Source organism: Podarcis bocagei, assembly GCF_964188305.1.
Source record: "Podarcis bocagei genome assembly, chromosome: 7".
NCBI classification, from domain to species: Eukaryota; Metazoa; Chordata; class Lepidosauria; order Squamata; family Lacertidae; genus Podarcis; species Podarcis bocagei.
Genome location: NC_138132.1, coordinates 29,950,321 through 30,090,992, shown reverse-complemented (window position 1 = coordinate 30,090,992; position 140,672 = coordinate 29,950,321). Strand labels below are relative to the sequence as shown.

At 46.0% G+C, this 140,672-nt stretch overlaps 5 protein-coding genes and 1 long non-coding RNA gene across 21 annotated transcripts; 3 read left to right on the top strand and 3 right to left on the bottom strand.

Moving 5' to 3' along the window:
- Positions 1–1,839: 1,839 nt before the first annotated feature.
- LOC308591370 lies at positions 1,840–13,259 on the bottom strand. 2 transcript variants are annotated; one of them, XR_014010146.1, is made up of 5 exons: positions 13,153–13,259; positions 12,844–12,936; positions 11,878–12,066; positions 10,416–10,584; positions 1,840–2,398 (listed from the first exon to the last, which is right to left on the bottom strand). It is a non-coding gene; the product is annotated as an uncharacterized lncRNA (long non-coding RNA). The 2 variants fall into 2 exon arrangements; XR_014010147.1 differs by having other exon boundaries at positions 12,844–13,252.
- A 3,010-nt stretch (positions 13,260–16,269) lies between these two features.
- On the top strand, positions 16,270–51,719 carry MFSD2A (MFSD2 lysolipid transporter A, lysophospholipid). Its single transcript, XM_081199941.1, has 14 exons — positions 16,270–16,651; positions 21,710–21,835; positions 22,630–22,754; positions 30,386–30,509; positions 32,149–32,227; positions 33,810–33,985; positions 35,106–35,196; positions 37,746–37,867; positions 40,732–40,815; positions 45,947–46,030; positions 47,236–47,348; positions 47,930–48,073; positions 48,827–49,003; positions 50,941–51,719. Exons 1-14 carry the CDS (start codon positions 16,562–16,564, stop codon positions 50,999–51,001), a joined length of 1,596 nt encoding a protein of 531 aa, XP_081056067.1. The 5' UTR covers positions 16,270–16,561; the 3' UTR covers positions 51,002–51,719.
- Positions 51,720–71,307: 19,588 nt separating this feature from the next.
- Positions 71,308–97,161, top strand: CAP1 (cyclase associated actin cytoskeleton regulatory protein 1). Of its 2 annotated transcripts, none has more exons than XM_081201804.1 (13): positions 71,308–71,460; positions 83,955–84,076; positions 84,531–84,631; positions 85,695–85,772; positions 87,518–87,661; positions 88,490–88,575; positions 89,149–89,254; positions 89,359–89,545; positions 92,062–92,252; positions 92,745–92,868; positions 93,346–93,428; positions 94,340–94,483; positions 95,719–97,161. In XM_081201804.1, the coding sequence occupies exons 2-13, from the start codon at positions 83,965–83,967 to the stop codon at positions 95,800–95,802; spliced, it is 1,440 nt and encodes a 479-aa protein (XP_081057930.1). In that variant the 5' UTR covers positions 71,308–71,460; positions 83,955–83,964; the 3' UTR covers positions 95,803–97,161. The 2 variants fall into 2 exon arrangements, with proteins under 2 accessions (XP_081057930.1, XP_081057931.1); XM_081201805.1 differs by having other exon boundaries at positions 71,383–71,509.
- Positions 97,162–98,086: 925 nt separating this feature from the next.
- On the bottom strand, positions 98,087–112,476 carry PPT1 (palmitoyl-protein thioesterase 1). The gene is made up of 9 exons (XM_081201806.1): positions 112,322–112,476; positions 106,787–106,896; positions 104,508–104,635; positions 103,546–103,616; positions 102,327–102,429; positions 102,119–102,209; positions 101,316–101,414; positions 100,909–100,980; positions 98,087–99,012 (listed from the first exon to the last, which is right to left on the bottom strand). Exons 1-9 carry the CDS (start codon positions 112,434–112,436, stop codon positions 98,890–98,892), a joined length of 912 nt encoding a protein of 303 aa, XP_081057932.1. The 5' UTR covers positions 112,437–112,476; the 3' UTR covers positions 98,087–98,889.
- A 2,824-nt stretch (positions 112,477–115,300) lies between these two features.
- On the bottom strand, positions 115,301–131,651 carry LOC308592110 (elongation factor 1-alpha 1-like). Of its 8 annotated transcripts, none has more exons than XM_081203355.1 (8): positions 131,556–131,651; positions 128,058–128,221; positions 125,330–125,509; positions 122,994–123,290; positions 119,768–119,918; positions 119,030–119,286; positions 117,377–117,611; positions 115,301–115,625 (listed from the first exon to the last, which is right to left on the bottom strand). In XM_081203355.1, the coding sequence occupies exons 2-8, from the start codon at positions 128,199–128,201 to the stop codon at positions 115,504–115,506; spliced, it is 1,386 nt and encodes a 461-aa protein (XP_081059481.1). In that variant the 5' UTR covers positions 128,202–128,221; positions 131,556–131,651; the 3' UTR covers positions 115,301–115,503. The 8 variants fall into 8 exon arrangements, with proteins under 8 accessions (XP_081059481.1, XP_081059479.1, XP_081059485.1 ...); XM_081203353.1 differs by lacking the exon at positions 131,556–131,651 and adding an exon at positions 129,462–129,558 and having other exon boundaries at positions 128,058–128,261; XM_081203359.1 differs by lacking the exon at positions 131,556–131,651 and adding an exon at positions 129,462–129,552.
- Positions 125,303–139,920, top strand: LOC308592109 (cyclic GMP-AMP synthase-like). Of its 7 annotated transcripts, none has more exons than XM_081203350.1 (7): positions 125,303–125,390; positions 132,636–132,892; positions 133,328–133,605; positions 135,937–136,168; positions 137,007–137,252; positions 138,039–138,129; positions 139,268–139,920. In XM_081203350.1, exons 2-7 carry the CDS (start codon positions 132,637–132,639, stop codon positions 139,719–139,721), a joined length of 1,557 nt encoding a protein of 518 aa, XP_081059476.1. In that variant the 5' UTR covers positions 125,303–125,390; position 132,636; the 3' UTR covers positions 139,722–139,920. The 7 variants fall into 7 exon arrangements, with proteins under 7 accessions (XP_081059476.1, XP_081059477.1, XP_081059471.1 ...); XM_081203345.1 differs by lacking the exon at positions 125,303–125,390 and adding an exon at positions 131,071–131,102 and having other exon boundaries at positions 132,633–132,892; XM_081203349.1 differs by lacking the exon at positions 125,303–125,390 and adding an exon at positions 131,635–131,726.
- The last annotated feature ends 752 nt before the right edge of the window (positions 139,921–140,672 follow it).

The window sequence follows — 140,672 nt, the reverse complement described above, 5'->3', positions numbered from 1 at the left end:
GGGTTGTTGTGGGGATTAAATGGGGAGGAGGGAAACCATGTAAGCCACCTCAAGCTCCCTGGAGAAGAGGTGGGATAGAAATGCAATAAATAGAACTAGATACATAAATAACCATTCTGGGGCACTGGCTATTAATTTCTTCCTCTGTAGTGTCTCAGTATTGCCTCTGTTGAACTCAGAGAAAGATGGGGGCAAAACTGGAAATAGTTGGCTGCCCCTGTCCTTGGCTCTGCCTCCGTCAGCTCTTGGTCGCCCTGCCTTCTCCCTACCAGTCCCAATGGCCATCAGTCACTCAGTGTGCCCTGGAAGTGAATCCATTGGACTGCAGATTTTGAAATGGACCATTGAGCCAATCTGGGTCATGATGGATTAGATCAGTTGTGCCTGGTTTGGAATCTGAGTAAGGAGAATTCCTCCTCCATCCCTAGCTGCATTGAATAATAACTTCATCTAGAGCCAGTGAATAAATTGGAAATGACTCCAGATAAGAAAGCAACAAATCCTCCCTATTCCAGATATTGTTCATTTCACATCTGGTTTTGCCTGGGAGACATGAGGCAGCCGCTCACCTTCTCCCTGGGTTTTTCAGGCTGCACAACACAGAAATGCTAAGAATATCAACAATTTCCACCAAGCAAGATCCCAAGAGGCTTCTTGCCTCATCATCAGGAAAATGCTCTGCAACCAACACTTTAAATAGGCCACTGGGAATCCTCCCAGGCCATGACACTCCACATATCCTGTTGTTTTCCCCACCCCAGGCCTTCTTTTCACTGTTTCCAAAATCCTTCTGCCTGCCCCCATTCACACACAGTCTTCCATGAAGGGCTGTGGCTGTAGATCTCCTGCCTGCTTTCACTCACAGTCTCTCCCACACAGCTGTCTTTTTTTCTGCTTTCAGGCTAGGCCAGCACCCTCAGCTTTCATGAGGAGGCCAAGGAAAGACCAAGTTTGCCAGATTGAAACTCCAAAGGCTCAAGAGGTCTCCTTGAGCTGCAAGACAGGAGTTCTATGGAGCTGGAGAGTCAAGGCTGTTGCCCCACACTTCTGGGTTTTGCAAGCCCCCTGTCTGTCACCATTGTGGCAGGAGGGATTCAAGTGCATAACAGAAATGTAGTCTATTTATTTATTTAGAAATAAATAAACTGGTTGTCCAGCAGATGCTTATGTCAGGGGTAGGGATCCTGCAGGCCAGAAGCCTCATTAGGCCTCTCAGGTCTCCTCATTTGGCCAAACCATGCCCACCTGTCAATCACCTGACATCATATATGGCATCAGGTGTGGACAGGTTAAAGGCAGCTAGGCTTGGCTAAAGGGGCTTCTGAAATGCTGCCAATCAGCTGATCAGCAGCACTTCAGAAGTACTGCATGCTGGGCTTCTGCAGCACCAACAATCAGCTGATTGTCAGGGCTGTGATGAAGGAGGGACACCCAAAATAAGCCTCTCGCACCCTCTTCACTGCCCAACTGCAACACAACAGCCCTGCAGTGTTGCTAGTGGGTCTTACTCTCCGGTATTTGTTGCCCCCACCCTCACACTCCTGAAGCCCAGATGGCAGGGGACCTGGGATGCACTAAATAAATTATTATTCAAGCTTCCATTATGCGTTACACAGAGTGTAAAGGCAGCCCAACCACTTTCTGGGTCTCTCCCAGACTTCAGAAGAGCGTGCTGGTCATTTACAATTCCAGTCCTAAATCTCCAGTAGCAGACATTTCAATCATCTAGGCACATGTGGATTTCGAAAACCCTGAGGCTGGCACAAATTAAGCAACTTTATTGGGATTAAAAAGCAGGAGGAAGGTTGAAACAGAATACAAAATAAACCACCGTATGGTCGCTCTAAACCTGGACTAATCCTAGCCTACTCTCTACAGTAGTTGTTCTTTACTGAAAGTTTGATGTTGAGGATCCCTTTTGCAGGAAAGGGAACCTGGATCCCTGGTGGTAGAAAAGGGAACCCTAGATCCCAGGGGGAAACAGATGCAAGGGCAGCTCAACTTTTAAAAGTTTTTCTCCCCACTCATGGGAGGAGTGACCCCTGGTTCTCCTGACCAATAAGCAGTCAAAGTTAATTGCTCAGGTCCTTCATGGCCTCTTAATTACCCTTTTTGCATTGAAAGGGAGTTGCAGGAGGTACATGACAAACTGGCTTAGAGGTAAGGCAGATCAGGGCCTTTCTTCACAGGGGCTTTACGTACCCTGACATCACTGTGATGTCAACTGATGGACAGTTGTGCGGTCCTACCCACCACATCATATTTGGCATACAGGGGTAGGGGGGTATAAGGTAGGGCTGGTTCACAAGCACGCATACATCACAAGTTATGTGAGGGTTCCCAGGAGCACACACTTGATTTCACAAACGATGATTACGGCACTCTTGATGATTTGTACCTGAATGAAAAGAAACATGATTGAAATGTATCCCGGCTGCCCTGAAGGTGTTGCAAAATTTCTGCATAAAGTATCTGACTAGTCTGTGAAGACTGATTCACATTTGCAAATTGCTGCTTGATGCTATAGTCATCAAATAATAATAATTATAATAATATTTATAATAAGCATGCATGAACAATCCCAACATCTGAAGATAGCTGCCGTTCCCTGAAAATCCAGAACAGACAGATTGAGGCGTTTTCACTATGATTCTGGTCAGCAACTACTCTGGCCACTTGGCTACACTATGCATAATAATAGCCCTGTAGTGATAAACCCAAACTGAAACCACAGTTTCCTCCCAATGTAGTTCACTGGCTAATCCCATTTCCTTCGTCCAGCATTCTGCTTTAAGTCCGGCTTGCTACCCTGGTAGGGCCAGGCAGCTTTTCTCACTGGGCAAAAATAGTCTCAGAGGCTAAAAGTTGCTGATCTCTATCAGTTGTTTGTTTGTTTGCAGATTAATAGACCATCTCATATCAAAACATCACCAAAGTGGTATACAATAAAATAATGCAAGATAAAACTTAAAATAGTAAAGGTTACACACACCACAAACTAAAGGCAATAAAACTATTTCTGCAACTATACAGTTGTTATTCCAAAAAAATGGATGGTTCACACTTCAAGGAAAACCTTGCCCAACTATGAAAATGCTAGGCACTTGTCATTTAGCATTTGTGGAGTTTTAGGGTTGGAACTTTGTCTTTCTTTATTCATGCTTCTCTAACAAGAATGCAACATCAATTCTGGCTAGAATGTGCATTCCATTTATAAAATTTCTCTCTCCTAACTTCTGTTCAGATTTTCAACAACTGAAAACCCCACTGCACAAAGACAAGTAATATGCTAGGAAAGATCAAGCTAGATCTCACCACGCCAAGCAAGTCTTCTATATGCAGGGATCTTTTTTCCACGTGGGAGAATTCAGACCTGCTATTTACCCATGTGTAGTTTGGAGTAGTCCTGTCAGAGTGTGTGTGTGCTTGTGGGGGGGCAGGAGCGGGGAGACTACTGATTGTGTAACTTGGTCCCTGTGGATGCTATCTTTGAAGGCTTAAGCATAAACTGAAGGTCCCCCATTGTCTTTGTTTTCTTCTGCTGCGCTGTATTTGCAACACTTCGTTTGGCCTTAACATAATGCACTTTGACTCATTAACTGAATTGCAGGAGAGAAAAGCTCTTTCAAACAGGACTTATCTTGAGTGTCATTAATGCTGCTTAAGAAATATCAGTAAAGTAAAAGCAAACCACAAGAGCTTGATAAGATCCAGAAGTGTGTGTTGTGTGTGTGTAAAATTAGTGAACCTCACCAGTGGAGCATGCAAAATCATGGAATTGTAGAGTTGGAAGGGACCAATGACAGACAGAATGTTATGTGGTTCATAATGTTCATGTTCAGACATTCAGACGTTGGCGTGTGGCACAGGCAGGAAGTATCAGATACACACAGAGAGACCCTTTCCTCCCACGAATATTTCGGTTAAAGAGAGATGTATTTTTCTCTCTCCAGCAGGAGGATACTGCACCCTGAAGAACTTGCCAACATTTCAGAAGCAAAAACAGGGACATGATTGTAACATCTTAATTTCCACACTGAGGGTTATTGCGCAAGGGCTCTCCTGCTTTCTCTCCCTCCCTCTCTCCCACACTCACAAATGCACCATTACACATGTAGCTTGTAAGGGTGCTGGGAGTTGTAGCTCTGTGAGGGGTAAACTAGAGTTCCCAGCCTTATTTGGGGGAAGCTGTGCGTTGCAAATGTATGTTGTGCATGCAGCCCTTGTCTACTTTGTCTACTGTTATGTAATGTTGCATCGCTTGCTCTGCCTCCCATTGTTTTATATGCCACGAGGGTGCTTGCTCCCACTTTTGGTTAAATACATAACTGTAAAACATGGTCGTCCTACAAGCGTTAAGGAAAAGTTCAGAAATTTACTTCAGCAGCTGTAGTGTGTGAAATGTGAATGTTTGTGTATCGGACAGCACATTTTAAGATCATTCACGGGAGATGTTGCAGCTGTTATCTGCTCCTAGACCCTGCGGAAGGGGCAGAACCCTGAAAAACTCTAGGTGTTCTCCCTAAAACAATTTAACAAGGCATCCTCATCAGGCAAAAACAGACATCGATTTTACCAGCTACTTAGCAGAAAATAGGATAAATAAGGACAGTTGGCGTATATGGTAGAAAGACACCTCTAGTGTGACAATTTGCTGAAGGGTCACTGTATTGCTCTGTTGAAGGAAAACCAGGAAAGAGTTTTGTGACATCATAAAGACTGACAAATTCATTATGGCATAGGCTTTCATAGACCACAGCCCATTTGAAGTGCAATCTTCAAATGAAAAGCATATATACACATGAAATGCAAAAAAAAGTGGAAATTACCCGAAAACAAAAAAGTTACGTGAAAGTTGTGGTGGTGAGGGAAATCCCTCAAGAGTGCTGGCCAGAGAGATGGAGGGGCAGGGGGGGGGGTTGTCAGTGGGTGCAATCTTGAATAGGGAACCAAAAATGTGACAAGGAAGTGAGGAGGGTGAGGAAGACCTGCAGCCTGCTCTGGAGGGGTGCGTAGTGGGGTGGGGCTGTAGCCCTTTCTGGTGCCATTTTACTAACATGTAAAGCGCCCACTGAATCACGGACTTCGCATACCCTCCAACATTCCTCAGGTGAAAATGTCCCTATTTTCCTCTGAGGAATGTTGGAGGGTATGTGCTCAAGAGTGTGTGCCTCCTACACTCATACCATATTTCCCCAATCCCCAGAGAATCATGAGAACGGTAATTCATTAAATGTGCTGGGAATTGTTGTCAGTGACGGTAGGGATGTGCTTTAAATGTATGGTGTGTACATAGTGTGGCTGTGTTGATATACTTCCGCTTTGCTCTGTTATGAGTGACATCTGCCTTCTTCTATCTTTCCTTAACCATTGTGCAGTAAACCTGTGTCCGGGTTCACACAATAGAATGTTTTCCCACATTAAAATGAGGAGGGCATCCCTGCACTCAGAAAACTAGCATGTCAGGAGAACAGCCCTGCTTTCCTGTACTGTACACTAGATTTTCTATGTGCAGGGATTCCCCTCCCCTCCATATGGAGAAGTTTTCTCATGTGTGAGCCTCCAGCTGTGTCTATGATATGACATGGTAAAGCCCAAACACAAGTTTTCCCACCTCAGTGAGTACTGTGCTGTAGAGTTGAAGCAGTTATTTTTAGGCACACAATGGTGGAGGGTGTGTGAGGTTTCGTGGGTGCTGCTGACAGTAACAAATGGGGCAATTCAAAGCTTTCAGATGGAGCAAGAGGCAGCTGATCTTGTTCCACTGGTTTACATCCAGATTTTGAATGCAGAGCTGTCTTCACTTTGGCCTCCATCATTCCCCGGAGGAAGTTTCTCTGACGCCGGGAGAGGAGCGTCGTGCTGTGCTGGGGGCACCAGTGTGGGGGCACCTACTTTGTGCCACCTCGAAAACCCACACCTGGGTCCACGGCCCTCTGGCACCCCCCCCCCCCATGCTACGCCCCTGGAGGAACCCTCAAACTATGGGATAAACACAGCCCTCCAAGTCCTTTTGTCTAGCCCTTGAGACTCTCCCAAGGTCCCAAAACTGTCATTCACATTTTCAGATTCTTTTGATCCTCCTCAGTTTGTTTGTTTTTTGCAAACCTGAACCATCACCCCAGGGGAAAAACTTCAGTTAAGACAGGAAATGGTGCGTTGTGATTGCAACACGTTTTGGAGTCCCCAAATGTGCTGTTCACCGTGATTTCATCACAAATCTGCTTACTTAAATGTGGATATTTGATTCATCTATAGGGTGCATTGAGTCATAGTTTCCCCCCTTCAGCTCCGCAGAATTATTACGTCCAAATACTATGCAGTTTCCTCCAAGTTAACACAACTGATTTCCGTTTGATCCGTATGCTGTTCAAATTGCTCCCAATATATTTCCATTCGTTGGATGTATTGGATAATTCTCCCAGACATGGCTGAGCTAAGCTGACACCTGGCAGTTACCTTTCTAACATTTACACTGATGCCTAGGTGGCACTGTGGGTTAAACCACAGAGCCTAAGACTTGCCGATCAGAAGGTCAGCGGTTCGAATCCCCACAGCGAGGTGAGCTCCCGTTGCTCGGTCCCTGCTCCTGCCAACCTAGCAGTTTGAAAGCATGTCAAAGTGCAAGATAAATAGGTACTGCTCTGGTGGGAAGGTAAACGGCGTTTCCATGCACTGCTCTGGTTCACCAGAAGCGGCTTAGTCATGCTGGCCACATGACCCGGAAGCTGTACGCCGGCTCCCTCGGCCAATAAAGTGAGATGAGCGCCGCAACCCCAGAGTCGGTCACGACTGTACCTAATGGTCAGGGGTCCCTTTACCTTTACCTTTTAAGCTGCAAGGTGTCAAGGGCCAACCAACATGAGCTGGAGTAGACTGACCATAGAGCACACCTCAGTGCCCCCCAAGGAACATGAATTCTCCTAACTGACATCCACGAAAGGCAAAAACAGAGATAGCAATTTGACAAAGAGCAGGAGATAGGGACCATCCCTAATGAAAAGGGGATGCAATTGCTCCACTGTTGGGAGAGGTCACTGGTATGTTCCTTTTCTTTCTTACTTGGCGGTACATTGGCTGCTTTCATTGGAGCTGTGACAGGGCTGTTGGTGGAGAAGGGCGCTGTCATTATGATGCAGGGGCCAAGCTGAGCTTGGGCGCTTCTCCCAGGGTCCACCTTTTGTCGGCACTTGTGGAGTGCAAGGCATTTGGAGGAGCTCTCAAAGGCACTGGGCAGCACTTTTAAAAAAGAAAACATTTCTTGGAGATCACAGTCGGGAGTAAGGCGGATGGGGAGAGCAGCAGTGCAGACTTTGGCCTCCTACAGCAAAATTTATAGACCCAGCGCTGGTGCCGTTTGATACCTGAGTCCTACTAATCATATTTACTATTTTCAAATGCTGCTGCAATCTTTCTCAATGCTTTATGATGGACAGCCACGCTGGGTGTTTGGTTTCCACCTCTGCCCAGAAGCTTCACGTGCCAGAACCTTTGGACCTTCTGCAGGTGGTCTGAGCAGAGCAGAGGTTGCATCGCCGTGGCTATTAACGTTTCCCCTTCCCGCAGAAGGAAAGACACAGCAGTGCTCTCTGATAAAAACACACACAGGCCTTTGATCTCAGGTGCTTCTAGAAAACGAGCCCTAGTCCAGTATTTCCTAAGATAAAAATCGGACCACTCACTTGTACACATCTTCACCTTTATCAAGCATTAGGACAAAGGGCAGACAACTGTTTTGATGACAGAAAAGACAGACAGGATAAGAGACGGGACTGATTGCCCCTTTGATGGGCATCAAACTATACACTACATCACCCTTGGTTCTCCAAACTATGTCCACCTGGGGTTGCAAATACTTATCACAGCAAGCGCATGAGGAAACCCCGACAGTAACTTCTTTCATTTTGTTTTTATCCGACCCTGCTTCCAATATATTCAGGGCCTCTTGCTTTATCCTCACTATATGTCTGCATGGTAGATGCGGGAGGGAGGTGTCTGTTTCTGGGTTACCCAGTTAGTATCATTTGAACCTGGGTCTCTGGAGTCAAGATATGGTAACCTAATCTGAGGGTGGGGAACATTGGGTCTCTGGGCCAAATCCAGCCCCCCAGGGCAGCCTGTCTGGTCCTTGGGGCTGTCCCTAGGCCACATCCTCTCACCTGCCCACAGCCCTCCCAGGCTGAGGACAGCAGTCTAGGCATCATGACACACACAACTCTGCTCCAGCACTTCACTGCCGTTGCCTGACACCACCATCACAAGCAATCTGCCGCCCAAAATACCTGCCTCACCCTGCCTAATGGCAGAGCAGGCTCTGTGTGAGCTGAGAAGTCACCAAATTTTGCCTTAGCCTTTAACTTACTAGGTAGCCTCAGACCCAATAAAACAGTTTGCTACTTCTTATAGAGAGAGCTCCCCAATTACAAACAACCCACAGAGTTTATGAACGGGAGCAACCCTAATTCGAGATAATTGCATAGTGAGTTTGGACATCTGATTACTGTGAGTGAGGCTGTTAAGTATATCAGAATCCCACAGAGATTATGAACAGGAGCAAGCCTAACCTGAGAGAATTGCATTGTGTGTTTGGACATCTGATTACTGCGAATGAGATTATTATGTGATTGTGTACACCAGGGGTAGTTTACCTGCTTGGGTCCAAGGGCCACATTCACCGTTGAACCTTCCAGGGGCCACATGCCAGTAGTGGGTGTGGTCGCTATCCTTTCTCTCTCATGCGCACAAATACACAGCTCCCCCCCCCCCTCAAATAATCCATGCAGATGATCGGTCTGATAAGCAGGGAGAGAGGGGGAGAATTGCATCGTCATCAAGAGCTGGGCAATGTAGTCCATTCATCCCAGTGCCATCTCAACTTTTAAGAGAAGGGCACCAAAAATGGAGATTGGCTGGAGACAGATCACACCACACACATGGAGTCTGCCATCCCAAGTACTGGTTATTTCACATTGCTTCATGCTGGCCCTGAAGTTTGTTGGGTGAGGCAGACCTGAGTGGCTTTGTGCAATCTGCCAGCGATCAGGAGGTGTTGTAGGTGTGTTGCAGAACTGTGTAATGATGTGTGATCACAAGTGATAGTAAAGGTTGTGGAGCAGGTTAAGTTTGTGTTACCTATGTAGTGTGCCGGAGGGCAGGCATGTACATTTTAGGGGAAATGACAGGATGCTGAGAGCCATTAACAGTGTTACAGGTCAGGCAAAGTGACAGGACGGTTTTTCACCACTGACACCACCTTCATGCCTTTTGATATCTCAGTAGCTAAAGGATGCATCTTCACTATCAGGGGCTAGAAGATGATGATTTCAGTGAGCACTTCTCCAAATTTAGCAATAGGGTCCTCTAGCCACGTAATGTGTGCAAATATGTATATATACTGGCATAAAGTGTGCATAAAATTACATATCTTAGTGAAACAAAATTGCATTGTTTTAGGGAACATTTGCAAGAGTGTTTATATTAGAAGAAATTTGCACTAAAATGCTGACGAATTTCCATGTGAGCTTTTTCTATTAAAACATTTGCAAACAGTGATCTCTGGGCCAGAAAAGTATTGTTCTGCTGTCAAATGTCTGCATAAACAAGAATGTTTTCAAATTTATCCTGAAAGTTAATAATGATGGAGACAGGCACTAGGGAGGGCATTTCACAACTGGGGAACTACCACTGAAAAGGCCCTGTCATGGGTCAGCACAAGCCAGGCAGCTGATGGGAGAGGTCTGTGACTTACGGGTGATCAGGGTGCATGCTCTGTCTGCTGTCGAGGTGCAAACTAACTGTGGATGCGCAACTTCAAAGCCCTTCCTTCTCTCCCTTCTTGGGGTTCTTTATCTCTAAACTGGGCTTAGAGCAGACAGAGGGCTGTCCTCTGCAAAGTAGGACATCTGGCCTCCCTGAACACCTCCCAGCAATCTTGGGACATGAAACAAGGTTGCGCAGACCTTACAGAAACAAAGGCTTACTGTCTGCCAGAGGAATTTCCTCTCTACATTGTTCCTGTCAGCTGATCTTGGGAATCCAGTCATCCTTCCTTGGAAGAGTTATGGATGTTATGATTGGCCTACAAATCCTCAGCTGTTCCTCCTCTCCTTAGCACCAGGAGAGAGGATTGCCTGACGCCAGCTTCCTCTAAAATTACTGGCAAGAGTCAACACACTTTGAGGGAGATATATCTTAGGTTAACAAACCCTGTGATTAAAGCAGTGGTTCTGAAATGGAGAAACCGATCACTAGGGAGCTTTGCCTGACTCCAGTATTATACAGTATATAAAAAGTATGCAAATATTAAAAAGATGATTAGCTGTTCCCCCAATTTCCCCCCTCTGTGGGTAGATAAATTGGTTGGGTTGAGGGATTTTTGAGCAGATAGCTGGGAGGGAAAGAGTTAAGCAACTTACCGGTTTTCTGTCTTCTTACTACCCTAAAAGGGACCCGGGTGGCGCTGTGGGTAAAACCTCAGCGCCTAGGGCTTGCCGATCGCATGGTCGGCAGTTCGAATCCCCGCGGCGGGGTGAGCTCCCGTCTTTCGGTCCCAGCTCCTGCCCACCTAGCAGTTCAAAAGCACCCCTAAGTGCAAGTAGATAAATAGGTACCGCTTTATAGCGGGAAGGTAAACGGCGTTTCTATGTGCTGCGCTGGTCCTGGCTCGCCAGAGCAGCTTCGTCGCGCTGGCCACGTGACCCAGAAGTGTCTCCGGACAGCGCTGGCCCCCGGCCTCTTAAGTGAGATGGGCGCACAACCCCAGTGGCGTAGCGTGGGGGGTGCAGGGGGGGCCGGCCGCACCGGGCGCAACATCTGGGGGTTAGGGTTAGGGGGCGCAAATCCACGGGTTAGGGGGCGCAAATTACTTGCCTGGCCCCGGGTGCTGACAACCCACGCTACGCCACTGCACAACCCTAGAGTTGGACACGACTGGCCCGTACGGGCAGGGGTACCTTTACCTTTACCTTACTACCCTATATCTGCTCCTGATTTCATTCTTCCCTACTGTCAGTTGCTTTTAGTTTTAAAGTGTTTAGTTAGAGTGTATCAGATTAGGACTTGAGTTCCAATCCCTACCAGGCCATGAAGCTCACTTGGGTGACCTCGAGTCTGTCACAGACTCAGCTGGACCTACCTCAAAGGGTTGTTGTGAGGATAATATGAAGGGGAAAGAACTTAGAGCTTCTTGAATGCAAGGTGCATCCTGTTTTGCTGCCTGAGGTGTAACAGGAAAGTATTGGTCCACACACGCAATCAAAGACGTCCTTGTGTGGGTTGTGTGGTGGCACCCACAAAGCAGCAACGTTGATGGGTTCCAACGAGATCTCACAAAATCTTGTGGAGTATGCAAGATCTTGTGAGATTTCTGCAAGATGTTATGAGATCTCACTGGAAGCCGCTGCCACTGCTGCCCCACTTCTCCACCAGCAGCAGCAGAGGTGGTGGGGCAGGCAGGCTGCTTGCAGGTGCTGCCTCTTGCAGTTCTGCTGCCTAAGGCAATGCCTCAGCCTGCCTCATGCACAGGCCGGCCCTGTATAAATGTAGTAATAAATGCAATGAATAAAAGCTCACAGAAATATGTAAGACTTAAGTATAAAAATGGGGTGGTTATGTTAACTGGACATTAAGTAGCAATCGACATGGAAACCTTTGCGTGTGTCTGCGCACATGTACGCGTTTTCCTTTAAAATAAATATTTGCCACAAATGCACTGTTATTTCCTGCATTGCCAAAACTGACCACAGCTTATGTAATCCTAAAGCATTTTCTTATCAACCCTCACCACGCATGATGTCTGAAGTCATCATCTGGTGACCAGGAAATGACAGGAAGATTCCACATCGCAAAGGAAGAGAATAGTGATTTAAATCTACGCACATTCCTTCCCCGTCCTTCCATTGACTGGTCTAGCAATGAATCCAGGTTTCTGTACTGAAAGTCTTCTCTCAAAGAGACCAGCCTTTATAACTTTGCTTTGCGGAGACTGTGAGTGACTTTTGTGTGGAGGAACGTTTAGATCAGTCTTATGGCAGATGGAATCAATCTGGTCAGCTGATGGAACATCTGCTAAATGAGGAAAAGAGGTTTGGTGCTAGATGACAGCAATGCCCAATGGCAACTCACCCCCTCCCCCCGTAAAGGACTTGATATGACCAAATGCTAGAAATAATTTCCCCTCTAAGCCCAGACAGGTGCAAGGAGCAGATAAATGTGATCAACAGGTTCCCAAGGGCTCATGCGCAAAGATAACCCAGAGTCATTTTCTTCCCAAGACGTCCTCTGCCGAATTCCTGCACTCTGATCCAGCTGTCAGAGATATTCGAGAACAAGAAGTTCTGATGCTCAGCTAGCTTTTGTTCAGAGTGTTACATTTTTGTAGATTAAGAAAATGCTTGGATAAGTGCACTGGTCCCAGTACAAAGAAGATGCATATGTCATAGGAGTGGCAGCAGTAAATCTGATGTGCACCTGTAAGTCATCAACATCAGATGGATGCACATTCAGGTAGGTATCTTAATGCACATTCCTATCAGCATTTGGATTGAGATGTGGCTGAATTAATTAATTAGTTAATATTTAAATTTATTAGTCTTTTCTTTACCACTGAAACGCGAAGTATACAATATTTTAAGCAACAAACAAAGACATATAGTTACAGAAAGCAGCAAAAAACCCCACAAATCTACGGTATATTAAAACATCCCACCCTTTTCTTGAAGAAGGAATGTTTTTGCCAGGTGCCTAAAGATATGTAATGAAGGTACCAGGCGAGCCTCCCTGGGGTGAGCATTCCGCAAGCAGGGAGCCACCACTGAAAAGACCTGTTCTTGTGTTGCCACCCACCAGACTTCCCATGGAGGGGGCCTCAGATGACAATCACTGGTTTATATGGAGAGAGGTGGTTCTTGAGTTATCGGGGTCCTGAGCCTCATAAGTCTTTAAAACAGGAGTTTGAATTGGACCTGGATTTATTTATTCATTTTACATTTCAGTCCCATTGTTCTGCTGTCATGGAATTCAAGGAAGTGGACATGTGGTTCCCAGGGGGTCACCCATCCAGACCAGATTTGGGCCTACTTAAAACTAATGAGATGCTCGTAGGTAATGTGTGCATTCCATTGCGCCTATGGACGCACTGTACATGTGACCTACACACCCAATGGTGTAGCGTGGGTTGCCAGCACCCGGGGCCACGCAGAGGGGGTAGGTGGGATGGAGGGAAATGGACAGAGTATGCATGTGCATTCAGCTGCCTAATGGCATCCTCGTCACCTAGGAGATCGCAGCCACAGAGATACGAAGTGTAGAGTTGTTTTGTTGCCTGGAGAGGTCACTTCCTGGTTTGCATGGAGAAGCCGTTTTCAACAGAGCCCAGTAATAGACACACACAACTGTATTGAGGCAGCACAGGATGTTGAAATTTTCATGCTTAATGATTTTGCCCCTGGGGCAGCCACCCCTGTGCCACCACCTCCAACTTTACACCACTGTACACACCTGAAGTGCGTCTGGAGGAACTTGCCTTGAACAGGGTGTCCACATTTAGTGGGGAAGTTTCATTTAGCAGTCATGGCAGGCTGCTGGTGTTTTGGACTTGTGTTCTGAGCATGACAGAATCAGCCAATTAAAGAAATGTTTTTAATTCAGTGTAGGCATTTTAATTTATTAAATTAATCAGGGGGGCAATGTGGTTAGCAACAGATGGGATGGCTCCGCGTAGCCTTGATATCACCAGTGCCCTGGCCTGACCCCACTCTGCCCTGGCTGGTGGTGGTGGGTGTGTCAAGAGCATGGCTCCGCAGAAGAGCTGCCACTCCTGTAATTAATCATTTAATTAATCATTTAATAACAACCAAACTTGTGCTTTCCCAGAGGGAGGGTAGCTCATTGGGCCAGGCCAACCTCAGCCGTGGAGAACTATGAAGTTAGAGTTTTCTCCATCGAGGGTGAAATGCACTCTGTGCTTGCTTAGAATCATTTTGCCTTAAGGACTTTAAAAAAGCCTGCTCAGAGCAATGGCACATGCTGCTTAAGACAACCAGTATAAAAAAGCACATCAATGTGGCAACTCTAGGAAGAAACAACAGAATGAGGCCCGCTCAACTCCTTCTCATGGTGCTTCTGTTCAGAGGCACGCACCTTCAGACTAGTAAGAGTATTAGCACTCTGTGGCTAATTGCAGTCTTCTGGCATGTGAACACACAGAGGGGGAAATGGTGCATAAAGTGCAGCCATTACATGATGAAATCTACCCAGCATTTAATGTTTTCTTGTGGCTCAGTGATGGAGCATAGGCTTGGCATGCAGAAGGTCCTAAACTCAATCCATCTCCAGATGAATTCAAATTCATCTGGAAAGAAGACCGAGAGAGGCTCCCTGTCTGAAACCCCGGAGAGCTGCTGCCAGTCAGTGTACACATTAGTGGGCTAAATGAGCCAACGTTTTGTCTTGGAATTGTTAGGAAATTCATTTAAACAATGCAGATGGATTCCAGAAAGAAATCTTGACAACGCTTTAATGAGGAAACTCCACAAAGCAGTGTAATCTGGGAAGAAATTAACAGACAGGCTTTGACTTTATTAGTTCAGGCCTTTTTCAGGGCAGAGGGACAGTTAACCAAACATATTTGGTGGGGAGAGAAACCCTCAAAACTGCACAGCCAATCAGAGCAAATGCCAGTCTGCCTAGTTGCTAAGCAACAGCTCCACTCACCTCCCTCTTGGCTTTAACACTAACAAAAGGAACCCCTTCCATCAGGAATTAGTTAGTTCCCTGTGTTGTTAGGCTATTGTGTAGTGAATGCATCATGTTTGAAGCAGACTTGGTGCTGTCAACAGTAGGGAAGAAGATGTTTAGCGTAAACACACACATTGTATACACATAACACAGTAGTAAGATGGTCAGGCCTAACCACATGTGCCATGCTGAGTGGGCGGATGGGGGAAGGGAAGCAAACTTCTCTCAAGTTTTCAGCAGAACACCTTCCGTTGAAGGTGCTCCTTTGGAGCTGCTACATGTTTTTGTGGTCCATAAGATCTGGAAGGGAGCAGGCTAAGAATGGCTGCCTTGAAAGCATCTAAAGGCCACATCCCTGACTCCTTCCAATTTTAACCAAATCATGCCCTGCTGCCCTAATGGAGCCAGCACAAACAGTGGCTCCACACCAACACACCTCACTTCACTTATAATCCAGGGGTGCCAACTCGCCCTCAGGATTGTGGGTGACTGCCGCCGCAACACGGACATGTGATGTCACAAGCACACGCCTGCACATAGTGATGTCACACGCACTACGTACAGGAGTGTGCGTGTGATGTCACACGTCTGCGTTGCTGCGGCTAGCAGCAGCTCCTCTTCCTCCTCCTCCACTCTACAGCCAGCAAGGCACCCTTTTCCACGGGCTCGGAGGGAGAGAGACTCGGCCTCCACATCTGAGTCCCTCACCCCCCCCAGAAAGGGTGCCTCGCTGGCTGACTGAGGAGGGTGGAGCTGAGCTGCCATCTGCCAGCTTTTCTCATTGACTTTATGGGTGCCCCGCCCCCAGAATTATATTATTGTGGGTGCCCAAGCACCCACTGCCCCCTGGAGTTGGCTCCTATGTCATAATCAGTGCGCTAGAAACAAGGTCTATTTTCAGAGTGCCTAAAGAAGATGCGGTTTCGCTCCAACTCTCACCAACCTCCTCAGTTGATGAGTCCAGTTGATGGGGAGTTGTGGTCCAGCAATGTCTGCAGCCCCATTCCTGGCCTATATAAATGAATATTTGGGGATGGGGAGGATACGAATAGGACGTGCCTCTTTTCTTTATTTCAGGAAGCAGTTTGCACCTCCCAAATTTGGGAAGTGCTGGTGTAAGCGATCTGGCAAAGCCTGACGCTTTTAGCAGCAGGGGATACGGACGGGATTAGATCAGTTTAAGAATAATGTCTCAGGGACTTCGGAAAGCCGTGATCACAATGTAAAAACGGCAGGCAGGTGGAGGGGCTAAAATTAGGAGCCGGGATTGTCTGCTTCGGCGAGGAGGAGGCAGGCAGAAGGCGATGGGTAAATTGGGGGTGTTTGCGCCGGCGCAGCCGCTGATTGGCTCTCGCGTTATATTGGGTGGCGCCTCCAATTATGGGCACAGGAGCAAAAGAGGATCAGGGCTGGTGGGTGTGCGCTGGGCAGCTGCCAGCCCCCACCCACCAGCCCTGGGGCGAGGGGAGGGGGCGTGTCTCACGAGTAAGAGGGCGGGGCTCCGCCTGCAAGCGTGCGAATGAAATTCAATCCGCCTCGAGCCGTTCATTCATTCACTTACTTTTGGGCGGTTTCGAGCGGGACCTTCGCCTTGGGAAAAGCGAAAGGAAGCGCCACGCCGCTCTGTTCTGGCGAGTGCGTTTATCTGGCCATCAAATACGTGGTGCTGCTTTGTCGACGGGGTACTTTCACCTGCGAAAAGGCAACCAATCGAGCAACAAGAAGAAGAAGAAAGCGAAGGAAGCAAGCAAAGAAGGAAAGGAAAGACCAGTGAAGGGGATCGGGTCAGGGTTTGGGGTTGTTTTTTTCTTTTTCTTTTTACCAAATGGCCAAAGGAGAAGGAGCGGAGAGCGTTGCAACTGCGGGTCTTTTGCAGCAAAGTATCTTGAAGCAAGAGGAACTGATACGTCCCAAGGTACGTAAGGAAAAATGTGAGGGGGGTCCCCTTTGCGAGGTCGGGCCGGGGCTGGGGGTGGGAGTTTAGAAATCCCCAAGGGATTTGAAGCCGCGATCCTCGCGCGCTGGGCTCGGGAGGAGGGGAGTTCCATCGGGCGTTACTCTCGAGGAGCTATGGCTAGGAAGACCGGGGCTGCCACGTGAGTGGATCCGCATGGCTCGATCCGGATGGCCTTTGGGAGTTTCTTCTTCTTCAAAGGGCCGTGCATTGTGTGTGCAAGAGAGAGGCTTTGGAGCAGAAACCGCACTATAGATCCTGCGATTCGCTCCAACGCCGGGATGCGGATCGTGGCGTCAAAGCGATGTGGCAGATCCGAATCCCGTCGGGATTGGGGCGTGGGGGTGGTGACGGGAGGACTCCTTATAAGGTTTATCCGTCCAGATGAGAGGAGGGGAACGGCCCACATCTCGGATGATTACTGTGGCGGGTTGGAGGCGCTTTGTCCGGGCTGGCTTTTCTCGGGAGGCGCCGGGGCCATTAGTCTGGGCTGAGCTCTCTGCGCGGGACGCTGCGAAGTCTCGCACCGCCTGCTGCGCCCCCTGCCTTTCTTCCCCCACAACCTTCGAGTGGTAGTAAATCGGCTCCAAAGGCCTCCGAGCCGTTCAAGTTCATTCATTAGAGACAAGGGCAAACTTTCCTTAAAGGCGCCGCGTTCGCTTTGCTCTCGATGGGTGGGGGTCGCTCGCGCTGTTTTAACTTCCTGGCAACTAGAAAATCAGACTTGTTCCCGCTTTCTCATATGCATTTAAAATATATACATAGCGGAGTGGGAGGTCCACGTGGAAGTAAAGAGGATAGGGAGCATAAAGTAATAACTGATTTATAGGGTGTTCGTACTAATGTACAAACTTATTACGTTTGTTTTTGTAAACTATATGGAAGGGGGATGTCTATGTCTAGTTTTTAACTCTAAAGTTTAGAGTCTAAACTTTGGAGGAAAAGGCTATGTTCCTTCTCCCCCACTGTCAGAGGCAATATTCCTCTGAACACTGAGAATCACAAGTGGGGAGAGTTTTGCTGCTGGACTCTGGTCTTGGCTTTCCATCTGGTTGGTCCCTGACAACAGGATTCTGGACTAAATGGGCCACTGACCTGATCCAGAAGGGCTCTTCTTGAGTTCTAACCATGACTTCCAAGGTGGGATTTTGACCTGTTGGCTTCCTCATGACTCTTGAAGACTCTAGAGAATCTGGGGCAGAGATGAGAGAAAGCTGGTCAAAAGATAATAGCCCTGGGCACTAAATGAAAACTGGCAGTACTGATAGTAGATGCTATTGATCCTTATTCCAGGACTCGAAAGGGTATCGTTGAACAGTTTGCAGTATGTTGAATGGGTGCAAAATGTGTTTGGGAATTTCACCTACCCAAGTAGGTTCTTGTGTGAATGAATGGCGTAAGGAGGAGTGTAATTTAAGGGGTTTGGAACAGCACATGAACTGCATTACTAGGATTAGAGACAATGACTTTCAGCGAACCCTGGGTTAAAAGCAGAGAAACACAACACTTCTTGAATGGGACCAGCCTCTTGTATAAAGCAGGGGTGCTATTTTGCAGTGTGTGTGTCTTCCCCCCTATAAGATTTGAAGGTCCATTCATTCAAGCTTGAATTGCAAAAAGTCAATATGCTACAAGAGCATGTGTAGTTGCTTCAGAGTTAGCAATGTTATCACTCAACATAGGTCAGAGTTATTAAAAGGGGTGGTGGGATTCTTGCCTTTGGCATGCACGCTCCATACCCATTTTAAAGTGCTCCTGAGGAGCAATTCTGTGGAGCCTGCCACACGGCTGATGGCAGGGGCAAGAGCATCCCCCACCCCATGAAATGCTTTGCAGGCTTCTTCCAGTGTTAGTTGCAATACCCCTACTGAAGATGTTGACTCCTTGCAACAGAAAGGAAAGGCGAGAAGCACAGAGGTGCCTTGCTCAAGGTTGCCTGTTGTTGAATTAGTATCAGGATTGGCTTCTGATAGTGGAAAGCCTTACTCCTTGCAAAGGCTTTGGAGACTCATTGTTACAGCAGCCCCTTGTACTGTGCTTCATGGGGTGAGAGTAGCTCATAACTTCCCACAGGGCACTATTGATGGAGCCCGCCTCCTGAGGAAAGTGTACACCAGTGCCGTTGAAGTACGTGTCTCTTTCAGGGCCTCTCCCTTTCCAATTGCCAATTCCCGGGCTTGGGGGGTGGGGAGCTGCCCCAGCTGTTCTCCCTGCGAATGCAGCTGTGCCGCTAAACTTGGCAGCTGGATTGCTTTGCAGAATTAGGCTTGTGTTAGTCCACTGGCTCCATTCAAAGCAGTTGGTTTTGCTGCTTTCTAGAGAAGTTTGCTTGTTATCTGTAAACCAATCCCTCGTTGTTAATCTTCTAGATTAAATATGGTCCAGTGGATCCAGGGAGCTGTGCGCATTGTTCTTTTTTCCTGCTTCCGAGTTTACTGTATAGCTAGATGGAGCAGTTGCATTGCCAGGCAGCCACGTGGAGCTTATGCTGAATAATCTTACTGAAAGAGTAAGGCAGGAAATGTGTGTTTGTGTCTTCCCTGCCCACCAATTAAAATCTCACTTCCGCCATAGATTCAGTAGGTAGGCTTTTGTGGGTTGCCATCTGTATTTCAGCTGTGTCTCCATCTGAAAAATGGTGATAGTAATACTGGCCTGCTTTATGGGGCTGCTCTGAAGCTTTTCTGAGGGAGCCCATGGCTTTTCAGTGCTCTGAAGCAAGCAGAGGGAACTTGTGTTGTTGGACTCCAGTTCACATCATCCCCAGCCAGAGATGAGGAATGGTGGGAGTTCAGCAACATCTAGAGGGCCACAGTTTCCCCATCCCAGCTGTACAGTGCAATGTAGTGATTAAAAACAATTGTGGTGCAAACCTACTCAGAAGTATATGGAGATCAGTGGGGCTTACTTTCATGGAAGGAAGTGCATTTTACGAGTGCAGCCTTAAAGAGAGCACCACCGCCAGGAAATGAGGACTTGGATCGCAGGTGGTACTTATGATGGAAACAAAGTGGTGCTTCTCTCCAGAAAAGGTTCATATGGCTAAATACTATATATTTGTGGTGGGAATCTTGGTTTAGACAGCCAGCACCTGCAGAGTGTGTGTCATCAGATGCTTCATGGAGAAGAGAACCCATTTTATGTGGGTTTTTAAAAAATATCTTTAAGCACTTCATGTAACTGTTTAGAGTACTATTGCATTATCTGACCACAGACTGAACTGCAGCAGGTACATATCTGATCCCTTCCATGATATTCAGAGGGTTTAAGGCTGCACAGCTATCCCAAACTCCATAGGAGTAAACCCCACTGAACTCAATGCATCTTCCTTCTGAGTAGATTGTGTGTGTGTGTGTGTGTGTGTGTGTGTGTGATTAACTGTAAGACCCTGATTCTTGAGAAAGGGAGGGAGCAAACATGATGGATCTCTCTGGATTCTACCTTTAAAGCTGCGTACACACACTACATTCAAAGCTCATTCTTTTTCTCAAGGAATTCTGGGTACTGCATTTCACTAAGGGTTGCTGGGAATGGGAACACTGTGAGGGGTAAAACATTGTGCCCAGGATTCTTTGAAGGAAAGAATGTGATTTGAGTGTGCTTTAAAGGTAATAGTGTGTACAGTGGTACCTCGAGTTACAAACACCTCAGGTTACAAACTCCGCTAACTTGGAAGAGTTACCTCGAGTCAAGAACTTTGCCCCGGGATGAGAACGGAAATCGTGTGCTGGCGGCGCAGCAGCAGTAAGAGGCCCCATTAGCGAAAGCACGCCTCTAGTTAAGAACAGTGTCAGGTTAAGAATGGACCTCTGAACGAATTAAGTTTGTAACTAGAGGTACCAATGTACACAGCCTTACATGGGACTGCTGCTGCTGATTGGGTGTGGGGTAGGGTTTTTCAGTCTTCCAAAAGGCTCTGGGTAGCATAACTGGTCTGGTCTGCATAAAAACTCTGTGAGGTAGGCTTAGTCTGAAAGACTGTGACTGGCCAAAGTTCAGCAGGTAGTCTTCCAAGTCCACTGCTCTACCTTTGGGGAGGGCTGCTGCATAGAGAGAGAGCACCTGCTTTCCGTCCAAAGGGTTCCGGGTAATCCCAAGTATCGCCTGGTAGGGCTGGCAAAGACTCCCCTCTGAAACCCTGGAGAGCCACTGGCAGTTGGGAAGGCTAAACTGTGGCTTCCCATATGTTGCCGGGCTTCAGTCACCCCAACATTAAGAGAACCAGATATAGGCTAGCGGTGGGGAAGCAGTGGTCATAGAGTCATAGAACTTGGAAGGGACCCTGAGAGTCATCTAGTCCAAGTCCCTGCAATGCAGGAATTTCAACATGCATTCCCCCATCCAATTTGAAATCATACCAGACCCTGCTTAGCTTTGCAAATGTGCTAGCATTTTAATGAATGAATGATGATGACATTGCTGCACCACTAGGAAATTGGTCGGTTCTGAAATTATTACCTGTTTAAGAAGTAGGCTTGTCATGGCCATAGTTTTGTATGCCATGGTGAGCTTATTAAAAGTAAATGGCCTGTAAATGCCATATAAAATAAACATTTCACCCCACCCCCTGAATAGACAGGGAACAAAAAGACAGGGAGAGTTTTACTTGGTTAGCAGGAAATTAGTGTTGTGGTGTGGAATGCATTGCCACACACGCACAAGCAACACACCCACTCTGGGCAACTTCTGTTGTCTGTCCTTGATGCAACTCCATTGTCCGCTTGAGGCAGAGCTGTTTGCAAACGTTGAGTGAGCAATGTAAATCTTTGCTAGTAAGAGTGGGGAGTAGTAAAGCTGTCTCCTCAAATATGCCTTGAGCTAATACAACCAGATATGACACATTGCTTGGAAGTCATTCAAGGCTCTGGACTGATAAATGCAAGAAAGTGATTTAAAAAAACCACACACAACCTCAACAAGTTGCAAAGTTGTTAGGTTGTCAGGCTGTTCCCACAAGAAGCTGAATATGCCCAGGAATGATGGTGGCTAATTTAGTACGTCCTGTCCTCTATTTTCCAGAGAGAAAGCAAAGGAAAGCTATCGATATGCAACAAAGTGTGTTATGCCATTGGCGGAGCGCCCTACCAGATCACTGGCTGCGCCTTGGGCTTCTTTCTGCAGATTTACTTGTTGGATGTGGCTCAGGTAAGTCTGACCAGCTTGTATGTTTGCTTTTTGAGGGGTGGCCCAAAGGTGATGGAATGCAGCACTCCACTGAGTAACCTGCAAATTGAAACAGAACGTTGGCAGAGAAGGGTTTTGGCTATGCCTGACAGGCACTTGCATGAAGGCTGCCTTTGGATATGCTGTAGCTAACAATATAGCAGAAGAGAGCGGTAGAGTTCTGTTGGTGGAGGAAGGTCCATAGCTTAGTGATGGAGCAGCTGCATTGTATGCAGAAAGTCGCAGGTTCAATCCCTGGCAGGTAGGGGTGAGAAAGACTTCCTATCTAAACACCCTGGGAGCCACCTTCCATCAGAATAGACAACATTGAGCTAGATGGATCTATGTCCTGACTTGGTATAAGGCAGCTTTCTATATTCCGGTGTAAATTATGTTGTTTGCAGGAGTAGCATTTCATGATGCAAGTTCCTCTTCCAAGGAAAATGTGCCCTACTAGCCACCTGGGGCTTGAAAACCCTCCAGTTTTTTGATGCCTGCCTGAGGGGTTTTTCCAAGCACCTGACAGGCTGCACTTTGGAGCTGCTGGTTTTTGTGTTATGGTGTCATCTCTCCCTGCCTGCTGAGCTTCTGTAATGTGTGGTAGGTCACAAGTTGTTCAAGCTTAGTGGGGGCAGACAAAGACCACCTGAGATGACAAAGAAAAATGGTGCATTTGGAAAGCATAACTGATGGAACCTCACCTTGTACTCACGTGCTTCCACACCTTCAGTCATAAACTGCTCGAGCTGAATTGGATCTCTTCCTCTCCCGCATAGCTGGACCCTTTCTATGCATCCATCATCCTTTTTGTGGGCCGCGCATGGGATGCCATTACTGATCCACTGGTGGGTTTCTTCATCAGTAAAACGTCATGGAGTCGCCTTGGACGCCTGATGCCCTGGTAAGCTGGTTTTTGCCAAAATTTGGGATTCGTAGAGCTAGTCAGTGCATAGTGCTTGTCCCTATGTTGAGAAGCACATGCATTTGTGAATGGAGTGGTGGCCTGTCTCGGGGCAGATCTTTCATAATACGGCTCCCCATGTGAAGCCAAAATTTGGTGATCTTCTCATATATCCTTTCAAGCTTCAAACTAAGCCCCCTCAGCTTAGTCTCCTGTGTAGGGGAAACTCCTGAGGCAAGCAAGAGGCGTTGTTCGAGATAAGGACAAATGACCCTAAATCAGCGGCAGGGAGAAAAGGAGCCCATCAGCTGCAGGAATAGAAGTTTTTGGATTAACTATCTGCAATCTGGATTCAGACTGTTCTTCCTAGATTGGAAAAATGGCTTTTTTCTTTCTTGGCCTCCCCTGCAAAATGAATGAGCTGTGTGTAGTTGTAGCTATGTTATTCTGTCTGATAACAAGGAAAAGAGAGGGCAGGCATTTGGTTTATGCCCAACAAAGGATTTAGCAGTGTTTTATTATTCACTCCCCACTTGGCTGAGGTTGAATGGGCTTTATTTAAATTATCTTTGGACTGAACCAGGAGTGTAAGGGAGCAATTCAGAGTAAGAAGATGAACGGTTGCTTATTCAATCTAGCAAGAGATTGCATTTGTGAACAGGCTTTGATTTTTATAAAACTGCATGCTGAGGAAGAACCCCAGAGTGGAATTTTAATGGCGGAGATGGGTCATTCTAGTCTCATGTGTAAGGGAAACTCCTGAGGCAAGCAAGAGGCAGTTTCCCAGTGCAAGGACACATTGCAGCCAAATGGTGCGATGCAGGGGCAGTGAGGGGTGTGGTGAACGTCCTGAGGGCCAGATAGCTAAGTCTGGAGGGCTACATCCGGCTCCCAGGCCAGAGGCTCCCTACCCCTGGTATAGGTGAAAACTGGATAACAGATCCTTTTAATAATACTGTCATCACTGATAGTCAGAGGCTCCCTGTCAGGCAGGGTTGAAGCTCTTTCTGGAGATAGAACCTTCAAACTACAGCTTTCCCCATCTAGTACTGGAGAGTGTAAATGACTGGAAAGCTTTTGGTGCCTGGGCAAACAGCAGCCTTTCCCCCCTTGAGGACTAGGAGAGTGTTGCCACCTCTTTCCTAACAGGCCTACGCCTCCACAATACTCTTCACACATTGGGCGCAGAAGAATCTGAAAGGCAGTATATTACCCAAATATTTCCTGTTTTCAGTACTTGGAGAAATTAGGGAAGAGAGAGGTTGTCTGAAGGGTGGAAATGTGCTTAAATTAGAACTTGCAGTGGGACCAGAAACCATTGTGGCTATTTGGATTCCTATGGATAAAGTGGAACTTCTTGATAAATCAAAGTTGCAGCAAAATAAATAAAAAAGGGCTAACTAGCACCCTGGGATTTATAAGGAAAAGCTTCCTAGGAGACAGCTGCTTGTGTCTCAACTCTCCCAATCCTCTTTTGGCTGACAGTCAGCAATAGCTAGTTATGGCTGAGGTATAGTGGCAGCCTCTGAATCTGGGAAGCATTTGCATGTGTTACTAGGACTGCATTGCTAACTGGCTGAAGGGCCTAACGGTGGATAACATACGAAAAAGGGTTGGGCGGGGAGGAGCTGCCCAGGGAGAAATTAGATAATGCCTTTCCTTGGTAGGGCATGATTATACTCTCCACCCCACCCTTTGGGGTTCTTAAATTTGCTGGTGCAACTTGCTGCTTTTTGTTTTGCTTCTGTTGGCCTTAAACCCAGGCCCAAAATATCCCTCCCCCACTGCTCTTGCCTTTGCTGAGGTTCCAGGACTGGAATAAAGGGCGGGTGTCTGCCCAGCCAGCATGCAATGATGCTATTTGGGTTCAGTCCAGGAAGGCCAGTCAGAAGCCAGAAAAAACTCCTGTTGGCATCTCACATAGATTGGAGGGGCCTACAACAAAATGTTGCTGTGTGGAATGTTGCTGTTCAGGGTACCTGTCAGTGAATTGGGCCCCCTTTCTTGTAATTCCATTTCATTCCCCTCTCCTATCCCCTTCCCCGCTTTGCCTCCTCATTTTCTGGGTCAGCTTTCTGCTCAGTGCTTATTGTGTTGTTCTCTGGGTTGTCCTTGTGGTGGTGGTTTTGGTACTTCTGCAGGCCTTAGGGTCCATATGTCTATTCCCACCCCCCAGTCTCCGAAGTATGCCATCTGTGGGGAGGGTGTACTTCTGTTTTTGCTGTATGGGGATTGGCTATTGGAGAAGCAGTTAGCCACTGATATACTGTTTTGCAGCGATGGAATTTGCAGTTGTACCTCGGAAGTCAAACAGAATCCGTTCCTGAAGTCCGTTCGACTTCCAAATCAAGGCTTCTGATTGGCTGCAGGAAGCTCCTGCAGCCAATTGGAAGCCCCATCGGATGTTCGGGTTCCAAAAGAACATTAAAAAACTGGAACACTCACTTCTGGTTTTCGATCGTTCGGAAGCTGGAACGTTTAACTCCCAAGGCGTTTGGGAGCCAAGGTATGACTGTAATGGGATTTATACCCCAACATACTCTGGAGTGCCCAGGCTCCCCATGTTTGCTGTATATAATATAGATTCTCATTGGCTTTTTATGATATGCTAATAAAATGCTGGCCAGGATGTCAGCAGGAAGTGGGTGGGGGCTAATTAAATTTGTTGGGAGTAGTGGGCTAGTTTATTTTTGGGAAGCAAAAAAAATTCTGCAGTTAGGAGAGTGGCTCAGCCAGATACCTTGTTGGCGTTAGTAAATATGACTCACAAAGACAAAAGGGTGCCAGTAGTGTCTGGAATGTGTTACGAATATGTAGAAACAAATGTGACTTCATCTTCACCTGTACATGATCTCATGGAAATCTTTTGTAAGCGGGCCCGTTGCAGAACAGAAAGCCTCCCCTAGCTGTGACATTGTCTAGGCCATTGTTAAGCTAGAGCTGATTCTTTTAAACCTATTTTAGTAATAACTTGCCTGGCAATTTATTGAAGCTGAGATATTTCTGGGCAAGGCTTCCTGCAGTTGAGCTGAAGTTTGTGTGAGTGGGCTTAACAGCTTCCATAGCACCAGTGCTTCTCCCTCACTTTTGCCTCTCGAATGGTGAGTTGCAAATACAGTATTGAAAGTCCAGAATAGCAACATGTCAGAGAGCAGTTAAGTTTAGTGATTTCTGATGCGGTAAGTGGGCTGAGGCAGATGGCTTATGAGGTCGTGTCCTTATCAATCTGAGTCGGCTTGCTTCTCTCTAAAATTGGCTCCCTCTCCATCGCACGTCTCTCCAGTCAGGCTTGCAGGGAACAGGGCTCGCTCCTGCGATGCAATCTTGTGCACATCTCCTTAGAAGTAAGTTCCACTGTCTTTGATGGGGCTTAGCATGCAAAGGCTTGTAGCCTTATTCTAATATTGCCCACAACATCTTTAGCATGTTCTCTGCAATGGCTTTTGGGCGTCTTCCCTCTCCAAGAAGTAGCCACAAGGAGAAACATGGGTGTGGGTGGGTGTTTCTGGAACACACGCTCAATTTGCAGACAATGACTGTGAGGACCATGAGTCCATGCACCCTAGAAGGTGCCCCAGTAAGATTTGCAGGGGTTCTGTGGTAGGTGATTGAGGACTTCTCTGTACAAGTGGTAAACCAAGAACAAACCTTGGTTACAGCTCATGGTTTGTCTGGCCCTAGTTTGGTTCTGGTAGCAGCAGAAGAAGCACTGTGGCTGCGATCTTTGCTTGGGAAACTTGCTCATTTGTGCTAAGCTGTGGTTTAGCACAGCATTTCATGAAAACTGAGCCAGGGTTTTACTAAATAATAATATTGGGCGGTATTATTATTGCTTGTTACCATGTTATGTATCTTTGTGTTTTTTACATTGTAAACTGCCCTGTGCTCCTAGGGTGAAGGTTGCTATAGAAATTTAATAAATCTTAATAATAATAAATAAAACACTAATAATAATACAGTGAAAATTTTGCTTTTAAAAACTTCAACATGGAAGCTAGGCTTACTTTTGAAAAATCTGCTTTTAATTTTTTAAAAATTAGTATCTCCTCTGCGCCCACCTCACACTTTCCATTCTGATTTGAAGCTGAAAATCAAACTCTTTCCCTTTCCCCAAGAGCAACGTGTGTGGAAGGAAGCTATTTCACACATGGCAGAGGAAACGGTTAAAGCCGGTGGGCGGGGAAGGAGAAGAGATTGCAGTGGAACACACCATCGGAGCTCAGCCAATGGAGAGCCAGGGTGTGTGCCTGTCTAGCCTGTTTCATATATCTCTGCGGATCAGCGGGTGGGGGTTACTAGAAGTCAAACTGCTGGGAGACTCTGTCACTCTTAGAATGGGTTGGAGAGGAGGAAACGGATGAAGCTGGCCGTCCGGTCTTGAACTCTGTAGCAGTCATTCTTGCTAAAAAGGTGTTTTACAAGGGGATCTCCACAAGGGCATCCCCACTGTAGGGTGTGGACGCTCCTCCACTTTCCGCACCACTATCAAGCTATGTAGAGTTTATGGGGATTATTATTTTTTAAGCCCAGGGGCAAGAGGAAGGCTATGCAAATACTGAGTATTCTAGTTCAGAATATCAGGACGCTTGTGATTGTCTTAGTGTCCTACACACGTCACCTTTCCTTTCCGCGTCATGGGAATTGGCGTGCTGTGGGGCAAAATGCCAATGAGTCACATTAAAATAATTTCTCTCTTCCGTCTGCTTCCCTTGCCAGATGGAGAAAAGTAGTCTTGCACACACCCTGAGGGATGAATTTAATTTTCGGCCACATGGCTGCAGCCCCCAAAAGAGAAATGAGATTCCTAAGAATTCTACCAGGATTGCCCATGCCTGTTTTTTATTATTATTATGCCCACATAATATGCGCACAGAAACCCTTTTTTTTAAAGAAAGAAAAGAAAAACTAATTCAGACTTGCTCTCCACAATAGCTCTTGTTACCCTTTTAAAACTCTGACCAGAAACTCTGACTTACAATACTCACTTAACAGTGGGGCAGTTCCTGCCCCACATAGTCCTTACAATCCATGTGAAGCAAGACTGGTGGGCACAGCCCCCTAGCTATCGGTCACAGGGCATCACAATGACATCAAGTGCAAAGAGCTTTGAAGTGCTAAAGTTGGGACTTCAAAGCCCCTTTCAAGGCGCTGCTAAAACTTGTTTTCCCAGGGGTTTCCATTCAAATCCATCCTTGAATCAGGAAGGGGTTTGTCTGGAATCTTGCTCATTTCAGCTATACTGCTATGTTCCTGCATGAGAAACATTCATGCCCAGCCAGCACAGGATTTCTCCTCCCCCTCCTGCCCATCAGATAACTGAAGTCAGTTGAAGAATGGGTGGGCATTTTCTGGGGAAAGTTGCCTCTCAGACCAATTCAGACCCCCTGGAGAGCCAAGGTTGGCCTACAAGCTGGAGGTTTTGAGAATGCAGAAAGTCCAAATGACAGTACACACATTTCTAGCGTGTACAGTCCACAGAGAAGTCCTACACAAAGGCTTATTGAACCGAATGAGAACTGCACCGAGAGAACAGTAAATGTGTTCTTGCAAGGCTCCTCTTCATTTTAATGAGGCCTATGCAAGAGCACAGTCCCATTATAGGTTGTGTCCTCCAGATCTCTCTTGGCAACCTTGAGTTTAGTTATCAAAGGGTGTGTACACGTGTGTAACCCGGTGCCACTTTTGATTTTTGTCTCTGTGCATTAGCTAGCAGATGAAGGCAAGAATGAGCCAGCCAGTCCTCCCCCAACCCAATCCCACCTGGATTGAGCATCCACTCTTCACATGTTAGCCTCTGCTTATGTGCTGGGGGGGGGAGCTTTGCTTGGTTGGATCCCTATTCTTCATGCTTATTAGATTGGAAAAGCTGGGGAAAAGTTGACGAGCATTGGGCCAACTTCACTTGGGAGGAATATGGTTCTTCCTCCCCTGTCGGAGACACTGTGCCTCTGAATACCAGTTGCTGAAAACCATGACAGAGGAGAGGGGTTGTTGTGCTCAGGTCTGGCTGGCTTGCTTGCTTCCTGCAGACAACTGTGAAACTGGGATGCTCGATTACTGGCTTGATCTAGCCGGCTTCTCTTACGTTCACCAGGTCCTTTCCTGTAAAAGGATTTAGCAGTTTCTCTCCTAGGGAATAAATGGATATCTTCCCCTTTGTCTCTTCACCCCAATCCCCGTCCTCCGTCTCTATGTACTTCTCTGTCCTGTTGATAACGTATCCTTGCTACAGAGAATGTGCATACAGCAACGCATTCTGGTTTCCTGGAGGACCAGTGACACAAGAGGCATTGAATGATAAAGAACTAGGTTTCCAGTTAAGGGCGAAAGCTATAGCCCAAGTTGCCTATGTTGCAGGATACCCCACTGCTTTCCAGCATGCTGCCTGCTTCCCTCCCCTGGGTTTTTATTTGTTCTGGGGTGTATGTAGATCTTTAGCTTGTTTGGGGGAGGAATTCTGAGCATTGCCAGTTTTCCTTCTGTGAAATGCGTATCTTGTGGAAATAAACCCACCTGAGTTGACTAGCTTGCAGAAATATTTGGCCTGTCAAGCCACACTTATTTATGCTAGTTTTCTGTGGCTTACAATAGGCTGGTGACCTACACCTAATTCTTTGTCACTGGATGGCCAAGTGGCTGTTTAAAACTCTGTCTTATCATGTGGTCCTGCGTGGGAAGTAGATACACAAAGAAAGCCAGTTCGCTTCTCTTTTCTGAGCGAGGGAGGTAGTGAATTCCTCTCTTTGGGTGGAGAAGGTGGCACTTTAGTTCCTTGGTTTAGCTTTCCTCGCCTCACACGCACAGCATGTAGACTTCTCCTGCCTCCCTTCCAGTCCTGTAAAATGCTTAGCTCCTCCTGAAGCAGACGGACCTTCTTGCCAAATCTCTGCTTTGTTGCTCACAACAGGTTCTAAAGCTCAGCAGGCCTGCTCCTGCTGCCTCATTGAGGGGGACTGTGTGATCAAAGCCCCACTGCACAAAACCTTACTCAGCTCTTTATGCTCTCTGGAACTTTGCCTCTTCTCTCTCTCTTGTTTCTCTCTCTCTTCTCCTACCCACCCAATCCCGCCCAAGCACTGACAAGCCTGGAATTATAAGCTTGTAGGACTGCAAGCTGAATCTGAAGGTCATCTAATCCCTTGGAGCTGAACCAAGGGTTCTGACCATGAGGCGGGGCTCACAGGGATACATACCGCAGCCATAGAGTGAAGAGAATGACAATTATACTTGGCTTTGTTTCCAGTTGTCTTAGCGTTTCCCAAGGATTGTGTCAGTATTTGCTTCCTAAAAGTAGGCCGGTATAATTATCCTTTATGATTCAGGTCAGGGACTTGGATTTGGTGGCTTTTCCAAGGCAGCCTAGTAAGTTCACGACTGACATCAGCTTTAACTCCTCCGTGGTAATAAGAACTGCTGTGGCCCCCAGCAGCCATTGAAAGGAACAGGAAGGTGAAAACCCTGTTAGGTCAAGACCAATAGAACTTCTACAGAGGTGGTTAATGGACTACGTTCCTTGCATTTGAAACCAGACGAATTCGTATCAAATTATACTTTTTCTCTTCCTTTTCCTCTCTCCGAACCCCAAACTACCACATATCAGGTTTTTCTCATCTTGCTTCAATTTTCAACAGGATTATATTCTCCACTCCTTTTGCTGTGATCTCCTACTTCCTGATATGGTTTGTGCCCGACATCTCTCAAGGCCAAGTGATGTGGTATCTCTTCTTCTACTGCATCTTCCAGACCCTCGTGACAGTGAGTCCCTCATCTTCTTGTGCACAGCCTGCATTTTGCTTTTGAGCAAGGGTGGGAAACTTCCAGTCCACAGGCCAGATTTGGCCCACAAGGCCATTCCCCCCAAAACTGCACCTCATTTAGCTCACACCTGACATCATATGGGATGTGGCCAGACCAGCTGCAGAACTGAATTCCCTGTGGGGCAACTTGATCATATATCACCAATGCCTGCAGAAAGTGGCTTTGCCAGTTCTCTGCTTAGTGTGCTTTGCGGAACGTAGGCCTGGCAGAGCCCTTGCAATGTACTTCCCGAGTGCAAGAGTTCCTTCCTTCAGTTGGCACTGCTAGCAGAGGGACTCGGGAGCAGTTTCACCAGCAATATGTCATTGAGTGAAACCGCCATCCCACTCTGCCCTCATACGATGGAGAGGGAGGAACAAGCTGTATTGCTGAGGCGCCAATACAGCTTGTTCCTCCCTCTGCACCTTTAAACTGCACAGCTGCCCTTGCCTCAGTTGAGCAGTTAAAGGAGCCCCCAGTCCGGTGCTGGCTCCCGCAAGCCAGTGGTGGCTCTGTGAAACTGCTCACCTGAAGGGAGCGCGGTTGCCACTCCCCACAACGAGCAGTTAAAGGAGCCCTGATGGTATGGCCATTTGTGCACACGCCCCAGGGTTGTCTCAGCGGGGGGGGGGGGGACCTTCTTTCCCCCCAGCTGAGCAGTTCAAACAAGCTGCATTGTCCCAGCCTGTGAGCCTGGGTGAAGCCGCCTTGGCTCCCGAGGAGAGAGCTGGGGCAGTTTCACCTAGTGTCTCTTGGGCAAAGGCCAATGCATCTTCTTTTTCCAACATCATGGTATATCGCCAAACCACAATGTTCGGCTGGTGATACAGCGCGATGTTGAAAAGCTGATATCGCCCAGCCCTAATCTTAAATAATAAAACTGAACAAGTGTGCACCGTATGAAGGTGTGTGTATGTTGGTCTTGTTTGCCTCTAAGCACCAGGCCCTTAGCAGGTCCGTGAGCCATTGGCTGCCTGTCTGCAGTGACTGCACCACAGAGCAGGTTGGGGGGGATGCTTCAGAGACCGAATATGCTACTGGCCCCTGGCACACTGGGGGGGGGGGGGAATGCCAGCCCACCACATCAGATAGTTTGAGAAATGCTGATGTAAAACTTTCTGTAAATGGGAAAAGTCTAGTCTAGTACCATTGAGAAGGATTTAAGGCCCTTTCTAGCTAGGCATGTGCTTGCCACATGTTGTTGTGTCTCTTGGTCTGGTTTTCATATTTAAATGCCTGAGGAGGAGGGGTTCCTGCTTGCCACAAGATGGGATCCTGGTAGATCTAGACAATGGAAGTTGGGCAGATTTTGAGTTATGCTCTATTTTTGCAGGTTGAGCAGTCTCTAAAGTTACCCTATCTTATTTTGAGGGCTTGTCTTGTCCAGTAGGGGGTTTATCCTCTTCAGGTTGAGAAGCTTGGCACGCGTCAGGCCCCGAAGCCTTGCTTAACTCTTCTTCTACATCACCCCATCTCCACCACACCCTCCTAAAATAGCATCCACTTCGCATTCGCTTCTCCTTTTGTATATTGTAATTGCAGGTTGGACAAGGGTATGTGTAGTCTGACTTCCTTATTTGCTTGTTCTCCTCTGCAGTGTTTCCATGTTCCGTACTCGGCCCTCACCATGTTCATTAGCAGGGAGCAGAGTGAGCGAGATTCTGCCACTGCCTACCGTAAGAACAGCCACTTCCTTGAATGTTGAAATGCTTGTGCTCCTTTCATTTGAGAGTCTGTCTACTTCTTCCCCCCACCCTCTGCTCTCTTGCCCCAGCTAATTGTGTTTTAACTGTGAATTGCTGGGACTTCAGCATGAAATTTGCTCATATGCCCCGCTCAGTTGCATGTGGAGGCTTGAAATTTTGGGTGTGTGCCTCTGGTTGCTATGGCTGGAGGTCTATACGTTTGCTGATGATGGAGCGTCATCGTTGTTACGTCCAGTAAGGTGTGCATTTGAGTGGAAGCAACTTGCTGAAAAGGGGAGAGACTTTTCAGGCTGTTCCTGTCTACTTTGGAGTGTTTACTTAAGACAGGAAGAACACACCTTTGCAAAGCTTGTGTTCAGTGCCTAGTGATCGTGGATGAATTGTGCAGGACAGTTTGGAAAACGCAGGACAGGAGCATTCAAAATACTTTTTCTCCAACAGAAATTGGACATTAAGATTCCCGGGTTGTGAATAATTAGCTTTTCAGAAATCTCTCCTCTCAGCATATCTGTACAGGTGATCTATTTGTCCCACACTTCTGCTCTCTCCCAAATTTCAGGAAGTTCACCACTGTTAAGTTCCTTGGAATGGATGCAAATCAGCCTCTCATTACAAAAATAAATATTTGCATTGATCTGGGGCTGTTCTGCACATTAGTCAGAACAGCCCCAGATCAACAGAACTCTGGGGCAATAGAACTCTGGTTGTGCCACTTAGAAAGGTAGGGGGCATGTTATGGGGAGGGAATTCACATACCTCACTTGCAATCTTCCAATATGCAATAAAGTAGGCCACTCAATTTTTCACATGGGGGAGCATTAAAAATTAAATTCTTTGCTCCCACTACAGTGGTAATGTCCAGATTTTACCTCTTAATATGTAGAAGAGTTATTTTCAACAATTTTAATATTTAGACCAGAGACCAAAATGTAACCTCACTCAAGAGGAGCTTTTGAGCAACTGCAAGAAAAGGCTGAGGCTCAGAGGCAGTTCACATTCCTCATGGATCCAATTTTCCTTCTACATTATGAAGGAATTCTATCTCTTGACTAGGAAATGAGGGGCTGAATTCTGTTCATGTTTATTTACTATATTTATTTATTGACCATATTTGTTTCCTGCATTTCTTCCAAACTCAAGACAGCATACTTAATTCTTCTCTATTTTATCATCCCAACAACCCTGTGAGATAGGTTAGGTTAGACTGAGCAATGGTCACTGGCCCAAGGTCATCTGGTTATCTTCGTGTCAAAGTGGGGTTTTGAACCTGAGTCGTCTTGGTCCAAACATCTACCCCCCACCGGGTATTTGGGAATATCCATTTTAAGTAGATGCTGACTTGGAAAATAGCTTCCCAGGAGACTGTTGGGAGATGACTGAATACCTTTTGCAAAATAGGCTCCGTTGCTAAGTGGGTTAAACCAGAAATGGGCTTGTTTAGCCAACTTGTGACAGTTAAACTTGCTGGGCGAGCTAGGTTTTCATACACCATTTCTGGCTCAACAGTACACTTATTAGCCCTAATCACCGCTTGTGCATCCCTTTCCTGCAGGCATGACAGTGGAAGTGCTTGGGACCGTCCTGGGAACAGCCATCCAAGGGCAAATTGTGGGCAAAGTGGGCACGCCTTGCATTCCAGACCCGCTCTTGTTGAACATTGGCAATACTTCTTCAGTGGCCATGGAAGAAGTCAACATCACCCATGACACTGGCTCACTCACGGACACGGTACAGATCCCTTTTGAGCATTCCCTAATCCCACTTGGTTGGGGTAATATAGTAAGGGGTTTAGCGGAAGCCCGTGGCTGCAGAGCTGGGCTGGAGAGAGAACTCTTCCTCTTCCTGCTTCTTCGTCAAGAAGACCGTCTAGCAGCCAGGCTGAATACGCACTGATGCTCTAGGTTCAGAGGGGGCAGCATGCCTCCAAATGCCAACTGCTAGGCAGCAGCAAAAGGAGAGAGATCTCTTGACTACATGTCTTGTTTGTGGGCTTCCCAGAGACATTTGGCCACTGTGTGGAACAGGATGATGGACTACAAAAGGGATGGGAAATTTGCACCTCTCCAGCTTGTTGGACTTCATTTCCCATCAGCCCCAACCAAAACAGTAGTCCAGTAGTCCAGTAACATCTGAAGGGCCACAGGTTCCCCATCCTTGGACCAGATGAACCTTTGGGTTCTTACATTCTTATGCTATCATCCCAGGTTTCTTTTGCCTTGATTAAATTGAACTTTGCCATAGGACCATTCTTAACTGGAGGTGCAGCAATCAAACCCGATGCTGTTTCTTGATGCTTTAATGCCCTCCTCCCATTGAATTCCAGGTCAGTTTATAAGAAAGGAAAGCTACACTTTCATCTCAGCCTGTTCATAGTGCTAATTTAATGCTTTGGGCAAAGAGCAAAATACAGATGTAATAATAATTAAAAGCTGTTGGGTTTTTCTGGAATGGTGACTTTTGTTTTACTCCATTGTCAGGCAAGCATATGATGGCCTGTTTTGCGCGTCACACCATGCCAAACTATGGCTTAGCAAGAGCATAGAGGCTTCAGGCGAACCACAAGCTGTAACCAAGGTTTGCCCTATGGTTTACAGCTTAAGTTTTGTTTGGAAGCACTGACTAAACCATAAGTCCAGACTTGCAGAAACGCGCCAAGCCATGGCTTAGCTCAGCACTTCGCAACTCCCAGAGCAGCCAGGGAGAAGCAAAGCCGCCACAATCTCCTCTCCTGACGCCCACATGCTCATGCATTTGTGCCAAGCCATTCTGGAAAACATCACCTCTCATCTGGATGTTCCACCTTTGTCTCCCACCCCCCACCCCAACCTTGTTTCCTATCCTTGTACAGAGAAATGCCTACATGATCGCAGCTGGTGTCATCGGTGGGATATATATTCTTTGTGCTATCGTCTTATCTGTGGGTGTTCGAGAAAGACGAGGTGAGCAAGGACAGCTTAAGTGACCTCTGCAAAGTGGGTGGAGGGGATGGACTCCAAAAGGAAAAGTCCAGGCATAATCTGCCAAGAAATCGACTTGCTTGTGACAAAGATGGATGCAAGTTGAGTAGTGCAGAATTCATACTATCTCCCAAAGGAGTCCATCGAAACCTGCCTTTTACTTCATCTAGCTGAGTATTATTATTGTTGTTGTTTTTATTATTATTATTATTTATTATTATTATTATTAAACTGCTTAACACCGTAGTGTCTACTTTGACTGCCAGCAGCGCTCCATTGTTTTTGACGGGGTGTTTTTCCCCAGCCCAATCTGGAGATGCTAGGGATTGAACCTGCAACCTGTTTAATGCAAACTGTGTGCTCTGGCACTGAGCTAGGTCCCCCTCCCATTACTTACACAGACCTATTTTAAATATGTAACAACCAAACCATGGTTTGGCTTTCATAAGCGTATTTCCACTCACATGCATTCCTCTTCTGTTCCACCCACCTCATACTTCCAATTCATAGAGTTTTTTCTGGTTTGAGAGAACTAGGATTATCCATGAAGCATTCTGTGCACTCCTATTGTGCTGTATAAGCATCTGATCTCCCCCCCCCCCCGCTAGAAAAAAGAAACATGCTTTGTCTTTTCTTCCCATTGGGCATGTAATCGGGCTGGTTTGATAGTTGCAAAAGAATCTACTCCTTGCCTCTTGGAGATGGATGTCCTTATTATGCCTCTTTGTACATGGGCCAATCCCTTTTAATACATGGGCTGACTTCAAGGGAGCAAATGACACACAGGGCAAGAATTTCCATTGCAAGAATTTCCCGTTGCATAAACCAAGCGTCACCTATGCAACTCCAGCTCCTTGTGGAAAAGCCCCTGACTTTTGCTGGTTGAAACCAGCCATTGGGGAGGGAAGCTGGCTCTTGCGATCTTTGTTCTGCATTCTCAAAGGCCTCCTTGTCACTCAAGTTCCTCTTGAGGTTTTTAATCCACTCAGCCTCAAGGTGTGCTAGAGGCCACATTTGCAGGGGGCTTATCAAAGGAATCACCCACATCTATGAAATATTGTCCCTCTTCTTAGGTAACTAAGCCTGTCATCACCCAAACACTCCACATTCGTGAAATGATAGTTAGCTAGCTTTCAAGGGGAAGTCTTGCAATCCATCTGTCAACAGTCCTAAACTTATGATGGAGAGGAGGTTTTACTGACAAGGAGATTTCCCTGATAGGTTTGTTTGCATGCTTGCTTGCTTTTTCCCCTCACCGCCCCAACGTGATGTAATAGAGTCCTGGACAAATTGTAAAATAGACTTGTTAGCCTAAATACAGTTGTACCTTGGTTTTCGAACAGCTTAGTTTTGGCTCTTGAATGCCGCAAACCCGAAAGTGACTGTTCCAGTTTGCGAACTATTTTTGGAAGCCGAACGTCCAAATGCCTGCAGCCAATCAGAAGCCGTGCTTTGGTTTCTGAACATTTTGGAAGTCAAACAGACTTCCGGAACAGATTCTGCTGAACTTCCAAGGTACGACTGTAGTGAGTAGGGCTGAGGGGGAATATATATCCAAAATATGCAAGTAATGGAAGTATCAAAGAGCAAGCGCTTTGGCCATCAGAATATATTGCAAAGGCATGGAAATTCCCTTTGCCGTATTCCACCCGAAAGGTTTCAAGCTCTGGTTTTAAGCTGCTAAACTGGAACATAATGGAAGGGTCATGAATCAGTTCCCAGGTTCAATCCCTGGCATCTCCATGTAGGGTTGGGAGGGAATCCTGAACCCCAGGAGAGCCCCTACCAGTCAGTGTGGACAATACTGATCTAGAAGGACCCCTGGTCTGACTCAGCAGTTTCCTGTGTTCCTAATTCATTTGCAGACTTGAGCTTATGGGAACTGGGAACAATTTGCACACCGCAGAAAAGAAGTTGTCTTTCTCTGTGCCTTTGCAAATTCATTACCGTTCTCTGTAGTACTGTGAGATACCTTATTTTCTAATCCACGTACATGGCATTCTGAGGGCTGCCACTTCTTGCTTTCTCTCTTTCGCTAAAATGCAGCAACGCATAAGCTACAATTCCACAGTAGGGTGGATATACGGTAGGATCTGATAGTGGGGGGTCAGTGTTTAGCTCTTAGGAGATGACAGCCACTAGCCCTTATACAGCATGATACTGTGGGAAGCATGTTAGGGAGGCGGCTGAGCAATCTTTTCCTTGGCTTGGCCTTGGGCTCCTTGCTCCTCATAGCCAGATCCTAAAACCAGGAGCAAAATGATGAAATGACACAAAACAAGTTAAATAATGAAGGCATTGTAAGGCATTCGTTCATAGCATTTTATTTTGCATTCAAATTTATTTATGGTATTTACGTATCTCCCAACTAACCAGTGTGTTCTAGACAGTTCACTAAATCAAATAGGAATATAAGAATCAAAACAAAATTTGCACCAGCACAAGATTAGCATGAAGGTGGTGTAAGGCCTGTCTGAAGATGCTTTGATGGGAAATAACTTGACCTAGTGCTTCTGTTTTGCTCCCCGCAGAGTCTTCCGATCTCCAGCCAGAAGAGCCAGTTTCCTTCTTCCAAAGCTTAAAACTAGTGATGAACTATGGCCCCTACGTCAAGCTGATCGCTGGCTTACTCTTTACCTCTCTGGCCTTTATGGTAAGGAAACCATCTTTTACACACACACACCCCTCCCAGTGATAAATGCACCGTTACTACCCAGCTTCAGAGGCGGGGTCCTTTCTCTCCTCAAACTGAGGTGAGGTCTGCCTGTTTGAGGCCTCCCTACCCCACCTTGGTGACTTTCTCTTCCTGAGAAGAACAGAAGTTCCCAGGTGAGCACAGAATTTCCATTTCCCCGAGTGCTTAGAACGTTGTTGTTTCCTTGATGGGGAAATCCTAATCCCGAAATCCACCACAACACCTAGCCAGCTGGCACTTGGGATTTGCATCGGTGAGCCCTGTGTGGAAGTTGCTTGTTCCTATGTCATGGGCTGCCTTGACCACCTCTATTTAAGATGATGATTTTATATGATATCTCCAGGCAGCCGGCTGGCTGGCTGAATTAATTAATAAATATACTGCCCTTCATCCAAAGATCACAGGCTGGTTTATTTCATTGCAGCCTTCAGACTTACTGTTTTTTCTCCCTTGCCATGTGGATTATTTCCAGTTTGGGAAAATAAAATGCAAGCCTTGTAGTATTTGTCAACTTTGCTGGGACCCTATGTTGGGATTGGTAGCTAAGAAGTCAGACATATAGCTGGATTGCCTAGTATAGGTCATAACACGGAGAGTAGTGTGCTGTTTTAGACAGAATAGATTGGTTCAGGAGTATTCTTGTTAAAAAGGGAATAAGTTATAATAACCATAATCTGCCAGAAGGGTTTTTACGACAACTGTTGCGGGAACTCTTTCCAGAAATGGAGACAAAACACGCACAAAATCTGAGTTAAGAGTGCAACCTGGTGCATTTGGTTCAGTAATACCCTGGTTGCCTTTTGGAAACCTGAGTTGGTAATAGGAATGCCACAAATTGTTAAACTTGATCAGAGACCCACAGAGAAGCGTGTTGTGTGTCCTAGTGTGTCTCCTGTTTCCTTGAAAACAAGCGCGGTGTTAGAAGCCAGATTGCAAAAGAAGAATAACATTTTAGTTCCCATTGAGTTGATGGCACTTTTCTGACTAGCTTTGGGGAAGGACCACTCAGCTCTGTTTCTATCAGTAATACAAGATAGCATCCTAAACTGAGCAAATGACAAGGTAAATTAGTTTGAAACAGGCAACTATCTGGCAGAACCCAGGGCAAGATGTCTGCTAGCTAGAATGTTAATACATACTAAGGCCTCCTATTAAGGACTAAGGTTTAACAAAGAGTGCTGTGAAATGGGCTGCTCTCAAAAGGAGGAGCAGAGGAAAACAGCTGCGCTTAATGAATGAACTCAGACCTAGATCTATTTCTGGATTATAGACACATTGGTATAGAAGCAATCACCGGACAAAGCTGAAGAACTTTACCAGAGGCTGTCTATGGGCCCTTAATACCAGATTCTTGCTAAAGAGGCAAACTTCTTAACCTTTTCTGGAATCTGCCCTAGTAGCAACAAGCTGCAACAGCAGCAATGCTGAACTTGCTCCTTGGCTGAATACTTCTCATTTAGCTTTTTTTTTTTACTTCCAGCTCAATTGTGAATAGTGACTTTTCTTCTCTGGCCTTGGGGAATCTGCTGAATTCTTCCACTTTTGTTAGCCTTCCTTCCCCTTCACTGTGGCAGTCATCCAGTAGCCTTCTCGTCTTTTTCTCTCCCTCCTCCACACACACACACACACACACACACTGCTCCAGGTTTTAATACAGAAGTTTATTTTTATACGCCTCTGTTTCTGGAGTTACCGTATGGGTCTGAATATAGGCTGCGCTTCCCTTCTCCCCCCGCCCGCCCCCACCCCAAAATCTGGTTTGTATAAACCTCAGTGTATATGCACACTCTTAGAGGAGCTGTGATTTAAGAGATCTTTAGGGGCAGTGTTAGAAACTCAGGTATATAATCCTAATTGCCAAATGCCACCCTTAAACCTAGGTTACAGTCACCACAATAGAATGTCTAGTAGACACACACACACACACACACACGATGAAGGTTGTTCTTGTTCTTTCATTTCTATACAGCTTTATATTTTAAAGAACAAATCTCAATGTGGTTTACAACACATTTAAAAAATAAAATAAAACAATCCAGGATAAAACTAATTCATACTTCAAGGAAAATATTTCAGATCCTTCTCTAAGTGACATTTTGCTTTCCCTAGTTGCAGACCTGGCATCCAGAGATCTCTGTGTGGCCCCAATTGAGCCCATGCCAGTTGCAAAATGCACCTGGCGCCTGGCTAATTTATAACACTGTTTAGGGACAGCCTATAATTGGGGATAAGTGCATTTAACATTGCAGCTGAACCTCCACCCCTTATGGGATGTTGGGAAGTCAGTGAAATACAATGGTACCTTGGGTTACAGACGCTTCAGGTTACAGGCTCCGCTAACCCAGAAATAGTACCTTGGGTTAAGAACTTTGCTTCAGGATGAGAACAGATATTGTGCAGCAGCAGCAGGAGGCCTCATTAGCTAAAGTGGTGCTTCAGGTTAAGAACAGTTTCAGGTTAAGAACGGACCTCCAGAACGAATTAAGTTCTTAACCCGAGGTACCACTGTATAGTGGTTAGAGGGTTAGACTAAGACTGGGGAGACCCAGGTTCACATCCCTGCTTGGCCTTGAAGCTCACTGGACAGCCTTTGACAGTCTCTCTCTCTCTCTCTCTCTCTAGCCTACCTCACTGGGTAGTTGTGAGAATAGATTGTATAAGGGGGAAATAACTAGGTATGCTGCTATGAGTTCCATAGAGGAAAGACAGGATAAAGAAGTTACTTCAGGCAGAAATCAAGAACCTCCCTTCCTTTCTAATGAGATTTAATGAGAGTTCCCAGGATCTCTTCCCTTAATGTCAACTGTTCCGCTTCTTTTCAGCTGCTGGAAGGCAACTTTGCTTTGTTCTGTACGTACACCTTGGGCTTACGCAATGAGTTCCAGAACATTCTCCTGGCCATCATGGTATGTATATGGCTACTCACATTTCTCTTGCTCTTTATCTGTTTCAAAAGGGAGCTCTTTTGGGGGGGGAGACCTCTGTCATGAACCTGCTTAAGTGGTTTTGGGAAATCCATTTCATCTTGACCTCTGCCCTCATTTTGTTCAGGTTAATGCGGAACAGATGCTTTTACAAACTTTTAATGTCGTTCTCCTGCCCCCACCTGCAACTTCCTTAGTAGTCATGTAAATGGCTGTACCAGCATAGTTTCATGGTAGGGGGAAGGCCCAAATTTCCAGCTGGAATCCAAGTGGCAGCAGTAGACCTCCAAGTAATCAGTTTTTCCATACAATAGGACACAGCAGCACAGAAGTGAAGGTCTGTAGCTGCTGGCCAGTGTGATGAGGGAAAAGGCTCTCATGAATGGAATTCTTCTTTTTATTTTTATTTCTTTATTTTATCTAACAATATTTATAAACTGATCGATTGTAACAGAGCCTCTAAAGTGGTTTAGCAAAAAAATCAAAATGATCAATAAATAGATGAAAACAAGTAATTAAAGCACTTAGAAAACAATTAAAATCAGTAGTAAACTAAAAGGAGATTAAAACAGTGGTGTGTCTGGATGGACTTGCGTAAACAGAAATGTTTTAAGCAGGCGCCAAAAAGAGTACAGCAGAGGCAGTGAATTCCACACTAAAAAAATTATTTTATACATGTGCAGAATGAACATTGTGTGACATCCTATGTGTGGGTGTCCCAGGTTATTTTGTAAATACTCACGCATGCCAGTCTGTGTTGGGGAAAGCTGTAGCTTTCCAAGCTGACGAGAACTAATGGTAGAAGGAGTCTAAAATGTTATTGGGGGCTGTAGGTTCCCCATTATTCTACTTAGCTAATACTCACTCTGAATATTGGAAGGTAAAGGATGCTGCCTTTTGAAAAGGCTGCCTCTCCTCCTGAGCAGAAATAACTGGACAGTTGTACCCTATGACTATCCAGCTCTGTATCTGTTTGAGGCATTTTGGGGAAATGTTGAAGAACTTTGATTTGGTTTGCCCAGCAACTGAACACCAAACTACCACTGAACTGCAAACCAATAGTAATTGAGGCACATCCGGCAATAAACCGGTCTTGAGCTGCCAGGGTGCAAAGAGTCCAAGGAGCACGTGGAAGTTGGAGAACTTAGCCACACACTCCTTGGAGAGCCACCATAGAAGCATTTAAGCTGCCTGACAATTGTGCAGGAGTTGGAGGAAGCTAAAGGATGGGCAACCATAGGGAAGGGAAGGGCAGTCACTTTACATGGTTCCTGGAACAGTGTGTTCTTTGTTAGGCATTTGAAGGAGGCCATGAAAAGGGATGGAGAATAAAAGCCATGTGAGCCTTTTGTCCCAACCCGGCCATTTTTTCTACCCTTAATCATGAGAAAAAAGGAGCCTTGAGTGTTTATCGGAGAGAGGCACTGAATGAAAGGAATGGAGCCGATTTGTCTGGGAAAGCCTTTCCAGGCTGATGGATGTGAGGAGGAGGGGTGGGGGTGGGGAGCAGGCAGTGGGGGGCATTGTGTTGTGCCAGGCTAGAAAGTAAGTGAAGTGAAGGGAGAGGGAAGAACCCCCTTCCTCTCTACGCCTTTAGGAAACACAGGGACTTGAAAGTAATTCAGGCAGTAATAGCATGGTGGGCAAAGAGGCTCTGTTCTGCTTCTCCAAGCTCACAAAGGAGTCAAACTGTGGCCTGATGCAGACACCGTAGCATAGTAAAGCCCCACCAATAACTTGCTGTCTTCCTCTTCCTTCTCCTGTGCGTCACATTTACAAAAAGGTTTGATTGCACGGGTTGCAGACAACTGTTTTGCCACATGCTTTCATCTGATGGTGTGGTAAAAAGAAAATTCCTTTGCAACCTGGCAGCGTAGTACTGACTACCATGCAATGGTGTTGCATTTAGCTCGGGGGGGGGGGGGGGCTCTGTCAGCTTTCTCTGTGAAGCAGCTTCAGGGTAGGCCAAATCCTGAGCGCAGTCTGGCTTTCTGTTTACCTCCTCCCCCCCCGCCGCCCCCCCCCCGCCAATGGTCTCTGTTTTCTCATGGCTACAGAAAAACTCAAAACTTTGGGCAGGTAAAATGCCAACTTTTTTGATCTGTTACCAGATCCAGTGATTCACTCTTAAGCCATCCTAGAAATGCAAAACACACAAAAGGAAATGGTGTATTTTGAAGGTGCCATTGTTTTCCATATAAAGTACTTCTGCACATTAATGGTGTAAGTGTTTGTAGAGGAGGTGCCATGGCTTGGACTATACCACTTCAAACAGGAGGACAGGAGATGATAGATCTAGATAGATAGATGATATATAGATATTCACCACATTGCTAAAAAAAACACAAGAAAGTTTCTTTTCTTTTAAAATGACACATTCAGGAACGTGCATTACTGAGGCCTCATCCATATTATACATTTAAGACAGTATTGCACCACTTTAAACAGTCATGGATTTCCCCAAAGAATCTTACAGGTGCAGAGAGTTGTTAAGCTCTGGGAGGGGAATGACTCTCTTATTCCTCCCACAGAGTTCCCAGAGCGGTTTAACAAGCAATCCCTCTTCCCAGGGAACTTTTGGAATTGCACCTCTGTGAGGGAAATAAGAGTCTCTTAACAATTCTCAGCACCTATGAGAAACTAGTCCTCAGGATTCTGGGGGTGGGGTGGGGGGTGTAACCATGACTATTTAAAGTGGTGTGATACACACATTCTGCAGAACAGTTCCTAAAGGAAATTGCTGGTTTTGAAGTTAAGCAGGGGCAGCATATGTAGCACACCCACCTGGAGCAGAACAGGATGAATTGGATGTTTTGGAGAGGTTGGAGATGAATGTTAGAGAAGTGAGTGGGGAAAACCTGATCCATTTGCATTCAAGGAGACATTACAAACCCTGCATGGAATGCTGAGTGTGTGTCCGGGCCGTTGTGGGGGAATAAAATGAACAGGGCTCTGGACTATTTGGAGAAGAGCTCTGAATATTTTGGAGTGGAGGGAGGCGCTGTTTAAGAAAGGGCCTTGATGTATCTGAATACCAGGTGGTGACTCTCAGCGCAGTGTGTGTGTGTGTGTGTGTGTGTGTGTGTGAGAGAGAGAGAGAGAGAGAGAGAGAGAGAGAGAGAGAGAGAGAGAGAGAGACGGACATGTGGCCTCTGTAAGGCAGTCCTGGAAAGTATGGTGTTTGTTTTTGTGTTTTCAAAAAGCTTCTGCTTAATCGGTGTGTGGTCTCCTGCAGTTTTACTGTGTTAATTTGACTTGGCTAGCATATTCATTCCTATTCTTTCCTCCCCACCCAAAACATGTGGCCTGGGCATATGCAGCAAATTCATAGTCTGCTTATCTAGTGAGAGTTTAGGCCACCCACCCTCCCCCCCCACCCTTTTTAGGACCTCGTGGCCAAGTCAAAATTGAGGAAGAAAGTAAAAATTAGCTCCATATCTTATTTTAGAGCCATGCAAGTTTGGGAAATAGTGTGTGTTCCTAAACCTGGGAGGGGGTGTTCGTGGGCTCCAGCCCAATGACCTGCAGCACTTCCCCATGCTCCCCCCCCATATGCCCCTTGCCCAGTGAGATCGCACACAGCTGTCTTACAGAACAGCCTTTGCCGGCGTAGTGCCTTCCAGATGTTTTGGAGCACAAATCCCATAGAATGAGAGGTGTTGTAATCCAAAGCATCTGAAGGGTGCCAGGCTGGCAAAGGCTGTTCCGTAATCACTCCACAAAACCCGCCTTTTTCCATTAAGCCTTTGGCTTAAACCCTTTAATCCTTTTGACTGTAACCAAACCCAAGTACTGTCCTGGGAAAGGGAGGAGGACATGGTCCTGTGTCACTTTTTTTGCTTATGGAACTCTGTATAAAGTTCAGCGTCCACAGATGGAGCTGTATTATATAATAATAATTTGCAACACCATCTCCCTGTGGTGTTTTGGGACAGTGCTGCTGAGAGAGGATGAGAGAAGATGGATGAGGGGCTGTGCTTGTCCTCAGTAGCATATTCAAGCTTCCCTTAGTTCTAGCCACATGCTTAGCTTTGCTGGATGCCACCACCGGCTGTGACCTCAGCCCCTCATTGCGTGTCCCTTAGAGAGGGGTGTGGAGCATGTTCTGTCATCCTCGTGACCAACTCTCTTGGCCAGACTCCATCCAGTTCACGCCCCCTTTGCAGAATCAAAACTTACGCCAATCCCTGATACGTAACAGACCCTGCCACCCTTCATTTCTCCTCTCCTCTTCCCTTTCTGACTCCATAGGAACGTAGGGGCGTGTTCTTGACATGCCACCAACAATTCCTGTCCTGTCCTAAGAAGAGGCAAGGGCAGAGACGCTGCCCTGAGAGGAACTTTCATGAGGAAAAGGAACTTGACACTGGCTGAGTTCTTGTGGGGAAACTCAGTGCTTTATAAGCCTTGCAGAATTCTGGCATTATTGCTATAGAACGCAGAAATAAAGAAAATCACCAATCAAATCTAGTACACAGGGGGCCACTTTATCTAAATTCTGTAACTCGGTATTTCAACAAATTGTATTATAAATTGGTATTGTTATAATGAGGCTATTATTGGACTTTAATTGAAAACTAATAAACAGTTATTATAAAAAAGGAAGGGAGTTTCAGGCGTAAGGGGGCAGTGAAGGAGACTGGACATGATTGTTTGAGAACAGGAGACTATGGTGGGACAGCTGAGGATAGAATTGGCATTTGTGCTGGCTATGAAAGAAGCCAAGGAACTAGTGCAGCCATTTGTAAATGGGTATCATGTAACCTGAGCATGTTTTTTGCCCTGCCATTATGTGACTGCAGGCATTCCTAAAAAAAATATCTCCCATGATAATAACTTGCCCTGGGGTCCTTAGCTATGGTTGCTGTCAGAACATTTCCCCTTCTTTCTGTGCATGCTTATGAATGAACTGTGGATTCCATACGCATGATTGTGTTTGGAATCGGGGTTTTAAGTCCAGGTTAATCAATGCCACATCCAAGCGTGTGATCTTGCATACATAGTGCCCGAGGCTCCCGCAGAGCTCCCTTGGAGAGGCTGTTGCGAAGACTGACTCTGGCTGACTCGAGTAACAATTCTTCCTCCCTTCCCCCTTCTTGTTGCTCTCTTGCAGCTCTCTGCCACGCTTACCATCCCCTTTTGGCAGTGGTTCCTCACTCGCTTTGGGAAGAAAACGGCCGTCTACATTGGAATCTCGGTGAGTGAAAAATCTCCAAGGGGAAGCACAAAGCCGACTTGAGGTTTTGTGCCTGTTGCCAAGCCATGCAGGGAAACGGAGCGCTCAGAGCAAGTCTTTCCACTTGGCGCTGCTAAGGCTACAACAGCGAGGAAACCACGCGGCCCAAGTGGTCTGCCAAGCAGCTTCTCAATGAGCTGGTCTAGATCTTGATAAAACTATTAAGTCCAAGAACTGGACATGCCATGGAATTATGGGTAAACACTACGGGCCTCTTCAAAGGTTTTCTCTAGAGGGGCTGTTAGTGGTGCAGCGTTAGCTCTGTGTGTTTCCCTCTCTGAGATGGCTGTTCTGCAGCAGATCTAAGGCCTATTGACAGTACAGGACTTGGGACCTCATGGGGCTCCTTTACTTTTCCCCAAAACAAGGCTGTTCCATTGTGGAAAGGCCTTGTCAGGGGGGAACAGACCTCATGTGCTTGAGGCCTACTGACGTCAGTGTTGGGCTGTACCTGCTACTTTCTTCCTGTAAGTTACTAAGTCTATTCACAGGGCTGGGCAACATTGCAATTGGCCTACAAATCAAGAAATGCAGTCTTCTCACATCTTTTGTGGTGTTTATGTTCTGGGGATGGCGTGGATACCCACAAATGCATATAGACATAAAACCTCCTTGGAACCCCCGTCTTGCTTTCCTGAACCAGCACACCACATGAGTCTTAAAAACGAGCAGAGAGCTTTTCAGTGTTCTGCTTTGCTTACCAGACGCTAGGAGGCTTTCTGAGATCTTGGGAGACCGTCCCAGAGCCCGAGAAAGAGCCTCCCAGAGGCTGGTAAGCAAGGCAGAGAGCTTAAAAGCTCTTTCTGCACCAGCAGAACTCTGTGCAAAAAGAACTTTTAAGCTCACCAGTTTTTGCGCATTTAATTTGTTCAGTTTTAACCAGTTGGCCATCAACCTTGTAAAGCTGAAATCGCATAAATTAAACACGTGCAAGTTGTGAGGTGACTGTGTTAATATTAGCCCACCTTGTCCCTTAAAAATAAAAATATATATTGCAGGTATATAAATGAATACTGTATACTGTATACTGTTTTCAAGGTGCAAACAATTAAAGCCTAAACTATCATGTTTTTTTAAAAATAATAAATCTTTATCCACTATGTCTTGAGCCAATGGAAACCTTCAAATGATTATCTTTTTGACCATTTCCTCTCTTGATTCCACAGTCTGCAACTCCTTTCCTCCTCTTGATCATAATAATGGAAAGTAACCTTATTATCACCTATATAGTGGCTGTTGCAGCAGGAATCAGTGTCGCTGCTGCTTTTCTTTTACCCTGGTAAGTGTGTGTGTGTGTGTGTGTGTGTGTGTGTGTGTTTAGTAAACATAGTACTATGTTTTCAGTGCTGAAAGCAGATTATGCTTCCACGCCCCCCCAATAACTCCTATGTTATGTTGAAACTCCCAACTCTATGTTGAAATGTGGGTGGCAAATAATGGGGCAGCCCCAAAACATGTTTTTCTGGTTATCATTGAGTGAAAAAGTGTGCTTTGTAATTTAGGGATGCCATATTTCAGAGAGTGAAAATCCAGTGACAAATGTTGTTGAGCTTTTTGCAAAATCTCAAAACAAATTAATTTTCTTGACCTATTTTTTAGGAAATTTGCTCAAAACAAGTCCACTTCGAACATGGGTTGCCATATGTCCAGGTTTCCCCAGACATTTTAGCAGTTTTCAGAAATTCCCCCCAGATGCTATTTTTGGCGACCGAATCCAGGATATGTCCAGGAGAACTCGGACGTATCACAGCCCTATGTAATTGGACATCTTACTTCTTTGTTGTAACCTCCAGTTTGGAAGCTGAGGACAATTGGGGAGAATGAAATGGTACTGACTGGTTTGCTTCTCTCTCCATTTAGGTCCATGTTGCCAGATGTCATTGATGACTTCAACCTGCAGCACCCAGATTCCACTGGCCATGAAGCAATTTTCTTCTCCTTCTACGTCTTCTTCATCAAGTTTGCATCTGGGGTGTCTCTGGGAATCTCCACACTCAGTTTAGAGTAAGTCTTTGCCTGCCTGCCTCTTTCTCCCCTGCCCTTTTTTAGATTTGGTGGTATATATAGCAGAACGCCATCATTTGAAGCATTATTATTTTTACCCTGCTCTTCAGCCAAAAAGGCTTCCAGACTGGCTTTGTTTGAATAAAAGCAAAGCCAATCCCTGCCCTTACAATATAAAAAGATATGATGCAAGAGGAAATGGGGAGGAAGAGGAAGACTATCAGATGCCAACACCATTTCTTTAAAATTGCATGGTAGTTTTCGTCATGATGGCTGGAATGGAGACATTTTAGGGAGAGGAGGATCCTGATGGATCTACTGGCGAGCTAGTGAGATCCAGTGACTGGAATGCATCACCTGGGAGCCCTGGAATACCTGGGCTTGAAGCTCTGTGTCACCATTAATTTCACATGCCTGTGTGCTGCATTAGGCAATTTGTTCTGTCTTAGTTGCAGTTCGCCTTCTCTAAAATAGAGACTTAACTCACTAGATTGTTCAAAGATGTTCCGGGGGCTGTAGCAGAAGTGTATGTTAAAAAGAATGTTAAAATTCTGTGCCCAGGCAGCCCAAGAGAAGAGAAAGGAAACCTGTTGTGTGTGTTGGCTTGTTTATTGCAATTTGAGCCAGTTTGTATAATTTATTATTTTGTTTAATTTATTCTGGTTTTGTTAACCTGCCGGTGTGGTAAGGAGCGACGCAGGGCTACTGGACACTTTACTTGGCCATCATAACAGTTCTTTCCTTGGTGTGTAGCTTTGCTGGTTATAAGACCCGGGGGTGCTCCCAGCCAGAGGAGGTGAACTTGACCTTGAAGATACTGGTGTCAGCTGCTCCTGTGGCTTTGATCATCCTTGGCCTGCTCCTTTTCAAGCTGTACCCCATTGATGAGGAGAGGCGACGGAAAAACAAGAAAGCCCTGCAGGATTTAAGGTGAGACCCCAGATGGCCACTTGGGGTGGGGCGGGGGGGGGTGCATCTATAACTTGGCAGAGATGAGCAACTATCAGACTGGGACTTTTCTCATGGGATGGGCTATCATGCCCTAGCCAGTAGTTGCAGGAGAACATTCACTTGCAGGGATGCTGTTGGCTCAGGAGCGATTGCCACAGGTGCTATGCCTCCTTGATCCCTTCTGAACAAAATCCTTACGGTAGTCTCATAGGTTGAGCATGGGAGGGGCTCCGGAGAAGGATGGTTTGCAAAGGATCCGGAATCCTGTGTCTGGGTGAAGCTGCAGTGAAGGGAGTGTGATCTCATGTTCCATTCAGAATCAGGAAGAATCCCCCCACCCACGGAAAACACCACTCTTTCAAAATTCCCCGTGTGTGGCCATGGGTTCAAATTCTGCAAGGACAGGTGGCTCTTCCTCCAGATGACCCTTTCCGTTTATTGCCAAAACTTAAAATAGAGCAGGCGTTTGATGGCCCTGGGACAAATGGGTGTCTAGTTTCTCTGATGCAGCACTCCATGGCAGGGTGTAGAGAGCTAAATATAAAATGCTGAGTGATCCTGAATGTTGGCCCTTTATGCACAAATCACTGCTTGGCTTCCTGATAGTTCTGTCTTCACTTGCTGGGATTCCTGACTGTTTAGAGTTGCCTCGGGTACCTCTTTTACTCCAAGATTAGTGTTGTGGCACATAACTGCCTGATAGTTCAGAAGTGGGGGTAGCTCTAGTTCAGGGATAGGCAACTGGTGACCTGTGAATCGCAGTGGCCCACCAACCAGACTGTTTTCCTCTTTTTCTGAGTCCTTTCCAATACTGCGAACCTCTTTCATTCCCCAGAGGGAGGGACATTTGTCACATAAGCAGCAGGCTGTGCCTTGCACTCCCTGTCGAGTCTGGAAGAGGGCACCAGGGGAGTCATGAGCTGCGTCTTAACAAGCAACCTGCATCTTCATAATGGGACAGATTAAAGGTCACCTTTTAGGCAATAGTGGAGGGTCTGCTGAAGCAGTAGCGGTCCCTGATGCTTCCTAGGAGGTAAGAGAGGAGGAATGAGGCAGGAGCAAGGTCAGCATAGTGCAAACACACAGGAGCTCTGGATTGGGTACTGACCTCGCCTTGCCTGGTACACACCAAACCTTCAAAGCACCTCCAAAAAGAATCCTGGGAACTGTGGTTTACTCCTCACAAAAGCATAATTTCCAGCAACATTAATAAACTACATTTCCCAGGATTCCTGGGATAGGCTGTGTGCTTTAAATGTATGGTGTGTACACAGCTGAAGGACACTTTTGCCTCTGGCAGCAACACCTAATCCCTGTTTGGAAACTTAGGAATTCATCGTAGTTCTATGGCAATTATTCCATCAGTGGAAGCATGTTGGCTTACCAGAGGGAACAATCTTCCCTCTCCACCCCTCCTGCACTGTTCTGGGTTTCCCCCCAACACAACTCAAGCTGGGAGAGAGAGAGAGAGAGTTTGGATTCGATATCCCGCTTTATCACTACCCAAAGGTGTCTCAAAGCGGCTAACATTCTCCTTTCCCTTCCTCCCCCACAACAAACACTCTGTGAGGTGAGTGGGGCTGAGAGACTTCAAAGAAGTGTGACTGGCCCAAGGTCACCCAGCAGCTGCATGTGGAGGAGCAGAGACACAAACCCAGTTCCCCAGATTGCGAGTGTATCGCTCTTAACCACTACACCACACTGGCTCTCATGGGAGGATGGGGTGGAGCCCTATTGCACAAGCAGAAGTCCTGGCATGGGCTTCCACTAGCAGGACTCATTAGTTGAATGCAGCCCTTACAGCTGCAGTCTGTGTGCCTACTGCAAACCTGTGTGTGTGTGTGTGTGTGTGTGTGAGAGAGAGAGAGAGAGAGAGAGAGAGATTAACATATATTTTCCTTCTTTTACTTCCCCAGAGATGAAGAAAACAACAGTAGCACCGAGTCAGACTCCACAGAGCTGGCCAGCATTGTTTGACCTCAGCTTGCCTTGGTTTGCTGTTTACACACTGGAATCCTTTGAAGGTGGGGAGGGGCTGCCACGGGACCATCCGCTGTGCAGGAGGAATGCTGACTTACTTCCTTGAGGGAGTGCTCTATGACGTCCTTCCAGACTTCTCTGGAGAGCAAACACTGGTACATGCTACGTGGAATTGAAGGAGCACCAACTGCATCTGCATGCAGGGCAATGTGCAGTACTGCAGGAACATATCTCTTGATGGAATAAGTGCGCCACAATTGTTATTTATTTTTACATTTATTTTTTGAAAAACACCTTTTGAGCAGTCATTTTCTTTGGGTGTGGTTCGTGCTGCCTCTAATCCGCCTGACACCAATGGCATCAAGTGTGGTAAAGAAAATTGCAGTACTGTTAAGGGTCTCTCCCCCCCTTTTTTTTTTAATTTTATTTTGCCACGGACCCGGATGGTGCTTGTTGGTGTACATTACACCATTGGCATGACCTTGCCAAACACAACCTTGTACTGTTCTCAACTGTAAATAAGACACAACTAATGTTGAAGCATCCTGTGCTGGTGCTATTTATGTACATGTGTATTTATATATAAAGAGAGCCTAATTAATAAAAATAACTTAATTATTTTGTAAATATAAAACTGCTATGTTTACCTATTTGTATATATCTGTACAGAAAGAAGACAATTAATATTAATTTACATTAAAATGCAAATGTGTCACCTGTACTTGTTATGTCTTTCTCTAAAGAACAACTGAAACTGGACAAATTGTTATTTAACTAGTATAGCTTTGGGTACTTTGATTGAATTGCATCTTTTGTTCTGGTTGCCCCAAGTGCCAGTGTTGCAGAAAACAGGACATCATTGACCAAGGGTGCCTTTAGGCAAATCCAAGATTATAGGGGAGGGAAATATAGTTGTTTGCCAGATGTCAACATCTGCTCTGAAGCTTCAGGTTCAAACTTTCCCTCAGCACGCCCAGAGTTTCTCAAGAGAATAACTAAAATATTGCAGCAAGGAGCTGGGTCAAGGGGCCATGGAGAGGTTTTGTATTTCCTCAGCCCCCACCCCACCCCAGTCAGACTCCATCCCTGAGGGACCAGTCACTAGTGACTCGCCACCCCCCAAGTGTCACTATGCTTTCTGGTTTAAAGATGATGAACCAGAAGAAAAAGCAGGGGCTTTGGAGTTGTGCATCAGCAGCAGTGGGTACCTGAACAGAAGACTGAGCTGGCAAATGGGATCATCTGTTTGCCACTTTATTCCTATTTAAAAGACAGTAAATATTTATACAGGAATGCTGGTGGAACTGTGGTCTAAACCATTGAGCCTCTTGGGCTTGCCGATCAGAAGGTTGGCAGTTCGAATCCCCACGATGGGGTGAGCTCCCATTGCTCAGTCCCTGCTCCTACCAACCTAGCAGTTTGAAAGCACGCTAAAAAGTGCAAGTAGATAAATAGGTACCGCTCCGGCGGGAAGGTAAAGGGTGCTTCCGTGCGCTGCTCTGGTTCGCCAGAAGCAGCTTAGTCATGCTGGCCACATGACCCAGAACCTGTCTGCGGACAAACGCCAGCTCCCTCGGCCTGTAAAGCGAGATGAGCACCGCAACCCCAGAGTCGTCTGTGACTGGACTTAACAGTCAGGGGTCCTTTACCTTTACAAATATACACTGGCATTTATGCATATAAAGTTTGCATGTGCAAATTTGTGTCCTTTTGGGGGGGACAGGGTATAAGTCACTCTTACAGCAAAGCTACCTTTTCTATTGAACCATGCCTGGCATTGGGCTATCAAGTCCAGTTCTGGTATAGGGACTGGCTGAATCTCTAAGTGGGACAGGGAATGTCTCGTGTCTGAAAGCTGCTTCCTTATGAACTGCAATTTGCACATGAGCCTACAATTCTTGCATGTGACCCTGACATCCATTTTAGGGTCTTTTGACACTGAGAGCTGGGTGTGTCCTAAAACTGGCACATTAAAGATTTATGGAGTAAAAATAATACATAAAAAATTACCAGTTAATCAAACAAGTAGAAGGGAATGGGCATCTTTATTTAAAATATATGAAACAGAAATGAAGTGGCATGGGCTTTCATAGTTTTAAAGGAATTAACATTCAAGATACCAACATAGAAACATGTAAACTTAGTAAGGGACTGAGAAGGGCAGAGCAAGAAAGAAACTAGGAATTGGGGCCAGGGGAATTGGCTGGGGGTAGTATCGAAAGGAAAGTAGATGCTGACTTGGGCCACTTTAGATAAAGAAGAGGAGGTTTTTAGAGGAAGCAGGGAGTTTTGGTTGTGATTTTATAGGGTGTTGGGGAAGTTTTTAACGCAAGAATCAAACAAAAGCAATCAGAAGACTTGGGTAAAGGAGGCCCTTTAAGTGGAAGTACCTGAGATTGCATTTGGGACCGTCTGTATGCAGAGCAAGTCCTCTGCCAATGAACAATGGTCCCTTATCCAGTGTAGAAGTAAACTGACTATAAGACTGAGCAGGCCAGCTCCTTCTGCCGGCCTCCAGTCTCTTACTTTGGAGTACTGGAATGTCTTAATCCAACCCCCCATTAATGTGCTGGTGTGTTCACTTAACCCTTTGACACTCTCTCAGCGCAGGCCTTCAAGTTTCCAACAAAGCTCCTATTCTTCGAGATGCTCGTAAAATACACACACACACCAATGCCATTAAAGCTCCGGTTGCTGAGATTCCAGGCTGTGCCCTAGCTAGAAATGGGGGAGAGGCTGGGAAGAAATCCCATGAACCTGACCTTGCGCTGACACAAGACACTTCTATAACCCTTATCCAAACGAAACAAACGACTGATTGGATCCTGTGGGACAGCCTCTGGAGGCAGATTAGATTTATCGCCCCTGTTTTTATGGTTACTGAAGGGGTGAAGGTCAGGTCCTCTTCTTTTGATTGCAAAGCAGGAAGTTTGGGCTGTGGTTTTGAAATGGAGGCAAGTCATTTGTTAAAGGCCTGTTAAGAACTGGGAGGGGGGGGAGGGTCGCTGAGAAGGATGAGATGGGACAGTTGACGTCATTAAGAAACACACCGAGAGAGAGAGAGTCTTGCTTTTTCTCACAGCCTGAATGAGAGCTAGCCTGTGCATATTCTAATCTTTTTATTTAAAAAAAAAATCCTAATGATTCAACACCTTGCACCAACTCATTCAGCTGGCATCTCTGGGCAGTTGCCAAGGCTCCAGTGCCCATTGTGCGGGTTCATGGCCAGTCCCTGACCCACAAAGATGGAGAAGGAGGAACAGCAGCTGCTGCAGGGTCATCTCTGGGGTCAGTAGTGAGGACCGGATCTCCTCCAGTGGGTCCTTGGCACCTCACCCCCTTCTCCCCATCCATCACATGCAACTTTACACGCCATGCATTTAAAGCACACACGCAAAAATCCTGGGAACTGTAGTTTGTTAAGGGTGTTGGGAATTGCAGCTCTGTGCAGAGTAAACTATAGTTCCCAGGATTTGGGGGGATTGGGAAAATGTGTTTAAATGCATGCACCTGTAGAGCAGGAATGAAGAAGCTGCAGCCCTCCATTTGTTGTTGTTTAGTTGTGTCCGACTCTTCGTGACCCCATGGACCAGAGCACGCCAGGCACTCCAGTTTTCCACTGCCTCCCGCAGTTTGGTCAGACTCATGTTTGTAGCTTCGAGAACACTGTCCAACCATCTCGTCCTCTGTCATCCCCTTCTCCTTGTGCCCTCCATCTTTCCCAACATCAGGGTCTTTTCCAGGGAGTCTTCTCTTCTCATGAGGTGGCCGAGGTATTGGAGCCTCAGCTTCACGATCTGTCCTTCCAGTGAGCACTCAGGGCTGATTTCCTTCAGAATGTATAGGTTTGATCTTCTTGCCATCCATGGGACTCTCAAAAGTCTCCTCCAGCACCATAATTCAAAAGCATCAATTCTTCGGCGATCAGCCTTCTTTATGGTCCAGCTCTCACTTCCATACATCACTACTGGGAAAACCATAGCTTTAACTGTACAGTGGTACCTTGGGTTACAGATGCTTCAGGTTACATACGCTTCAGGTTACAGACTCTGCTAACCCAGAAATAGTACCTCAGGTTAAGAACTTTACTTCAGGATGAGAACAGAAATCGTGTGGCAGCAGCGGGAGGCTCCATTAGCTAAAGTGGTACCTAAGAACAGTTTCAGGTTAAGAACGGACCTCCAGAAAAAATTAAATTCTTAACCTGAGGTACCACTGTACGGACCTTTGTTGGCAAGGTGATGTCTCTGCTTTTTAAGATGCTGTCCAGGTTTGTCATCACTTTTCTCCCAAGAAGCAGGCGTCTTTTAATTTTGTGACTGCTGTCACCATCTGCAGTGTGCTAACTGTTCATGGGAAACTTCCAAGGGCCATCCCTACTCTCCCTTTCTTAGGATCTTTCTTTTTAAACCTGGCAGCCCTTCAAACAGAGGAATCCTTCAAATATAGGCCTAATTTATTTTTCCACTAGTGATGGAGATGGGCAAAACCCCTAAGCAAGACATAGACAGTGCAATATTTCACATCTCTGCCCAGAAGACCCAGTTCAGCAGGACTTACTCCCAGGTAAGTGTGTATAGGATTGTGGCTTGAAGCACTGCCTGCTTTCTGCCGAAGTCCTACTCAGCCAGCCTCTGAAGGTTCACCTGGCATCACCCATATCCTTTCAAATAGCCAATAGCGGCTAGAAAAAGAGAGAGATGATCAGGGTGCTAAATTCCATTCACTTTACTTAAATGTGATATATGTTTTCAGGGCAATAGTGGAATACATCAGAATCTCTTGACACTGAACCCAGGCAGATTAATTAATGATTGGTCAGCTGGTCCTGTGCTTAGGCACTCATGCTGCACTTGGGTGAGTTGGTTCATCTGGTCCAGGGTTGCTAGTGATGGCTGCCTGGAGTCATGAATGAACAGTCGTTCCCAGCCCTGTATTTTGGGTGAGCATCAGAGTGGATGGTGTCCCCCCAATGAGAGGCTGTTGAGGAGGCGGCAGAACCAGCCTCCAAGGAATGTGCCACAGCTGTTGCTGACACTGTGGATCATGCCACCTAAGGTGGTCACCTCACCTTCTCTCATGGGTGGGCTGGCCCTGCCTATGCCATACAGTTGTACCTCAGCTCCCAAATGTCTTGGGAGTCAAATGTTCCAGCTCCCAAATGATTGAAAACCGGAAGTGAGTATTCCGGTTTTCGAACTTTTTTTGGAAGTCGAATGTCGGGTACAGCTTCTGCTATTGTTTCCGGCATGTCTGTACAATCAGGAACCAATTGGAAGCCACGCCTTGGTTTCCGAACTTTTCGGAAGTCGAACGGGCTTCCAGAATGGATTCCGTTCAACTTCCAAGGTTATTCTTTAAAAGTTATCCAGCTGAACTTGATTTCTAGATATTTGGATAAGTTCTCCAATTGAACTTGGATTCTAGATATATTTTTCCCCAGTTGAACTTGAATCCTGGTCCTCTGTCCTCACAAGACAGTGGGGAAAGCTCTAAAGGCTGCATCCTTAGCCCCATTTTCTGGCAACCCTTGAGGCAACATTTCCCATGGCCCAAAAGTTCAGAAGGGTAACATGAGCCTCAGCAGAGCACAATTCTTGGAGGTAGATGGGAAGGGCGCACAGATGATGACTCATGCGCTGTTTGAATGTTGAACAAAGCGAAGGGGCTGGAATGAGGAGTGGGTTAAAAGCGACAAAAGGGATTATCCCTCAGATGGAAATGCTGGACTGGCCTCCAGATAAAGAGTGAAAAGTAGCCCCGGCTGGGCCAAAAGGAACAGGGCAAAGCCATTGGCCTATGCTAATCAAGGAGCTGAGGCAAATCCTTCAAGACTGGGGTACATCGAGCAAGACGAGTTGACAGGCCAGGGGGCCATTGTGTGGGGTTGTGGGTAGCTCTTTTGCAACTGAAAGTGGCCTTGTTTTGCAGCCAAGGATGATAAGCGTCTCAGGACTTTTCTCTCTCTCTCTTTTTTTTAAGTAGGAAAACTGGGGGTCTCTTCACCCATTAGGAGTGAGCTGATTGATGGCAGCAGATGCCGATGCGCTGGCAAGCCAGAGAAGGGCTAATTTCTCAAAACAAAGGCAAGTGGAAGTCAGGGAGCTGCTTTGAGAAGGGCTCCTGGCATGGGAAAAGAATCAAAAGGGAACTCCCTCCACACCAGTTGAGCGGCTGGGCGGAACGAGGGGACAAAGGCAGCGATGGAAATGCCTTGTTGAATAGGCCAAGGCAAGCCGGGGGTCTCGGAAAATAAATGCAAAGGCCTGAAATGAGCCACGACCTCTTCCCCCCTCCCCAAGGAAGGAAGGGAAGCAGCAAATGGCCCCAGTCAAGCAGAGCTGAACAGGTTGGGGGAAGCAGGCTAGGAAGCAAATGCATGAAAACATATGATAATTGGAGGCATGCATGAAAGTGATTGCTCAGGCACACAAATCATCTCGTTTCACCAATTATTTACAAGCTGGGAGTGGATCATGCTCTCTCACACACTTTGGATATTTTACCAATTTCACTTGAGTGCTCTGTATGTTTTGGCGGGAGGGGATTTCTATGAGAGCTTATGCTACAACCCATTAATTTCTTAGGCTTCAAGGCGTTACAAGACTTTTGCTGCCAGAAACTAACATGGCTATATAAAGTGGGCTCAGTTTTTTAAAAACCAAAACAGAAAGGAGGTGCTGAGACTATCTGCATATTTGGCAAACTTAGGGATGCCATGTATCCAGAATTTCCTGGACATAGCCGGTATTCAGCCCTCATAAACAGCATCTGGGTGGAAATCGCGGAAATGTCCAACAGCCCATGTAGATTTTGACGAATTTCACTAAAAATAGCTCAAAATTTCTTTTCTTTTTTTGAGATTTCTCTAAAAAATAGAGATCACAGTTTTTACAATTTTCTGGATTTTCACTTTTAGAAATATTACAACTCTAGACAAACTGAGATCTGAATGTACAGTGTTAATTCTGTCTTGCAACAGCAAGCTATCACTCTGCTTTGAAACTCATTTTTAAAAGAAAAGCGTGGCTAGCTTATCAGAAACCTTTTAATTGAATAAAAGAAATGCCTGAAGTAACTGATATTATTGTTTGAAGTTTTGTTTCTTCTGTTATATTTTATTCCAAGGCCCATTTATCCTAAATAGAACCCAATAAGGAAGACATGTATGGTAAAAAAAAATAAAAAATTAATGTGATCCCATTAAGATCCTGAGGTGAATATTTGCAGGTAGCTCTTAGAAATATGAACTAATCTATACATTTTGGGGGTATTTTTTAATTTTTAAATATTTTTTTAAAAAATTAAATTTTGTAACTTAACTTTCAAATTTAAAATAAGCCCGTCATGTACTATATCATATTAAAGCCCATGAGGTTCTGAAGAGATTTGTATTTTTAGTTTTCAAATATCTCAATTCTGGGCTGAACTTTTAAGGTTTTTATATTTGGCAAGGCCAAAACTGTAATTTTTTTGAAATTTCAAACCCTTATAACTCAAAAGCGGGATGAGATAAAAAAAAATAAATTTTTAGATTTAAACTTAGTTTTTATCATTCAGTAAGTGTACAATTTTTTTAGAAAATTGGATGACATGAAGTAAAACATTAATTAAAGATTGGATCACTTGGTATGAGATAACCCTTGAATTTTGCCCAGAAATACAACAATGATCAGTGATGTTTTGACACAGGTGAAATAGGTTAAAACTCATATGTCCAAGTTAGTATTCTGACTGCTGTGTTTTTAAGGGGTTTTTAAGGGGAGCTGCACGTTGCTATAGTCTAACCTAGATATTATGAGAGCATGAATGAACTTTGTATAATATGAATACAGAATATATTGACAGCCCAAATACACCACATTTACTCATTAGTCCCACTGATTTCTGCATAGATCACAAGGGCTCTTGTCATAACTCTGGGCTCTGGCCTTTCTTCAGTCATATTACCCACACCCAGCATGAATAGGAAGATAAGATGGGCATCAAAGTGGAGAATTGGAATGGAGACAAGATTAAGCTGTCCAACCCAGAAAAACTCATAATTTTTAAAATTCTGAACTGAGCCAGCTGCAAGTTTTGAACAGCAATACAAGGGTAAATGTCTTTTCAGCTTATGCTGCAAAGCATTTTCTTTCTGCAAAATCCCAATTTGAAATTAAGACAGCAATTACACTCAAAGTGTTTTATTTAAATATGACATTCACAATGCACGAGAAGTGCAAAATTCAGAAGCTACAGGCAGCTTTAATTCATACAAGCTTTTGTACAGTTCCAAAAGAGATCCAGAAGAGATCCTTTGTGTGTGTATTTTAAAAAACAGCTAGCAATTAAGCTAATATAAGTAGAAGATTAACTTAAATCAAAGAAATTACTTATTTATACAGTGCATAACTAAAATATTGAATGAAGAACTAACACAAATTATAAAGGATAATGGCTGAAACCTATGATTCTTAGTACAGAATTCTGGTTAGAATTATGAAAACCTAATTTTCTCTTAATTAAAGCTATGACGTTCTGCAATAACTGAGGACTGTAGGTAGGGTAATTGCTGCTTAAATTGCTCTTAAATTTTAGCTCAATGTTTTATTTCCCTTATAAGGGGAATTCAAATTAGAATAGGTGTAGATATTGACAGACATGTACTATCATTATTATTAAATTTGCTTAGCTATGGAATTCCTCACTTCCCAAAGTGAAGTGCAGGCAGCTTTGCAGTTGACAGGGAACTTGCACAGCATAAGCCCCACCAAAATGAATGAGCTGTTCTCTTAATTCTTGATGCAGTAGAGCTAGCACAACGGAAATTTCCAATAGATTGGGCTCCTTGTAAGTAGACAGGCAACCAGGTTTCACGTGGCAGTGCTTATTTCCCCGGAACTCAAACGAAAACCATTTCATAAATATATATTCATCCAGTATAGTTGTACCTTGGAAGCCAAACGGAAGCCGTTCCAGAAGTCCGTTCGACTTCCAAAACGTTTGTAAAACCAAGGCACAATGGACGTTCAAGTTCCAAAGAACGTATGCAAACTGAAACACTCACCTCTGGGCTTGCGGCATTTGGGAGCCAAACGTACGAGTGCCAAGGCGTTTGGCTTCCAAGGTATGACTGTATCTCTAACGTAAATAGCATATGACTGCTTATATTGCACAAAACCTCCCCCCTCCCCGCTCCCAAATTGCAAAAGGACACTTTTTGGTTATAATGACCACCGCTCCTCTCTCACGTTCGTATTGCCAACTGCAAATATTTGGGATTTTAACCATCCACCCTTAAAAAATTTATATCTGACTCTTTTTTTTCTCTTTTTTGCTGTATTTTCTGTAGAGAAATTATGTCAGCTGGGTTTTTTTAATGAACTAGTTCTATTCTGGCTCTTTTAGCTGGATTTCCCAATCCTATATTTAAAGCCAGTTAAAGGTTAAAAAAGAAAAAAGAAAAGAAAAGGTAAAGGACCCCTGGATGGTTACATCCCACCAAAGGCGCTCATCTTGCTTCAGGCCAAGGGAACTGGCATTTGTCCACAGACAGCTTTCTGGGTCATGTGGCCAGCAGGACTAAACTGCTTCGGGTGCAATGGAAACACCGTTTCCCACCCGTCACGGGGATTTGAACCGCCAACCTTCTGATCAGCAAGCCCCAGAGGCTCAGTGGTTTAGACCAGAGTGCCACCCGCATCCCACTTTAAGCCAGCCACTAGATGGAGCACTAGCTTGTGAAATGCTGATAGCATCAGTTGCTATGATGCTTTACTTCTAAATTTTGTGGAAAGATGGGATTTCTGGTTGATGTGACTTGGGTTGCTAATCCCTATGAAACTGAACAACAATAACCGCAACAGCGATTTGAACACAACAATAAACAGTTCCCTTTGAATAGGAATCTCTCCCACCATCAGGGGGGTTTGGAGCACTTCCCAAAGTTGCAGAGGAGAACTTAGGGGCCAGCGGAGATCCTGCTGTATTTACAAGATCTTCTACCTCCCCAGGGTTTACAATGAACATGAGAATAAGTCTGGTTGCAGAAGCATCTGATAGGAAAATTCTGTTGAAATATTAGGTTAGACGGCCTTAAGGATCACTCACTTTTTCACTTTCATTCTGTTTCACTTGGTTTGCAGGCTGGATGGATTTTTACTTTTTCTTTTTGCAGTTCACTACATTCCAAGAATTATCCACTGCTGCTGGATGGGCATCTGAGTCCGATTCTGCTGATTTCAGTGGAGGAGGTACTCCTAGGCTTTGGGAGCATTTGTTCTGATTGAGTTACATTTGATGTGGACAGTGATTTTCCATTATGCTGAACAATTAGTGCAATTGTTGCAGACTCTTCTCCTTTATCCCTCTGCTTCTCCTTCCTCTGAGTTACCTCTGTATTATATGTTAGCCTGAAAGAATAATAATGATAGTATAATAATAATAATAATAATAATAATAATAATAATAATAATACCCCACCCATCTGGCTGGGTTTCTCATCAGGTCAGGGATCTGTCTTTTGTACTCATAGAACTGTAGAGTTGGAAGGGGCCATGAAGGTCATCTAGTTCATTTTGTCCAGCATGGGGCTTGAACCCACCACCCTGAGATTAAGAGTCTCATGCTCTACCAGCTATCATGGGCATACTCTGCAATGCAGTGGTGGGAAGCCTCAGGCCCAGGAGCTAAATGCTTCTCTGTCCCTCTGGACTCTACCCTGGCTGCCTGAGATGCAGCAGCAAATGATGTGTCCCAACCCCAAAGTGTTGGAAAGGACCTCAGTTTAGTCCAACCCCACTATTGATGCAGGAAATCCACTGCTGCAGCATCCCTGCTAGGTGGCCTTCCAGCCTCTGCTTAAAAACCTCTAAGGAAGATAGGAGAGTCCACTACCTTCCAAGGCAGCCTGCTCCACTCTCAAACAGGTCATGCCACCAGGAAGTTATTCTTCCTAACGCTTAGTCAAAATCCCCTAGATTGTAATCGGAACCCATTGCTTCCTGGTCCTCCTGTCCTAGAGCAACAGAAAAGAATTCCACTTCATCATCTACATGTGACAGCCCTTCAGATAGTTGAAGATGGCTATCATATTGCCTCTTAATCATCTCCCCACCTAAACATACTGAACTCATTTAACCTACAGAATGCCCTGCTTTTGCGAGTCAATGCAATACTAATTTGTTTTCATGGTTTGGTATTTAACGAAACTTAACATGATGTCAAACCTAGATGGAATTTGGAGAAATTATATACATGTGGGAAGGGAGTTTCAAGTGGTGGAAAGGAATTAACACATTATGGGATTAAAGTGGAGCAAACCCATGAGGAACTTGAAAGGTTAGGAAATGGAGGTTAGAAAGTCAGTGTTGGGATTTGTGGGCTAATGTTATAAGGCTTGATCAACAGGAGAGGCGAATGATAATCGGTGCCTCCAGACTGCCAATATTTTGCAGAAATGTTGGTTTGCGCAATGAAGGTGGATTAAAGTACTCTGTTAAAAAAAACACATGCCTTTTTGCAAGTAGGAAATTGACAGGGATATGCATTGAAAAGTGTGGGATGAACAATTAATGGAAAGATGTGCAAACATTCCACAAGCAAATCAGGATGAATATGCATTTCTTATTTTGTTCATTTATTAAACTTGTATCCTGCCCTTCATCCCAAAGGAGCCTGTTGCCCTATAGCTAGCTTTCAAAATTGATGTGCAAATAAATCAGAATGTAATGTTATAAGTTCTAGAGGTCAGAGTCTGTGGGTGCAAGTCCCCTATAAATCCTGGAATTAGTAAAAATTAGAATTAATCAAGGTTTGATTAAACTGTGCCAAACACAGAACCCCCCTGGATTTAGTTATGCTAACAAGCCAAGCCACCAGCAGAGCTAGCTGAATGTGGGTCCCCCACATTTGGCCAATTCCTGTGGTATTACTGCTCATATATTGAATGTTAACAATGCATTCCACAGAAGAGGAGCTCTCTGTTCTAGCACAGCAATCCAAGCACCAGACCTTCAGTTCTCTGCTCATGGCTGTTATTACAGATCAGGTTCTGCTTTCAATCCATGTACCACTTCGGTTCTTTCTCAATGCAGCAGTAAATTGCAGCCTGTCAGGCAGAAATCCAGAGCTGCAAACTAGAAAGTTCACTTCAAATGCTGGATGAAGGGTGCCCTCTCCTGGACTGCAGGAGGGATAGCATCTCTGTATACTCAGGCACACAACCAATTAAAAGGCACTTTTAAGATTTGCCTTCACGCTGTAATTTCTGTATATACTGTATATACAGATGCAATAAATAAAAGTGACCACCCATTTTCATCTTCATTTTCAAGGCCATCTTTAATAACTTCTCTCTCTCTCTCTCTCTCTCTCTCTCTCTCTCTCTCTCTCTCTCTTTATTTCATAAAGGTAAAGGGACCCCTGACCGTTAGGTCCAGTCGCGGACGACTCTGGGGTTGCGACGCTCATCTCGCTTTATTGGCCATGGGAGCCAGCATACAGCTTCTGGGTCATGTGGCCAGCATGACTAAGCCACTTCTGGCGAACCAGAGCAGCGCATGGAAACACCGTTTACCTTCCCGCCAGAGCGGTACCTATTTATCTACTTGCACTTCATGCTTTCAAACTGCTAGGTTGGCAGGAGCAAGGACCAAGCAACGGGAGCCCACCGCGGGGATTCGAACCGCCGACCTTCTGATCGGCAAGCCCAAGAGGCTCTGTGGTTTAACCCACAGCACCACCTGTGTCCCTCTCTCTTTCATAGTATAACCAAAAATAGCCTCCAAAACAAAGCAGGTGTAGCCTGACCTCGCAGAACCACTGATTAAAACTGACAAACAGGCAGGAATGATGGTGATGCCAGGTTTTGTGTCAGGCAGAGGGGTGCTTGGAAAAGACACTCAGAATGGACCCACTCCTTTGGTGAGTCTGCCATTGCTGCCAGCTGCTCCTGCTCCTCTGCCCTCCTAGCTGCTGCCACCTGCTTGCTTGCCAGACGGATCCAATGTGCAAGCAGGGGGCGGCAACCACATCTCTTAACCTTCTCACCACTGTTGTTGTTTGCCTGTTGGAAAAGGAGGCGGGTGCAGAAGCAGGTTGCAATGGGGAAGAGAAGAAGTAGGTGTTCCAGGGTGCTCCTGCCAGGGGCCTTCCTGCTGGGTCCCTGTGGGCCCTTGGCAAGTACTCAGCCATGTTGACTGCTAATGCTGGCCCTGGCTCACAGATACACATAAGCCATAGAGTCTGCACCTCCCAGTTGCCAGATAAAACAGGAAAGCAAGAGCCAGCCAGCCCTCACCGATGGAGAAAGAGGCTCTGACAGTCACTCTTCCTCCTTCTCACCACTTCTGTAGTTTGCTTACTCCCTCGCTTTTGGCCAGAGCAAGAGGCAGGGGAACAAGCAGGCTAGGAACCTAGAAAGCTGCCTTTTACTGAGTCAGGCCCACTGGTCTATCCAGCTCAGCATTGTCTGCACTGACTGGCAGTGGCTCTCCAGGGTTTCAGACGGGGAGGAGATGTTGGGGATGAACAAGGGATATTCTGCATGCATGGGTGTAGCCAGAATTTATGTTGGGGAGGGAGGCTTCATGTTAGGGGGGCAGAATCTCAGTTAGTTAAGTACAGTATGTTTATTGATTTACTTGATTTAGAGGGACAGCTGCCCCCTACCCCCACCCCCCGTGGCTACGCCCATGTCTACATGCAAAATACAGATGCTGTACCCCTGAGCCCCACTACGAAGGGGAAGAGCAGGGCCAGGGAGTGGGGGTCCTGGGCGAGCACCTGGCCAGGTCAGCCCTTGATGCAAGCCCTGAAAGTGAGCATAGAATCACAGAACTGTAGAGTTGGAAGGGACCCCAAGGGTCATCTAGTCCAGCCCCCTGCGATGCAGGGAAGTTCTTTCTGATGTTTAGTCAGACTCTCTTTTCTTTTAACTTGAAGCCATTGGTTCAAGTCCTACCCACCGGAGCAGGAGTAAAGAAGTTACTCCATCTTCCATGTGACAGCCCTTGAGATATTTAAAGATGACTATCGTAACTCCTCTCTTTCCCAGGCTAAACATACACAGCTCCTCAGTGCCGTAGCATGGGTTGCCAGCACCCGGGGCCACACAGAGAGGGGTGGAAGGGAGGAAAATGGTACACATGCACATTCAGTGGGTCTGCATCACCCAAACTGCAGCTGCAGAGATAAGAAAAGAAGAGTTGATCGTGGTCTGGAGAGGTCACTTTCTGGTTCGCATGGAGAAGCTGTTTTCAATGGAGCCCATCAACAGAAGTGCACAGCTGCAATAAGGCAGCACCAGGTGTTGAAATTTTGCACCCCAAACAATTTTGCACCTGGGACAACTGCCCATGTGCCTCCTCCCACACTATGCCACTGCAGCTCCTTCAACCATTCCCCATAAGGCTTGTTTTCCAGATCCTTTATCTTCTTGTTTGTCCTCCTCTGTACACATTCCAGCTTGTCAATATCCTTTCTAAATTGTGGGGCCTAGAACTGGACACAGTACTCCACTTCAGTGGTGGAGCATCTACTTTGCATGCAAAACGTCTCAGATTCAATCCCCGATATCTCCAGATGGGGCTCTGCAAACTGGTGTGATAACAATTACTGTTCTTATCAGCCCTCTGAAGTCAGGTTGCTCAGCTGCTGTTGCAAAGCAGACTGACAGGCACAGCTTTATTTTCCGCTGCTAGGATTTCCAAGCAATGAGCAACTGATAACTCCAGGGCAGATCGTCCCAAAAGGAAATACCAGGATGTGGAACAACAAATGTCCAAAGAACAATCATGACTACAAGTGAGACTCCATGTGAGGCGAACTGATAAAGGTTACGAGTGTTTAGCTTCCAAAAGAGACTCTGAAAAGCAGATCTGATAGAAAGCAAATGTGTACAGTAGTCACTGACAGAGAAAGCTTCTATATACTGCATTGCACAGAATCGTAGGGTGCCAGATGAAATTTAAAAGCAATCACTTGAAAGCAAAACAGTAAAATGAAACAGAAGGCCCCTTTCAATCAAGATTTGGAGCAATAAAATAAAACAGAAAGCCCTTTTCAATTTGGTGAAATCTCACTTGTTGCAAGGTACTGATTGATGACAACAGCCGAGGAACTGACAAATAAGGCATGGATGATTCAAGACTTGGTCCTAGGTTTCTTGGCTTAATATTTATGCTTTAAACTGGAGTGGGGAACCTTTATCAAGCCAAGGACCGCATTTCCTTGTTGGCAACCTCTCTAGGGCATGTCAGTGGTAGGCAGAGCCAGAGGCTAAAGTGGACTGGGCCAAAGGCAAAATGGGCAGAGCAACCATTGTGGTTCTTAAGCCAGTGTGGTGTAGTGGTTAAGAGCGGTCGTCTCATAATCTGGGGAGCCGGGTTCGCTTCCCCGCTCCTCCACATGCAGCTGCTGGGTGACCTTGGGCCAGTCACACTTCTCTGAAGTCTCTCAGCCCCACTCACCTCACAGAGTGTTTGTTGTGGGGGAGGAAGGGAAAGGAGAATGTTAGCCGCTTTGAGACTCCTTTGGGTAGTGATAAAGCGGGATGTCAAATCCAAACTTCTTCTTCTTCAATTTGTATGGTAGGTTACATTCCAACCACACGAACGTCAGGGGTTTACCTATATCCCCGTCTCTTCATTTTCCATCCAGGCAAGCCAAAGGCATTCTCACAAGTTCAGCCAGGCAAAAGCACTCGAGGAAAGCACAGAGCAGGGCTTTCTGGGATGTGTTATTTGGAGAAGGTTTAGCCTGGGAAGAGTCTCAAGGGCTAAATAGAGAGTCGGAGGGCAGTACTTAGTCCCCGAGCCTGACGTTCCCCACCCCTGCCTTAAATAAGCTCAGAGAGCAAGGAACGGCGGAACACCTCTGCCTGACACGCAGGAGAACTCCATCCAGTCAGGCTGCATCTCTGCAGGTGCAATCACAAAGTGAGACTACAGAGTCCCATTCAGTGTGAAACATAGGGTGGGTGGGTGCCTGGTACAATCCAATACTGCTTTTAAGAGGCAGTGTAGTATTGTGGGCAGATTTGGACTCTAGAGACCTGGGTTCAAATCATTGCCCAGTGGCTCTGGACCAGTCACTGCTACTTAACTGTAGTAGATAGGTAGCCGTGTTGGTCTGCCATAGTCAAAATAAAAAAATTTCTTCCAGTAGCACCTTAAAGACCAACTAAGTTAGTTCTTGGTATGAGCTTTCGTGTGCATGCACACTTCGTATCTGAAGAAGTGTGCATGCACACGAAAGCTCATACCAAGAACTAACTTAGTTGGTCTTTAAGGTGCTACTGGAAGAAATTTTTTTATTATTGCTACTTAACTGTCAGTGTCTGCCCAGCGCATGGGAAAGCTATAGATTAGTTTGCGCCAGGAGTGGGGATCCTCATACCCAGGGGCTGAATGTGGCCTTCCAGCCCTCTGTATTTGGCCCTCAAGGAAGTCCCCAGGCTTGACCTCTCACTGTCCCTGCTCTCAGCCCTCCTGGAATGCTGTGACTTGTCTTTGAACTGGAATAATCTCTTGTGCTTGCCTGGATGGAGAGAGATGTGCATCAAAACCTCTGACCTTTGTGTGCCTGTAATGTAGCCAAGAGTACAAAGATGGAAGTCACCTCTGCTGCCCCACTTTTGCCCTTGGCCACACCCACCACCAGATATGCAGCCCCTGAAGACTGTCTTGGGCAGAAAGGTTTCCCACCTCTGTTTTACATGGACCATTGTGGTGACTTTGGGTATTGGTAATGGTAACCATCTAAATTAGTTACTTCTGCAACAGACAGAAAGCTGCAATTGAATACGTGGCTCTAACTTTTAGTGCTAGCCTGGACTTTGATGATAAGAGTGTCTAATCTCTCTCTGTTTTCTGCCCAGTTTCTTCCAGTTTGTTTGTGATTGCTGGGAGGTGCTGCAATAGCATGCACACCTGCTCTTCTAAGTTTTTCTCCTCTTTGGAACTGTCTCCTTCTACACACTTGCATGAGAGCAGATCAGCTTTGGGAATGTCTTTCCCAGACTTGTATGTTGCTTTTAAATTGTACTGTTGTGCTTTTAGCATCATCTGCTGAAGTCTTGGTGGAGCCAGAAGTCAGAGGTTTATTTAGTATTCTTTCCAGGGTGTTGTGATTGGATTCTACAGTTACAAAGCACCTATAAATGTACAGATCCCACTTCTGACACCATGTGTTGTCTTCAGCTATTTAGGTAAAAATTCACTACCAGCTAAGCTAATTGCTAACGAACTTTATCTCTGTTTAGGCCAGGGGGTTGCATAGAGTAATAACAGATTCCTCCAGCCAGACCATGATCCACACTTATGGTACCTTTTGCCCTGTACTTTCTAGGTATAGGTCTGCACTTTTAAGTGCCCTGTCCAAGCACTCCCTTCCCTGCTTTCCCCAGGAAAACCCTCTCTTTAATGCTGAATTGGAACACACAATAATTCAGGTTTTCAATGGATTGCCATTTGCTCCGATTCAGCAGTAAAGAGTGGGTTTCCATGGGGCATATGCCAGGGCAAAAATAAAAGGCAGAAGCAGAGTATGATGTTTGATGTCTGTTTCAATCAAAGGCTGTGGCTATGGGAGAAACAAGACCATCTGGGAGTGCTAATGCTGCAAAGCCCTCCTTTATAGACTCAGGTTGTATATATGTGTGAATAAACTAGATAATATAGACACTACAGTCTGCTGTGCCTCATTTACAAAAGGAAACACAAACCCTGTATAAGTGCCTGGAACCCCTGGAATCTGCACCACTCGGAGATCGGGGTGGCATGCAACAATATGTTTCCTTTCCCCCTGGAATAGTCCTCATAATACAACTGTAAAGGCAACAGGAAAACCGAGCCATCTAAAGCTAGCTCAGCACAACAGCACAGCAATTAAAATTAGTACGCTCTGAGAACCTAGAAAGCTTGGCAAAAACCTGCTTTTCACTTAAAGCCAGGTCCAATATACCTCTCTAGGGAAGGATTTCTACAATGTTGGATTCACCAGAGAAATGACTTTGTTAGATGAAAATCAGATGTTGTTGTGATCTGGTGAACCTGAATCTTCATCTGATCTTTATCTAGGGGTCAGCTCCTACTGTGGAACTTGGGTGGCAGTCTTGAAGACCTTCTGATCCACTTGAGAGTCCAATGATTTCTAAACCATCAATTCATACACAACCTATTTGAAAAACAAGACACTAGATGTCAGCAATTCCATATCCTTGTCATGTATGCACACACACACACACAACCAGGAATCCACTGTGTCCTGTCCCTCCTAGCAACAAATCCCTTCCCCCCCATTTCTGAATGCAAAGAATCCGAGAAATAAAGCAGCCGTCTCTACAAAGCAATGTAAAAGCTCCAGGCCAGCATTACGCCTGTTTGTTTCCAGTTTCCACATGCCTGGTGTGTGACTGTCGATGTTACCATCTATGGTAAAAAAAAAGACGAGGGCAGGAAATGGTGGTGAAAACAGCCAACCTCACTGCGGTGTCCCCTCCTTCCCTTCTCAACATGTCCCAGAGCATCGTGGCTTTTATGGGCAAGTCTCCCTTGCAAACAAACAGGCTTATTTTTATTTCATTTGTAAGCTGTTCTTGCCTCCTGAGGCTGGTAGTTTAGGACTGAAAGGAATAGCTGGGAATGCAGCCAATGTTCAGAATGAGGAAGGAATGCGGATGTCACGAATGGAATAAAATGCTCTAAATCGGGGTTTTCAGAACTTTTTTGGGAAACATGGTACAGGCGCCTTTCTTCTGCCTGATAGGATTGGAATCTATCACTCCGTCCTTTAGTGGACTCTGTAAGAATCTGAATCCAGATCTACTCAAAGCCTCTGGGTCAAATCCACTACCTGCACACTTTCCCCTTCTCTCTAGAATGCTAATATAGGGTGAGGAAGGAAACAAAAGTTGTGAGATGAAGGTGAGTGGTGGGAGCTTCAAAGCTGACAAAATAAAACACACCTTCACACAACACACAATTAGATTCTGATATTTACCACGACAAGATGTGGAGATGACCACAACAGCTTTGAAAAGTGATTAGACAAATTCACAGAGGGGGGGAAATCATCAATGGCTATTAGTCACGATATCTGAGCCAGCATATCTCTGAATTCCAGTTGCTGTGGAATAGCAGTGGGAGAGGGCATTTTTCCTCATGTCCTACTTTTGGGTTTTCTAGAGGAATCCAATTGACCACTGTGGTAGTTGGATGCTCAAGAAGATAGGGCTTTGGTTTGATCCAAGCTGCTATGTCTTTGTGAGTGTCTCCTTCAGGAACAGAACTTGCTGCAATGACTTCATGGGGTGAGAGTTGTAGCACAGGTGGTCCATGTTCATTTTGGTGAGGAAAGCAGCCCTTCAAAGAATATTTTTGCTGACCAAGGATTTATGGGATTGGTGGAGTCTATGTTTATGTAGACCCCACCCACTTACTTTCAGACATGGAGGTGGTGGCACAACAAGGGCTAGCAGTGATTCTCTCTGTCCTGTTCCTGCCCACCCACCTCTCACCATGAGACTTCTAGTGTCCCCTCAGGGCTACACTAAGCAATCAATAGCTAGAGCCCATCCCTGAAGTATTCAGCCTTATGGATGACATAGGCTAAGTGGGGATGAAAGAAGAAAGGGAGGCATTTCCCAGAACAGAAGTAAACCTCAATCTGCTACCAGATTCTACAGTTTTACACAGATTTGATGTCAATGGGACCTGAGTGATTCTACTGAATAAACCTGTTTAGAGGATCAGGTTCTTAACCGATAAAGTGTGTTTTATATTGCTTATCCTCACGATAATCCTGAAAGGATTTTTTTTAAAAAAAATGATAAAATAGGTTCTGAAAGAGGATGTCTTACCAGAGTTCCCCAAGGAATTAAGTATTTTTGCTTTTAACTTTTGCTTCAGATGTTTCAGCATTTTCAAAGCGTGATTTTTATTATCGTTTGCATCAGTTTTATTTCATTTCACACCCCAAGCCTGCAAACACACACAGATTGCCAGCGCGTGCCTGGCTGGCAGAAATCCAACAGGTAAAGCTCTTTCCGTGTCTGAGCCAGGGAAGGCTGCACCACCTAAATTTCTGCCTACCCTGCTATGCCTACTCCTTCCTTCACCCCTCCCTTGCTTACTGTCCATCATAATTTCGAACCCCGCCCCTTCCTTCACGGGAACCTCCCTATCCAGAAAGCCACGCCCCTCGTCTTGTCCCGCTCCTTTTCGTTCACCGCGCCTTGTCCAATCGCCAGCCTCCCTCCCGTCCGACCCGAACGAGAGAGGCGTGGCTGCTCTTCTCCCCGCCTCCTCCCACTCCCGCCCCCTCCTTCACTCTGGCCGTCTCGCGCGCCTTCTTCTAGTTGCAGACAAGCCCTCGCGAGCGTATTTCCGGTAAGGCCGGAAGTGCTGCGGGTAGGGTTACTGGGCGTCTCCAGGCGGAAGTGGAGCAGCCGGGAAGAGGCGAGCTGGGCAGAGGTGAGTGGGTGGGAGAGGGAGAGAGACACACCCTGCGTGGCTGAGCGAGGTAAGGCAGCGGCGGCTGAGGCTCCCGAGGGTAGCCTGTACTTGACTGAGGTGTTTGGGGAGGAGGATAAGGAGGGGACGGGGGTTGAGTGGTCAATATCATGCACGTCTGAAAGGGTTGGGGGGGGAGGCTGAAGCAACGAGTGTCTGAGGTGCTACTTCGGGGACAGGGAGGAGGGGCGGCGAGTGTTTGCATGGATGGAGTCAAGAATAATCCCAATTATTGCGCTAATTTTCTGGGGAAGGGACGCTTTTCTGCCACATGCTTGACAGTCCGGTTTATCCTGGCGAGGAACGACCCTGGGATTCAGGTCGGTGTCATCTCTGGCATTTGCCTATTGTAAGGGAGGATTTTGAACATGTTAAGTTGCATTGCAGTCATGTGTGTGTTTACTCCGGAGAAAGTTGCGTTGGGTGGAGAGGGCTTAACGCTCGGGAGCGTATGGGAATTACAGCCTTAGGAACTGCAGTGTCAAGTGGCTAAGGTGGCAAGGTGAGCTGTTAAGTTGTTCAGGACTATTATTTGGCTCTGTGTAGCTGGAGGTCTGGTCACCCTTGTAAGGTTTTGGGGGGGGGGTTTAAAGTTATTTAAATGTTTCGCCAGGAGTTAAAGGGTCTGGATATTTGAATTTGAAAACCTCTGAAAGCTGTGGAAACAGCGGTTATTTTCTAGTATGCATTGTGCTTTCTGATTTGTCTTTAGAACTTTAGCAAGCCACAGTCAATTATGACAAATTGGCTAGCGAAGTGTTTCTGTGTGTGCGCGCGCTATGTTGAGTAGTACGGATGCTCAATTTCAACACATCCTGTTTGATTTTGGTGGCCTGAACCCTTGGCAGTGAGGAGGGTGATGGCCTACCAGAGACCCTTCTCTGTAATGATCCCGAAACTGCAACTTCCTCTCTATAGAAGTGTGCCATACACTACCTATTTACAGCTGTAGGCTGTTATTGAGGGCATATCTCTTTTCTGCCTTTGGCAGTTGAATTTTTATTGTTAGTGTTCCCCTATCTGTTGTCTGGCATGTCATATTCAACTAAATTGTTGCACTAGTGGAAAGTAGCACAGCGGTTTATTCTAGTGCAACAGGACTCCCCTGACTTCTACTCTGTTTTTTTTAATAGAATAATAGAATTGTAGAGTTAGAAGAAGCCACAAGGGTCGTTTAGTCCAGTGTTTCCCAAACGTTTTTGGGCAACGGCACACCTGTTTGCCGGAAAAAAATCTCGCGGCACACCACCATTAAAGCCCCGCCCCGTGACGTCAGCGCGCAGCGTCACGCCGGGAGGGACGCACAAAAGTTAAAGTTTTTTCCCTCCCCGCGAAGCAACGAAAGAGGGCGCCTCAACTCCGGGAGGTGGGCAGGGAGCGGGGGGAGCGGCCAGACGGGCTCCGCTGGGGGACTTTCGGCTGCCGGAGGCGGGGAAGGGGCGGCTGCAGCGGACCCGGAAGTGGTTGCGCCCATCGGGGGCGGTGGGAGCGCGCCGTGCGGGTTGGTGGGTGGGGGAAGGAGAGGAAGAGGAGGGGGCGGCGGCGGCGGCCGGAGGCTGGACGGATCCGCGCAGGGACGGCGCGCGAGCCGGGAGGAGGCGCGAAGAAGGAGGCAAGGCGAGAGCAGCGCGGCTCGGGATGCATTCGGACTGCCGGCTGCTGCGCCCGAGACGCGGGGTATGGTGAGCAGCCCGTCTCCCTCCCACGGAACACAAGGCAATGTTCGGCGGCACACTAGTGTGCCGCGGAACACCGGTTGGGAAACACTGGTTTAGTCCAACCCCTTGTAGTGCAGGAATTTTTTGCCTAAAGTGGAACTCTAACCGACCTTTTCACCCTCTTCATATCTGCAGAGGAGGGTTGGGAGAACCTTAGAACAGCGTGTTGGGGGCGGAAAAAGAGACAATCTCCTTAGCACTATGTTGAATTCAACCCATTGTATCTGGTGTCTTGTGTTGTATAGTATCGTACTTAAGGGCAGGTTTGTTTTATTTGTTTTATTTTACTGTGTTATCTTTTTAGACGTAACCCACCCTTGGACCTTATAGTGAAGAGTGTGCAATATTAATTATTAGTAGTAGGAAGTATGCTTTTGTGTGTGTGATTCTGAAAAGAGAGAAGTCTATATACTGTCTGAAAAGCACCTTCTGATGGAAAGAGTATAGCTGGAATTCAGGTTAGGAGCCCATATACTAGGTACGGTGGGAAGATTTGTAACTGTATTGGGGGTTAAAAGGAGCCATAAAATGGGTTGCTGTGCCTGATCCTGAAAGAAGGAAGCAGATTTACAGCAGGAATTAATTTATACTACATAACCAACTGCCAACCAGTTGTGGATAGGCTACAGTAAACATAAATAATTCTTCTGGGTATCTTGTCTGTCATGTTGTGGATTGAAGCGGTGATGGATGAGAGAACTAGCTGGGCATGAAAATAACAGGAGGCGGTGGTTTGCAGATGAGAGGTGGAATACAAAAGTGTATTTTGGTTCCATGAAAGATTTGGGTTGGTTTTGGAGGCATAGTGCGAATTGGAGTAAGGTTTTATCTTGGTAGGAGGAGCTTGGGGATTGAATTGGGAGTCAGTATCTTGTCTTATTGATGGTGGCTAGGCATAAGCTGACTTTGAGCTGTCAGTTGCACCTTCACAATGTGGTTTCCATGGTATGCTGAAGGTGTGCCTTTTTGCCCTGGTCTTTGATGCCTGAGATAAAATAATTTTGAACCTGCCCTATTCTCCTTGTAGTCATGTGCTTTAACTGTTTTTAACACCTGTTTTTAAAATGTTATAACGTATCTAAAAAAACAATGCAGGCATAAATATGTCTGGCTGGCTGTAGGCTCTGGACAAACACAAGGAAGTGCTAATTCTCACAAAACATATTTACCGTATTTTTTGCTCTATAAGACTCACTTTTTCCCTCCTAAAAAGTAAGGGGAAATGTGTGTGCGTCTTATGGAGCGAATGCAGGCTGCGCAGCTATCACAGAAGCCAGAACAGCAAGAGGGATTGCTGCTTTCACTGCGCAGCAATCCCTCTTGCTGTTCTGGCTTCTGAGAGTCAGAATATTTTTTTTCTTGTTTTCCTTCTCCAAAAATTAGGTGCGTCTTGTGGTCTGGTGCATCTTATAGAGTGAAAAATACAGTAACTTACAGAATTCATGATGGGGTGGTGGCCACTAGCTTAGATATTTGGGACTGGTTGGCTCAGAAATGGTGCACTTGGGTATCAGAAACTGGGGATAAAGAAGGGAAGATATCTCCATACATTGCTTTTGAACTTCCCAGAGGCATGTGGTTTGATGAAACAAAATGATGGATTAGCCGACCCTTGGTCTAATTCAGCAGGGCAGCTATGCTAAAAGTAATTGCTATTGAATTGCCTCCCCCTCCCTTTGGGGCAGGGGCTACATGCCAGCAGATGCATATTTAGTGTCCTCAATCCAAGCTTCAGAAGAGCTCTGACACTGTAAAATAGAAGCCTTTGCCCTGTGGTCTAAGGAAGCTGCAGACTTCTGCCCATTTCTCTGCAGCACACTGGCACTAGAGACACTTTGCTTCCCAACTGCTGTGTTTCCCAGTTAGTCAGGAACTCTTGGCCAAGGATCCTCCTCCACTGAGTCATCAGTTGCGTGAGATGCATGCTTCCAAGGGTAAGCACAAATGTGAGAGTGAGAGAGGAGGAAGCTAGTACTGTTTGTTTCTGCTTCTTAACTAGACATAACAGAGCCAAGTGAAAACCAGTTGCATACTTGTATGAGAAGAAATCATGATTCCCAGGTGCACTTATCTACCAAACTTAGTTTATTATAAAGAGATTTACTTACAGATGTCCTCCATTAAGGCAGGACATAGACCCAGATTGCTTTATGACAATTTCCTGGATTAATATTTGGTAGCAGCCTATAATTCGTTCAGTGAAAGGCTCTTGTAATGTGTTGGAATGGAAGGTTTTGCTGTTGGTGGATTTGGGCTCTCTCTTCAAAGGAGTTGTTTAGAGGAGTGTGAATTGAACTTTGGACTGGAAAAGCCTGAGTTTAGTTGTCCTGCTGCATAATGAGAGAGACTGAGGGTTTGCTTAATCCTCTTCTTCGGCTTAAGTACAAAAGATGGTCGCCGGACCGTGGGCCTTTCCTGTAGTGGCACCATCTCATTGGCGCTCCCCTCTCAGGCAGGTGCATCTGCACGACGCTTTCCTAAACTGTAAGAAACATCAGACTTTCTAGAGTAACAGAAATGTTTCATATCGAAACTTGCTTGCAAGATTCTCTTGACTGGTCTTGTAACCTGTATGTAAAAAATTGTGTTTAATCTTGCAGGCACAGCAAGAGCTTATAATTATATACACTGATTTTGCATGATAGAAATGTAAAAATAAGCATGAAGCTCACTGGATCATCCTGTGCTCATTATTATGTCTCAGACTGGCGTACTTTGCAGGGTTGTTGGAATAAAATGAGAGAGACTTCTGTATGCGGTGCTGACTTCTTTGGAGAACGGATGCAGTACAAGTGTGGTAAAAAAAACCAGTATTGGTGACTCATTTGTGCATCTCTGGTAAAATTCTGTGAGCTCAATTTGCTAGGAACTTTTCCTGCCAACGCCTCCTTGAAATTTGGCCATTTTCTTGCTGCTCCTTATACAGTCAAACCTCCTGAAAGGCTCCATTTTGGAACGTTACAGCTCCCGGACACCAAAAACCCAGAAGTAAATGCTCCAGTTTTCAAACGTTTTTTGGAAGCCAAACATCGGACGCGGCTTCCACTTGAGTGCAGGAAGCTGTTGCAGCCAGTCGGAAGCCACGCCTCGGTTGTCGAATGTTTCGAAAGCTAAACGGGCTTCCGGAACAGATTATGTTCGACAACTGAGGTTTGACTGTAGCTTTCTCCTACAAAAGGGTACATCCCACCATCTTGCTCTTCAAATCTGTAAGACCCTTCTTTTTCCCTGAACCCTTGACTCTCTCAAGGGTTTTTAGTGATTTTATCTACAAAGGATTAGGAATGAATGACTGTGTGAATATTGACTTTTACTTAACTGCCTGAGTGACAGCTATCTACATTAATAACTATAGTATGTTGTCTTTAGAAAGAAATGGCCAACACACTTATCCCCAACTGAAACTAAGGCTAAGTATTTGCAGCTGGAACAAAGTCTGTGCCTGCAAAACCATACATGCTCAGATCATCCCACATTACAGGAACATCTCTTTCTCTCCCTTTGCAAACTTTTCGACTGCAGACTACTTGGGGCAGAGAAGTATCTTACTTTGTAAATAAACATTGCTTTGTATAGCACCATATATACCCATGAAGGTAAATAAATGAGATTTGCTCATTCGAATGTCAGGTCAACAGGGTTTGCTCTGGGGAATTTTAGATGCATTCTGATGTGAAATGTGTTCAGTGGGCATTTCAAGCTTCCTGCAAGTATCAGCTAGCATGACTGAATCCTGCTGCCAGCTCTAGTAAACATATGGCTTTGGCACAAATGGGAAAAGAGTACTCAAGTTAGGTGCATTAATGCAATTCAGGGGTGGTGCCCTCTTTCTGCATATTGGCTTCGTGTTACACTCCTTTTGTTTCTCCACTGTTGCTGCTCACTGCCTATCACAGCTTTGGCAATAAAATGTGGTTTAGTTTCTCTTTCTGGAACAAAGCATGTCTGGTGGTTTTTGCTTATGCGGTTGATAACGGAAGCAAGGCAAGCTGTAGGGTTGGGCAAGGTGTGTGAGGCCTCATGTAAAGAATTTATACTTGGGAGAAGAGGAGTGTAGTCGTTGCATTTGTGTTTTGGAATGGTAATGAATTCTCATCTGATATTAAGATGTGGAATACTGGTGAGCATCTTTTGCATGCATCAATTACACACTTGAGATATTAAGCAATGCAGCTTGGAAGATTTTAAAGTGTGTCTTCTTAAAAACTATGCTGTGACAAAAAAACGAAATCCAGTTGGCTTTATTCTCCACTACCCCACCTCCCACTGCACATACTAAAGTTCTTGAAGGCAACATTACTATACCAGTTTGAGCTACAGCACTTGTTGCAACAGAAGCATTCAAAGGCCGAAGCCTTTCCAGGGGTCCTTTACCTTTTACATACATACATACATAATTTTATTTGTATGCCATCGTTCCATAGTTCAAACCATGCTCAAGGTGGCATACAAAATGAAAAACTGCCTAATTACAACATAACAAAAGAATTCACCAACATTAAATAAAACAACGCGTGCACCCCAGGCAACAAATCCCTCTAAACCATACCCCAGCCTCAGAACATATTTGTTTTTCAGGCACTTTTAGTGAATCAGGAGTACTTAAGGGGCATATTAGTATTTGAGTAACACTTGTGTAAGAGCTCCTTGGCAGTAGATGTAGGGGTTGCAATAATTACTCTGTTACAGTGAAGAGACATGTTATGGTAGAATAAAACCAGATATGAATGATATGTTGTACCGCTTGATCTATATGCAGTCATGATGTTTAATGTGGCTTGTTTTCTGTTAGCAGTGGGTCTCAGTATCTAAAGTTTCAGTAATTAAGGGCTAGCCACAAATTTGGGCATGAAACCATGCTTTGAAGTAAAAACAGCAGTCCTTTGGCAGTTTAGAGGTTAACAACTATATTACATGCTTTGAAGTGTGTTTGCAAACCATAGTTTGCATTGGCTAATCATTGTTGCGTGTGGGCTGACAAAACCACAGCTTAGGTATTTTCCATGGCTTTCTGTTTGCAGGTCTCACTGGACTTCCTTTAGATGCCCTTGGAAGACATGGTTTCCTTTTGTACCCTTGGAATTTTAACTATGGTTTGTTTCCTTAATGCTGACTTGCAGTATCCATGCTTTTCCTAAATTTCATGTAGAGATGCTTGGATATGTGCTTCTATAAATTCATTATCTTTCTTGTATCACTAGCTGTTAAGCTGAGTCCAGGACCAATGCCTTTATAAACAATGCCAAGAATATAAATATTTCCAAGAGTTTTAGTTTGAGAACCGGCTTCAGATACGTTTGGTCTGCATGTTGCAAAATCTCTTGGAAGACCACAAGGGAGAACGAGGGAAGTCTGATATTCTGGAGGTAGGCGTTAGCTTCTTGATGATCAGGAACTTATTTTCTTAGTGGTCCACTTCAAGGAGGCCTCATGTTCCACTGCAGACAGACCTGCAACAGCTTGTCAAATTCCTCTGGGTTAGAAGCCACTCTGCTTCTAAGCTTTCAAGGAGCAAGTAATCCCTATATCTGAAATGCAATCAGAGAGAGGGTAATGGGGCTCTAATCCGATCAGACCCATATGGAATGCAGCAGAACGGCACCTCTGTCTGTTCCATTAACCATTAATCACTTACAAACAAATTCTTCTATTGAAATGTCTATAAAGCCTCAGCATATTCAGACAGCGCAGAGAAAGGCCTGTAGCAAAGATGTTCAGCTGCATTTTCATTTTCGTACTCTCGTCAAATGGATGCATACAAAGAAACAGAACCAATTATTACCCTAATCCCACTCCACCCCCTTCCTGCATTCTTTTATAGAATTATTCATGAAATGGAAAAACTAGGAATGAAGGAGATTTAGCCTGTGGTTGTTAGACTGGAAATTTTTAAGGGTCTGTGTCATGAATCTTAGTGTAATAGATGGGCCTGTTACAGCTAGGGTGGCCTTGTGTGACTTACATCTGTATTCTGCGCAGCCTCGCAAACAGATTGACCACTGCATTAAAGTTTATGGGCGAGCAAAAAAGCTTTCACCTACTGAAGTTGACAAGGTACTGGCCTATGAAAATCTTACTAGACTGCCCGCCCACACGTAACCTAATTTAGATGCTTGTGGTCTAAAAGAATCAATTTTAGGAACTTCTGTGGCCAACTTACCACAGGCAAACCAGATCAGGCTTTTTTGCAAGCCTGACCCTTTGTTTTGAGTAAGTTTATTTGGAGTTGCCCCATTTCATCCTTCCAGCACTTGCACAAGTAAGTGATTCTGGGATCAAATGATTGGCACAGGTTATGCAGTGAACTTAGGGGCTGAATAGGGGGTCAAATCTGGGTCTCTCCAGTTCAAGTCCAGCACTTAACATCAACCTGTTGATGTTTGTGCCTGTGGACACGATGACTGTTCATGTCGACCCATTTACAGCTGCTTTAGAATTGGCTGCTCTCAACTTTAACCATATAATTCAGCAGATGGAAGCACATATCCCACCTTTCTGATGATGATGCTATAGAGTAGTGGTGGGGAGCCTGGTGTTGCTGGGCTGTAACTCCCATTTTCCGTGACTTGTTGATGCAGAGTTTGAGCTGGCTGGGCTTAGCATGACAGCTTGGAATTCCGTCATTGAAAGTAATACAGCATAAAGCAGAAGAGGCAGTGGAAGGTCCTACGTTTTGTTAGATGGGTTGTCATCATAAAGTGGAGTAAAATGTGTGTGTGTCTCCAGAAGGAGTATGAATGGGTCTGAGATCCTATCACTGCTGGCATGGGCTTTTAAAGATCCACTCATGGTACCTCCAGATTGCTTTTGGGTAAACAGGCAAGAAGGCCTGTTTTCTAGTAAGTTGGTTCTTTGCCTCTTTGAGACCATCCAAGCATAGGTAGGTTAGTATGAATGTCTGGCCAGGCCCACATAAAAGCTACTGAGTTGTGAGCCGAGTTGTCAGAAAAGTCCTATAGCTCTTTACATAAAAGAGAAGCTAGTATGGATGTAGGTTGCATCATTTCCAGATGTGGGCAGCTGTATGCAGCTACACACAAGTCAGAACTGCTTTGCAGTTGTTTCCCAACTTCAAAAGACATCTAACCCTCCTTCCAGCACCTGAGATGTGTGTGTGGTGACAGTTTCAGGCTTATCTCAGGCCATGGTTGCATCTGATCAAGTATTTGTCTCCACTGAGTGGTAGTGGCTCACTGTTGTTTCTGACAGGAGTCTCTCTCACCAATTTCTGGAGGTGCTGGGAATTGAACCTACAACCTTCTGCAAGCAAAGCAGCTGTTCTACCACTGAGCTGTGGCACATCTCCCAGGAGTGCTCAGCTGCCAAAGTTCTGAACGAATCAGAGTAAAACTGTTCCTCCACCTTCGCCCCTCTTTAGCAAAGCACTTAATGAGGTTCCTTCTGCTGGGGAGAATGGACTGTGGTTAGTATCCTTGTTTTCTATCCTAGTGTCCAGTAAGTTTGGATGGAAAATCTAGAAGGGCACTTGGGGCTGGATTCAACCCAGTACTCTAGTGGAAGTCAGTGCAAGGACTTCCACTAGTGCAGTAGGGTTTCCCCCACCAGGTCTGCTTGAGGAGGTGCATTAGGAAAACCCACCTAGAACAGCTCCTGGGGAGGAGAGGGGAGATCATTCTATCAAGCAAACAGAAATGTTTGTGCTAACGGAGCAACCTCCTTGGTGCTACTTCACATTCCACCTTTAATCTTCTGGCTCCTCCCTCAACAGCAGTGATCTGTTGAATTCGTTGATGTCAAAGAGGTATGTCTCTGTTCATTCTTGCACTCTGAGAGGCAGCTTGCCCTCTGCTGTGTGAACAAGTGTCGGGGTTGCGTGCAAACGAGAGCTAGTTGAAGTGGGGGGGGTTGAGATGGAGCCTTTGAGGAGCTGCTATTGCCCCTCTGTAAAGGGGAAGTCAAGAAGAGCAGTCTGTTCCAGGAAGGAAGCTGTCCTCTTCCTCTTTTTTGAGGCCAACGTGTGTGGGGAGAAGGATAACATTGCATCGGACTTCAGTTGTGTCTTTAGTGGGTCTTTTGATGATTCTTAAAAGTATCTGAGTCGTGAGTGTGCGTAAAACAACTTTGCTTTTCTCTCTCTTTCAGCAGAACTTGCAAACAGAAATACAATATTGATATAAACCACGGTTAAGTTTCCAGGCTTTCTAGTTATAATTGACGTACTGTTTGTTTGCTGTGCTCTGTTGGCCCTGCCTCTGTCGCTTCCCATGGCAGTTATGAACTGCAGCACAGCACAAACTGCTCCACTGACAGCTGCTGTGAAATATGGGTCATCCCTAACCGCAGACACTCTTTTGTTAAGCTGCTGGCTTCTCCAGGCTTTGCTTGGGTGTCTTGACTGGACCCTGAAAGGGCAGCTGCACAACCCCCATGAGTACTGCACAGACACACTGCAAAGTTGCTGTACAGCTAATTGCATCCGCCCGGAATTTAAGGTGCAAAGAAGCCTGGAGTATAGCTGAGCAAGTGTTTCCCCCTCCTTTATGCCCTGCGCCACAGCCAGTGATTGCAAAGTGAAACGTTGCCTGGCTTCGTTCTGAGCTCTAAAGGCATATAAGGGAATTCTGCTCTTGGCCTGGGGTGGTGATTCATGCTCCAAATGATGGCTGTGATTCATTGTGCAAATGACCTAAGCGATTAAAAAAAAGTAGCTGCCAGTTCCTCCAGGCTTTCCCATCACACTAGGGAGGGAGGAAGGCAGGCTTGAAATGGCCTCCCATTTAGAAGGCTACAGACAGACTTTGTGCTCCTGTAACAGGAGGCAGCTAGCAAAACTCGCGTGCCAAAATCCATTCTCCTTCGGCATTTCTTGGAAAACAAGGTCCTGTGCAAAAGCATGAACAGGGATGCCATTGTTCATTATCTTGGGCAGCTGGCTTGTCTTGGCCTGTGTAGTAGGCCTCCTATGCTAATTTGTCCGCCATGGTTGGGACTGGGTGGCTTCGATGGTTTTGCGATTGCTTTAAAATAGTGTCTGCCTCAGGTAAGCTTTATGACTCTGTCCCTCTATTGATTGGAGAAGAGAGGAGCCACTGCAACCCTTGACAAGCCCTTAGGATTTGCCAGAAATGTTAGGTTTCTCTATGATACTCATTTAGGCCTGCTCTCCCTCCTCTTGGCTCTAAACAGGTCCTATACTGTACATTTAGATGAAAAGAGCGAGGAAGCTTGGGTTGCTTACCTCTTATGTCGGTTTGAAAGCACTCTGTGACTGTCTAACTCACCCTTTGCCAACCAGGTGCTCTCCAGACCTTTCAGACCGCAACTCTCAGGCCTAGTCAGCACGGGAATTGTAGTCAAACACAAATGGAGGGTACCAGTTTTGATAAAAGTGCCTCATTACCTGGAAGTCAGGGAGACGAGATAATCTAATAGGGAAGACAAAAAGCTGTTTCACATGATGCATAATAAACTTATGGGAACTGTTTCATAATGTGGTGGGCATTTAGATGCCCCTTAGAAATGGATTGGGGAAATTCATTGAGGACAGGTCTGCCTTTGGCTGTTAGCTTGGGTAGCTAAATGGGACATCCAGAGGTAGGGTACCTCTGAATATCGGGTGCAAGGGCTGTTGCTTTCAGGCTCTGCAGGGGTCCTGAAAGGATCAGGCTGGCTGCATCCAGAAACAGGCTGCTGCATTACTTTTCTTCCCATTTATATCCCATCCATCTTCTGTCATGGGACCCAAGGTGGCATTCATGTGGTTTCCAGATGGACACCCATACAGGCACTGACAGACCAGGCCTACTTAACCTCAGCAAGGTGGTGGCCTCATGTGCCTTCACATCATATCCTGAATCTAGACCATATCCTGCTCTAGATGAAACTTGGGGTGGTCTTGTGTTCACTGTAGCCTTGGGTCTGTATTGCTATCACCAGCCCAGGCCCATGGCCTAGGCTCATCTTGAGCCCTTTTTCCATACTAGAGGGCACGAAAGCACAGCTTGGCTGTGATCTTTCAACCAAGATAGCCAGTGGCTGTTGGAGGTTAGAGAGTTGTGTGTCTGCCTGTTGCACAGCTCCTTATAATGTAGGTGTTGCGACACACATGCAGTGGCTGGGGCTCATTAAAATACTTGCGTACCTCACCCCTGTGTCAGCACAGATACAGCTTGAATACAACTCAGAGCCTGTGGGATAGCTCAGTCATGAGACTCTTAATCTCAGTGGGTTTGAGCACCATTTTGGGCAAAACGATTCTTGCAAGGGGTTGGACTAGACGACCCTCTTGGTCCTTTCCAACTTTAAAATTCTATGATTCTTTGAAACTGAGTCATGCTTGGAGTTGACCCATTGAAATGAATGGACTCAAGTTAGTCATGATTTAAGGGGGACTATTCTGAGTATGACTTGGTCAGAGACAGGCCACTGTTTTTTCAGGCTCAGGATCTTTTGGAACAGAATACTGTACTTATTTGGGGGCACTAGTTACAGGGTGGCACCTGCAATTAAATAAGTGCACCAAAAAAGGTAAAATGGGACGTTATCTTAGTTTACAATTGTTGGGTGGTGGACCCAGAGCTTCTGGCCAGGACCTTGTTTGTTTTCAGCAGGGAGTTGTTCCCAAAAAAGGTATGGTAAGCAAGAGTAAGTAAATAGTCTTCAATTGCCATTTCTTCACTTCAGTCTGAGATTGGTACAAGATTGCCCTTTGATTAAATCTATAAATAATATTGGCTCCGTCAAGCTTTCCTCTGAATGTATGGTCTAACTTTGCAGGTGCTGAGAGATGACAGAGCTGCACGGTCTTGTGGAGCGATTGGAGAGAGCTGTGGGCCGCTTGGAGATGATGTCCCATGGCCCTGGCATGCAGGGCAGCTGTGGAGATGGCCTTTCCAAAGGTGAGAGGCCCTGACTTGACCAGTGTATTCAGGATGAATTACTTTAACTTCTCCCACTTAGTAGGAAAGTCAGGGCATGCAGCTGACTTTGTGTAAACCAGATTGGGATATACAAGGAAGAGGAAGTGAACTACCCTAATTGTCAACCCTCAGCAGCTAAACGTTGGTGTCACATTATTCTGGTGTCAGCAATGATACTGGCATTCTACTTAGAGTCCAGCTGCTTCCTTTTAAAAGTGAAAAATCTAATTAGAGCCAAGACTTGGGTGCTAACAGGCAAGAATTTTAATAAAGCTAGAGTGCTCTGCCAAAGTTTTGTGCATTGCGGCCGGGAAAGGAGGGGCTGGAGTGGAGGACAGATGCTTACTGCAAAACATGACTTGCAAATGTTTCAAACCAAATCCATCTGCTGTCTCTCGGTTCTCATGATTGACTTGCTTGCATTCCTCTACAGACATAGCTGAGTATGTACAGGCTTTTGACACACTCTTGGCGGGTCCAGTAGCTGAATACATGAAGATCAGCAGAGAAATTGGCGGTGATGTCCAAAAACACGTAAGGCTCAGGCTTCCTTCCTATTTGGAGAGAACATTTGCTTGCTGCACTCAAAAAAGTAGCTGGCTAATGTTCCATCCCCCCCCCCCCCGGAGTTGGAAGTGGTGCGGTAAATGTTTTATCTGTGGTTTGCCCATCCATCCCCCCCATAGTCTATGTGTACACATTTGCAGGGAGTTATTTTCGGCAGTGTCTCAAAACCATGTGGATATTTTTTGCCGGAGACTAGTGCACAAGGAGAGTTACGTTCACACCACAGGCTACAGTGGCTCTAACAAAAGTCTACAAATTGTTGGTCTATTTAAAAACACCAGCAATGTCCCAAATCACTCTTACTTCTCCGTAAACAACCAATACCAGCAGCTGTTAAAAGGGAAGTGCATCCGACACGTGGCTACAGTCAGGGCTTTTTTTCACCTGGAACTCACCGGAACTCAGTTCTGGCACTTCTCAGGTGGGCACCATTGCCATTATAATAGAACAAGAGAGGTGTTCGTGGTGAGTTCCGGCACCTCTCTTTCTAGAAAAGTTGCCCTGGCTACAGTGTTGAACTAGGATCACAAAGACTTGGGTTGAAATATCCCCCTTGCCATGAAACACATGGGTTGACTTTGGGCAATCACATTCTCTCTGATGTGCTAAGGATGAACCGGGTTGAGATAGAGGGAGACATGAGCCCCACTCTACACACTTGGAAGAAGATTAAAACAAAGTAATAAAACTGCCTGAATAAACGGGGGCTGATCAAATTGATGGGCGTTATGGAAGAGGGATTTTGGAGTATCAAGTATACAGTATAGGGAGGGAACTAAAAAAGGCACACTCTTATCCATATTCCAGGTGTCCCAAACTCATACAGAAGAAAGTCGGTCTTACTGTGAAGCTGCTGCAGTTGATACTTCAGAGCTTTTGGCTCTTAATGTGAAATTGACCATCACATGTGCAACACAGTCCTCCTTGGATACAGCTGGTGTTCTTTTTGTCAGTGTATTACCACCCCATGAGCAATATATATGCAACTAATTCCCCCCTTTTGCCTCTTGGTATCCTCTCCTCCTCCAAGGCTGACATGGTCCATGCAGGGTTGATGACAGAGAGGGCTCTCCTGGTGACAGCATCTCAGTGCCAGCAACCCACAGCGGTAAGTCTGGGGAAACCCCTTGTATTTCAGCAGTGAAGCTCAAGGGTAGGTGCAGCTGGAAACTAGATTCCTTTTTCCAAAGGATATAAAAAGTGGTCTTCTGAATGGGGATTCCCAGCTGCTTTCAGCCTGGGATTGTTGAAAAGGGTTGTGGGCATGGTCAGCTGTGGGGGTGTGGTCAGTCACCACATTTGAAGCACCCCCACTTTGTGGTGCATGCTCTGTATTTTCTGTTTTTTCTCTCTCACACACAGCTCCTTCCCAATACAAAAATTGCTCCATTGACTTGCGTGGGAGGAAAAAGACACACAGAGAGAGAGAGAGAGAGAGAGAGAGAGAGAGAGAGAGAGAGAGAGAGTGTGAGTGAGTGGCTGGTGAGGTGGAAAGAGTCTGCTTGTTTACTGTCAGGGAATGGGCTACCCTCTCCCACTAGACATTTTTGGTAATAAAGCTTTCTACCCCATCCCCTTAATTTGCACAGGGCAAGGATGGCTGGCCTGTGTCCTTCCTGATATTGCTGGACTAGAACTCCCATTGTCCTTGACTACTGGCTCCCTTGTTTGCTTGGGCTGATGGGAGTTCGAATCTAACAAGATACGGAGGACCACAGATCAGAAACCTCAGGGATAGGATGAAAGTTGCAGGACCTCCAGATGGCAGGACACAGTGAGACCATTTGCAGGCAGCATGGCATGGCTTCATGGGTGCTGGGGTATTGCAAGTGCCTGTTCCAAGACAAGGACTCATTTTCCGGGAAGCCAACATCTATAAATTTTGAGTGACTCCAATGTAACAGGTGTGTACGTTGGTAGGATTATCCCATAACACCTTCCTGTCCAGGAGAAGGAATTAGGGTTTGGTAGGAAAGTGGTACCCTCCTTTCTTGTGTGACTACATGATGTACAGAACCTGGCCTATCTGCTACTTTGTTCCTCCTTCCCCAGAACTGCCTACTATGGATCAGTCAAGTAACTTATATATCACAGTGAAACAATTGCTACCTGGCACTTGCTTATTTTCCTCTTCCCTCCTTGCTCAATTTTCCTCAATTTGTGTCTTGCCATTTTGAATTACAAAAAATGCTTAATTGCTTTGACAAAGGTGGTAGGTAAATGTATTTATTACATTTATATTTTGCTTTTCCTCCGAGGAGCTCAAGGTGGTGTACATGCCTCCCCGCTCCCCAAGAAAATCCCTTGTGAAAAATGCTGGGTGACTTTAGGCCATTCATTCTCTTTGATGTGAACCAGCCTTGCAGAGTTACTGTGAGGTTAAAATGGGGGATAGGGACTCTATACACCATCTTGAGCACCTTTGACGAAGATTAGGATCATCTTTCTCCCAGCATCTTTAATACATGGATAATACTGTCACTGGCCTGGTTAGCACAACACTATAACTTAAGTCATGATTTAACTATGACTTGTTTTTTCCAAGCAGGATTTGTTTTCCAGCTGCTCTTGCCTTGTGCCTTTGTAGCTTTGTGAGCATTTGGGGCGGAACCATGCTTAAGGAAGGGTGCCAGTTTCACACAGTATGCCAAGCCATAGCTGAAAAGCTAACCAAGGTTCATAGGTCAACAATAAACCATGGTTCAGCTTATGGTTTGACAGTAAACAAACCATAGTTAAGTTGCTGGGCAGGGTCCACTGACAGGGGCAGGCAATCTAAATGACGGCAGAGACCAGCAGGCTTAAGCAGTTCACACCTTGCTCGGCTTATCTTCTGTAATTTTCTTGTTGCAGAACAACTTCTCATCTGTGCTGAAGCCAATATCTGAGAAGATCCAGGTGGTCCAGAACTTCCGGGAGAAGAACCGTGGCAGCAAACTCTTCAATCACCTCTCAACCGTTAGTGAGAGCATCCCTGCATTAGGCTGGCTCGCCATGGTAAGGGCTCAGGAACTGGTGCTTTTCTGTCAAAACTTCTTCTGCGGTTCTGGTACTCAAAGGGCCAGCAGGCCTCCCTGAAGCTCCTTAAACTGCTCTTATGTCTGTAGCTTTGTTTTTAAACTATAGCCTGTCTTAATTTCTGTACATGGACACATGCTAGGAGGAAAATATTGCACAGATAGCATGATTTCCCCCCTGATGGTACCATTCTCACATGGGCAGTTTTAGTTGGCAGTGTCAGTCTGGTCGAAGAGTCATTCACTTTCCCCAGGGAAACCTGGGAGTTGTAGTTTTGTATGGTTTGGCGGGGCTTTCTTAACAGAAGCTTCAACAATCCCTCCAGACTACACTGCCAAGGATTCTTGAGGTACACTAGATACTGTTGGATTCCCAGCCAGTATAGCCAGAGATTGTGGACAAAGGTAGTTGTGGCCCTCGAGGTGATGGAGTACAGGTTCCCTACCCTTGAATGAGGGGAAAGTCATTGCCAGTAAAATGATATGGAACTAACAATAAGTTGGTGGCTTTGTGCCCATAAGCTTCCAGTTTCTTTTTGTATTTCCTGAGAGATTACTTGGTCCTTGTCACCTAATTTTCTCTCATCCTGATGCAGTTTTAAGATGTCAAACTGCACTTCCGGCCTTGCCTCTGTTATCTGGGTTTGGGGATGGCGTCTTTGTCCACTACCTCCTGGCAAGCTTGACTTCTGGTCCTTAAACCATTTCACTCAGAGGGTCAGCTTCCAAATAACACTGGTGGGTTTGGAAAGCTTCTGGGTCAAACGCGAGAACTTTTACGTTCTGATGATGCACTGTCTTCTCATAGGCTCCCAAACCAGGCCCTTACGTGAAGGAAATGACTGATGCCGCCATGTTTTATAGCAACCGGATCCTCAAGGAATACAAAGATGTGTAAGTGTTGCTTGCCTCTTGGGGGGGGGAGCCATGGGGTGCTGCCAGCAGCAGAGGATTTTGAGGGGAGGCAGCATTGGATCACCTTCCAATGTTTGCGTCACTTAGTTTTAAAAAATTACTCATCTCCCTCGAATTCCTAACAGCAGGAGGTGGCTAACCATTTTTGGAATGGGAGTGGAATGTTCTTAAACTCGGCCACTCAAGGCGGGCTCCACTTTTAAAAGGGAATGCTAAGAAATGAAGACGGTTCATGGAAAATGAGAATGCAAGGGTGTGGAGTTACCGTGAATAGGACTACGTAGATGCAAAGTTTTGGAATGCTGTTAATGAAACCATACAGAAGAGCAGGGAGAGGGATGGTGCTGTGACTGCGTAGAAAATGAGGGAACCTGAGTAGTGGCGGGGGGCAGTGCAGGGTTTCATTCCCAGAAAGCTCTGAATAGTCAGTTTGTGAAAAGTTCCATCTGCAAAGCAGGAGGGTAGGAAATCTATGGCTCCTGTTGCAAGTGGAGTTTCAAATATCCCCCCTTACCTAGACCAATTAGTTTGCCTGGCTCCTCTTTCTCCTAGAGATAAGAAGCATGTGGACTGGGTGAAAGCTTATCTGAGTATCTGGACAGAGCTGCAGGCGTACATTAAGGAGTATCACACCACTGGGCTGACCTGGAGCAAAACGGTGAGTACAGGCTGGACGCTAATCCTCAAGGCACCACAGAACTCTTGCATTTATTATTCTTGACCTTTCTCTGTTTTCTGTTCCTGTCCCATCCCCTTTTCCAGGGACCTGTTCTAACTGATTCAGGAAATGGATCCCGAGCAGCAGCTCCTTCTCCTGGTGGCCCCCCACCCCCGCCACCTGGCCCTCCACCCCCTCCAGCTCCCACCTCAACAAATTCTGGCTCAGATGACCCTGCAACCCGTTCTGCCCTTTTTGCCCAGATCAACCAGGGAGAGGCCATCACTTCCGGTAGGTGAAATGAGTTAATGGAATGGCAAGGTGAGCAAATGGCTGTGCTCTAAGCAAACTCACTTGGGATAGAAATTGCAACCCTTCTACACAAAGCCTTTGTGATCTGCAGGGGTCCTTTTGCTCCAGGATCTGGGGACAAGGTCCAGCATAGTCCCATCTTTTGAACCATACTGATGCATTTGTACCCATGGTCTTGTTGCAGATGGCCCTAGAGGATTTCTTGGTCATCTTGGTTTTCACAAGCTGTTCTTATAAGTGAATTTGCATAGCTTTTCACTGACGCAGCAGAAATGCATGGCTAATTCTGCTAGTGTGTTTTGATGTATTGAGTGTACAGAATGTTCAGTTGTGTCTAGATTTCAGTTTCCTGCATTCTGATTCATGACGCCCCTTTGAGGAATTCCCCCTCCCCACAAAAAAAACCCCTTGGGTCATAATTCCCTAAACCAGTTTTGCTTGCTAAACAGGCCACTCAACTTCAGTGTGCAAAACATGAATTTTGAGAATGTCCTTTCCTTGGAGAAAGCAGCCTGAATGTTTTGGATAAGGAGTAGAGGTAGCAGAAGTGGGTCCATAAAATACCTTTGTAGTTAGTGAAGATGGGAGAAATCTGCACTCTGGGAATTGCAGTGGTCAAGAGGGAAACCCAGTGGCGAGGGAAACCCAGCCAGATGGGCAGGGTATAAATAAAGAAAAATATTACTATTATTATTAGAGGACTCCAATCTTGGGCTTGGTGAGGGTTTATGATATGCAGAAGATTTAGTTTTATGTATCCTATGGTTCAAGAAACCCAAATATAGTGAGGAAAGCTTTTGTACTGCCTTTCTGGGGAATTGATGGAGTTTAGTTTTTGTAATCTCCAGGCCCTGTATGGTAACCTGTACAAATAGTTGAAGCTAATCTCTGATCTCCAGTATATTCTTCCTTAAACCAATTAATTCCTCCTTTTTTCTTTTCATCAAGTGAAAGCAATTAGATTGCAGGTAGTTGTGGGGGAGGGCATGCATGGAGTACAGTGCTGTGTGTAAATTGCACATACTGCAATGCAGTAAGCCAATGCAGAGATCTCCCCGTGGCTCTGGAAGCCACTGCTTTTGGCTTCTGGATGCAAATAGGATGCCTGCTGAACCGTCAAGAACTTGAACCTGCTTTTAAAGCTATTTTATTGGATCATTTTAAGCGCAACACCAATCATATGACTGCCAGTGACAGAAGCAAAAATAAGGGGAGGGGAGAAAGGGACATCTTGCATCACATACCACTAGGAGCACTGAGTCTCTGTTTTCATGTAAGCTGAGGAAGGACTGCTTCGTTAAGGATAAAATTTCAGGCATGCTCTGCATGTATTGTAACCAGCTTTAAACCTTAAAAATGTGATGAGTTGTTTCACTCTTCCATAGCCCTTTTACGGGCTGTCTAGATCAGCAGCAGATGGGAGCGAGAGATTTCCTTCCTAGGGTGGGATGGTTTTTAACGTGGTTAAAACTTGTACCCACTCCTTCCTCTAAATCCAGTGTGTATCATCCTTTTTTATCTTTGGAAGAGCCCTGTGGAGTAGGTTAGGCTGAGTGTCAATTAGACAAGAGGAAAACACCTTGGCCAAGAGGGCATTTGAACCCAGGACTGCCTGGTCAAGAGTCCAGCCCTCCATTCAATACTACTCCACACAGGCTGCAGTGTCTGTGCCTGCTATTTAGAAACAAAAGTCTCTAAGAATTGAGGACTTGATGCTATAGCGGGGCAATGGATAGAGGCCAAGAAGCTTTCCACTCTTATAGATCCAGAGACCTGCTGAAAGCCCTTTAGCTAGCCAGAGAGAGAAGAATGGGCAGAGCTAGACCATCTTGGTTATGGACCCTGGTTTGTGGGGCTCTTTACTGAAAATGACATCCCTAGCGACACAGTATTTTGGGGAAAGCAGCATATGACACATTAGGATATGTTTGTAGTAGTGGATTTTTTCCTGAGGCTTATAGCAATTTTACTTTGAATTTGTTTTGTTTTTATTACATTACATTGGTGTTATAAACCCTTGTTTCTACGTTGAAATTCATTTTGAGCTTTTTGAGTAAAAGCAGCATAGAAGCCAACCAATTGGTGCCAAGCTAGAAAAGGGAACTAAATCTGTTTATAAGGCACAAATGGCTGGTGGTCTGGTGCAGGCTGTGGTGGTTTCAGGGGGAAGTTCTTGGTTCGTAAGAAGCGGCTCTTTGGGCCTGGCTCTGACATTGCCCTTGTGGTAGAGAAGCGACAGAGAAGCTCTACTTGGGGGTAATGTCAGATGTACTGAAGCTTTAGAAAGGGTGACTCCAGCGTGGGAAAGGCTTGTGCCTGGGGCTGATGATAAGTGGTGTAGGAAGGAGCTGCACTGCGATGCTCCCACACTGCAAAGCTGCCACAAGAATGGAAGCACCTGGGTGGGGAAGAGTAGCTGCTGGCCACGGCCGAGGGGCAGCTCTTAAAGCTGGTGGCATCTTCAAGGTGGATGTTAATGGCGGTTTCCCTCCTAGGCCTGAAGCACGTGTCGGACGAGATGAAGACCCACAAGAACCCAGCGCTGAAGAACCCAGGTGGTCCTATGCGGACGGGACCAAAGCCTTTCATGGCTCCGAAGCCAGCCTGTCCTGTCAGCGCCTCCCAAAAACTGCCTGCGAAGAAGGAGCCTCCTGTGCTGGAGCTGGAAGGCAAGAAATGGAGAGTGGTGAGTTCCGAGGGGCTGGGGCGTTGCAAGGGTCCCACTCAAAAGACTCCCTGCTGCCATGGATAACTTGCGATTTCATATGAGAAGGTGGGAAAAATCTGAATTGTATTTTGCATTTAGATTATGCATGCATTTTGAAGCAGGCAGCATCTTAGAAGAGACACATCATCTGCAGTTCTTAAGAGTACTTATTAAAGTCTGCTGTCCAATTCAAGCAGCACCTTTAGTCTTTGTTTTAATAAAATAAAGAGGGAGGGAAACTTTGTCCTCTGGGTGCTGGACTCCAGCTCGCAGCAGCCCTAGCTAGCATGGCCAGTGATGAGAATTGGAGTCTGGGGGGCCAGAGATTCCCCATACCTGACCTGAATAAGAGAGTCTTGTAAGGAGATGTTGGCTCATTGCTGTCCATCAGGCACATCTGCAGGTCATAAGCGTATCCGAGGAGGGAAGGGGCTGGAATGAGCGGCATTTGTTTTTCCCCTTCCTCTTTAGGAGAACCAAGAAAATGCCTCCAACTTGGTGATCAGCGACACGGAGCTGAAGCAGGTGGCCTACGTCTACAAGTGCATGAACAGTACACTCCATATCAAGGGCAAGATCAACTCCATCACACTGGGTAGGTTCTTATCGGCTGGGGCTGGGGTGGGAGGCTTTAAAAAAAGAAGAAACCAATAACTCATGCCCACCAATCAGCTCATGCCACTCCAAGGGAGGTGGGTGTGATTCTCTGATTCAGTTCACTGTTGGCTTCATGCACCAGTTCCCTGCAGGATTTAACATCCCAAGCCTCCCAAGTTCTTCAGCTGAAAAGGGGGGGGTTAACTCTTGCTCAGTCCAACAGGGTTCACCACAAGGGTCTTCCTGATAATATATGGAGAACTGGTGCGTGCATCCAAACCCCATGGGGTCCCCCCCCCCCCAGTTTCTCACTTTCCCAAAAATTACCCTTGCAAATGAGGAGTGCTGTTGTTGTGACTTACCTTGGAGCACCCAATGGATGGGTGGCTAAATCAGGACTTGCTGAAGTATTCTTCAGCCACACTGGAAAAGGTCCTTAATGGTCCTTTCTGTTCTCTTTTCCTCTATTTTGTAGATAACTGCAAGAAGCTAGGTCTGGTGTTCGATGATGTGGTGGGCATTGTTGAAATCATCAACAGTCGGGATATCCAAGTTCAGGTAATTGCACTCCCTCGCCCCCACCCAGTTTTGTTTTCCCTTAACCTCGTAACGGTCCTCACTCTGCCTTGCCTCTTTTGAAGAGCGGGAACCCTTAAACAGATGAGCAAGAAGAAGTAGTATTTGAGGGGGGATTCAGGGTCTTCAGATTCCCTAACAGAATTAGAAACCCATCTTGCTCCTCAACCCATGCACACACACATTGCTCCGAACCCAGAAGTGACCCAAAAACGTCCCAGAAAGGGGTGGAATGGTGTGTTTGCCAGCTTTTTCAATTGCAATTTCACTTAACTGTGCAGTGCCTTTGAACGTAAGCCCCATGTAAATGGGGGAGGGGGCTGCCTGTACAACAATTACACGCATTAAAAATGCGTTAAAAATGGCAAAGGACAGAATACTAACAGCTAGGATAAATGTTTTAAAATGGCAACCTGTAGGATTACACACAACTTTCAAAGGTATGGACGAATAAAAAGGCACTGGGCAGGCCTCTCCATGGAAGGTGTTCCAAGGAAGGGCAATTGCTTCCTGTGGAAGCCCCAGTCTTGGGTTACTGGGTCCTGCCATCACGGGAGTGAGACAGAGAAGGGCCCCAGGCCAGGTTCATGTTGAGAGCGAGTGGCACTTGAAGTACAAGCCACTCGGAGCTTGAAAAGAGAACATACTGAATTTTGTTTCCCTTGCTCATAGGATTCACCACACTACTGTTTTATGATTTATTGATAATTGAATGTGCTATTGATGGATCCGTTGTCTTCATTGATGTATTATTTATATATGATATTATAAAGAGTATTGATAATGATGTTTTCAGAACAAGGAGAAGTGAACTCCTGTGTTTCTTTCAGACTTCTAGGGTGTAGGGTGGTAGGCGCTCTAGCCATGTCTGACATCCTTGCCTTTCTTGCTAGGTGTTGGGTAAAGTGCCAACCATTTCCATCAACAAGACAGACGGTTGTCACGTCTACCTGAGCAAGAACTCATTAGAATGTGAGATTGTCAGTGCCAAGTCCTCAGAGATGAACGTCCTCGTTCCTACAGACAGTGGTGATTTTGTAAGTTTCTTTCTGATTACTTGGCATAGAAATCAGATGCTGGGAGAAAGCCACTTTGCTGTGGGTGGTGGTTGTTGCTGACATTGGGAAGAAGCTATCTTGGGATAGCTCGTGGTCAAAAGTCACCAGGCTGAAGTGCTGTGTTGCCAAAATGATTTTAGCTGGCTTTCAGAAGCCCGGGCTTAATAAGGCAGGCAGGCTTTCAGTGGTTGGGATCAATGTACATCTGCACCACACTTTTAGGATTAAGGAGCATGAATCAAGAAGCAAAGCTCTAAGGAGCTTAATATTGGGGTGGAGAACTGGATCCACCTGACAGGCTGAATCCTGCATTCCCTCACCCTCAGCAGGCTACTTTGACAGGTGGAACGGGCCCTGCCCACCTGCATTAACCTGGTATCACTATGTCAGATGAATACTTTCTTCTCTGTAGCATGGCAAGCCCCACTACAAAGATTCCAAGCCCACCCAAGCAGGGCTTGAAGCTACTGCTGATTGGTGCCAACATCACACTCCTCTTGGATGGGTGGCGGGCTGCATTGCAGATCCTGCCAGGCTTGCTGTCACCACCTACCAGCTGATGGGCATGACAGCAAGCCTCCTTTGCCACTTAGCATCCTAGAGTGTACTTTAAGGGCCCCAGTTGTGCTTTGGCAGCTGCATCTACTTGACATTGCATTTGAAGTCAGGTGTGTGGTAGGGGGACATGGCTTTGCAGGCCAAAATTGCACCTGTGCCAGATCTGATTAGCCCCTTAGGCCAGAGATTCCCAGACCTGGCTTAATTTGGTACTTGCTCTGTTTTTTAAGTTGATATATTGAATGGGATGTTAATAGCTTTGTTGCTGAATTAGGCCTCTTTGCAGTTTTCTCATGTCTCCACCCCTGGCATGCAGCTCATTTAGACAAGATATGTAAGTGGAAGGTCTGCATTCAAGACAGTGTTGTCCCTGAATGCCAGTTATGGAGGAAGAGGGGAGCAGCCAGGCAGATTAGTACCTTGCTTGCGGGCTTCCAAGAAGCATCCTTCTGGCCGCTCTTGAAAAGCAGGATGTTGAGCTAAATGGGCCTTTGCTCAGATCCAGCAAGGCTCTCCCTGTGATGGCAGTAAGCTTTTGTGTTAGAGGTGTAGCTGTACTAAAGGACAGAGAGCACACAGGGGCTTTGAAAGCTGTACGTCTCTGCAAGTCACTTCCATGTAAATGTTACTGACTCCAATATTTTGTTTCCCCCTAGAATGAGTTCCCAATCCCAGAACAATTCAAGACACAGTGGAACGGGCAGAAGTTAGTCACCACTGTCACGGAGATAGCTGGATAAGTTGACCTGGCGCTCGACATTCGCCCCACCACTGCTGTGGGACAAATCTGCTTTTTTTGGGATGATTTATAGATTTTCCTGTACCTTTTCCGCTCTCAATCTGCTTCTGTCTTCTCCCCGAGAGACTTGCCTACCTGCCTTCACTGAAAATACCTCAGGCTAGGATTTGGGGTAGGGTGGCAGAATCATTTGCTTCTATCAATTGATCAGCAGGAAAGTGTGGCGTTTCCCCTTGGTCAGGCAAACCCGCATCACCAATCAACTTCTGTCTGGCCTTTCCTTTTGTGCTCTCTGGAGCCAGTATCTCAAGGACTTGGTTCTAGAGGTTTTTCTCTTCCCCTTTCATTTTAAGCAAAGGAAAGACGGTTCCTCTTGGAGTAAAGCGAGTTATCAGGGTATAGAGTCCCCAGTGATATGTGTGTGTGACAGTGTATCTGGAAGGTGAGGGTTGGGGGAAGTACAAGGGAGTTGACTTCATTCTGTTTTAATCTAATTGGGGCTGTTCAAAGATTCCAGGAATGGCTTTGCTGGACCAAAAGCTGAAGGACTGGTGCATGTATAGCATTCCTCCCCCACCCCACCTCCCCATTTTTCCCCTTACGTGCTCAGTGTAAAATTCTGTGTTGTGCCATGATGTTGGGGGAGACCTCTCAGTTACAGGTGCCACAAGACTACCATGGGACAGGCTCCCCACTCGCCCCTTCCGGGAGTCTGTCCAGCGGCTAGAAAACTGCTGCTCACCCACTTCCATTCAAGCCCTCCTTTAAAGGGAAAATTGTGCCCAAAGGGTCCCTCTTCTGAGCAACTGAGCGTTGTCCAGGCTTTCCAGGACAGGTTCTTCCTTGGAGCCCATCTCTCTCTCTTTTTTTAGGGAGGGATGAGTCTTCTTCATTCCAGGTCCAGTATTTAATTATTTGTAAGCACAAGTTCATTCCAATCCTCCATCTGAGCTTATTTACCCTGTAGAGTCTGGAAGACTTTCTCTGGCTGTCCTTCTCTCTGTCGCTCAGCTTCTTCTCCACCGGAAGGCCAGTGTGTGTGTGTTAGCATGGCACTGCAGTGCTTGCGCCAAGACCAAAGGCATGGTACTGTACTGACCCACCAAAGGGAGTTGCCTGCGCACCAGAATCATAAGTGTTTTTGGATAGCATATGCATATCTTATTTCCCTCTTTGCCACATTAATGATTCCCCCCCCACCACTAAAATGAAACTTAACAAAAGATATGCAATTTCTTTTTATTTTGAAACTGTCCTGTGACTTGTATTTCTCTCCCGAGGCTTGTGGAAATAAAACCTTTCTTATGTACTTAAAATTATACTGAAGATAGAATAAAGTTAATGCCAAGTTGCTCCTTAACATGGTGGTCCTTCCTAAGCTCCTCTGCAACTAGCTTCGTCCAGAAAAGCTGCAAATCTCAGTTTACAGCTTCACTCAATGCTGCTCTCTTTCAGCAACATTTCCAGCTTAAGCTTGTCTGAGGAGTCCTTGGGAGTGTTTTCACACTAGTCTCTCAGAGCCCGCTGTGGCTTCACTCAGAATTTCATTGTGGCTAGCGGCAGTGGTGGGCAAATGCATTCATGGAAATGTTTCCTGGCTTTGTTAAAAGCTGTTACCACAGAGGCCACTGACATCTGTTGTGTTGGCAGGAAGGTCTTGAACTAGCCCGACAGCCTGCCTACGTCAGCCTCCAAGTCCAGAAAGCCATCTCTCCACTCACCAAGGGATTATAGTGAAATAATTCAGATGTTTCAAATGAAGGGCTTCTGGAATTTTGAGAGTTAGTACTGTATGCATAACCCAACATACTTATACTTATACTTATAATGGGTGGGGAAACTGTTGGCTACCCAACTTCCTTCCATCAGTCCTATCAAGCAGAGCTAGCGGTCAGGGATGGTGTAGCAGATGTAATCCAGCAACAAGTAAAGGGCTGCAAGTTTGCCAGAGTCGCATGTAGACTACAACTTGGAAGATGCAGTAGTTGCTTCATCATCCAGCCTCTGCCCTTTAGAACCCAGGTGGGAGTTTGGGGGAAATGGCACTTCAGCTTCTAAGTGAGTATCTACTGAACTGCAGATCTTGTGTTTTGCACCTATTGCTAGATTACAATTCCCATAATTCCTCATTAGCCATAATGGTTTGGCGGGGTTGAAGGGAGTTTTGAAACCAACAACAAGGGAAACAGTACCTCTTCTGTTGCCTTCAAGAGGAATGTTGCTTCATGCTAGGAGTGAGGATGCAATCTTCCTCTACAAAGAAAGCAGTGCTGCTGCTCGCTGAATCATCTTAAACCTTTTTATTGGAATGTGTTGATTTTTTTGTGTGCTATTGCTTATAATACAATACAAAGCCAAAGAGCTTGAATCATCATTTCTTAACATCCTGCCATTCACACGGCCCAACAGTATTGTTGCACGTATAAGTCACCTGTTTCTCTTGTGTACTACAGACCTACTGCCTGCTTTCAGACTTGCAGTCTGGTGAGAGAAACGTAAGCTAGTGCACCACCCCACCCCCATTTTATCTCTTGTTCTAACAAGAGGTATTAAATATCCCATCCCTGAGATCTGCAAAAGGTTAACTGCAATATCGCATCCTCAGTCTCGCACAACATGCTCCACAAGCAAATGTGTTCATTTTGACGGCTGCCTGTCCTAATAAAATCACTAAAGGAGGAAGAAGACAAAGTGATCCTCCCCTCCTGCTGTAGTCAAAACATTTCGGGGGCAGGAAAAGGTTGGCACAGATCCCAGAAAAGGAGGCTGATAAAGCATTGTAACCCACATCAATTTTGCCATCCCAAAACAAATACGAATGACTTTTCACATAGCTGAAAGGACTGTTCTATTTCAGTGCCTCTGCAGGGCAAAACTGACAGAGGTCAGGCTGTATTGGATACAGGTGCAGAAGACCTACTGAGAGAGTTCAATTAATTGGTGTTAATCTTTATATCAAGCTAGCCCCTACCTAGCAGATTAGTGAGAAGTCTCTCCCTTCCAGGCAAGCGCTATAAAGGAACACACCAAACACTCTCATCTCCAGCAACACAGAAAGGCAGGCTCAGCCTGTGGGTCATCATCAGCTTCACTGCAAGAATGGCAAGATGTTCTTGTAGAACCATTCTTCAGAAAAGTGGAGGTGATCTCCTTCTGCGCCCAGGAACACCAGCTTCCCTGCTTTGTCCATTTCCTTCAAACCCAATCGATCCTGAAAGAAGAAACATAGAGTAACAAACAGATGGACCTCAGCTAGAAATCACCATGCAAAACTTAGGCATGCAGAGAAGGTGGTTTGGAATCTACTGGTAGATTGCTGGCTGAAAGAGTGTTTGCTTCCAGCTATATGTCTTTTGACTTGTTAGCAGATCTTAGACTTCTAGTAAAAAAGTAGGCTGAACAAGTCCACTCCTGCCCACTTTGGGGTTTTTTCTTACAATCAAGGGGTATATAAATTTTATTAAATAAAATAAATCAGTATTAAGATCCTGAAGCTGCAATCATAAGCACTGGAGTAAGCCCTATAAATGGAGCTTCTGAGAAAATACATCAGCAAATGTTTCCACAGCTGCATATATACCGTATTTTTCGCCCCATAAGACGCACCTAGTTTTTTTTTGGGGGGGGGGAATAAAGGAAAAAAATTTTTGTTTCCCCCCCAGGTGCGCTGCGCTAATCCCGAAGCTTGGGGCGTCTTATGGGGCGGAGCTCAGCACGCCCCAAGCTTCTGGGTGCCGGCAAGGTCTCCGCTAGCCGTGGGAGAGCCGGGCGCCTCTCCCAGGGCTAGCGGACAGCTGCGCTAATCCAGAAGCTTGGGGCGTGCTGAGCTCAGCGCGCCCCAAGCTTCTGGGTGCCGGCAAGCAGTCCGCTAGCCCTGGGAGAGGCGGCCGGCTCTCCCAGGGCTAGTGGATCGCTGCGCTACACCAGAAGCTTGGGGCGTGCGGAGCTCAGCGCGCCCCAAGCTTCTGGGTGCCGGCAAGCAGTCCGCTAGCCCAGGGAGAGCTGGGTCTCCCACAGCTAGCGGATAGCTTCCTGAAGCCTGGAGAGCGAGAGGGGTTGGTGCGTACCAACCCCCCTCCCTCTCCAGGCTTCAGCGAAAGCCTGCATTCGCCCCATAAGACGCACACACATTTCCCCTTCATTTTTGGAGGGGGAAAAGTGCGTCTTACAGGGCGAAAAATACGGTAGAACAATCCTAAACTGGCTTACATCCAGTTTAACTATCAAGACTTCCTCTGAGCAGATCCTGGGCCAATCTAGTTTGAGGGCACCAAGGAAACTACTGTAAAAATGCTAAAACCTACCATTAGAACTAAGCTGCAGTCTAGGGGGAAATTCCATCAAGTTAACTGGCGTGAATTTACACCCCCTGCTTCATTAAGTTAAAGGCAAGCAGCAGTGACAAGAAAAGGGTATAAAGAACTAGGCTGTTAATTTTTATCCTCTAACTCCAAATCGTTCAGGGTAGTATCTGTCCATTTGTCCAGATGTTTTGCGGCTCACAACCAGTGTATCAGTTGCACTGATTCAAGAGTGTAGGGATGATGCTCTTCAAATATTTCTGCAATTTATCTTAAGTTACATCCACTGATTTCAATGGGTCTACTATTCTGAGTACAACATTGTTGGACCTCATCCAATGTGTTGTCCCATTAACCAGGGCTGCCTTTTTAATTAATTCACAAAGGCTTTCAGTCACTTAAAAGGTTGCAGTACTAATCCAACCAAATTCCTTTAATTTAATTTCTTTAAGCAGACAACTTTTGAGTGGAATTTACTTGCATGCAACTATGCACACCTGCAGCACAGGAACCCAGAAGAGGGGAGCACCCTAGAGTGTCCTCTTGGTTCCCCATAGCCCAAAGAGGAAGGTCTCCTTGTGAACCACAAGCACTCCCCACTTAAATAAGAGTGCTCCCCACTTATACACAATCATGGGCCCCCCAGAACACAACCCCCCATGCAAGTGGGGAGTCACCTCTCTCTTCTGCAAGTTATTATCTAGTTACAAAACAAAACTCTTTGTTGCAACAACTGATGGGATGTCACACAGCTGGTTTGGTGTCAAATTCTTGATAGGAATAATAGCAACATTCGGGATAGTTACCTCTGTGTACAGTGAGGTCTCTTGCAAGGGAATGGTCTCTTTGGCCTGACCGCTCCGGTAGTAACCAAACCACTGGGGAAAGAGAAGAGCAACAAAATGAGGCACTCACTGTTGCAATGGCCAGTTCACACCTACATGCACCAGGACAGCAAAGGACTGTCCCTTTCGGGCTGCTTGTTCTTCCTCCGCTGCTGCCACCAGGTTTGTGGTGTGGTGAACCGGCTTATAGTCAAGTCAATAAGTTTTCCCAGTTTTTTGTGCTAAAATGAGGTGCCTCGGCTTATATTCGGATCGGCTTATACTCAAGGTGTATCGGGTTTGCAAAATCAGCCCCCTTCCATTTCATCAAATTCTGCATGTGTTTTTCACACATATATATGCGTGCACACACACTCAGAGCTGCCCACCTCAGAGGCAGGAGGGTCCACCATGGTATCGTTGAGGAACTTCACCATCACAAATTTCTTCAAAGACATCAGGTTTTTCTTATAGGTACTGTTGTTGCTCTGGAAAGAAGATGGGGGCACAGAGGGAGGAAAAGACAGAGAGGAAAGAAGATTTAAGAGAATCCCAAGCTACCTTGGAATCTGCTTTGCTGATGACACTGCAGAAAATGCCATGCAAATCCTGACCCAAGTGTGCCCCAACAGTTTAGTCATGCTGGCCACATGACCCGGAAAGCTGTCTGTGGACAAACGTCGCTCCTTCGGCCTGAAAGCGAGATGAGCGCCGCACCTCACAGTTGCCTTTGACTGGACTTAACTGTCCAGGGGTCCTTTACCTTTTATATTATTATGCAAACATATTGTTTGGGTACTAATTAACTACATGTTTAATAACTCACCCTTCAAAACAAGGCTTATAGTACATAACAAAACAAGTTAAACGTCAGCAGCAACCCTTCCTCTAAGGAAGCATAAGCGTGTAGCTCACAGGCATTCTTCTTTCTGGTCACTGACCAGGTGCAGATCTTACAAGACTCAGCAAGGCTGCTCCATTGTGCGCCTATGGACCATGCCCTGCATATATCTGCTTAATTTTTGCATGTTGTATTCTACTTTTTCTAGCTTGTTTTTTTCTTTCTTGAGCCCTTCCAGACCTTCACAATTTCACGATAAACTTCCTGCAGTTTACAGGGGTTGTTTTTGGATTTGATTAGAGGGGTGGGATGAGCAGCCAGACCGGCCAGGCCCAAACCTATCAAACTTACTCGCTCTTGATTGATGTCAGCCAGGAAAAGACTGTGCTTCCGGTATTCCTCTTCATTCAGTGGGTCGTGCCAGTACTGGGCTTGGACCAGGCTGTAGTGGAGGGAGAACTGGGAGTTCAAAACACAAGCCAGAGCAAGCCCTTGAGCCCCAACCCCCAAGCACATGCCCCCACCCCATAACATTCGACTTCCGCCAAAGTGAACTCACCGGTTCTGGACCACTGCAGTATAGGCCCCTAGGTCTAACATCCTTCGGATCCAGTCACAGAGGTGAGAACTCTCCCCGGGACAACGCGGAAAGCCATACACGCCTGTGGCAGCAAGATACCAATTTGCAGGCATTCAGGATCTGAACATGACACCAGCCATTAAGATTAATGGCCCTTAGTCATGCTTATTACTTTAATAATAATTATTGTTTTATTATTTCTACCCCACTCATCCGGCAGGGTTTCCCCAGCCACTCTGGACAGCTTCCTTCCGGCACGTGCAAAAACATAATGTCAAACAGTTAAAACTTCCCATACAGGGCTGCCTTCAGATGTCTTCGAAAAGTTGTGTGGTTCTTTATCTCCCTGACATCGGATGGGAGGGCCCTCTGCCTGGTTCCCTCAGTGAGGGAAACGCCAGAAGACCCTTGGAGGTGGACCTCAGTGAATGATAGGGGTGGAGACGCTGCCTCAGGTATACTGGGCCAAGAGCTTTAAAGGTCAGCACCAACAATTTGAATTGTGCTTGGAAACGTACTGGGAGCCAGAGAAGATCCTTTAGGATTGGATATGGTCCCAGCAGCCACTCCCAGTCACCAGCCTAGCTGCCACATTCTGGATTAGTTGTAGTTTCCAGGTCACCTTCAAAGGTAGCCCCACATGAAGCACATTGCAGTAGTCCAAGCGGGAGATAACTAGAGCATGCACCACTCTGGTGAGACAGTCCGTGGACAGGTAGGGTCTCAGCTGGCGTACCAGATGGAGCTGTCCTGGACACAGAATTGACCTGTGCCTGTATCGACAGCTGTGAGTCCAAAATGGCTCCCAGGCTGTGCTGCTGTTCCTTCAGAGGCACAATTACCCCATTCAGGACCAAGAAGTCCCCCACACTCGCCCAGCCCATCCCCAAAAAACAGTATTCCGTCTTGTCAGGATTCAACCTCAATCCATTAACTGCCATCCATCCTCCAGCTGCCTCCAGACACTCACAGCAGAACCAGGAACAGCTTTCCCTTCTGTCCCTAGCCCGCCGGAGATCACTGACCAGCGCAGTCAAGGCAGTTTCAGTCCCATGATGGGGACTGAATCCTGATTGGAAGGGATCCATATGGTCCGCCTCCCCCAGACATAACACCCTCTGTTGCTATGACATAACTTTCCCCACCTGAATCTGCATTCTCTTGTCTAGAAAACAAAAGACCACTCAGATGGGCTTACCTTGGTGCTGACCTCCTACAGAAATCAGATTGAACATTGGGGGAGAGGGACATCTCTGCACCACCGCCCTCCTGGAAAGGAGGGGAGGGGACAAAAACAGATTAAGCAGCAAGCTCCAAGGCAGAAGACACATTGTCCAGACAGTTCTTATATGCCAGGGCAGAACGTAGAACTGGCAGGATTATATTGACTTTGATTTAATATTGATTTTGAAATTCAATTTATATATGTTAGATTTTATTATACTTCTTATTGGAATTCAGGTTGGGGAGGTGGGGTGACCTGTCGGATGTTCCCATCATCCCCAGTTAGCATGGCCAATGGCCAGGGGTGGTGGGAGGGGACACTTGATGTCATCTGGAGGCCTGCAGTTCCCCATCTTTAAGGTATGCAGTACTGAGCGGGAGGGGCCAAGGGCCTGGTTCTGTAAAAGGCAGCAGCCTCCTATGTCACAGATAGGTCATTCCTAATCAAGTGATTCAACTTTTTTACCTCATCTCATCCAATTTTCTTAACATTTTGTACATTTGTTGAATGATCAAAACTAAGCTTAAATCTAAAATTTCAATTTTTTTATCTCATCCGTTTGTGAGTTATGAGGGTTTGAAATTTCAAAAAAAATGACAATTTTGGCCTTGCACAAAAACCTTAAAAGCTCAGTCCAGAATTGACATACATCAAAACTAAAAACACCAATCTCTTCAGAACTTCGTGGGCTTTAATATGATATGTCACATGAGGGACTTAAATTTAAAAATAAAATAAGTTACAAAATTGAACATTTTAAAAAGTGATTTTAAAAAATTAATATGATTTAAACATTCAAAAAAATTGTATTGATTATTTAACATTTCTAAGAGCCTTCTGCATGCAACACATGTGCTCTACCACTGCATTCTATCAAAAGTTGCCCCCTTTCACCCAAAGCTCCTCCCTCATTCTGCAATGCTTGAGACACTTACAGGAACTGTCCTCCCTGTGAGAAGCCCATGGCGTTGTAGCCGCCTCGAAGCTTCGGGTCCTTTGCGAGTTCGTCACACACGAGTTTCACCTGGTCATTCACGTTCATGAAGAAGCTGTTCTCCATGTCCTGAAGAAAACGGAGAACTTGAAGAACAGGAGACAGCCAATGACCTACACATGCCGAAGTGTCACACACTGAGCAGGAGGCAGGCAAGTCCCCACAGGGAGATTGCAGCTCCCTTCCCCAGACAATCGGCCCTCCTCCTTTCTGTTCAAAAAGGAAGTCACTAACCCAGGGATAGGGAACCTGTGGCCCTCCAGATGTTTGCTCATTTAGGAGTATTTGTGAAGCTTACAGTATATTAATAATGCAACGATACAGCAGTCACTAGAGTGGGACAAGTTTGTATATAGATTTCCCTCACTAATTGTTCAATGTTCCAACAAGTGTCACTCTGCAGCTGAATCTCCTGGTCTCGAAGGAGCCAGGTGTTAGTCCTTCCCAGGCCCAGCCTGCCTCACCGGGCTGAGGACCACCTTGAATCTGGCCCAGGAACAAATCAGTCGTCAATGCAGATCTATGAGCTGAGGGTGTAATATGCTGGCAGGATCAGCAAACATGTTGCAGTGTTCTGCATTAACTGTTATTTCTGGACCAAACGCAAGAGGGGTAGATGATAGATAGATAGATAGATGATAGATAGATAGATAGATAGATAGATAGATAGATAGATAGATAGAAGTAAAGAGAGAAGTAAAGAGGGAGAGATGAGGCTGCTGTGTCTCTCCATTGGCTCTGCTGGACAGAGGCTTCTCCTTCATGTGCCTAGCAGCCGGCAGCCGTTCCATCAGGATACAAGAGGGAGAGGGAGTTAGGGGGACTACAGGGTTCTATGTCTATGGCAAAAATAGGAGGTGAAACTTTAGCCGAGGTCACCCAGAATATATGCCTAGCTGCTTCCATGGGAAGTCGCTTTGTCCAAGTGCTTGTGTGATTGTGTCTGGCCCCACTCACTACTGGGATGCAGCCCCCGACAGCTCTCCACTGGGGAAAAGCAGCCCTCAATGCTTGGAAAAGTAATTCCAGGGTGGAATTTGATTCAGCACCCAGGTTCTGAGCTCTGCGTAGCAAAACCAAAGGCACGAGCGTGTGGGAGAGCTGGGAGGCTCAGCATCAGGACCAAATCCATTTAAAGATCAGAGCTTAGGCACAGACAAGGCTTAGAAGAGGCCTAAGTAAGAGGCCATCATGGCTTCAAGGAGCTCATACGCAGATCTGCGTCCAAATCCAATTACAACCCGCAGCTTCGGGGTTACTTCATGGGAGTCTGCCCTTCTTACACCCTTACTTGCTCACACCTGTTTTAAAGGTGTCCATGATGATGCCTTTAGGTTCTCCCCACCCCTACTCAGACATGCACACCCAGTGTGATTGACAGGTCCATTGGGTCAGGAGGGGGTGGGGATGAGAATCCTGCTCATCAACAGGCAGGTCTCCTAGCCTTTCTCATGAGTGGGAAGAATTCAACTGCCCCAGCAGGGTCCTCCATTTATCCCCACTGGATTCATGAGATTACTGCTCCTCACCATACCATTTCATCCTCTTTCAGGCAGAAGAGATGCTGCTTTGTTCTAATGGCATTTCCCTACAAACACTCCCCCGCCCCTGTCCCTCCTCTAATGCCAGTCGGCATCAAGACTGATTGCACCAATGCACAGATCCTTGTTGGAAGCAGCATGGCAAAAACATGCAGCGCTGTCCACAATGTTCTGCACACTGTCCTTTAGAATTGAAGAGTTGGAAGCGATCCAGATGGTCAACTATTCCAGGGGTAGGCAACCTAAGCCCCGTGGGCCGGATGCGGCCCAATCACCTTCTAAATCTGGCCCGCGGATGGTCCAGAAATCAGCGTGTTTTTACATGAGTAGAATATGTCCTTTTATTTAAATTGCATCTCTGGGTTATTTGTGGGGCATAGGAATTCGTTTATTTTTTCTCCAAAATATAGTCCAGCCCACCACATGGTCTGAGGGATGGTGGACCGGCCCACGGCTGAAAAAGGTTGCTGACCCCTGATCTAATTCAACCCTCTGCAATGCAAGAATATGCAGCTGTCTCTTAAGGAGATCGAACCTACAACCTTGGCGTTATCAGCACCACACTCTAACCAACTGAGCTCTCCAGGCTGATAGTTGGGGCTCAAGTTAACAAAGTATGAGGAGCACCATTTTAAACACCGTGCCTACTTGAGAAAATTCACCATAAAAATGACACCACCTCAATTAAGTTGCTGCCAATCTTCAAAGACAGAACGTAAATCCCTGGGATTTTCTTCTCCACAATTTTTTTTATGTAACCCATGCTCTCAGGATTGCAGCAGCTGTCACCTGGGATTAAAGAAAAAAAAGCAGATGAGGGGAAAGATTTGGAATCAGAAATTCAGCAACGGGACTGTTGCAGTAGCATTCTTTTTTAGTCTAGCAAAATATATTTGCAAATTATAACAAACGTAGACCCAGCTCATGTTTTTCTGGGGTCCCCAGGAAGCTATAGGGAAGCCCCATAGTCGGCTCCCACCTTAACGCAAGTCAGCAGGGTGGTCAACTATTAAGACAGAATTTTTAGTTGCTCAATTATCTTTCCTGAAAAGTTAATGGATTACATTAAAAGAAAATCCTGCATTTTACAAAAACTGGCACATACAGTGGTGCCCCACAAGACGAATGCCTCGCAAGACGGAAAACCCGCTAGACGAAAGGGTTTTCCGTTTTGGAGCTGCTTCGCAAGACGATTTTCCCTATGGGCTTGCTTTGCAAGACGAAAACGTCTTGCGAGTGTTCCGATTTTTTTTCGCTCCCCCCCTTTTTCTAAGCCACTAAGCCGCTAATAGCCTTTTAGCCGCTAATCCACTAAGCCTTTAATAGCCGCTAAGCCTTTAATAGCCGCTAAACCGCTAATAGCGCTAATAGGGTTGCTTCGCAAGACGAAAAAAACCGCTAGACGAAGAGACTCGTGGAACGGATTAATTTCGTCTTGCGAGGCACCACTGTAAATATCTTCTTGAGATACTGAAGGCCGACGCACGTAATAAGCAGATAAACAAAACTACATTTGTTTCTCGGTTCCACAAAAACAACACGATTATCATTCCTGACCATCCTGGGCAAGACATGTTGTTTCTTGTGCGAGGGCTGCTAAACGTCATCCTGGACTACACCTGGGAAGATAACAGTGATGATAAAGTGGGTTTATACAAACGGCGTGCATCTTCTCTTGCCAGTGAGTCAGGAGACTGACACCTCCCACGTAGACAAAGGCAAAAGGAACATATAATATTTATAATACTCCCGTTTGTGGAATGCTCTCCTCAGGGAGGTTCGCCTGGCACCTTCATTATATATATTTCAGGTGCCAGGCGAAAATGTTCCCCTTTGGCTGATTAACATTCTGCAGCCTTTTAAATGTGTCTGTGGGAAGTGGGCAAGCTATTGTTTAGCTCTTTTAATCATGTACTTGTTTTAACCTGTATTTTATTCTGCGAACCTCCCTAAGATCTTATAATGAGGGGTGGCATCTAATAAATACAGTGGTACCTCAGGTTAAGAACTTAATTCGTTCTGGAGATCCATTCTTAACCTGAAACTGTTCTTAACCTGAGACACCACTTTAGCTAACGGGGCCTCCCACTGCTGCTGTGCCGCCGCCGCACAATTTCTGTTCTCATCCTGAAGCAAAGTTCTTAACCCGAGGTACTATTTCTGGGTTAGCAGAGTCTGCAACCTGAAGCGTCTGTAACCCGAGGTAACACTGTAATACTAAAATATAGCAATGACTTCAGCCATTTTGATCCAGATATATACAACAGGCACTTACTTGAACAGCTGTAACCCAAAGCCCCATCCAAAGAAAGGGGTGAGGGAAAAGAGACGAGTATGGTTTTAGACACACATAGGAATACTGCACTTCCAAATAAATGCATGTCGAATGTGGCTTTAGACACAGCCCAGAGTTTCCTGTACCCTTGTTAATTGTATGCTCATGACATCAATTTAGATTGTTTGCCATTGAATATTAGTCCCAGCAGAGAAAGCGTATCAGGATTTTTTATTCTCCAAGCACAGTGCTGAGACTTCACAGGAGGCAGGGAACTGAGGACACGTTATCTGGCAGATCAATGGTGTTGTGAGAATTTTATATGAAGGGAGAGGGTGAATCTATTACTAGAAGGGTAGCCCCTTTTAGAAAGAAAAAAGAAAGAAAAAAGAAAGGAAAAAGAAAGAAAAAAGAAAGAAAGAACGAACAAGTTTGGTAATCAAGATAAAAGCCCAGATAATATCAGAATGAGGTCTGGATGGATGCAAAATTTCATACTATATCTAACATTTCATGTTATTCCAGTTATATTTCACAATGGGTCTATAACTTGCATATACATCATACAGTTGAAGCACATTTCTTCTCCAAAGAATCATGGGAACTGTAGTTGAAGGGTGCTGGAAATTATAGCTCTGTGAGAGCTAAACTACAAATCTCAGGATTTTTTGGGGGGAAGCCATGTGCTTTAAATGTATTGTCTGTGTGCAGCCTTAGACCATATAAAGAAATCTGGCCTGATCTCATCAACCTGGGACTCCAAAAGAGCCTGAGGGGAAGAGACAAGATCAGCAGGAAACTGGAGGAGGATCTTAGGCAGGGAAGCTGTACATATCATCTTCCCCTAAGGAAAAAATATTAATCGCCCAAGCAGCTCTGTCATCAGTTTCCTAGTCATTAGTCCCTCCCTCATTTGTGCTCCATCCCATGGATAAGCGCAAGAGATTACAAACCGTTGGGAGTAAAAGTCTGAAACAGAAAAGTGCAACAGGAGAGTGCACATCCAAATTTCAAACCTCACTCACAGTACTGAGTGTGCTTAACATCTTACATGGTGATTTGGAGTGAGTAAGAACCCCAAGACAAGAAGTCTGGAGCCTTGGACTTTTATAAAGCTGAATGATCACACAAATGCAGCCATGCTATAAACCAGTCTTTAATTGAGGCTGAAATCACTGCGAAGAGTCATGGAAGTCTGGAGCCTGTGGCCTTTCAGGAGATACAAATATTCTCTTTTATACTGTGGCTGGAGGGGCCTGGAGCCAGTTCCTCTAACTCTTTACCACGGAAAAGAAATATTATCTCAGGGCAAAGTGGACAAAACTCTGGCTCCTCCAGATGTTGCTGGACACCAGCTCCCATCAGCAAGGCCGGCATTCAAGAAAGATGAAAGTCTATGAATATCAGGAGGTGCACAAGGTCCCCTGCCCCTGTCCTAGAGTCAGCAACTACCTTGAAAGGAAGCTGGGCAAAAAAGGGCCACCCTCTACCCCCACCCAAAGTGGACTAACTAGTAAGCCTCCTAATGTAGCCCATTTTGCAATTGGTCCTCTTTCAAGGTTGGAGTTGGTCATGGGGCCTCCGGTTGCTAACCCCGATTCCAAGACGTCTTGCCATTTCAGGATGCCTTTACATTTGCAATTTCTCAGCAACTGCTTTAGGGCAGGGCGAGGATTAGGGAAGAGAATCAAACTGGTCTTAAGGAACAGCGTTAATGCTACCTGCCCTTTCTCACTGTCTTATTCAACTGTAAATGCATATAACACTTGCAATGTCATTGTCTGGAACTGGATGCTATGTTTTGTATGGCAGTCTTCCAATCTTGTAAATTCTGTTTTTTAAAGTTTCATTTTCTCTTCTGTTTAGTTTCGGTTTTTTTATGATGTTGGTCAGCATATTTCTTTGAGAAACAGTGTCCCATGATCCCAGTTACAGAGGCAGGAAGCCCTTTTCTTCTCAAGGGCCACCTGCTTCTGGGAGATGAGCAGGGCAAGAGGCAAAAGTGGGCACAGCAATCAATTTAATGTTTACCTTTGTTCAGAAGGCTAGTTTCTACACACATCCCTCTCCATCCTCATCCAAACAAGAAAGAGGCGCTATCAAAGTTCAAGGACACATTCCAGCCAAGCAAAAACACTCAAGAAGGGTGCAAACCAGGGCCAGCAACTGGGAGGGATATGGGCTGGGGAGAGTCCCAAGGGCCAGACAGAGAGCCCTGGAGGGTCTGGTCCTGGCCCTTCAGTTCCCCACCTCTGCATTAACACAAATTATAACACATTTTCCTTGACTGAGATGAGCTTTGAATGCCCAGCTCTTTTCACACCACTCCAATTATTCAACCACCCCCTTGTATAATCCAATTAAGTGATAAGATCATAAAGGGAAGGGTGGCACCTGGCCAGCTTTGAACAAGCTTCACCAGATTTCTTGCCACCTGTCTGTTTATGCATCAAACATTGCTTTTAGACTAAAGCCAGCAGATAAAAAAGGTCACTGTTGGCAGGATAATGACACTGAGGTAGTTGTTAAATATTACTGCTGTATTTATAAAAACTGCTTCCATTTGCACTATTCATGCAGAATCAAGCTTCATTTGTGCACACGTGTGTCTTTTTATGGTATGCGATTGGCAGAAGGATGAGCTGTATCAATCCACTTTTCAACTAATGTAGTCTACACATCAATCACAGCAACCGAGAAAAAACTGTGAACACCCAAGAAATGCTAGAAAGATTGTCACTACAGACAAGTCCTCTCTTAAGGAAAACCACTAGGGAGAAATGCATACAAGCTTTGCTTGGTGAAATACTGGATCAGTTTCCTGCAAGTTGATAACCTAGTAAGTCACACAGTAAGGAAAATGTGATTGGCCAGGCTACTGGGGAGTACAAGACTGGGGTCAGCAAACATGGGCTACAATGAAAAACTGACCCTCTGGTTTAGATACTAGTCCCTCCAGACCCTTTAGGCTACTTAATGACAAACAGGAGACAGTGACTTGGAGACTTATTTTTTAGTTTCACAGTCATAGTGTAACTGTGCTGCTTCTGTTCTCAAAGCACTACAAACTTATGATTTTCCAGATAAGGAACTGAAGCTACAGGACCATCAGGTAGTTACCACATTACCTTCCTTCTGAAACTGAAACAAGAAAGCCACAGAGTTTCACCCTAAAAGAAACCTTGCAAGACAACTGAAGTGGTGACACTTTGAAGTAGCAGAACCCATACTTGAACCCATGTCCAACAACTAATTAACACTTGCTTTGCTCCATCCTATGCTGTGGGGTTTTTTTCTTCATTTTTTTGCTTGACAAGAGTTAACTGACACTGCAATCCTATGCATATCTTCTCAGAAATAATTTCCAGCAAGTTGCAAGTTAAATGGGGCTTATTCACAGGTAAATGAATAGCCTCCTGACAATTAGCAACCTGTTGACAGATACTAAACTACGAACAAGCCCACACTGCTGTTAGTAAGGCTGCGATCCCCACTTACCTACGAGTAAGATCCACTGAATAAGATAAGCCTTACTTCCAAGTAGACATGGCTAGGATTGTGCTACAATTCATAGAATCATAGAATCATAGAGTTGGAAGAGACCACAAGGGCCATCGAGTCCAACCCCCTGCCAAGCAGGAAACACCATCAGAGCACTCCTGACATATGGTTGTTTTGTTAAAGCACCTCATAGTACATGCTATACAGATGTTCCCAGTGTTTTACCACAACGAGGCTGGAACCCCGTGGGAAAGCGTTTACCCACAACCAGGGTTCGAATTTGCATTCAGCCACAAAGCTAACTAGCCTGGTCACTCTCTTGTAAGACTCTTTCAAGACTGCTGCGAAAGCAAAAAAAAAACCCGGGATGAACATTTAAAACACCCTCTCTCTCGACAAAGCATCAGCCGAGACCCTGACTAGATCCCGCTCACTCACCCATGCCATGCCAGATGACCAGCGGCACCGGCCCCGCCGAGCTCCCGGGACTCAGCCAGCAAAATCCGCTCAGCAGCTGGAGCAGCAAAACTTTCTGCAGCCTGGCCGACGCCATCTTGGATCTGTCATATGACACAAATCCCCCACCCCCCACCCCGTCGCAGCCGAGGAAAATATGCCATGTGCACAGAGAAGAGGCGGGCCTGGACCAGCCTTGTCGCCTCTTCAGAAAGGAGGAGCTCTGGGAACGGGAGATTGGAGGACTTGGGTTGGAGGGGCAGCCAATTAAATAACAAAACGAAAATCTCATTCAGGTGTTTTTTAAATAAAAATGTGGTAAATATTTAATAAATATTTTATTAATTTCCCAATATAACAAAAATAAAACATCAATACAAATTCAATATCAAACAAAAAATTGACTTCCCCCCTATGTCCCTTCCTTGGTTCCAGTGTTTATCAACATACCACATTAAAATTACTTATTGTTCATTCATAATCTAATTACAAGTAGTGCTAGAACCCTGCCAATATATTAACCTGTGTACATTGCTTCTGTATATATGCAACAAAATCCTTCCATTCTTCCTTAAATTCGTTGTCATCTCTTTTTCTTAGTTTCATTGTCATTTTTGCCATTTCAGCACGTTCCATTAATTTAACTTGCCAATCGTCTTTAATTGGGACACCTTCTTTCCAGTGTTGTGCAAGCAGTACTCGTGCGGCTGCAGTCGCATACATAAATAAGTTCTTTTGTAATCTAGGTATATCTACTCCTGTAATAGTAGGGATGCTTCTGGTTTTTTGACAAAAGTTTTTTTAAAAAAAAAAATCATTTCATTAGAAATTGTTTCCCAATAGTTTTTTTTTTTTACTATTTTACATTCCCACCACATATGAAAAACCTCCCTTCCGTTATTTTACATTTCCAACACTTATTTTCTTTAATTTATACATTTTTGCTAATTTGACTGGAGTTATATGAAAATGATTTATAGATGGTATCTAATTTTCTTGCCACACATGCTGTAAATTTAATCCCACTCTTCCATAGTTTTTTCCCATTCCTCCATCTGAATATTGTGTCCCATATCTTGTGCCCATTTAATCATGACCAATTTAACCTCTTTATCTTTCATTTCCTAGTCTAGCAACAGATTGTACATTTTTTATATCTTTATTATCATAAAATATTCAGTTTCATGCTTCAGCCAGTCTTCACACTTACTGCATTTATACCCCACCTTTTTCTCAAAGTTGCTGTATACTGTCCCGTCCCCCCATTTAATCCCCACAACAACCCTTTACAGTAGGCTAGGCTGCTAGAGGTTGCGACTGGCCCAAGGTCACCCAGTGAGGTTAATGGCTGAGTGGGGATTTGAACCCTGGCTTCCTAGGGTTCCTACACTATTGGCATAGGATGGAGGTGTCAGAATGCAGAGGAGGAAGGCAGGGCTCCTGCAGCCTATAGTTGTATAAATGAGATTATTTCAGCAGGTGCAACTTGCCATGCAAGCTGTGCAAGGCCAGCAATAGTTAGTAGCCGCAATGGGTATTTTCTGCCTTTACTGTTGGACACAGTGTGCCACTAAATACCACTTGCTTCCCGCACAGGTGGGGAGAACACGGTTGCAATCAGGTCTTGCTTGTGGGCTTTCTAAGAGACATCTGGCCACTATGGTAACAGCATTTGACCACATGAGTCTTTGGCCTGATACAACAAGGCTCTTCTATTCTCGTAAGTATAGTAATATATCCATTGAGTACAATGGGACTTGTAAATACACCTAGGATTCTGCTTCAGAGGTGAAAGCAGCTTTCAAATAACAGATGAGGAAAGAGTGGCCCTCCACATGCTGTTGGGCCCCAGCATCCCCACCCATTAGCCATGCTGGCTGCAGCTGATGTGAGTTGGGAGTCAAAACAGTATCTAGAGGGCTGTAAATTTCCCCACCTATTTTAAACTGGCAGACATGCCTGACCATTATGCCTGTTTGCAACAAACAGAACAAGCTTTCCACTGCCAGATTTGCAGTGCAACTCTATAAATGTATACTTCAAAATAAGCCCCTTGATTTCAGACATACTTGCTGGTAAATTGATTGTTGTTGCTTTAAGAGGGGATTTTAAAAGAGCCCAGAGCTGTACACCTTGCCCTACAGGGAATAACATTGCACTGGCTTCAGCTGCTCAAACTCAAGACGGCAAACGCAAGGGTGGCACCTGGTAGGACCTGTCAATTTTATTATTTAGGAGAGACCAGATAACTTTCCTGTTAAATGGGCCTTTGGTGCAAGATGACGTCTTTCTGTCCCACCTGTTTTGAGAAATATATTATGCCCTGATGTCTACCTCTTACTCTCCTCAATATTGAGAGATACAAAGACTGGAAAGTAAATACATGGGGCAGAGGGAGGATGGTTTAAACTTTAGGCTTAAAGTTTGGAAGGGAGAAGACAGCTGGGTTTGAGCCTTATAGAAGAATCACCTTGTACTCTTGCTTATCTTTTTCTGAATATCTTCATTGCTGGAGAGTCCTAGGAGGAAGTCACTGCCTGAGGTCCAGCAATCCTGGTAACTATGCATGGCTGTTCATGTTCTCTCCTTTTTAAAGTATGGCTGGGTACATCTAGGTTAGACCTAGATTGTAGAATCATCCTCTTACCCCCTTCTCCTACAAGCAGAATCCTCAAAGTTGCTAATGCAGTCAAATAACACTAGCATTTGTTTAGTGCTGTAGATGCAGTTTTTAAGAAGTCTCCAATCCTATGCACACTTACCTGGAAGCGAGTTCCATTAAACTCAGTGGTCCTTACTTTTGAGTAGACATGCAGGATTGCACTGAGAACCACTACAGTCCTTAAAACTAAGGATTATAAACAGGCCAATATACTCTCTTCCTTCCCTCCACTCGTCTGCAAATTGTACATTTGGATGCAAGTATTATAACCTGGTTATGGATGCTATAACAATGGCAAATTAGATGCACATTTTTATTTTTATATATTTAAGGCTTTTAAACCCACCACCCACACAGAGTGTCCAGTTTCCTTCAAGATCCTCTTCCGCTACATGGCAGTGCTCAGCCATCAGTCTAGTTTGAGCGAGGCCGGGCTCCAGTCAGGGATCGGAAAGAGGCTAAGCACCAGCTGTTGATGCTGGGGGGGGGGGCAAGAAGCTGCTCACTTTTTACTGGCCTTTATGGCAGACTTAGTTATTTTAGCTGCCCCACTAGCCTTCTTCTCCACAGACTTAATTACACCCACAGCCACTGTCTGCCTCATGTCCCGAACAGCAAAACGACCTGCCAAAGAGAAGAGAACTCATTAGGGCACAGAAAATTCAATGCAGTTTCTGGAATCTTTTTACCTATGATCGACAGGTTTAAAGTGCCATGGCTTAACTGCAGTTGCGAAGAGTTTGATATTTGTAGCTCCACTCACAGAATTACCAGTTGCTAGTACAGTGGTACCTCGGGTTAAGAACTTAATTTGTTCTGGAGGTCCATTCTTAACCTGAAACTGTTCTTAACCTGAGGTACCACTTTAGCTAATGGGGTCTCCCGCTGCTGCTGCGCCACTGCTGTACAATTTCTGTTCTCATCCTGAAGCAAAGTTCTTAACCCAAGGTACTATTTCTGGGTTAGCGGAGTATGTAACCTGAAGTGTCTGTAACCTGAAGCGTCTGTAACCCAAGGTACCACTGTATTCCTTAGGAAGAAGGACTGATTATTAAACTAGTTTTTAAAGCTGTCACATAGATGTAGCTATAAATGGCTGTAGAATGCAAAACCGCAAGCTAGAAGAGTGCACCATTAGCAAGCAGCAGCCTTCCTAAAAGCTAGAAACAAATGCCTAACCAAGGTGAGGGTAACCTTTGGTCCTCCAGATGTTGCTGCACTACAACTCCCTTCAGTCCTAGGAAGCATGACCAGGGATTATGGAAGTTGTAGTTCATCAACATCTGGAGGGGCAAAGGTTACCTACTCTTTGCCTAGCCACTCATATCATACAATAGCCACTAATAGTTAGCATGTGGCACATTTAATAGGAGGATACAGTCAAAGATCATACCTCCCTGCCAAGCTTCAAAGGAGGACCTGATTCATCACAACTGACCACAGAATGATTCATTATTTGTTTATTTGGACAATTTATGTGCACTGTTTTCAAGTTCAGCCTACTCAAAACGGCTATTGAGGCAGACAGGAGAGGCCTGAAAAAAGACTCCTAAACAGACCCAGAAGGTCCTACAGAGGCAGTCATTCTTAGCAGAAGAGTACCCTTACATGAGCAACACACATCAAGTACAAACCTACTCAAAACTTCCTGTTATAGCAAACTCTCAAACCACATTCCGCAGCCACTCCCACAATTCAGTCTCACATCCTCAGTCAAGGGCAAGATGTACTGTGTACAGACTTAGCTACCCAAAAATCTAATTTTTCAGTCCATTTTTTAAAAATCCAAGTTGCTAGCCCTCATGGCTGTTGTGGTATGTGCACATGCACAATGCCCCTTAGTGCCAGAGGAAAACAGGAACATAGGATGCTGCCTTACACCACTGGCCCATCAAGCTCAGTACCGTCTGCCCTGACAAGCCACAGTTCTCCAGGGTATCAGCCAGTGAGTTTCTCTTCCAACCTTACCTGGAGATGCCTGGGATTGAACCTGTGACCTTCTGCATGCAAAGCAGATGCTCTGCCACTGACCCAATGGCCCTTCCCCAGATCAGGGCCCAGGCATAGCTGAATGATCTGAAAAGGCCCTTGCACAACCTAGACCCTCACCTTTCCACATAATGAGGAAAACCAAAATGATGCCCATTAAAATGGAAGTACGGACACTTTTGCATGATGGTTCCTGAGACCAAGCAGAAGGGTTTCGTCTGTGGGTTTTTTGATACATTTGGAAGTCATTTTTAATCAAGATAGTGGACTGAACCTTTCTAAGCTATACCAATTTCAAAACTGCCCTGATGTTTTAGTTTTTTAGAATTCCTAGCCAATCCCAGATATGAGGCCACGAGTCTCTGATAAATGTGCTGCAAACTTACCAAGAGGTGGGTATTCAGAGAAGCTCTCCACACACATGGGCTTGCCAGGGATCATCTGAACAATGGCCGCATCACCAGTCTTCAGGGATTTGGGGTCATCCTCCAGCTTCTTGCCTGACCTGCGGTCAATCTTCTCCTTCAGCTCAGCAAACTTACAGGAGATATGGGCTGTGTGGCAGTCCAAGACTGGGGCATAGCCTGCTGAGATCTGGCCTGGGTGGTTCAAGATGATCACCTACATCAAGGTCAAGGAGGAAGAACATGTAGGACTTCTGAAAACATTTACTCTACCTGTCCAGCAGCCTTTCCCCAACTGGGTGCCCTTCAGATGTTTTGGACTACAACTCCCATCAGCCCTGGGAACATGGGAGATGGCCTTTTCGGTGGCTGCTCCTCAACTATGAAACTCACTCCCTGGTGAAGCTAGATTGGCACCCTCCTTGCCATCCTTCTGCTGGCAGGTACATTTTTTTTGCTCCAATAGGCTCTTAGGAATTGACTGCTTTTTATGAAAGAGCTGGTGTCGTGCTGTTTTTATTGTAGTTTTTGTAAGGTTTTAAATAAATTGTATGTATGTATGCATGTATATAACTTTTTGTTCTATCAGTGTTTACTTTTTTAATGATTGCTTCCCCCCCCCCTTTTTGCGGTTCTTATTTTTACTTTTTTAAGTCACCTTGAGTCCTGTTCTATGATGATGTTGCTACACAGCAGAGGTAGGAAACTACCCACTTGACATTGGATGATTGTTCAACTTCAACAGATTCCTCTTGCTGTTATGCAGTATTCCACAAGCTTTGTTTTCTTCTCTAAATGCCATGCCACCCGGGCAACTTCATGTTTCTGACCAGGACAGTTCAGGATTCAGAATACTTGTAATGCAAAGGGCTTGATCTCAGTGGTGACTGGAGCCCATGGCATTATTATTTACTGTATCAGCCATGTTGATCCTTGATTCTGGCCCTGATTTTAGGTACTTAACCTGTGCAGACTGGAAATGAGAATTGGGTATCCAATGAAGCTTGGCCTTTTTACACCTGATCTGGGAGGGTGGGGCCTCAGGCTGCTGAGGTGGTGTTGAGGAGGGAGTTGTTGCTCTTATTGCTAGGTTGTTGTTGTTTTTGTATTGTTTGCTGTGATTTATGGGAATTGTTCAGTTTCGTTTTGTATTTTTGAATTTACTACTGATGTCTTCTTTTGTTATGTTGTAGTTATGTATTTTTTCATTATGTAAGCCGCCTTGGGCATGGCTTGAATTGTGGAAAGGCAGCATACGTTCGTTTGTTTGTTTGTTTGTTTGTTTGTTTGTTTGTTTGTATGATTAACAGGTAGTAAGTTGACCTATGCAGGTGTGGGGAGATAAAGGCCTGGCCCACCAGGCCAAAAAGGTCCCCATCCCTGCTTTATGGAGTTACAAGGATATGCAACCAAGCATGGGAAGGGCTGCAGCTCAATGGAAGAGCATCTGCATACAGAAAGTCCCGGTTCAATCCCCAACAACTCTAGGTAGGGCTGGGAGGGAAACCAGGCCCAAATCATGGAGACCTGCTGCCAGTCAGTGTAGACAATACCAAGCTAAATGGACCAATAAGTGACTAAATATGGAAGCTTCCTCTATCTCCCAAGACCCCTCTGGCCCTGCCCACCCCTCACCTGGGCTGAGAAGCTGCCTGCCTCCATGGGAGGGTCGTTCTTGCTGTCCCCGGCCACGTTCCCACGACGGATGTCTTTCACCGACACGTTCTTGACGTTGAAGCCCACGTTGTCTCCTGGCAGGGCCTCCGCCAGCGCCTCATGGTGCATTTCCACAGACTTCACCTCTGTGGTGATGTTGGTGGGGGCGAAGGTGACCACCATGCCGGCCTTCAGGAACCCTGTTTCCACCCTGCCCACCGGGACAGTGCCAATGCCTAAGGGTAAAGCAACAGGGTTACCCACTGAGCTGCACAGCTAATGCCTGACAGAGTTACTCCAAGCTCTGCCTCATAGAACAACAGCCGTCCCCAGTCGAGTAGTGAAAAATATGGCCTAGTCAGCCTCAGGCAACCCACTAGGCTTCCATATGTAAAGTAGTACTATTTAACTCTTAAGAATTGGTGGCCGAGTTTGTGTTTCTCCTCTTCCATCCCAGTCTCTTTTCCCTTGTGTGCCATGGCTTTAGGACTGCAACTCTGCAAGCAGGGGCTGCCTTATTTCAGTTGATTCTATGTAAGCTGCTCCGGGAGCCTTTTTGGCAGAAATTCAGGCTACAAATGCAGACCAGCAAGGACTCGGAATTCTTCCTGAAAGCTGGAATATTTGCCTGCATTGAATCACTGCACTGTGCATAACTATTGAAGCGCAGGTCAATATCCTTTTACATTATTATCCCACCAGTACAATAATGCATACCACCAATCTTGTAGACATCCTGCAGAGGAAGGCGAAGGGGCTTGTTAACAGGGCGGGAAGGAGGGATAATAGAATCCAGAGCTTCCAGCAAAGTGGTGCCAGAGGCATTGCCTTCCTTCCTGGTGATGCTCCAGCCCTTGAACCAAGGCATCTGCCAACAGAGATGAAGAGCATGTGCAGTTTTCAGCATGCCTGCAAATATTTGTGACAGCCTGAAGTCACATCATGCAATTCTACAACTGGAGACCTTCTACAGCTGGTCTTTGGAAGTGGGCATGTTCTCCTGTCTCTCTCCTGGGAATGTGTTTCCAGTTTTTAGGAGGGGGTAGGAACAAGCTTGGCAAGTCTAAGCTTATTCCCTGGGATCTTCAGGTGGGAGCTTACCAAAGACCTCCTTCATGGGACTCTGGAGAACTACTGCCAATCTATGTTAGCCAAAGTGGGCCAGCTGGGCAAACAGCCTAAATCAGTATGAACAGGGCTATGCGTCTTCTGCAATTCCACTGGATGGTGGAATTCAGCTCACCAAAAGCCTCAATGTTTATTTTCAAAGGAGGGGTAAATGAAGTTTCTAGTTCTTATGACTGCCAGAGGTATGCTTGAAAGTGGGCATAAGATGTCTGCTTAAAACTCCAATGCCAGAATAGATGCTTAAGTAAGATTTTTAGACATGGGATAAAGAAAGGATGAGGTCTTGTGACGCTCCAGATGTTTGACTCCAAGTCCCATCAACCCCAGCATATAAAATCAGGAATGATGGGCGTTGTAGTCCAACAGCATCTGGAGGACCACAGGGTCCTTTGTGCTGGAGAAATACCACTGACCTCATCAATCTACCGTATTTTTCGCCCTATAAGACGCACCGGCCCATAGGACGCACCTAGTTTTCAGGGGGGGAAATCAAGGAAAAAAATATGATTTCCCCCCCGCAGCTCTGGGAGCAGCGGACAGGCTGCACGCAGCCTGTGCGCTACTCCAAGACCTTCTCCCTGCTTTTGCGGGAGGTGGCGGAATTCCCCCACCTCCCGCAAAAGCCCACAGGAGCCCCACTTGACTCCTGCGGGCTTTTCGACTAGGAGGGAGAAGGGACTGAAAGGGCCAGTCAGTCCCTTCTCCCTGCTTGGGGAAAAGCCCCCAAGAGCCGCTTGCTCTTTAAAGGGTGCCCGGCTCCTGCAGGCTTTTCTAGGAGGTGGGGGAATTCCCCCCCCTCGTAGAAAAGCCAGCAGAAGCCGCGGAGCCCCTTTAAAGAGCGCACGGCTTTTGCCTGCTTTTGCGGGAGGTGGGGGAATTCCCCCATCTCCTGCAAAAGCCCGCAGGAGGGAGAAGGGACTGATTCGGCCAGTCAGTCCCTTCTCCCTCCTTGGGGAAAAGCCCCCAAGAGCAGCGCGCTCTTTAAAAGGTGCACGGCTCCTGCAGGCTTTTCTAGGAGGTGGGGGAATTCCCCCACCTCCTAGAAAAGCCGCGGAGCCCCTTTAAAGAGCGCACGGCTTTTGCCTGCTTTTGCGGGAGGTGGGGGAATTCCCCCATCTCCTGCAAAAGCCCGCAGGAGGGAGAAGGGACTGATTCGGCCAGTCAGTCCCTTCTCCCTCCTTGGGGAAAAGCCCCCAAGAGCGGCGCGCTCTTTAAAAGGTGCACGGCTCCTGCAGGCTTTTCTAGGAGGTGGGGGAATTCCCCCACCTCCTAGAAAAGCCGCGGAGCCCCTTTAAAGAGCGCACGGCTTTTGCCTGCTTTTGCGGGAGGTGGGGGAATTCCCCCATCTCCTGCAAAAGCCCGCAGGAGGGAGAAGGGACTGATTCGGCCAGTCAGTCCCTTCTCCCTCCTTGGGGAAAAGCCCCCAAGAGCGGCGCGCTCTTTAAAAGGTGCACGGCTCCTGCAGGCTTTTCTAGGAGGTGGGGGAATTCCCCCACCTCCTAGAATTAAAGAGCGCACGGCTTTTGCCTGCTTTTGCGGGAGGTGGGGGAATTCCCCCATCTCCTGCAAAAGCCCGCAGGAGGGAGAAGGGACTGATTCGGCCAGTCAGTCCCTTCTCCCTCCTTGGGGAAAAGCCCCCAAGAGCGGCGCGCTCTTTAAAAGGTGCACGGCTCCTGCAGGCTTTTCTAGGAGGTGGGGGAATTCCCCCACCTCCTAGAAAAGCCGGGGAGCCCCTTTAAAGAGCGCACGGCTTTTGCCTGCTTTTGCAGGAGGTGGGGGAATTCCCCCATCTCCCGCAAAAGCCCGCAGGAGGGAGAAGGGACTGATGCGGCCAGTCAGTCCCTTCTCCCTCCTTGGGGAAAAGCCCCCAAGAGCGGCGCGCTCTTTAAAGGGTGCACGGCTCCTGCAGGCTTTTCTAGGAGGTGGGGGAATTCCCCCCCTCGTAGAAAAGCCAGCAGAAGCCGCGGAGCCCCTTTAAAGAGCGCACGGCTTTTGCCTGCTTTTGCGGGAGGTGGGGGAATTTCCCCATCTCCCGCAAAAGCCCAAAGGAGGGTTGGAGAGCAGCGGCAAGGCGTCGCGCGCCTTCCTGCTGCCCCCCATCCTCTGGGGCTGGCGATGGGGGAAGCGCTGCTTTCCCCACCGCCAGCCTCAAACCCGGGTTGGAGAGCAGCGGCAAGGCGTCACGCGCCTTCCTGCTGCCCCCCATCCTCTGGGGCTGGCGATGGGGGAAGCGCTGCTTTCCCCACCGCCAGCCTCAAACCCGGGTTGGAGAGCAGCGGCAAGGCGTCGCGCGCCTTCCTGCTGCCCCCCATCCTCTGGGGCTGGCGATGGGGGAAGTGCTGCTTTCCCCACCGCCAGCCTCAAACCCGGGTTGGAGAGCAGCGGCAAGGCGTCGCGCGCCTTCCTGCTGCCCCCCATCCTCTGGGGCTGGCGATGGGGGAAGCGCTGCTTTCCCCACCGCCAGCCTCAAACCCGGGTTGGAGAGTAGCAGCAAGGCGTCGCGCGCCTTCCTGCTGCCCCCCATCCTCTGGGGCTGGCGATGGGGGAAGCGCTGCTTTCCTCCACCGCCAGCCTCAAACAGCAGACTCTCCTGGCTTCAGCGGAAGCAACGCGAAGCCTCCGGAGCGCAGGCTTCGGAGGCTTCGTGTTGCTATCGCTGAAGCCAAGGAGTCTGCATTCGCCCCATAAGACGCACCCACATTTCCCCTTCATTTTTGGAGGGGAAAAAGTGCGTCTTATAGGGCGAAAAATAAGGTAAACTTCCCTACTGAGTAGGTTTGAGGAAAGGGGGAGAAAAATACGGTAGGCTACTCACATTACTGCTGGGCTCCAACATGTTGTCTCCATGCCACCCAGAGATGGGCACAAAGGCCACAGTGGCTGGGTTGTAGCCAATCTTCTTGATATAGGCACTCACTTCCTTGGAAATCTCCTGGTAGCGCTTGCTGCTGTAAGGAGGCTCTGTGGAGTCCATCTTGTTCACCCCAATGATGAGCTGCTTCACCCCCAAAGTATAGGCCAAAAGGGCATGCTCACGGGTCTGCCCACTCTTGGAGATGCCAGCTTCAAACTCACCCATGCCAGCAGCCACAATCAGCACTGCACAGTCAGCCTGGGGAGACCAAGAGACAGCTCTGGAATACTGTCTGGTGTCTAGGGACTCCCAAGGAGTCAGGGTAGAATCTAGGGCACAGTTAGGGCAAACCAATATGGCAGGCATAAGTCATTTACATTCATCTAGAAACTATTAGTGCCATGAAATGGGATACAAATCTCTAACGGAGTTTCAAGAGCCCTCAGCAAACTATAACCCATGAGGCTGCGTTAGGGCAAAGGTTTGATTTCCAGACTTTTTATCATCTTGGTAGCCCACCTCTGCACACGTTCCAGCTTGCCAATATACCATATTTTTCGCCCCATAGGACGCACCGGCCCATAGGACGCACCTAGTTTTTTTGGGGGGAAATAAAGAAAAAAATTATTCCCCCCCCAGGTGCGGGGCTGGAAGAACCAGGTCGGGGAACAGCGGGAAGGCGCGCTCCCCCTCCCCGCTGTCCCCCAAGCTTGTGGGGCTGGCCTCCAAAGCAGGTCTCCGCAAGAGGTGGGGGAGCTTCGGGGTGCAGGCAGCTCTCCCACGGCTTGCGGACAGCTTCCTGAAGCCTGGAGAGCGAGAGGGGTCAGTGCGCACCGACCCCTCTCGCTCTCCAGGCTTCAGCGAAAGCCTTCATTCGCCCCATAGGACGCACACACATTTCCCCTTCATTTTTGGAAGGGAAAAAGTGTGTCCTATAGGGCGAAAAATACGGTACTTCTCAAACTGGCACCCAGAACTCGCCACAGTACTCCAGATACGGTTTGACCAAGCCTGAATAGAGTGGAACTATTAGAAGAGTGACTAGTGGGGTGCCACAGGGTTCTGTCTTGGGCCCGGTCTTATTCAACATCTTTATCAACGACTTGGATGATGGACTCAAGGGCATCCTGATCAAATTTGCAGATGACACCAAACTGGGAGGGGTGGCTAACACCCCAGAGGACAGGATCACACTTCAAAACGACCTTGACAGATTAGAGAACTGGGCCAAAACAAACAAGATGAACTTTAACAGGGAGAAATGTAAAGTATTGCACTTGGGCAAAAAAAATGAGAGGCACAGATACAAGATGGGTGACACCTGGCTTGAGAGCAGTACATGTGAAAAGGATCTAGGAGTCTTGGTTGACCACAAACTTGACATGAGCCAACAGTGTGACGCGGCAGCTAAAAAAGCCAATGCAATTCTGGGCTGCATCAATAGGAGTATAGCATCTAGATCAAGGGAAGTAATAGTGCCACTGTATTCTGCTCTGGTCAGACCTCACCTGGAGTACTGTGTCCAGTTCTGGGCACCACAATTCAAGAAGGACACTGACAAACTGGAACGTGTCCAGAGGAGGGCAGCCAAAATGGTCAAAGGCCTGGAAACGATGCCTTATGAGGAACGGCTAAGGGAGCTGGGCATGTTTAGCCTGGAGAAGAGGAGGTTAAGGGGTGATATGATAGCCATGTTCAAATATATAAAAGGATGTCATATAGAGGAGGGAGAAAGGTTGTTTTCTGCTGCTCCAGAGAAGCGGACACGGAGCAATGGATCCAAACTACAAGAAAGAAGATTCCACCTAAACATTAGGAAGAACTTCCTGACAGTAAGAGCTGTTCGACAGTGGAATTTGCTGCCAAGGAGTGTGGTGGAGTCTCCTCCTTTGGAGGTCTTTAAGCAGAGGCTTGACAACCATATGTCAGGAGTCCTCTGATGATGTTTCCTGCTTGGCAGGGGGTTGGACTCGATGGCCCTTGTGGTCTATTCCAACTCTATGATTCTATGATTCTATTACTTCCCTTGATTGAGACACTATACTTCTGTTAATGCAGCCTGATTAACTTTTTTTGCTGCTGCATCACACGGTTGACTCATGTTAGGCTTGTGTGGTCTACTGACAAGCCAGATTCCCGCTCCCCCCCATCTTTTTTTTGTGCAGCTGGTTCTTCCTGCCTTTTCTTAAAAAAGGTAAGTTACATTTTCCTTTGCATTTTTTTGTAAAGAAAAAAGAAGCAGCCATAACTAATGGCACACGTTTCCTCTCCAGGGGAGTGGAAGACAGCAACCTTACCTGAGAGGTCCCAGTGATCATGTTCTTTATGAAGTCCCTGTGGCCGGGAGCGTCGATGATGGTAATGTAGAATTTGCTGGTTTCAAACTTCCACAGGGAGATGTCGATGGTGATCCCTCGCTCACGCTCAGCTTTCAGCTTGTCCAGCACCCAGGCATATTTGAAAGAGCCTTTTCCCATCTGCAAGGAAGAAAGAAAACTACTTTTAGAAACCAAACTATACATGATGCAAAATGCATCATCAGGAAGCCCAACTTTGTTTGTTTTGTAATTACAGTGGTACCTCGGGTTAAGAACTTAATTCATTCTGGAGGTCTGTTCTTAACCTGAAACTGTTCTTAACCTGAAGCACCACTTTAGCTAATGGGGCCTCCTGCTGGTCGCCGCTTGATTTCTGTTCTTATCCTGAAACAAAGTTCTTAACCCAAGGTAATATTTCTGGGTTAGCGGAGTCTGTAACCTGAAGCGTATGTAACCTGAAGCATATGTAACCCGAGGTACCACTGTAATTGCATGCATGGATGGCAATGGGAGGGAGCTATAATTAGGACTGCAGTGCAGCACATGGGAAGATTTAAACTTTTCATTCTCTACCACATTCCTTATTAAAATGACTTACCTACTCATTGCTGTAAGAGCTGTTTCTTTCTGGAATTAATAGCATGCGAGAGGGATTTTCAAAACGATTGTAACAGGGGTAGAAAGGGTTAACTCTTCTCCATGGTCATATACCAACAATAATAGCCTCTTAAATGAATTTAAATACAGTGGTACCTCAGGTTACATACGCTTCAGGTTACAGACTCTGCTAACCCAGAAATAATACCTCAGGCCAAGAATTTTGCATCAGGATGAGAACAGAGATCGTGCTCCGGCGGCGCAGCAGCAGCAGGAGGCCCCATTAGCTAAAGTGGTGCTTCAGGTTAAGAACAGTTTCAGGTTAAGTACGGACCTCCGGAACGAATTAAGTTCTTAACCCGAGGTACCACTGTAGTTAACAATAGTTTGTTAAAACAAAACAAATCCCTGGTGTGCTTGCTACTAGGCATTTAACATCTAAGCTAGCTTTCTCCTGAATCTTGTGCAGTTGCAGGAGGTAGATGTAGCTGTGAGTGAGAGAGAGTTAATATATTGCTACCAGCCACCCTAAACTCTGCCAAGCGGTAGCAAGATTTCAGGGGTCTTGGAACTTAACCGGGGTTTGTGTTCCTTTGGAATGAGGCATGGCAGAGCCTGTAGTGTCTTTAAGACATATAGTTTTATTTACACATACATACACACACCTTAGCCTTGAAGATGGAGGCTACATTCAGTTAAGTCAGCATCTTAAAAAAATAAAAATAAATGCATACTATTTCCAAAACACTCCAGTGGGGTGAGAAGAGGACAGACACGGGGAGATAGGATTCCTGGAGCAGCCAGTGGCTCAAAGCTACCCCAATATCCTAGTTGTGCAAGCACAGTCAAGAAAGCAGGAATACCTTGTTTTTTATTATCTCTGCTGGATGGATTTGATACATTGGATCTTAAGTTGCTGGAAACAAAGAAGATATATTAATAAAGTAACTGGATTGTTGGAGAAAGATTACTAAGTAACTAGAATCCCTCTAGAGGGGGTTCTGAGACATTACAATGGCTGCAGATGGAAAAATACAGGCAGAGCTGGAAAGAATGTTCCTTCTCGTGGGAAGGTTACAAGACCAGAGTACAGCTTTGGCTACAGATGTAACGACCTTGAATTCTAAAGTAAGCAAACTTGTTGATTGCGTTAACGACTTGACTCAAGAGAATTCCGCAGCCGAATTAGAAGAGATATCTGCAGATTTAGAGGAGCGGGAAGGAGGAGCTGAAGTGTTGCAGGTGGAAAGGGACAACCAGAGGCCTACAAAAAAGAACTACAAGGAAAACAAGATTTGGACAATGAGAATTTGGACTGAAATTAAGAATGAAGAATGGAGTGATCTCTTCATGGGGAGATCGGAAGAACTATGCATTACAAATCTGATTAAGATAAAAGTTGGAGCTTTTGGGACATTTGGACTTAAAAGAAGTAAGAAACATGATTTGGGCTCCGCTTTTGAAAATGGAGGACTGGTTGGAAGTAACATGGATTTTGCTGGGACAGAGCTCCTCCGAGACTTGATGACCAACATAAAGGACTACCAACAAAACCGGCAGAGAGGGACTGAGAGAGATTTGAAGGCCTCGGACGTGAGGAATCCAGGCTAAGAACTGATATTATGGACATATTTTGGGGATTGAAACCGTGAAAGGGGGGGAGTTTTTGAATCCAAAGGGTGTATAATTTTATGTTGTTTTTTTGTTAGTATGTTTAGTAATTATTATAAAATTGGGAAATCTGTGGAAGGGAATTTGGGTCGACCTTAGAAAAAGACGTAAAAGATTAGTATTATGAATTAATTGAGGTATAAGTCAAATTTGGTTAATGAAGAAGAATTTAGTTAAAAAAATAATAAGGTAAAGGTGGGAGATAAGAACTTGCTGAGTTAACTATTGGAATTAGGATGTATGAGGGGGAGGTGTGGGGAAGTCAGGGAAAGTGGTTAAGAAAGTAAGGATTTGAAATTATGCATGTTTGTGTTTGTGTGTCTGTGTTGTGTATTGTATAAAATCTGAAAACCCAATAAAAATTTTATAAAAAAAAGAAAGCAGGAATACCTAGAGGCACTACCTTTCATTCTAGGCCTGAGCCCTAGCATGAACTCACCTCAGCTGCCTCCTTCTCAAATTTCTCTATGGTACGCTTGTCTATGCCTCCACACTTGTAGATGAGGTGGCCTGTGGTGGTCGACTTGCCAGAGTCCACATGCCCAATAACCACTATGTTGATGTGGGTCTTCTCTTTGCCCATGGTGACGAGGCTGAGGGAGCCTGTAAGGATTGGAAGCAAGAGGACAAAGCCCAGATGTACCTGGAAGAGGGGGGGGGGAGTCTACAAACATGGTTCAAACTGCAGCTACACAACATTTGCAGGCGCCAGCTGCAAAAAAAGGACTCTGGAGTCCAAATTATGCCTCCAAATTTAACATCAAAGTTTTTCTACTATGCCTGCATGCTTCCCCCCAGCAATTTTTTTTTTGGGGGGGTGGTAAGTAGAAGACAGTGGCCCCAATCAGAGCTTGCTAATTTAAGATGCCCATGCCCATCTGATCTGGCAAAAAAAACCTATCCAGGCTTGAATTCTGGTGCATGCACCAAAGTTACTGAGTGAGACCCATTTAGACTGCTGTAAAGATGTGCAGTGAACACACAAACACAGACACACAGCCAAGACAAAACCCTGGATCAGAGAAAAGACCAGAAGGGAACAAAATAAGCAGGATGGGCGGAGACCCCCACCAGCAACTGGCACCTTCACTGGTCCAGTTTGACAGCCCTATATTCTGCATTATGGATTCAGAAGTAAGTCCTATTCAGAAATCCTATCCGGTTCAATGGGCATAAAATAGGTGGGTTATGAGTCTACAATTTTAAGAACTAGGGAGTAAATCCTATTGAGCACAGTAAATATGTATAGGATTGCAATGTCTAACCCCAAATAAATTCACCCAAATAGCCACAGTTGGGGTGGGCAGGGGGCCAGATAGGGCAGGTCTCCTGCACCTTTAACAGGTATGTAGAATTGAGAATCTCTCCTCCGCAGGTGTGCCTGGGATGACAAGCAGCTAAATTCGCTTCCCCACACAGATATTAAAGGCACAGGAGCACAGCCCCTTCGCCCAGCCACCCTAGTCGCAATTTCACGAATTGAGCCCTAAATGCACGTTTCCGAGTACTCCTCACCTCTCCCGACCCGAAAACCAAACGCCCCCTAACCGAAACCGAAGCGACTTCGAAGTCAAAGCAGACCAGAGTCCCTTCACCTTGCTAAGATCAGCGGGGGAGACACACACACACACCCCGGCCAAGCATCGGTTTTATCGAGGGTCTTTGAAAAGAAACACACATCCCCTTTCCAGCCTGCGTGTAAACGGATCAATTCGAATGAACCTCGTAAAAGACACCCAACCCTTTCCACGAGCAGATGCCAGCCTCTTTGCAACGCACAAGTCACTCGCGAATAAAACGGGCTGAGAAATCCCGCCGTCCTCCCGTTCAAACCCCGCGTCACCTTTCTCCACGTGTGAATCCCAAAGGCCCAATATGCACGCAGTGCTTTGGTCCGCGGCTTTTAAGTCCTCAAAGGCGGGGCGGAATTTGGGCCAAAAATCCCACCCCCCATCGCTTCTTTTCAGCCATCACAATGGATTGATGGGAGGGCTGGGTTGACATGAAACAGAACTTTTTAAAGGTGGAGGGAGCAAACGAGAGAAGTAAGGGGGCACTGGTGTCTCACTTTACTTCGGAATTTGATTTTTTTTTACAAACTCTTACTTTCCTGGAACAATGAGGGCTAGAGAGTGAAAATGATAAAATGAGACATTCCCTTCAGTTTTAGCGGTGGATCTGTTTCTCTACAGGGAAAAGGGTGCTATATGCGGCCACAATGCAGTGCAAAAACACTTTTTTTGAGACAGTGGACATGGCCAGAGCTCCAACTCTCATCCGATCTAGCTGGCATAGGCAAGGGTCAGGGATGATGGGAGTTGTAGTGCAGCAATATTTAGAGGGCCACAGGTTGCCCAGCTCTACAGTAAACCTGCATGAGTTCATGCTGCTCCTGCTAGACCAGGGGTGTGTGGTTTGAATATTAACATAACTCTAGACAGATTTCTAGTGCAGAATTTATATATATATGGGGGGGGGGACGCCTCTCATTGGATTCTTCCATTTTATCTGCAAACAGAATACAGTGGTACCTCGAGTTACATACGCTTCCGGTTACATACGCTTCAGGTTACAGACTCCGCTAACCCAGAAATATTACCTCGGGTTAAGAACTTTGCTTCAGGATGAGAACAGAAATCGTGCTCTGGCAGCGCAGCAGCAGCAGGAGACCCCATTAGCTAAAGTGGTGCTTCAGGTTAAGAACAGTTTCAGGTTAAGTATGGACCTCCGGAACGAATTAAGTACTTAACCCAAGGTACCACTGTATATTTATTTTTGATGGATCAGTCTCAATTTCCAGTCTGAAGAAATGCTCCACTGAATGTAAAGCAATTTTCCATTGCTTAGGCTGTATAATACATTCAAATTCCTTAATTCACACATCTCGTAAGATCCATTAAGTTTGTATGAACAATGGCTACAGGTTCAACTTTCTTTAAGGATCCAGCTATTTCCTCCAATGATTTAGGAGATGTCACTCATTGTCCCTTTTAATCTAACACCCAGGACCCGAGGTTTGACTAGCCACACCCATTTGTTATAGATGAGAACCAATAATTGATCAGTTTCCAGTGGAGTAGCTTTGTGGCACTTTAAAGCCTCACAAATTTATTATGAACAGTTCACAAAAACTAATGCCATAATGAATTTGTTGGACTTTTAGGTCCCACAAAACTCATTGTTAGCTTTGCTAGATTGGTTAGTCACTCTTCCTGCAGAAAAATAATTAGGAAATGAACACTTTATCCTGAGTTCACACACACAGACACACCCCTTGCTCTTTAGGCAAAAAAGCTCTCAGAATAACATAACATGTGAAGTAAAAGGAATTGAGAGGGAGGAGGAGAAGCAAGTTCAAAGACAAATTATTCAACTTACAGAGCGTAGTTCATAATATAGTTCAAAGACAGGTTTGGTGTAGCTGAGCATACACATGTTTACTCAGAAGCAAGCTTAGTCTGCATTTAATGGGCTTTACTCCCAAGTAAGTTTATTTTATTTCTGTATCAAAATATTTAGAGACCCCACTTTAATAAAAATACATAAATAAGGTATGCAGCATACAAAACAAGATAAAACATCAAACATTAAAAACTTCCTATGAAAAACTAGCTCCAGTAAACTCGGTGGCAAAGGATTGCTAAGAGGTTTAGCTATCTATATAGAAACGATCTAAAAATGTTCTCACTAAAGACCAACTAAGAAGACATGAATGAATCAACAAGCTTTCGAGTTTATCATAATTATTTATCAACAAAGAAAAATGCTGGGTTTTGGTTTTTTTGCAGAGATACAACATAGTATTTCTGGGCATGATGAAAAAGCATCTGGTGAGATGAGCTCTTGTCCACGAAAACTTATACCACTGCAAGGCTGAAGCCCTGAACCCATTTACTTAAACGTGAACCAAACTAGTTCATTTTGTAAATGGACTAACATGGAGCAGAATCAGTTCCTTTGGGGACATGTTGAACTTGAAATAGTTCCTTTTTAAAATGAACTTTCCAAGCTCCAAGCAGCCCTCCTGTCTGATCAGGAATGTTTGCTCCCTAACATTCTGAGGGGTTTGGGTTTGACCGTTGGGAGTGGGCAGTTGGTGATCTCTGGGGTAAGTAAGGCTCCTTAGGAAACTCTGTGGGGTTGGGGAATTGCAAAGGCGGGTCCCTACTAGTGAATATAGGCTAGGGGGATTTAAATATAGTAAAAACAAAGAAGCCCAACGTCCAGATCAACTTCCCTACAAACCAAGAGTAAGTTCATTTAACATGAAACAGCTCCATCTTTATATTTGCTAGCCTTTTAGTGTCTCTTCACTTACTTATCAAACATTATTTCAGTAATTTTATTGATATCTACTATGCTTTTATGCTCCACACACTTGTTGGTCTGTTTATATACTACAGTGGTACCTTGGGTTAAGTACTTAATTCGTTCCGGAGATCCGTTCTTAACCTGAAACTGTTCTTAACCTGAAGCACCACTTTAGCTAATGGGGTCTCCTGCTGCTGCCGTGCCGCCGGAGCACAATTTCTGTTCTCACCCTGAAGCAAAGTTCTTAACCTGAAGCACTATTTCTGGGTTAGGGGAGTCTGTAACCTGAAGTGTATGTAACCTGAGGTACCACTGTATTCTCTTTTGTATGCTCGATGTTATTGCAGGAAAACTCACTTTTAAAAAGTCTGTCCTCGTCTCCTTCCTCTCACACCAGTCTCCCTGCCAGGCCTGCCAAATGTGCTGCTACTCCAACCACAGACTAAGCAAAATATTTCCTTAGCACCCACCCTTGCTGCAGGATGTGAGATTCCTCAGGTAGTTTTAGGGCAGCCTGCCCCAAGGTATTTTGGACTACAGCTCCCATCACCCTCAACCTTTCACTGTGATGGCTGGGGCTGTTGGGAGTTGGAGTCTAACACATCTGGAGGGCATCTGGTTGGGCAAGACTGGCTGCTAATCTTTCAACATGGCTTCCAGAGCGGTCTGTGAAACTAGGCCCGGTTCTCATTCCCATTCTCAGCAGCATGCCTGTCAGGAATGGCGAGAAGATGGAGAAGAGGTCTCAGAGTAAGAACAGAGGGAGGACATGCACAGAGACCAGCGATAGGGAGGTGCCTGGCTACAAAACCCCATTGCTATCAGCAGCAGAGTCCAAAGAGCCTGCAGATGGGAATCTGCAAAGTCCCAAGGTGCCCCAAATCCCTCAAACTGTGGAGCATCCTGGGACACCAGCCCCCTGGTCCAGAAGGAGGCCAGACAGGCTCAAGCAGGAGCCGGCAGGTAGGTTATTATCTTGCTTATTTTATGCTCATTTTACTGCTGGTGCCACTTTTGTACTAAACATTTTAGATCAGCCTTCTTTGACCTAGTTCCCTCCAGATGTTTTGGACTACAACTCCCAACAGCTCCAGCCAGCACAAGGATATTGACTCCGGTCTTCCCTGTCCAATGTGTATATTTGTAAAACATGCACAAAACCTCCAGATATTACAAATACACCATTAATCTCACAATAAAACTAATTTCATGTGGCAGCTGTTCCTGGAACTCCCCACTACCTTGGGAAGTGTGGAATGTAGTAGTAGTAGTACTACTACTACTACTACTTCTACTACTACTACTACTAATAATAATAATAATAATAATAATAATAATAATAAAGCCTTAGCAAGTGAACTAAATACAACTATGATCCGAAATGTTTTTTTGTTCTAGCAGGTGATGGGTGGGTGTCCAAAGATGCAGAGGCTTTGTCTGCAGTGGCTGTGGGAGGCAGAGAAGGAAACCACCAAACCCTGCAGGCAGAGAGCAACACACTGGTTCAAAAGAAGGCAAAGCCTCTGCCCCTGAAGGAGCCAGACAGAGCCCAGGCAGCAGATGTGCTTGAGAACTTCCTCAGTCATTTTCTCACCTATCTGCATGATTGCCCAGACAGGCCTTACTTCAGGGACACCAGGGAACTCGTTCCAGGCAGCAGCTATGAGTATGAAAAGGTAATGTATAACAAATGCCAGGTAAGCAGCTTTATCCAAACCTGGGCAACCTCTCAGTTGTTGTTGGGATTCAATCCCCAACATTCCTAGTCAGCTTGGCCAGTGGTCAAGGATGATGGAAGCTGAAGTCCAGCAACATCAGGGGACCCAAGTTGTAGAATAGGGCTGGGGAATCTGTGGTCCACCAGATGTTACTGGACTCCAGTTGCCATCAGACTCAGCCAGGTGACCAATGATCAGGGATGATGGGAGTTGTAGTTCAGCAACATCTGGGGTACCAAAAGTTCTCCACTCCTAGTAGAAATAGTTAAACACCCCTTATCTCAGTGCTGTCGCTCTGATCAAAACTGAGGACGTCTCCGCCCCATAAAACTTCAGGAGATCGAGCCTCCTACACCTTTGCCTAACTGGGCTCTGAGGAGGAAAGTTCAAAAATCGCACCTAAGCAGCAAACTCACCATATGGCCTCAGGTGAGCTGCAGGCTCTCTCAGCCTCAGTCTGAACCCATCTGCTCCATGGGGATTCAAATTGCAGGCAACAATCCACCACAGAGTTTCACTTGCCTAAGCCCATTAGAACCAGTGGGTATTGGGCCATATGAAGATTGTAATAGCAGTGTAACATAATGGCTGTAGATCAAACCACACCTAATGAACTTTTAATTTAAGCAATGGGAGGGAACCCTGTGGGTGCTACAGAAGGCCCCTGTGGGTGCCTGTGCACCTGCAGGCCCCACATCAGTGACCCCTGTGCTGTAATAAATGCTTACTACTGCTACTTTCTGGTTGTTGTTGTTTAGTTGTTTAGTTGTGTCCGACTCTTTGTGACCCCATGGACCAGAGCACGCCAGGTCAAACTCATGCTAGTAGCTTCGAGAACACTATACAACCATCGCGTCCTCTGTCGTCCCCTTCTCCTTGTGCTCTCCATCTTTCCCAACATCAGGGTCTTTTCCAGGGAGCCTTCTCTTCTCATGAGGTGGCCAAAGTATTGGAGCCTCAGCTTCACAATCTGTCCTTCCAGTGAGCACTCAGGGCTAATTTCCTTAAGAATGGATGCGTTTGATCTTCTTGCAGTCCATGGGACTCTCAAGAGTCTCCTCCAACACCATAACTCAAAAGCATCAATTCTTTGGCAATCAGCCTTCTTTATGGTCCAGCTCTCACTTCCATACATCACTACTGGGAAAACCATAGCTTTAACTATACGGACCTTTGTTGGCAAGGTGATGCCTCTTCTTTTTTAAGATGCTGTCTAGACTTTCTGGTACTAAAATCCAAAAAGCCAATATAATGCTGGTGAAGCATAACAGTTATCTAAATCAGGCCATTTGCACTCAAGGAGTAAATCTTCAAGGAATACTGTATTTTTTTGCACCATAACACTCACTTTTTTCCTCCTAGAAAGTAAGGGGAAATGTCTGTGCGTGTTATGGAGCGAATGCCTACGGATGGCGGGGGGATCTGCTGCAGTCGTGAGCAGAGGATCCATGGTTTCCCTTCCTTCTCTCCTCCGTGGCTCGCTTTGAAACAGCAAAGCGGGAGAAGAGCCGCTGAGTGGGGGGGGGGAGGAGAGGGACAGAGAGCCTGATTGCTTTAAAGGAGCAAAGCGGGAGAGGAGAGGAGCTGCTTACACGAGTGTAAGCGGCTCCTGTCCGGTTGGCTCCTTTAAAGCAAGCCACTTAAAACGTGGTTACAAAGCACGGATCCACATGGATCCTCAGGATTTTTGCACTGGGTCACCCCAAATTCACCATCAGATCACATAGCATGTCCATGGCTACAGCTTGCACCAAAAAAATCACGCACCCACTGTTGCCTGGGGCCGCAGTGGTGCAAAAACGTGGTTACAAAGCATGGATCCACATGGATCTTCAGGATTTTTGCATTGGGCTGCCCCAAACTCACCGTCAAATCACATGTCTGTGGCCACAGCATGAACCACAAAAACCATACATCCACTGTTTCGTTTAGAATATTTTTTTTCTTGTTTTCGTCCTCTAAAAACTATGTGCGTGTTATGGTCGGGTGCGTGTTATAGAGCGAAAAATACGGTAATTAATCTCAAGGAAGCTGCCATCTGTCTCCTTACTGCTCTGCTGCTGCAACCGCCACTAACCTGCCCCACCCCCTGCGATGCAATTGGGCACACCTCCCATAATCTCAAACCACAGATCATACTGGCTGAGGCTGATGGGAACTGAAGTCCAAAAACAGCTAGAAGGGAAGACCTCAGAGTCAGTGTGACAGGTGAGGCAAGGTTGGTTCTGTGCCTCAAGCCCTCTCCTTCCTTCCCTGTTGTCTTCAACGATGCTGTTGGTTTGCCTGCAGGTCTTGCATCCGGGCGAGTTTGAGGTGATGCTAAGCATCCTTGTCCCACAGGACGTCCAGTACACTGAAGTGGAGGGCTATGGCGGCCTCTTTTACACCCTGGCTCTCTTGAGAAAGTCTCGCAGCTTCCCAGCAACGCTCCTTCTGGAGGATGGGAAGACCATCTCCCCACGGAACATCATGGAGGAATTCCGGAAACACGTCGACCAGTTTCTTAAAGTTTCTTATTCAGGTGTGGCCAATCAGGGATTTGGGGTGAGGGTAGGAGGAAAGGATGAATAGCCAACACCGGAGTGGGGGCTTGTTTACAGACCTGAACCACTTTATACTGCACCCAGGCACCACACATTCCTGGGAGGCTTGTAAACATTGCCAGCCACAGCTTGCTGAACTATGCAGGCATCCCAAGCAACTCCCTAGGATGCCTGGGATACCCAACACACATTAAAAGCATATGACTTCCCCCCAAAGAATCCTGTGAACTGTAGTTTCCACCTCACAGAGTTATAATCACCAGCAAACCCATTTTCTGTAAACTGCTTAGAGATTTAAAAAGGTAAAGGGGTAAAGGGACCCCTGACCATTAGGTCCAGTCGCGGACGACTCTGGGGTTGCGGCGCTCATCTCGCTTTACTGGCCGAGGGAGCCGGCGTACAGCTTCTGGGTCATGTGGCCAGCATGACTAAGCCGCTTCTGGTGAACCAGACCAGCACGCGGAAACGGCGTTTACCTTCCCGCTGGAGCGGTACCTGTTTATCTACTTGCACTTGACGTGCTTGCGAACGGCTAGGTGGGCAGGAGCAGGGATCAAGCAACGGGAGCTCACCCCAGATTTGAACTGCCGACCTTCTGATCAGCAAGTCCTAGGCTCTGTGGTTTAACCCACAGCGCCACCCGTGTTTAAATTAAGTGGTTTATAAATCCTGCTAAATAGATTCGTAAATTTGCTGCACACATGTACACCTGGAGGTGTACTGCATTTTTGGCTTGCATTTTTTTCTAGCGTTGCAGGCTGTTTGGCCCCCTGAGCTGCCTCAGTTGTTCATCTAGCTGTCCATCTGGTCTTTCAGTGCCTTTTCCAGGTTGGCAGATGAGGCTGGAGAAGAAGAAGTCAAACTGTCCAGCAGTTCAGCTTGTAATGCTGGACAACCAAGGTGCCAAGTTCATGTCCTTGAACCTCGTCCCTGCTCTGGAGATGACTGGCCAGTGGCCATGCATGAAGAAGGCGAAGGAGCTGATGAAGGGGAAAGAACTGCTTCACTTGATGAGGGTGTTTTATTTCATAGCTGAACAATCCCCCGGGAGGCACAACAAAGGTAACATACCCCTCTTACCTCTGTCAGCCAACCTGGTGCCATCAAAGGGTTGTTAGGGGTAAATTTCAGGCTGGAAATAGAGGCAAAGGTTCCAGTTTCCCAGCAAACTCTTCCAATACGTAGGCTCAGCTAATGTTTCACCTAGATTCCCACTTACACACGAACACATGTGCCCATTAAGGATTTTATTTTTGTAGAAAATAACTAAACATGTCAGCAAAGCATGGAACTTTTTGAATTTTCCCCATATATGGTAAATCTGGATTGTGTGGATGCTGTGAAAAATGTGCATGCATTTGAGCATTGATCCCATGCAACAAGCCCCCACCTGGGAGTAGGCCTGGTCTGTGTTTAGCCCAGCTGATCTTGGATTCCGCTGGGCGGAAATTGGGGGCAAGACAGCCAAGGAAGGGGCTAGGTGCAAGGAGGAATGCAGCAGCCATGGGAGCCAACTCCAGGGGACTGAGGTCCCTATGCCCCCCCCAAAAAAAAATATTTCAGGGGACCCCCCCATTGATGGGCATTGCCATTCAAATGGCGTGTGTGCACCACGTCTTATGATTGAGGGCAGGGCTTACCTGGGACCCCACAATATTCAAGTTGGCACCCCTCCTCCACATCCTGCATAATTTAATCCACCTCTTTCATATAACATGTCTCCTGCCCCTATTTTTTTAAAAAAGCTGTACACCACCAAACGTTTCCTTGTAAGGACGTGTCTCCAGCTCCTTGATAATATTGATTACTGACACAAAGTGGTGCATGTCTATGTCCTGTATATTTCAGAGACCTGGAGAATTTCATTCTCTCATGTTGAAAAAGAGATTTTGAACCTCAACAGCAGGTCCCAATCGTATCACAAGACGAAGTGCTGCAGGTATGTGTGCCTGGCAACATTGTTAGGGTTTGTGATTAATGAGGGCAGCACTTAGTTTCTGACATAGGCGCTGGGGGGGGGGCATTGTGTATGCATGACTTCACGCACATGATACCCCGGCCAACCCGGCTCAGACCGCCACCCCCCTCCCCTGCTAGCCGTCTTCCTGTGTGAAAGGGGTGTGCGGGACAAAGATGTTTCGCCCTGCTACATCCCTGGCAATCCTCAAAAGGACGTGGCAGGGTGAAGCATCTTTATCCTGGCACATCCTTTTCAGGATCGCTGTGGATTTTGGGAGGGAGCTGCCCCCTTCTTGAAAATATTGGGGGGCTGCCCCCCCCGGTAGATGGTGTCCCTGGCTTCTGAAATGAGATGGGCAGCTGTACCAGCATTCCACAAATGGGGAGCCACTGCAAAAAAGACCTGTTCTCCTGTTGTCACCTACTGGTGGAGTGGGCACACAAAGAAGCCTCTGTTCCTCTGTCTCAGCCTCCTCCCTCATGCCATCCTCCTGTTCCCCCCCTCCTTGTATGTCTCAGCCTGCTCTTTGGCAGGTGTCTTGGCTGAGATCTTGCAGTGCAGAAAGGAGTGCTGGACCAGGAGTGGCAATGTTTGGCATGGAGTGCCTTTGCGAATGGAAAGCTTACCTGCTGCATGTAGGGATGAGTGCTTCGTGTGTGTGTGTGTGTGTGTGAGAGAGAGAGAGAGAGAGAGAGAGAGAGAGAGAGAGAGAGAGAGAGAGAGAGAGAGACTGTTCCCTGCTGTTGGGTTACAAGAGAGTTAGAGCAATATAGTGTACAGACAAGTTCCAAGGCATAGTAGTCATATATTAGTAAAGGGAAGAGCAATTGCTCCGCCATCACTTTCTCCACCACCTTGCCCACCAAAGTTTTCTCTTTTCCATAGTTCCCCTCAGCAGATACCCTCCATGTATGCTCTTGTGTGGATGACGTACTGTATGGCCAGAGAGATATACCTCATGCCACAAGCCCTATCGTCAAGTGACTACCCAAGTTTCAGAAATGATAACCATAGTTCATTGTATACAGAGAGATGGGGGGTGGACATTGTTTGGGGAAAAGCTCTAAGAAAAGATCTGAATGAGTCAGACTAATGACTGGGGGGGTGTCTGTTCTAGGAAAGACTGCTTGAAGATGCTGGAGGACCTTGTGAATGCTCTCAAGATGGAATACCCTCAAATGTTGGGTCATCTGAGTTCCTACCACAGTCGGACGTCCTTCCTGCACACCCTGTGGGAGTGGAAGGCTGATAAAGACTGGAAGCCTTCTGAAGTCCCTCAGTGTTTTGAGAGGGTCTTGACCAATTTCATCCACCAGGTGGCCACTGCTCACCTGACCCACTTCTTCCTACCCAAATGCAACCTGTTTGGGGCAAAGTTCTTCCCGCCCACAAAGCTGAAATTCTTATGGGCGCAGCTGAAGGAGAAGGAAGGAACTATGAAGTCGTTCACTGTGTCCCGCAAGAGACGCTGTTCTGCCCTGATTGTAAATCCTGATATGACTTGGCCTCTCATGATTACCCTTGGCCTGATAGTTCTAGTATCAGTTGTTCTCCCACAAACTGCATCTTAAAAATGTAGGGTTATCAGCTTCCACTGTTTGGTTTCTGAACTGAGAGAAAATGTGTTATAGGATATCTTTGTTAATGGCCAGTCATAGTCATCTCATCCTGACCCAGCTAGCAACATTTTGATGTATTCCACAGCAGTACTTTAGAGGCAGTGTTTTACAGGATGGAATTTGTGTGGGAAATGTGTCACTGGGCTGGAAAATGGAATATCTTTGTTAATGGCCAGTCATAGTCATCTCATCCTGACCCAGCTAGCAACATTTTGATGTATTCCACAGCAGTACTTTAGAGGCAGTGTTTTACAGGATGGAATTTGTGTGGGAAATGTGTCACTGGGCTGGAGTATATGGTGAAATAATATACCAGAGGAATGTAAATAGATGGCCTTATTCCTAGTATAAGACAGGCCAATTCCATTACCACTTTTGAACAGATCTCTGTATTCTGTTTAATTAGGAAATTGCTTCTCCAAAAATGTTGATTTGTGGGTTGGTGCTCTGTCCTGAAAATTAATTTCCCTGTGTGTTTATGCCCATAACAGCTAGTTAAAGCTACATCTGTGGCTCCAAGTTGCTTGGTCGTCTCAGTCACAATATACAGGATTTGATAATGTACTAATTTGGCATTCAGCCTTTCCCAATCTGGTGCCCTCCAGATGTTTGGACTGCAACACAATCCCATTAGTCCCAGGCAACACAGGCATGTTTCCATCAGCCTCAGCATTATGCTTGCCAGGGCTGTTGGGAGTTATAGTCTAAAACATCTGCAGGGCATCAGGTTGGGGAAGGAAGGCTAGTACAGTATCACCACCTTTTGCTTGCCTGGGTATTACTTCAGCTAGAAATGGGCTGCCTAGTTTGGTTTGGAGAGATCTCCGAGTTAATGAGTGAGATGAAAATAGTTTGTGTTTCATTTCCTTCCTCATTGTTTTGTTTATTGGTGAGTTGTGTTGG

Coding starts and splice junctions, on each gene's coding strand:
- MFSD2A (XM_081199941.1), top strand. CDS start 16,562: ATGGCCAAAGGAGAAGGAGCGGAGAGCGTTGCAACTGCGGGTCTTTTG. Junction 21,836..22,629: donor ACTTGTTGGATGTGGCTCAG/GTAAGTCTGACC, acceptor TCTCCCGCATAG/CTGGACCCTTTCTATGCATC. Junction 48,074..48,826: donor ATCTCCACACTCAGTTTAGA/GTAAGTCTTTGC, acceptor CTTGGTGTGTAG/CTTTGCTGGTTATAAGACCC.
- CAP1 (XM_081201804.1), top strand. CDS start 83,965: ATGACAGAGCTGCACGGTCTTGTGGAGCGATTGGAGAGAGCTGTGGGC. Junction 87,662..88,489: donor CATTAGGCTGGCTCGCCATG/GTAAGGGCTCAG, acceptor GTCTTCTCATAG/GCTCCCAAACCAGGCCCTTA. Junction 94,484..95,718: donor CTACAGACAGTGGTGATTTT/GTAAGTTTCTTT, acceptor GTTTCCCCCTAG/AATGAGTTCCCAATCCCAGA.
- PPT1 (XM_081201806.1), bottom strand. CDS start 112,436: ATGGCGTCGGCCAGGCTGCAGAAAGTTTTGCTGCTCCAGCTGCTGAGC. Junction 103,617..104,507: donor TCACAGGGAGGACAGTTCCT/GTAAGTGTCTCA, acceptor CCTCCTTTCCAG/GAGGGCGGTGGTGCAGAGAT. Junction 101,415..102,118: donor CTGACATCAATCAAGAGCGA/GTAAGTTTGATA, acceptor TCTTCTTTCCAG/AGCAACAACAGTACCTATAA.
- LOC308592110 (XM_081203355.1), bottom strand. CDS start 128,201: ATGGGCAAAGAGAAGACCCACATCAACATAGTGGTTATTGGGCATGTG. Junction 117,612..119,029: donor CAGGCAGCTTCTCAGCCCAG/GTGAGGGGTGGG, acceptor ACCTTGATGTAG/GTGATCATCTTGAACCACCC. Junction 115,626..117,376: donor CTCTGAATACCCACCTCTTG/GTAAGTTTGCAG, acceptor TCTCTTTGGCAG/GTCGTTTTGCTGTTCGGGAC.
- LOC308592109 (XM_081203345.1), top strand. Junction 137,253..138,038: donor CCCCGGGAGGCACAACAAAG/GTAACATACCCC, acceptor TGTATATTTCAG/AGACCTGGAGAATTTCATTC. Junction 138,130..139,267: donor CACAAGACGAAGTGCTGCAG/GTATGTGTGCCT, acceptor TGTCTGTTCTAG/GAAAGACTGCTTGAAGATGC.